General features: G+C 35.4%; 4 protein-coding genes across 5 annotated transcripts; 1 reads left to right on the top strand and 3 right to left on the bottom strand.

Moving 5' to 3' along the window:
* Positions 1–253: 253 nt before the first annotated feature.
* LOC100313573 (centrin 3-like protein) lies at positions 254–2,982 on the top strand. The gene is given in 1 exon segment (NM_001168042.1): positions 254–2,982. A coding segment is annotated over 1 exon segment (504 nt). The 5' UTR covers positions 254–340; the 3' UTR covers positions 845–2,982.
* A 2,821-nt stretch (positions 2,983–5,803) lies between these two features.
* Positions 5,804–14,795, bottom strand: LOC100367129 (uncharacterized). The gene is made up of 9 exons (XM_002737208.3): positions 14,712–14,795; positions 13,684–13,845; positions 13,052–13,198; positions 12,726–12,855; positions 12,325–12,443; positions 11,531–11,708; positions 10,611–10,807; positions 6,996–7,179; positions 5,804–6,286 (listed from the first exon to the last, which is right to left on the bottom strand). Exons 2-9 carry the CDS (start codon positions 13,810–13,812, stop codon positions 6,114–6,116), a joined length of 1,257 nt encoding a protein of 418 aa, XP_002737254.1. The 5' UTR covers positions 13,813–13,845; positions 14,712–14,795; the 3' UTR covers positions 5,804–6,113.
* An 8,722-nt stretch (positions 14,796–23,517) lies between these two features.
* On the bottom strand, positions 23,518–76,381 carry LOC102810019 (polyamine-transporting ATPase 13A3-like). Of its 2 annotated transcripts, none has more exons than XM_085508685.1 (30): positions 76,288–76,381; positions 65,738–65,838; positions 63,247–63,414; positions 62,319–62,398; positions 59,779–59,890; positions 59,433–59,587; positions 58,697–58,766; positions 55,363–55,497; positions 54,612–54,678; positions 53,534–53,665; positions 52,432–52,605; positions 50,995–51,105; positions 50,438–50,484; positions 49,120–49,308; positions 48,167–48,373; positions 47,404–47,508; positions 46,634–46,787; positions 45,849–45,969; positions 44,994–45,118; positions 43,977–44,158; positions 41,953–42,060; positions 40,414–40,493; positions 39,456–39,608; positions 35,646–35,742; positions 35,133–35,205; positions 32,948–33,098; positions 31,601–31,752; positions 28,733–28,821; positions 27,549–27,635; positions 23,518–26,464 (listed from the first exon to the last, which is right to left on the bottom strand). In XM_085508685.1, the coding sequence occupies exons 2-30, from the start codon at positions 65,807–65,809 to the stop codon at positions 26,255–26,257; spliced, it is 3,606 nt and encodes a 1,201-aa protein (XP_085364811.1). In that variant the 5' UTR covers positions 65,810–65,838; positions 76,288–76,381; the 3' UTR covers positions 23,518–26,254. The 2 variants fall into 2 exon arrangements, with proteins under 2 accessions (XP_085364811.1, XP_006819618.1); XM_006819555.3 differs by having other exon boundaries at positions 59,779–59,920.
* A 5,631-nt stretch (positions 76,382–82,012) lies between these two features.
* LOC144356679 (sterile alpha motif domain-containing protein 9-like) lies at positions 82,013–106,997 on the bottom strand. The gene is given in 8 exon segments (XM_085508686.1): positions 82,013–84,703; positions 85,207–85,322; positions 85,431–88,847; positions 88,850–91,782; positions 93,450–93,561; positions 94,345–94,507; positions 96,709–96,974; positions 106,804–106,997. Coding segments are annotated over 6 exon segments (7,002 nt in total). The 5' UTR covers positions 106,804–106,997; the 3' UTR covers positions 82,013–84,703; positions 85,207–85,211.
* Between the last annotated feature and the right edge of the window lie 37,182 nt (positions 106,998–144,179).

Below are 144,179 nucleotides of genomic sequence, written 5' to 3' on the forward strand. Positions count from 1 at the left end.
CGACGGAAGCAAATTACAACATGTTTATCGGATCCCTTAAGTTAGTTGTGATTGTTAAAATTAAGATTTACGTACACTGCCTTCTTGAAGTTTATATCGTTTATATTTAATAAAATTAATATCACAATAAGGTGTTTTATTTAAAAGTAAATCAAGTACGTGACCATATGCGGTGCATTCCAATATAAAATTAAACACCTTATTAAAAATATTTACCGTGCTAGGTGGTACTAGGTTATTTTAATAACCGCCATTTTGAATTTCGAACAGACCTCAACTGTTGAACAGTGCAGGCGTTATTCTTTATTTTGTCGCGAAAGGAGTAAGTTTATACATCAAGATGAGCTTGTCGCTTCGATCAGAATTTGCCATTGATAGGCCGAAACGTAGGAAACGCCGTGATCTGACAGAAGAACAGAAACAAGAAATCAAAGAGGCGTTTGATCTGTTTGACACTGACAAAGACCGGGCCATTGATTATCACGAATTGAAGGTGGCCATGAGAGCCCTGGGGTTCGATGTTAAAAAAGCCGATGTTCTTAAAGTACTGCGAGACTACGACAGAGAATCATCGGGAAAGATATCGTTTGAAGATTTCAACGAGGTTATGACAGATTGGATGCTGGAACGCGACCCACAGGACGAAATCATCAAAGCGTTCCGTTTGTTTGACGACGACGACTCTGGCAAAATTAGTCTGCGGAATCTGCGGCGGGTTGCCCGAGAATTAGGGGAAAATATGACAGACGAGGAACTACGGGCAATGATCGACGAGTTTGACAGGGATGGCGATGGCGAAATAAACGAAGATGAATTCATTGCTATAATGACAGGGGATACATAAAATGTTCTGACATTTGCAATCGGTAAACATGAACAGACACGATTCAACAAGGCCGTTATTATCCTGTACCACCACTGAACGAAACACAAACGAAATGGAATCGTCTGCCCATTCATTCGCCCTTCGCAGTTTTGTTTGATAGTTGCGCACCTGTTACAAACATTCTTCCCCTTTTCTACGTTTTTTCGCCGACGGATGACAGTAGGAAGATTTTATGACAAAACGTCGCGCTGCCACTATTCCGACGACTATTGAACTCTGAGGCACACTCAAATAAAAACGTGAATTTCTTGTATCACATATACGTCTTATTTTTACTGTAATTTTATGTTATAATACACTCACTACTAATAGACCGAACACCGGTATTTGTACGTATCCATTGGAGGAATGTCTATGTATATAGTGTCAGATCTAAATATGATCTTAATTTTTTTTAGATCTTTACTTAAATTTATGTTACTTTGGACTACTGTATTTTTATAGGTCTAATTGTAACCCAGTAACAGTTTTATGTGCAACTATCACTAAGTTTGCATGGGGGAGGGGAGTCACTTGAGGGTCACCTGGATAATTATTTAATCACCTTGAATGACTTTGATTGGATGATTGATTTAAATGTGTCCTTGTATTGACATGTTTATAAATATGATTGTTAGTAACAGAAGACTTAACCCAAGTGGTTCACCACTACAAAGTACGTACTTAACCTATTGTTGATTCAAATGTTATAACCCTGTCATACTTAATACATGTGTTATGCCGTCCTACAACTCTATGCAAAATTCCCAATTGGTATTTACCATGTCTGAATGGTTATTGTCTTGCTGCACATGTCTATGTAGCATGGCAACTGAAGTGTCTTGAATTCTGTTCGAGGTCAATTGACGCATGCATGCTTTGGTAACATGTTTTATGAATGTTTATGTAAATTTGTAAACTTGTATAATATTTAGATGTTCATGATCAGAACCTTCAGATTTCATGTTAGTTGTTAGGGGCATGTCAAACTAACCTGTTTTATAATAGTACACTTTATGCCTACCCTCCCTTTTCACCTGAATTGGAAAAGCTGTATAATAGCATGAAAGAAAATGGTTTTGTGTGGGTCTAATTTTTGCCTCTGTCAGTTACGCCATTCTTGGTCCCTGCAAAGGTCTTGAAAAGGCCAAATTTGTAGATAAACATTTCATTTCAAAATTTAGCTCTCGATACTCAGCATTTTGAAATGGATTGCAATCAGCTTTTAGTTTATTACTTGTTTACTTTGAACCATAAAGTCAAAATTAACTAAGATGTTTTGTAATAACTTTGACGAGTTGTGGCTCGAAGGAATCTGAGTCATTTGAAAATGTAGTCAGAAAACGTAAACCTCTTTCTATGCAGTAACTGAGTGATCTTTGCAACTCTACTTTAATACTTTTATAAAATACTTTTGTTCTAGATTTAAATTGATTGTAATTTCCAAGAATGGTCAATGTTAACTCGTTGGTTTTTAAACCCATATTGCTTGTACTGTGATTTATCGCAATGTCAAACTTGTATTCTTAAAATCATTGCACATTTCAAACCCTTAGAAGTGTATTGAATCCTGTGAATGCAGAAAGCAGATTTCAATTCAGAATACTATAACATTATTATTTCCATGGTGCCCGTTTGAGGAATTTCTTTCAATTGTTTGAATTCTTTGTTTGTATTTGAATCAAAAGCCTGGTTCCACAAAAAAAAACGAGGATGTGGTCTGACCTTTGTACCAGATACTGTATTGCTCTAAACACATCACCTTTTGAGGAAAAGATGAAGTCAGCAGATGGTTTGCTAAGTTCACTAGTTGATGTCTTTTTAAAGTATTAAAGTATTATTTTAAAGACTTGAAAGTATTAAGTGGATCTCACTAGTGCAATTGAACATTGGTGAATAAATATCAGCTTAAATATGGGGGTAACTGAGAGGGGATGAGGTTGTTTCTCAAACTTGATTTTTACTCAACTATATAACAAGTCTGTTTACTTCCAATTTAGAATTGTACAGTTTTCAGTGTCAAACCTTGAATTGCTTCTAATTACCATATTCTTGCTTTACTGAGTATTTTTTATTTTCATATTTGAATAAATGTAAATTTCTTGATTACCAGAAAACTGTTGGTGATTGTTACTGTGATCCACTTTTATATGTGATGAATATGGATGATTTAATGAGTTGTGAACTATACACTGGAGAGAAATTTGTTTTCATGTTATCACAAACTATTTTAGTGAATTTGCTACCTCCTAAACTCACCACTGTATAGCGCCCTCGGTTGATGACAATTTGTGGCTGTCAAATAATACAACCCCCATCAAAAAATAACTCCTGACCAGCATATTTTTTCAAATTATAAAAGAAAAAAAGGTATTTTGTTTTTTGGGGAAAGGGACAAAAAAAAAGAAACTGCAAAATCTTTAGTCAAAGCGCCCCCAACGTCGATCTTTTTGTGTCCAGTTTTCAACTGGCTGATGAGCATTCCCACCCAAAATCAAGGTGAGTCCCCCAATCCCAGGAATATCTTTTTGTACTTTTCTGCACAGGCGGACATCAACTTTCTTTGAAGTAAACTTTGCCTGAAGCATGGTGTATTTCAGTAAAATCACCTACTCGCTTAATTATTTCACCAGTCATAACCATATTGGCGTCTTCACCCATTTAAAACTCTACATATTGATTGATATGCTCGACTCATTGATAATTCAACCAATCAAATAGCCATGCTCATTTCAAGAACGCACGACTTCCGGGCCATATTGCAAACATAACACATACCGAATTTACCACTTTGCAATATTACTCTCATGATACAAAGAGCACAATTCAATGGTTACGCTGTCTGTATCGCGACAATGTGTCTATATGCAAGGGTAGATGGGTTAATGGATATTCTATTGATTTTTCTCTAATTTCAATGGAACTTGGTATATACATAAGCGTGGGCCTGGCTTGGGATTTAAATCCATGCTTGATAATTACGTAATTTTCAGCTCTCCCAACTGTTTGAATTGATTGTGTGCGCGAATTTCCTTTCCTGACTCCTTCGAATAGTGTTCCGTGGGTGCCCCCCCCCAATTGCAATAAGGAAGCCTTACACTGTGACAATAGTTTTTTTTTTCTATAATCAGGATAAGCATGTTAATTTAAAACTCTGGATTGGTGATAGATAGTAAATTTTGGACAGCAATTCATCATCTCTATGTGTGTTATTTCCTAAGATATCAGTTACTGTAATGGAACATACTTATTTATTATAAAGATCCTGAGAAAAAAGAGACTTGCATTTTTATTATTCCACAGTATATCCTTCATGGTAGATTTTAGATTGAGATTTTTAAAATCAATCGATAAAAAGCTAAGATTACTGGGCAACAGAGCTGTATCAACATATTACAGATGAAAAACAATTTTTTCACCCACCCCCTCCAACCCGTTGCCCATTCCTTCCTCCCCAGTGGAATGCTTTGCATTCACCTTGAAAATTCGAGATGTCTGTAACCTTTTATTTGGAAAACTATTTCCAGGGGTAATTAACTGATGTATTCAAATATCTTTGAATCCAGCAGATGCGCGAAAACTTATGTAAAGTTATAATACTAGTATCAGACGCGTTAAGACCGCCATATTGAATATATCAATGTTTTATCTCTACCATAACAGATAAAATAAAATATATTTTCTTATTAGTCATATTTGAAATATCCTTTGGAACACTAGTCATTCACATCTAGAAAACGAACTTAAAGACAGGTATAAACTTTTTGACAACGTGAATTTTACCAAAAATAGCCAAGTCACGTTTACATTTAGTGTATTTCCAAATTCTCTAATGGTTTATTGTAATTTAATTTTGCTGCCCATTTTTAAAGGGCTCAGTTTGCAAGTTGATGCCAAATAATTCCCCGTGTTAGATTTACGTGCCCACAAACTGACGTCACTTTCGAAGACCTAGCGACAAAATGTCGAACTGAATAACTGTTGCGTCCAAGCCTGGTTGCGACTAGTTCATCGGCAAGGGGCACACAAAATCATGCGTCACATGATACGTCTGGCAATATCGCCATTTTCAAATAATGCATAATGTGACGATATAATAATGAATCACTAAAAAAATTAGTGATACACATCTACCAACAAGTGCTTTCTGACGATGTTCGTCAGCCAAACATATGTACCAGCAATGTATGTGCGTTTTATCCAGAGAATTGACATGTATCTTAACAAATTTTCTTTTCACAATGAAAGAAATTTCGCAGGTCTGGAAATTTGGTCTGACTAATTTAGGCTAGAGAAAGGGGGGATTGAAAGCTGACCAGAGCCTGCTCCTCAGTGGGAGAATTTCTCATCTTCCATTCAGACTTGTTTTTGCACACTCTGCACATCTGCTGAGATGTCTGATCTCCTCCTACACTATTCGCAAAATTTGTCCCTGCTCTCCAAATCTTTCAGTGAATTTTCCCCTCTGTCCAGATTTTTTATAAGATTCTCGTAGTTTAAATGCATAAATATACACTACACAATTTCGTTTAACTATCATCTTCTTTTCCACGGTTTTTTATCCGTTCATTCCCCTCTCCATGTGCAGAACATGATTAAGCTGTAGAGGATGAACTGAATGGACAAATCACGTGTTCTCAAATAATCTGGAAAGATACTCCGTATCACGCCCCTACCCTAACAAATCTAAAAAAAAATCTTTACTCCAAGAAATTAAACACAATTTTTTCTGACTTCAGAAAATATTTCCCCTGTTCTCACAAATCTTCCTTGAACAGCGCTCTTTCGATTAACACCTCCATTGACTGAACCTGACATGATTACGATAACGGTATAATTTCAGTTTAAGTGTATATGAATATTCATGAGTTTATTTATTTATGATTGTGTGTAAAGTGGGTATCCATAATAAAATAACCAGACTGACGTTCCAAACAATTGTAGGATTTCTTCAAATTTATTAATTAAATCAGAGATTAAAGCAAACTGTCACGGTACCCCCTCTCTCCATAACGCCCACCCCCCAATCGCATCTAAACACAGACGATGTTTCAGATCTTACGCATATAACCGATGTCCATATTTGGGCCATGATATGACGTCACAAGTCATCTCCACATTGTCCCCTCCAGTCAATATGAAGATATGATATTGTATATCCTCTCCACGGTTCAAGAGTTAACCCTCACGAGTTTTCTATTTCACACGCAGCAGGCATGACGTCACTTTTAGCATGGCATGGACGTAACTACTTGGCACCAGCGGTGTCATCTCCTACCCAGACCAGCTTATCTGGCGAGCCATGGCTCGGGGAAAACATGAAGGTGAACACATCTGTAGTTGCCCTGTTTCTGATAGATTCCATTACGTAATCTGGCGTCTGGTTTGTCACATCGTGTACAAGCATAACTGCAGCAGCACCTAAGTAAGAAATATGCTTAAGTATTAATTCACGCATTGGTGGAATTTGGATGTACAATGCGACTTGTCTGGTATGCCGCGCCGTCTAGAGACAAAATGTCTTTGTGACGTCAAAATAATGTAGATTAGAGATGCAAAATGGACGATAATTTTTAGTATTGTTGTTTGATACTGTATATTTTCAGTACATGTGTATGAGCACGCTCTAATGTGCGGTGGTCGTCGCGAATTGTCGTGTTCAATATGGGTCCAATGAGATCTACTTTTCGTTTGTTTACTCAAAATTCGAACGTGTGTCACGTGATACACATCCATCCTATAACAGATTTCTACTTTTCAAATATGCGAGTATATCTACTAACCGAAAGATGAGAATTTGGTGCGGAAAGGAGTCAAAGCGGGCCTCCTGAATTAAGTTATATTTGTGAAAATAGACACAGAGTTTGAATGAAATGTTTGTCTTTGAAAGTCAGTCACATTGTAGATATATTTAAAGGATAAGACCCACAAGTACAGACCCTCAAAATAAAATGCGCGAAAGTGAGCGAAGAACAATAACTTTATTTTAGCTGTCAACAGATTTATGTTTTCAGCTTGTTCCGGAAGTGATGTGTTACTAATCTGGGGGATAAAAATGCAAATCCAATGGACAGGTTAAGCTATTCTCTCATCCGGACCCCCCTCGCAAAATCATCGTTGGTGGACTTACCGGCAACAACTGCTGCAGACGCGGACGTTCCCGTTACTGTCTGAGTGATTGTGGTAGTTTCCGTCCCCGCGGTTTGTACTGAGTAACCAGGGGCAAATATATCTACGCATGCGCCGTAGTTGCCATCAAGGGCCATATCCATGGGCGCCAACGGTGGATGTATTGATTGACCAACAGTAAAAACCTGTAATTATCACAATACGATAATTAATCGATTGGTTGATATGTACCATACATTAGTATATACACGCACATGCGCATCGACAAACGGGTGGACGGTTTTGCAATTCCTATACATACCACTAGGTCTTACTGGACCCAGTAACGGTTAGAAATTGAGTAATAAAAAGCCACCTTAAACCCAGGGACAGATTTTTTCTGAGAAATAAAATAAACTTATACAAAAAAAATAGTATTTAGTGGAAAGTATTTGTTTGTTTGATATTTGGCCCATTCTTCTGCAAAATATAGTTCCCTCAGTTTGTTCTTCACTGTTGCGTATTAGCCAAATTATCGACTTTGTACATTAAAATTCGATCGTTCTTCGCCACTCCGAAGTATTGTATGTAGTAGTATAGACGGCCTAAAACCAAATTTATGCTAGATATGCAAATGTGTCAACAAATGAAAGTGAACTTTGTCACAATCATACACGCCATTTGAGACTCATGTCATGAATTTGTTTTTGCGTATCTGTTGGTCGACTTAATTAGCTGATTATTAGCGAATTGCTGTGTTATGTCTGTCATCGTGTAGGCCTATTTGAAGTTTTGGACGGAACTTGGCTCAGTGATTTGGAACTAATTACAAGATACCGTCGCTATTCTGATATCCGTAGTTATTAATGTAGTGAACGATTAATCAAAAGATATGACGTATTCAGTACTTAGTGTGATTGGCTTTATGATTGAAGGTTACGCCTTAGAGTCTTTTTACTGCTTTGTAATTGGTTAGAGTTTTGAAAATGAATAAAGAGAGTTTGAGTTGGTCTTGAAGAGTACTCCACGACAGACGCAGTCCTAGAGAGTCGAGTGCAGTCCTGGGCAGTCGAGGGTGCAGTCCTGGGCAGTCGAGTCGAGTCCGAGAGAGTCTTGGGGCGAGCCTTGACGCAGTCCAGTCTTGGGCTAGTCTTGGGTCAGCCTTAAGAGAGTCTTGGGGACTTTTTCCCCAGGGCGCTGTGTCTGATAGAGTGCTCGATTGACCGACTAAGACGAGAGCTGAAACGTATTTCGTTGTGTGTGTCTTATTTGACTGTAAAGTTAAAGTGACTTTCCCGATCCCGTACCTCAAGGGGACGAGATATAGAGACGAGACGAGTTTCCCCCCTGACAAGTGTGGAGAACCCCGAGAGAAGAAGATTTACCCCTGATACGTTTTGGATGAACCCGGGCAGGTGTTTAACACACATTGACATCCTGTGAAGAGAAGTGAATGGCGAAGGTGTGTCTTTCTTGCGAACCGAACTAACTGGCTCGATGGCAGAGACGAAACCGCGCTTGACGACTAACACCGTTAACAGTATGGCACCGATGAACGACGCTGAAGAGATGAAGACCTCTGAACCCCTTATGAAGGATGAGTACCGGATAGGACTGTATAATTAAGAATTGAGCGACATTAAAGACAATAAGATGAAAGAACGACCCCGGACTAACGCGACGAGAGAAGAGACGCTTATAGACTTTGACTTTAGCTATTTGCTTAGAGAACTGCTCGCTGGACACTGTAACTGACACTTTGTAACTCAAGGACGTTGAACTCTTTTCCAGAACCCTAACCCTATTGCTCAGTAATGTAATGTATTGTTTGCTTTTTCTATCTTTTTTCTTACCGTTTTTTTTTTGTGATGTCGAATTGTATGTATGTAAGCGCCCAGATCTTTGTTTTGAAATGATATTTGGTGACGTTCGAGGTCCTTTATAACGATTTAAGCGCGCCTCAGTGGACAAGTATTTGCAACACAGTGTTTTGAGTTTTGTGATGTTTTATGGTGTTTTAATGAGTTTATGAGTACGTATTATGATGGGGAGAGTGATGCCCCCACGTGTTTTTTTTAAGAGTTTTGAGATTTGTCGAGTACAGAGATATCGACGTTTTAAGAGTTGTTTTTGTTTATGTGTTCAAGTTGTTTCCGGAATACTTCTGACGCTTTTTGAGTTGAGAGCGCCTTTGTAACGTTTTTTAATGTCTTTTTGGGATGAGAGTTTGGTGCGCTTATATACGTATTGTTTGATATCGCAAGCTTTTGTTCATGATTGACAGGTTTATATGTGACTTAGTAGTTTCTATCGTTTTAGCCTTTCCCGTCTTTTTTGCCAGAGGAGTAATGTGTTATGAAAGCGACATTGTCTTTGCATTCTGTTTCCACGCCGTATGACTTTTGTTTAGATTAACGAATTGTGAGTTCAGTTGAAGTTTATAAGCGTATATGTCAGGAGTTTGATTAATAGCTTTTTATTCATTGTTTATTAGTTACCGCTTTGCAATGCTTTAACCGAGAGACGCATTCCTGGTAATCACGTGATCATGCTGTCGACTGCAGCGATTGGCTGATCGCTTGGTTACACCGCCAAGCCTTAGTTTTTTTTTTGACCTTTTGATATAGAGTTTGTAACCTTAGTAACGGAGAAAGTGAAGCGACGGGTTATCTCAGCCAACCGTTTTGAGAAAAGTGAGTCGTTTGGTAGCCTTTCCCTTGTTTTTGATTTATAACCGTTGATATTTGTGACTTTATAACCTTTGTATTTAGACTTTATAATCATTGTACTTAATTAGTGTTTTACTCTTTTGATTTATTCCTTTTATTAGTAGTATTGTATTTAACCCGTATGACGATGAGTGGAGGACGGTATCTTTGATTTATGAACGTGTAATGCCGAGAGGCATATCTCAGTTTGGGTGAAGGGATGTGTCATGAATTTGTTTTTGCGTATCTGTTGGTCGACTTAATTAGCTGATTATTAGCGAATTGCTGTGTTATGTCTGTCATCGTGTAGGCCTATTTGAAGTTTTGGACGGAACTTGGCTCAGTGATTTGGAACTAATTACAAGATACCGTCGCTATTCTGATATCCGTAGTTATTAATGTAGTGAACGATTAATCAAAAGATATGACGTATTCAGTACTTAGTGTGATTGGCTTTATGATTGAAGGTTACGCCTTAGAGTCTTTTTACTGCTTTGTAATTGGTTAGAGTTTTGAAAATGAATAAAGAGAGTTTGAGTTGGTCTTGAAGAGTACTCCACGACAGACGCAGTCCTAGAGAGTCGAGTGCAGTCCTGGGCAGTCGAGGGTGCAGTCCTGGGCAGTCGAGTCGAGTCCGAGAGAGTCTTGGGGCGAGCCTTGACGCAGTCCAGTCTTGGGCTAGTCTTGGGTCAGCCTTAAGAGAGTCTTGGGGACTTTTTCCCCAGGGCGCTGTGTCTGATAGAGTGCTCGATTGACCGACTAAGACGAGAGCTGAAACGTATTTCGTTGTGTGTGTCTTATTTGACTGTAAAGTTAAAGTGACTTTCCCGATCCCGTACCTCAAGGGGACGAGATATAGAGACGAGACGAGTTTCCCCCCTGACACGTGTGGAGAACCCAGAGAGAGAGATTTTCCCCCTGATACTCACGTGATCTGAGCCACCAGCCAGGAAATTACACGCGTCCCGGCGAGCATTACCAGCGGCACCCACAACAACGTAGCCCTGGTCGTAGAGGCGGTTTGTAGCGGTGTTATACGACACGGATACATATTCATTCTGAGTTCCGCTTGCTATCAGTACAACCGCCGGTTTGGCGCCACCGCTGAATAGTACCATATCCATACCTACGTGACGTAAAAATATGTATCAGTTTGTCGTTTCAGTGAACAGCGTTTCATTTAATTTATTTTCATCATGAAATACTCTGCGCCGTCGTTCCACTCTCGTATTCTGGAATAATGAATTAAAGGGCGGTGGTCGTCGCGCTGCGCATGTGCGACATTTGTGTTCATAAACATTGATTTCCCCCACAATCCAATACGCTCTTTTAATGGGAAACACGGGGTTGACCTTAGATACCTCCCAAATCACCTAAAAAAATACCTAATTACAGCTTGGTAACGTATCAGTTTGTACTCGTTGATCTGCGCAACAGTCAAAGTCTCCATCTTTGTTGATATGAGACCCATATATCTCGCGCATGCGTGGCGCGACGACTACCGCCCCTTAATCTTTTGATTCAACGTCGTATATAAGATGCCTTCGCCCGAGTGGCAAACAGACTTTCCAAAAAATGTCAGGAATTTTACTAAGAACTATTATACATGTCTTCAATGATTACTGTTGTGTACATTCAACAGAAGTTACAATATATCGCCAGGAACGTTGCATCACATGATTAATTCCAACCAATCATGGCACAAAACAATAAAACGTCACCAGAAACGTGATATTACGTGGTTAGTATGAACCAATCTTGATCATTTATCCTCATTATCATCAGAAAAATCTGGGGAATGAGCCAGTAATAACATGAGAATGGCTTCATGCTCTTGACCAATCTTTACCGTGAATTACATCGCTCAGGTAATCATATGTCCGACCATCACACGTGCCGGTCAAAACCCGCACATCCCACATCGTGACGCCCTTGGCCACGCCGTAAGTGTTTCCTCCAACGATGCCTGCCATTGCCGTTCCGTGTTTACCACACACCGAAAACGCCGCATCGGAAGCTGCCTGGCCCTGTAATCAGAAATCCGAGTTTGAGAACAGGATGTGTCAGATTGTTGTGTGCTTTTCTGTGAACTTTAATTAACCGTCTGGACGAAATGATAATGTTTAGCGCCAAAAATGTGCAAATTTTTATCTATATATATTTTTTAAATTTTGGAACAATTGGACGTCATTTTCTATTGGCTACAATCTCGAAGAAAATTTTTAAAATGTTGTAAAAGGTGACAACAGTTGACTTTGGGTGCTTATGGGAATAAAATCTATTGTTATAGATATTTTAGTTCGTACCAATTAGGCCTCCTATCTGGGTAAAACGAAAAAAGCGGTAGCAAGAGCAATTTTCGGCCTCAAACGCCGACAACTTTGTGCAGAACTGTGTGAAACGTTGTACTATGATGAAGAGTTTCTAAATGGATGGAGAAAAGTGCTCAAAAATTATTGTTATATAATACTCACGTGACAAATAACAAAAACTCTTAGGACAGTTGTTGACGGTCCCATGTTTTGTATTGTTCAGGAAGGATTTAAAATTGGAACCCCAGTAAATATCGACGAATTAATTGCATTTGCCGTACTTCCGCTAGCACACCTGCTAATTGCGCGTACATGAGTGTTTGTCGCGTACCTGCATGAAGTCACATTTCTCACTATGATCAGGCACTAGTTTGACTCTTCCAACGAATTCTTCATGATCCTCCATAATGCCACTGTCTATTATATACACCTCAACTCCGTCACCATTATCTGCAATACACAACAAGTGGTGGTATACATTATTATTTTACTTAAAGTTAAATTGAAAAAATAAAAATAAAAAATAATACAGCTTTCTACGGTGGCCCAACCCGACAAAGCGTCGCAAAGTTTTAATACCACAAGTTCAACACCGTTCAAATAGCATTTTTCATGCACAATTCTGTCGCAGTTGCCTCGTATTAGAGCGATATGGTCTAATCTTTAAAGCACATTTGTTCAGCAAAAATATGCCCAGATAACGTACACCCGAGTAATTTGAAAGAAACTTACTAAGGGGCTCATAGGTAGCTCCATCCAACGGTAGCAATTGCTGGTCAATTCTATCCAAATGAGGCGGTGTGATATGTCCTATAATTTTGGAATCCTTTTCAACATAATCTACCTCTGTGTAACCTCTGACCTGTTAATTAGAAAGCAGAACTATTACACAACACATGCGCGATGCGACAAAGCATTGTAGTAAACCATACCTTTTTACGGTGTCCGATGATAGTCTGGCTGGTTGGCTGGGGCACAGCGACCTAAATATTACTGTAACAGTAATCATGATTACCACGTGTTACATTTGCGTCATTACGTGACTTGTTTGTGCTTACCTCATCCAAGAGGGCGGTGTCCATGTCAGCGCTGAAGCCCATAAAGACGTTTTCAAACAGCTTATCAATGCTTATATAGCCGCCATTATTTTCAGCGTACCGTACTGCACGGTGAGCTACATCGATCAAAGACACGGTGGTTTCTCCCTAGTAAAATAAAGACAACTTCAAGTAAAACAAATCTAATAGCTCAAATATGCAAATGACGCCTTACTCATGACCTTATATACAAACAACCCACATATCACCCCAATCGGTGGATATGTATGAACAATATTACCTTATATGGACAATTGATTAGAATATTCATGACATAGTTATAGTTTCAATGAGAAGGAGGCTACATTTCCCTAACTTGACCTAGGATGCTAGTAATATCTCACTTTGATTCAGGTTTGTTGGATGGAAGTGTCGTAAACACGCACATGATTTAAACTGGCCAAAAAACATAGAAAATTGTACTTTTTAGGAAGCTCATGAAGAATGTTCCCGTAGTGTGTGTGTTTGACGTTTGCGTAAATTGATATTACTATCATATTATCTAGGCGGTGAATTGGGATTGGATAAGTAAAAAATACGGCATGCAATCTTTTGCTCGCCGGACGTATGTGCATCACACAAGGCATACTCACCGCTTTCAATACCACCATATATCGATCAGGCACTACATCGTCGGGAACATCAGAGCCACGCAGCGGAGCTTGGCCGGCGACCGACGCAACGGTGAGAGCACTGACTAGTAGTGTAAGGGGTACTCGCATTCTTTCCCACCTCCGCTGCTCATTTACGTGTACCTAGAAGGAATTGGGCAAAACGAGTCACGTGGTTATAAGGAAGTTCCCGAATTGATGACGTTAACTGTCTTAACAATGGGATGGCACAGGATCTAAGATCGTCGCCTATTCAGGGTAGTGGGTGAATAAATACAAAATACCAATTCAATATCATCGATATGATTCTATTAAGTGAATGTGCATAGTCATGATCAAAATGTTAAAACCTTTTATGAAGAAAAATTGTAAAAATTTTGTATATGGTTTCATATATTAACTCCATGATGTAACTGAAGGTCATTGCCAAGGGTAATAAATGGAAACCCATGACAGCCATTCAGGTGAGAAAACAATGCGGTTTTCATGTAATTTATGCAAATTAAAGCGCAACATCCGTCGCGTAGCGCGTGTTCGAATTTCGTGTAAACAAACAATTTAGTTCACACGCGTTGTATATGGGACCCATATTGAATTGTGACGCGGTGCGACGACTGTAGTAGTTTAAAATTGTTCCTCCTCTGGGTTCAAACTGATTTGAGATAAAAAAAAAAAAAGTACGAACTGCAAAGTATAAAGGATAAGTATAAAATATCAGGATGTTTGCTGTACTTCCTTGCGCTGTATTCACTTTAGTGAGACATTTCAAAAAAACTATTACCCCGACTACGATGTCTAGGAGGAGTTTAAGTTTCATGTTTTCGTTAAAAAAAATGCACCAGTCTCGAGGGGTGGTCCTATAGCTGTGCATACATGACCATATTACATTCACACATACACAAAAACAAAACAAAAAAGAAAGTGTCTAGTTCAAATTATTTTTAAATTCGAGTAAAAATACGATGAGAGCGAATATTTGTTAGTAATACAAATGACGAGATATCACCTACCTTATAAGTGAATCGATTCAGATTCCGAATGAGTTCAGTGGGGGAATAGAAGAGATGGATAATGGTTCAGATCCAGTGGTACAATGGCTTTATTTCCATACCCTGCTATGTTTATATATTTCATTCCATACGGTCATCGATGTTATTATCGTCATCAATACTTAATAAATCACGTAGAACTGATCAGTACAATCTGCTTTGCGATTACAATATCTCTTTAAATGCGGATATCTTTCATTACAGGGCCTTGTAATTGAAATGGACACCTTCTGCAATTTACAACACCTTCCTCCGTCACTACAAAGATTTACGGAGTGTTTGAACAGATGTAAATCGACGATAAAACGTGATTTCATTATTTTTATTGCTTTGCACTCTTCCAAATTGTATAGTATCGACGTGTTCTTTATGCATTTAGGTACATGAGGGTTGTTCTATGTGTGGGCACATTCTCCGCAATAAGAATCACGCATAGGGTTTTGTCTATTCTACGGCGACTCTAAAAACGCCCCGGTGCCAAGCAATCACACTAACTATAATTGCACCATTTTTTTCTATATTTTTTCTGTCTTCAACATTAGTTATATAATGTGTGTGTGATGTATACATTTGGGCTGGTGATCTATTGAATATATTGAATAAATTAAATTTAATTAAAAAAACAAATTAATAAATTAAATAGCAAACTTTACTTTTGATATTAATCTTAAACTACAATAATATTTTTTACATTTTCACCCTATATAACTCAAACTCCAAGTCTTGTTCTACCGGGTTCCAAAAGTGCGTTACTCGGGTGGATGCATAAAAAGTGATTATCATTTCATTATTCCATATGACTCATCTTGGATTCACGCGATGTAATTTGTAGTTGAACCCAGCAACGTATTATAATATAATTTGATTTAACGATTTTTAAAGTTCAATTAAATGGCGGCAGTCGTCGTGCCGCGTCCTGTTCGATATGGGACTCATAGCGACGTATACAACACGTGTAAAATACATTGTTTATTTACATGAAATTCGAACACGCGCTGCGCAACGACCTGATTTGAAGATGTACCAAAAAGGCGCTGACTTGACAGAGATATCGTATGCTCATCTTTCCCTACGCTACAACATACAGCTTGTACCAACTTGAAAAACGTTGACTGTATAGCTAACTATTCTTCGATTTGTTTGCTCCAAAATTTGAAAATATTCCACTCAGTTTATTGCAGACAAATATATGTCCATATAATAGTACTTGCATCAAATAACAAACGTATAATTAAGAATATTGATAAACACCGACATAATTACACATGTTAATATACCATTAGGAATGGTATGTCGCAAGAATCCATCGTCTTCTCTCCAATTTCACAATGAGATAATCAGACCTATGATATTTAACACTTTTCATTTTTTCCGACGAATTCAATCAGAGCATTTTAGTAAATTCTCTTCCAATTCGATTATATTGACGTTATTTGTTTGTAGAAATGAACAGCATTTGACACTTATCCTCACTAACAGCAATCCTTCATGAAAATACCTAACACAACCAATTTTAATCAGACTGTATTTAAGTTTGAGTCAGCAAATAAAATACACATTTAAAAAAAGAACATAAAAAATCAATATCTTTAAATTAATGTCGTTAAATATACACAGAAATGACACGGTCAAGGACTGAACGCGACGACACGCTATAGATCACGCGGGTGCATTTTTGTATAGTACTGCTTTTCGTTATCTGACGCAGATCATAGAAAAGAATAAAACAGAATACTTTTGTTTCTTCCATTTAGAATATAATATTCGTCTTCTTTGCTTTAACGTAGAACTGGAATTTAGACTTGTAGGGATTTGTTGGGATGTTAAACGCTGTTGAATTGATAGTGTCAATGCATTCATAAGAATGTGATAAACTTGAAAAATACCTCAGAGCGTGTATTACAGCCCAAAGCAAAATGCGTTGAGTGTTTGTTATTTATTAACTCCTAGCCCACTGACAGCATTTGTTGAATATTCAAAAATAAACTAAAATGACAGTAAACATAAAACAAATAAATATAAAAAGTTAGTATTATATGGAATTTGTGACAATTATTAATCAGTCATTTCAACAAACATACTAGTACCATAGCTGTCACGGTGCTATTACGCAATAAAAAAAAACAAAGACTCAATTTAGTTAAAGGTAAAACTTGTAAATGTTCCTGGTTAGCCCAAATTTGCTTATCAGATTTTCCCACCCTCATTCCATAACAATATTTTTTGTTTTAGTGTGTCTCATTTCTACATTGAATTTTCGTCTGAACGCAATGTATACATTAATGGTAATACGAGACTTACAATTAACATGCTATTAAAGACAAAACACACTTTACGACGCAGTAATAATGTAAAATCCAAATTTGTAAAAGTATATGGAATCAAATCCATTGTCTCCATTATTGAAATTATTATCCGTAAAATATGGACAAGATGGTTAGTTGTCAATAAAACATTGATCTTTACAAAGAGATTGTAAATATGTATTATTAGTTCCAAATTTCAAAAGAGGTGTCCACAGTAATATACTATTGATATTTTGATAATTTTGTTTGGATATATTATACATATGCAAGCAAATAACCTTTGCAGTTAGCTGTGATAGACTCAAACCATTCGACTCGAGTGAGAAACTGAAATTTTATCGCAGTTCAGAATGTGACTCTATATTTGTTATTATTTTTTTTCGCCATTCATTTATGAGAAGTGAATTATATTCTGCGAGTGGACTGATGTTCTCGAGTGGCGGAAATCGAAATTTATTGGCGAGAATTAAAATTCCCATCCCAATGATTCGATACTCTCTTATTTGATTGTTGTCATTTAAGCGGAGAAAAATCGTAAATCTCGTCAATAATCACACCTTTTCAATAAATCGCGCCCTCTAGTGACGAAGAGATTATATGACGTAAATGGGAGACACGGACGCCATTGAAACATAAACATAAACGCCGTCACTAGAGGGTGCAATTTATTGGAATACATGTAGTATATTGGGAAGTATTTAGATTCTTACTAAAAGAATAAAAAAATCTCATCACTAACCGCGATAATGCGCTAGTTTCTCGCCCTCTTCTCGAATCACCCTAATAGTGTATTATAATACAGTTCACCATGTTTGCATGATGTTTTGCTGAAGAACAAACATTTCTCTGTAAACCAAGGCAGGATTACTAGTTAATTTCAAAATTCATTTTCATTTTGAAGACCAATTAAATTCTGTACCAGACGTGAGTGAATTTCCGCCGATGCAAACAGAATTTTGTCACGCACACGTTAATAGCAGCATAAAGAAAATACCAGAACGGTTCATCTGATGATCATTGTGTCTATCACGAAATGTTAATTGAACTTTTCATAATTAGAAAACTCGGAATGCGGTACTCATCAATGATACTCTCTAGGTGTGTTCACACACCATTTTAACGTTTGTATGGTCAAACATTACGAAGGAACAACGTACACAACGATACCACTGGCGTTGCAAAATATCAAATTTAGAATGTGATTAATAGTACACATGAATAAGTACTAGATCATGAAAGGTAATGCTCGATGGCGAATAAAGTCTATACAGATATAAATACACGTATTTTGTCTGTTCTGATGGTATTTGTGCGGCCATGCTATATTGCGAAAGCGTGGATTGCCATATATGGCCCGCTTTTATCCCCACAATATCATCGTAAAGCATACTATATTTCGAGAGTAATCATACTCGCGGCATATGCACGCACGTAAATTGTTTGTTGCACTGACTGTTTCCGTACATGTATATGAATCAGACCCTCCCCTGTATCCGAAGTTGTGTTTGTCGAGTCGGTCCTAGTCCACCACTTACGGTATATATGTATTAGGTATTCTTAGTATCATTAGACAAACAATGTTGGTTACAGTCCTAACGTGTTTTGACAAAAATAATAATACAATGTATGTTCATGGCCATTGTTTACATAACAATTGTCATAGCGTGAAACATTAGCAAACGAGACGTGTTTAACAATGCGATTTATTACCAGCCTGGACACATTCGTGTCATCTGAGATCTAAATAACCTAAAACACATTCATCTTGCTAATTAGAATTAAAACATTTTTGTATGAAATTATAAAGTGATAGCGCTAGTGTGGAAGGACGGTACGTTTGTCACGCTCAACAAGGTCATGCGAATTAAATAGTTATTAATGTAAAACTGACAAGGAAGCGCGACAATTCGTTTCCATGAGCGACGCGTCGTATCGCCCAGGAATGGAATATCACGATGATTTATGGTGTTTTGGATTTATCAATCGACCCCCGAAAAACATACACCTATCATTGCTGTCCTTCTCGTTGTTTGTTTTGTTCACTCATGCCTTGCATAATGGTCTTGGTTGTTGGAAGGTGCCGTCAAAGGTGGTGTTTATATCCTCGTTTACCAAACGACGTATGTTTTATTGTTGTCCACGTGGGCCGCGAATTTCCCGGATTTTATGATCGACAGAACGTCTGGAACATTGACGCATGGAGGTAAAAAAGATTGACGTCAGGCCAATCTATGTAACCTATGATTGTTTTCTAAAATCAAATTTTAGCTCTACTCGTGTTTAACATCTTGTTTTGAAATGCTGGATTTTCAATTGAATAACTGGAGATAAACGTATCTATAAACGCAGTGTTTTTTTTGTTTATCAGTTCACAGTGTTGAGGGACTTGATCAGTTTCACAGATGAGAGTGGGGAAACAAGCAGCATAATATTTAAAAAGAAGCCTGCTAGTTTCAGAGATTACTATAGTTTATGTTGTTCACACTTTAATCTATATTTTGTTTTCCCTTGTGACTTCAATCTAGTATGTAAATTTGTTGTGAGGTGCCCCTTTAATATTTCTAAATTTGGCGGCAACCACGACGACATACCATTATTTGTAGTCCAATGCTTGTCACAGGAGCACGTACTGTAACAATTTCTTGTAAGGGTATAATATATTGTTTTTTTACTAATTTATAAATCTACGTATCTTGAACACACTATATATTTCACTATATACTCTGAACATGATTGCAACGTTATTCAGGCAGTACGTGTAAAAAAAACAGACAAGGGGATTTTTAGCACAGGGAAATGTGCTGCTTGTTTAAAATATCCTACAATGAAAGACATACGGCTGGGGAGGATTTAAACGTTAGATTATATAGAAATATACATTTTTATAATTCAAAAATAACTGGTAACATTTAAACTGACCAATCCAGAAACAATTTGGCAACATTGCGAATTCTAATTAATATTAATTAGTTGACCCAGCATCATCCAATCAGCCTCCATTTTGGATAAGTTATGGACGTAGCCAAAGTGGAAGTGAAAGCTGATGACCAGCATTCACAAATTGTTATAAATATGTTTATAAACGTAGGTACAACTTTCTGCCTTTTACCGTATTATCACAGAAAAGTTTAGTTTCTAAATATGTCTACAGTTTTTTTTTCTCTAGTATATTGTCCTTGTTTCTCATCTTTCTAATTCACTGTAGTACTAGCATTTAGTATTAAAAAAACAGGTTTAACGAGAGTGTCCTAATCTGTTAAAAGCTGATATACTAGTATCTCGAAGCCTTTAAAAAGCGTATAAGAATATATGAACAAATTAAATATGTTATGAGATTATAACACCACTAACAAGTCCCGCCGATACACTGGAGTCAACAGGGCCATGTACGTTTTGCATTATTCCTAAACCGAACTACGTATAAACGGCCGCTGCACAATTTACGACCTCGTGACGTTGCTATTCTAATTTATACTGGGTGGAGACACTTCCTGCCGAGTCAGATCAGATAATTTAAAATGAAACACTGAAACGCGGTTTATGAATATTTGTATCCATAATTTGTATGATGTACATGGGTTTTACATAGTACTACATAAATATTGTTGACAATTTGTTCTACAAATTACGTCATAGTGCATTTTTTTTAGGAAAATGCTGTGAGTAGTAGTGTTTAATATATGATTTGTCGTTCATTACGAGATCTCGTATAAAGCGTGATAGACGCGGATCGAACTTCCGCTACAAAAATCGAATGATCTGATTTTGAACATGATTTGTTTTGTTATAGTTGAAGTTCAATGTCGAAATGCAAAGCTTCCAGAAGGGAATATTATGTTGACACACACTTACTTCAGCAAAATTTACCATCAAATATTTATAGCACATTATTACTTAAACAATGCTACACGTTTATCAAATCCAACGCGAAATTTTGATGTCAAAACGAAGCTATGATCTTTTTTATCCTAAGTTTACGTTCGATTTAACGCATAACGCGGGATCTCGAAGTGAACAAGGGTATTGTAATAAAATACACAAAAATGTGCAAAATGGTGTTCCAACATTTTGGAAAGCAAAATATAGCACTCGACGAGTTAAAGAGACATTATCATGATAGACGACAACATGTAATTTCCAGTATTGAATGTATATTGATATATATACATATATGCGCATGCGCACTGGCTGGCTGTTTTGGTACGTACAATAACAATCACTGCACATGCCTATTATGCAAACGCAACATTTTTAGTTCACGATAAATTATAACCTGATTTGATCAACAGTATCGAACAACAATAACATAAATTATTGTATCTCTGTTGCATATCAGGAATATTAAGGTTGACACGTCATCTGTACTCTTCTTCACAACAAACAGTATTTGTTTGAAGTACTTAGTAATGAATTATTTTTACACATTTTGCAACATTTCGATGTTTAGAACGTATCCATTTATTTATCAGTGAGCCAATATTTAGTTTCCGATTGTAAAAGTAGTTAATAAATTAATAAACTAATAAACACTGCTCGAACTGATAAATATGATATATAGGAAATAATATTCAGTAATCGTAGTCCTAAGTAACTATTAAAAATAGCCAGACGTCAGTATGTCTCTAAATGGTTGTACGTGCACACCACAAAGTTATAAAACACGAAACATATCTTTATTAAACAAAGACATGATTATAACTTTATCACAAAACACACTGTTAAGGTATTGACAGTGGTGGTTATACGGTATTGAAATAATCCATTGCGTACTGTGGGAAAATCGGGTTGTGGTGAATGAATGATTATACTGAGTAGTTCAGATAAATATGATAGAACCAGATGTTGTTTGCATTTGTTGACAAGTTTGTAATACTCATCGTTACATACGGAGCTTGGAGTGGCACAATCTCGTTTCATGGAGTTCCGGAAGCGGAAATGATGTTTGGGCAAGAGTGACAATTGTTTTCTTTCTTTTGCATACTGTAAAATGACTAATTTTCACTGGGTTTAAATTTCACTGATTTACCATTTCAGGCATATTCAGTGGGTTTTAAATTCACGGTTTCGTCATTTAGATAATGTGTTCTATGCTAAATTTTACATATTCACTGTGTTTTAATTTAGCGCATTTTTCCAGTCAGGGAAGTAAGCTAAATTAAAACCCAGTGAATAATTATCCCCTTTACAGTACTCTAGTATATTCTTGTATGGTTGATCTATCGTTAGAGCGGACCATACAAATCAAACGTGGTCAAGTCTGATTAGGGTTTAGTGAAACTGAAAAGTTGTAACATAAAATTAGGCATAACTTGTCAAGGAATGATCCAAACAAAGTTGTTGTTTAATGTAGCACATCGATGCCTTAGGAGAACACCATGGTTAACAATAGTTTGTATAAATCTGACATTTCCAATGAATGTGTATTTTGTCTCAGTATACACGTAATTTGTCGCCAACTAAGCGGTACAAAAATACTGGTACTGGATTGTTCTTGATCTGAATTTTGCTTTTCGTCCCAGTGAAAATAGAACAAGCAGCCAGTCGGCTGAGATAGCGCCGCTGTTAGCAATGCACATTTCAATTAAAAAACAGAAGACATCATTAGAAAATGAACAATATGTATAGTATCAAAGCAATGGGACTTGCTGTTTTCAACAAAAATTCAAAAATATCACTTTTCATCGAAAATGACAAAAACAATCATCAAAATTAGATAATTGAAGATATCACCACGAAATTAACAAATCTGAAAGAGGTCCACATGTAGTACCTATATATGAAATATCAAAGCAATTGGACTTGCGGTTTTTAACAAGAAGTCGAAAATATCACTTTTTACCAAAAATGACAAAAATATTCACCAAAATTGAAGATATTAAGAAATGAACAAACCCAAGAGAGATCCACCCAAGGTACATATGCACCAAGTATCAAAGCATTCAGGCTTGTAGTTTTCAAGAAGAAGTCGAAAAAGTAAAACATTGACACGGACGACGGACAATCACTCATATGATAAGCTCCGCTCGACAAAGTCGACAACGGAGCTCAAAATGATGCAGCGATGTGGTTTTAATCCTTTTTTTTAAATTTGTTTTTTAAAGATTTATTTAATATCACAAGATTTAAGTTCAATGTACACGTTTACCAAAATAATTTATTATGCTATACTTAATATATGGGAGATAAAACACAGCTAATGTACTATGTTATCATCTTCATGTATTCTTTAAAGCGCAGTGGTCGAAGCGCAGCGCGTGTTTGAATTTCATGTAAACAATGTATTTTACACACGTTGTATACGTTGCTATGAGTCCCCTATCGAACAGAACACGACACGACACGACGACGACCGCCGCCCTTTCATTGAACTCCAAACTGAAATGTACTTTTTTTCTATTCGCATAAACATCTGGCATAATAAAGAATTCAATCTGAAATCATCAGATATCACACAAGACAAATTCAGGTTTTCACTTTTATTTATTTACCCATAACCATTTCTAATATGAATACTTAATTTAAAAAAAATCAGTCGTATTTACATTGACAAGTGCATCTATTTTAAATGTTTGCTAGTGACCAGTGTAACGTAATTAAGTGCTGATGCCATCCTGGCATATCACAGGTGTGGGTTCCATGCTACATATACAATGAAAGTAAAACACATTGTTTATATCAAATTTGTGGCACACTTTGTAGCATGGTGGTTTTTTTAATGGTTGATTAATACAGATTCTTGAAAGTTTGGAAATTTTCTAATGTATTGTAAATAGATTATTGCTATAACAAGGTCATGTGAGGAAAAAAATTGGGGATATTATCATATTTTAGAGATTAACCAGTATTATTTGGGGTTAACATGACCTGTTCAATTATGAAAATATTCGTCTTTTTCAGAAACACAAGATAATGAAACAATGTGGCTGGATTTGTATTGTTTTTTTTTAAAAAAAAAGAGGGTCCTGGACTGATATGAAAAGATATGGCAGAATTCAGTAAAACTATTCTCACACGATTCTCCATTTCAAATTCATCCATCCATGTTCGTGAAACTGTACAAATCAACCTTAAATAAGCCTGACATGCGTGTAAATTAAAATTGTTTTAAAGCAGGGGAGTCGTCACCTGCGCAAACTGCAGATTGCCATAGCGCGTCTACCCATGAGTCTTTACGTTTTTAGTGCGCATTATCGCCGCTTGGAACTCAATTCCCGCACGTGCACAGGTGACAACTCTCCCGGTTTAACATATACATTTTGTTTGTAGACTTCAATGTATATAGTATAAGACATATCATGGCATTTGCAACAATATTATTTGAAAGGGCTCCAAATCAGCTTGAGGTCATCAAGTTTTTGTTTTTAAGATAAAACTGCACACAGATTTTTATTTAAAATGGTTGCTACTTTGGGCATCAACCATACAAGTATTATATAATACAAAAATACAATTTCATATTCAAACACATTACACTACACATTATCTTTTATAAGAAAGATTATCACGTAATTATTAAATATCTATACCAGATTTGCTTCATTTTACATGCATATAAACAGTTGAATTTATTTTATACATGATTAACTAAAATATGCCCATAAATACACCTTTTTTTAATTTATGTGAACGCATGTGCTACCAATAGAGCAAATTCTGTAATTTAGGAGGCAATTTTCTTACAAGCATTGTAAATGTAAAAGTACTAATAATTATTACTGTTCATTTCCAGGAGATACTGTAAAGTAATTTATTTTCATGTGGAATTTATTTTCGCTGGAAGGATGCTTCAGTGAAAATAAAATCCAGCGAATATACCTTTTTTCCTATATTTTACATTCAACTAATCAACAAAAATTAGGGGGTGAGCTTATACTCGAGGACCACCTCAGAAAAGAAAATTTTTTGGGGGTTTAAAATCGTAACCATCCTAGCATCCACGAACAATTTTTGCAAATTACTTTTTTCAGTCACAGCGCCGGTCTTGGAGAAATATTACGTCTGTTTGAGAGAAAAAAATGCAAAACAATAAAGTCGTCATTGAGTTCCACAACACTTTTTACAATGAAGAAACAAACATGTTCATAAAAATATGCACATTTAATGCGGTTTACATACCATGTGAATTTGGTAACAGTCTGGTAATTGTATTTGCTCTATTATGCACATGCAATTTGTTGATTTTTTGCCAAAATAATATGAAAGAAATAATTTCAACATTTGTTGTTGTTGTGACCATACTGGTATGTATTCATAATACAGATTACATCATTAGTCAAATTATCTTACATGATTGAAGTCAAAAGTTACACGGCAAACAAACATTGGGAAGAAATGTTTTCAGTTTAAGTGAAAAGTTACTGTAAATCGCTAAAATTATCGCTACATGTGCATGATTGGATAATGGCAAACGCATGATCACATTTTAAAGAAGTCACTGTGATTCCCTATCTTAAGAAAATGTTCCCTACTGTAAATGTTTTTGATTATCAAAAACTTAAGAAACTTGTCTATGGCTAAATAACCGGTAATATGACTGGTAATATAGTATCCTAGTGGAAGCACATACCGGTAATGTTTATTATCTTAGGGGGGCAGCAAAATAGAATTGCTAGTAAGTTAGGGTGTATCCATTATGTTTGGCAGGATGGTAGTGATAAGTAGATTCAAATGTAAACAAATTTAATTTAAAGGTCACTTCAAAAGAGATCTCAACTCCCAAGTAGCAAATTAGATATTTAATATACAAAATATTTTTTTCAGAATCAGAATCAAAAACGAAAAAAAAAAATTATCAGCAATATTAATCATATTAAACACTGTAATTTTCAAAAATTGTGCCAAGAACGAACAGTGGTCAATGTCAAAATAAATATAATTTCTACCTGTGTTACACTTAAAATGTAAATAATGTAAAAAAAAAAAAATAGGTGAACGATAAATGTATTGCACTATATCAGCTTAATTAATATACACATGATTCACATGATGAGTGTCCAATCAAATTTACCCTTACATTCAAATACTAAACAAATGAATGTAACAATGACCCTGATTGGTAGATTATGAACATGTGATAAGCACTTTCAGCTAATCAAATATATATCCATATATACACATAATAAATAAAACTTCATTGATTGGTCAATCAACATGACTTGTGCGCTGTATCTATGATAAATGAATTTGTATGTATTCATTTTATTGGATTAAATTACTATCTGGCAACAGTTCGGTGACGTCCTCGCTGCTAATCTCCATATCAGAAGACATAATGAAAGTATTGATTGGAGGCCAGCTTGGATTGGCCATTAATTCCCTTTCAATTGTTTTGTATTTATTCTTAGATGCTTTCTTACATCGTACTGACTTGATACAACGCTTAAAAATCCAACTATCAACAAGGCAGTCCTGAAACAAACAATACATAATTATTTACACTCATGCGAGACATAATGCTTTTCTAGCATGAAAATGACAATCAGCCATTTTGAAGCGGATTCTGAAACAGATGCATATGCAAATGTGTTACGGTACATGATGTATGTGTAAAGTTCGAACATGAGCAATGCAGTCATGTTAGCATATGGCTCCAAAAACGGCATTTGTTTAAAAAAAAGCAAAATGGCCATCAGTCAGCCATTATGAATCAAACCTGGAAGAAAAAAATGGCATGTATCAAGGATCAACCCATTTTGTTTAACATACATACAAAGTTTGAATGTAATGTCCAGGCAAGACTGAGATCCAGTTCCAGAATGGAAGAAATACCTAATTTTGCTAAATTTTTAGCACTGCAATGCCTGCCATTCAGCTATATTGAATTGAACCATGAAAAAATGCATGTGATATGTATGATGTGATGTTTGTGTAAAATTAACCCAGTCATGTCTGAGATACAGGTGCAGACACACACCATTTAGTTAAGCTAAAACAGCTCTATGCCCAAGATTTGGTTTCATGGAAAGAGTGTTCTTCAATTACATACTATTCCATTTTAAACCAATGAGGTACATTTTTACCAAAATCTCTTAAAATACCTAAGCCAGTCGCACAAAAATTACTGGTAACTGAACAGAGTTAACATATCCAAGTGACCACAAGGAAGTGAAACACATATAGATACATGAACACATACAGACAGGCTTCCCACAATTACTCCCATTGTGTGCTTTGCACACAAAAGTCAAAACTAAAAGTTGGACAATGGATGATGACGACATATAGAATTTTGAACTTTTTACTAGTTTAGTATTTGAACACACTAGTATTCGTATTTTTGGTATGTGCAGGTCAGTGAATTTTCAAAGGCTTTTTTACAAACAAATCAAAATAAAAGCACTTTTATAACAAAATTAAAACAGAAACACTTTTGTTCAGCTCATTACCACCAAAGGTTTGTATACATCTGTGAAGTAGGGAAGGAATTGACGCTACTCAGGCAGCAAGTATGCGGCACGTTGACATTAGAGCAACTATAAAGTCATCCACTCACCTCAATAAAGAAGCTAGCAACGAGGTTACCAGCTGCAAACGCTAGAATCACACATCGAAATTTAAATGGCATTTCAGGAAACATCAGCTAGAAGATTAATACAGAAAAAGAAATTTAAATACACACATCTGACAGAGGCTGAATACAAACCATACAAAACACACAATTGTTCACATAATTACTTAAGCTGAAAATTTTGTTTTCATTCGTTTGTTTTTTCCAAAACACTATATAATGCCACCACACATCCAATCTTATAAATGGGAAGGCAACTGCAGGGAATGCCAACAAACCAAGCACGTGTAGAACTGCAGTTACACAGAAATTATAGGAATTTAATAAGTATTTGTTATTCCTTGCGTTTGTAATAGATTAAATATGGTTGTTAAAAATGCCAAAATGTTTTGGTGATGACCTTACAGTAGTACAATACAGGCATACTTTTACAGATACATTGTAAGCCAGTTTTAGGGCCAGCTCGAAAGGCAACCAGAGCAAAGCCGCAAGCCCCTGGGCGGCTCTGTGCCAACATTAAATAAAAGTATGTACTATGACAGAACCCCACACCCTCCTTGTGGATTTCATTGCGTATGGAAGCTATTTTCATGAGTAATGCGGTGTATCCTGCGGCCATACTTTCAAGAGAGAAGCGAGTGAAAGTACAGCAGAATACACCGCATCTCTAGTAATCACTGATGGTGGATCTTCCGAGTGCCCTTTATAAAACTCAGGTGGTCAACATACATTAAGTTCTCCAAATCGCAGTATTCCATGTGATGTACACATGATATACCAAAAATGTTGCTGAACGATTTAAACCGGATAAAAATAGCAGATGAAAATGTGTTTACAAAATAAAAATAGTTTGGTTGCCAATGGAAATACCATGTCATTTGCATATTGACTGTGAAAATACCGAAAACATTATTGCATGGGTGATATGCAAATTAGTTTTAGTCGAAATAAGTGACTGCCTAAAAATACTGTTGTTCAAATTTCATTTCACTTGACAAGTATATTCATATACCCCAAGGGAAAAATATTATACTTTTAAATATTGTTTATTTTAACGGTACTCCTGAAAGAACTACTTTATTTGCTCTCAGACCTCATTTGCATATGGAATGTGGAAATACTATGCCACCAGTGAAAGAACTGTGATATACATCTGTAATTATGCATACCTGCATAAAATTAGCAACAAGTTCTGTTGGGTACAATGTTAGCCAGATTGTACACGCAGTCAGTAACACTAAGGACGCCATAAAAAGAACTGCAAATAAACAAATACAAATTAGAATGCGACATTGTACTTTAGAATGAATGCAATTATGTCATAACAAATTTTGAAAACAATTTGATAAGACATTTTGATGATGAAAAGATTCCATCAATGAAATATTTTTATAGTGTTTATTCTCAAATCTGGTGGCCATTTTGGATTGGAAAATAGGCAAAATGCAAAAAATAATTATACTATATCTGTATTGGAATCCCCATTACTAAGTACTAGTAATAGAAGTCGCACTAATTTGTTTTGAACAATTCAAAACCACAAATTCACTTTTCTTATATGTGTAGATACTCTATTAGAAGTTGCATGCTCTCTGTTGCATTGCACCATTTTAATAGAAGCCAGGGGCTTCTTATATAGATTTTGCATACAGGGTAGTGAATATTTTTTAACTTTGGCTTCAAGAAATGCACACATGTGAAAAGCACCTTATAGATGAATTGAGTTGGCCATCTTTAGTAGACTTTACAAAACAACATACTTTGGCTTCAAGAAATGCACACATGTAAAAAGCACCTTATAGATGAATTGAGTTGGCCATCTTTAGTAGACTTTACAAAACAACATACTTTGGCTTCAAGAAATGCACACATGTGAAAAGCACCTTACAGATGAATTGAGTTGGCCATCTTCAATAGACTTTACAAAACAACATACTTTGGCTTCAAGAAATGCACACATGTGAAAAGCACCTTATAGATGAATTGAGTTGGCCATCTTTAGTAGACTTTACAAAACAACATACTTTGGCTTCAAGAAATGCACACATGTAAAAAGCACCTTATAGATGAATTGAGTTGGCCATCTTTAGTAGACTTTACAAAACAACATACTTTGGCTTCAAGAAATGCACACATGTGAAAAGCACCTTATAGATGAATTGAGTTGGCCATCTTTAGTAGACTTTACAAAACATACTTTGGCTTCAAGAAATGCACACATGTGAAAAGCACCTTATAGATGAATTGAGTTGGCCATCTTTAGTAGACTTTACAAAACAACATACTTTGGCTTCAAGAAATGCACACATGTGAAAAGCACCTTATAGATGAATTGAGTTGGCCATCTTTAGTAGACTTTACAAAACATCATACTTTGGCTTCAAGAAATGCACACATATAAAAAGCATCGTATAGATGAATTGAGTTGGCCATCTTCAGTAGACTTTACAAAACATCATACTTTGGCTTCAAGAAATGCACACATATAAAAAGCATCGTATAGATGAATTGAGTTGGCCATCTTTAGTAGACTTTACAAAACATCATACTTTGGCTTCAAGAAATGCACACATATAAAAAGCATCGTATAGATGAATTGAGTTGGCCATCTTTAGTAGACTTTACAAAACAACATACTTTGGCTTCAAGAAATGCACACATGTGAAAAGCACCTTATAGATGAATTGAGTTGGCCATCTTCAGTAGACTATACAAAACAACATACTTTGGCTTCAAGAAATGCACACATATAAAAAGCATCGTATAGATGAATTGAGTTGGCCATCTTTAGTAGACTTTACAAAACAACATACTTTGGCTTCAAGAAATGCACACATATAAAAAGCATCGTATAGATGAATTGAGTTGGCCATCTTTAGTAGACTTTACAAAACAACATACTTTGGCTTCAAGAAATGCACACATATAAAAAGCATCGTATAGATGAATTGAGTTGGCCATCTTCAGTAGACTTTACAAAACAACATAAAGTGTATCAACTTCCAGTGATGGTTACTTGATCCTTGATCCTTGATTCGCGGTTGTCGGTACACGGACTAGCAATCCGTAGCCAAAAAACAACCCCACACCATGACAGTTCCACCACCAAATTTTATTGTAGATTTAATACATTACAACTCGTACTCTTTACCTGGTCTCTGACGTACAAATAATTTTCCACAGCTACAAAAATGGTAAACTACGATTCGCCCGACCAAATAACTTGAGCCCACCGAGTTCAAGTTAATGTATTGTCTGGCAAATAGCAACCGTGCCGAGATTTGTTGAGATTGTAGTTATGGTATCTTTTTAGCAAAACAGAATACCATCCTTATATAGTCTTGATTTTATTGTGCTTAAACTTGATCATTTTCTAGTGAGTTGATTAAAATTGACACGTAAATCACGGGCAGTGTTAAACCGATTCGTTAAACTAGATTGGTCTTCGCGTTCTGTTGTACGCCTTGGTCGACCTAATCGACGGCGGTTGCCTATACCACCTCGCAGACAAAGTTTCCGCAGGTTGAAATGTAAAGAGCCTTCAGAACTTTCCAGTCTTCTTGCGACTTCCCTGTTAGAAACTCCCTCTGTGTACAGTGCTTCAATGTTCCCAGTGGTAAATTCTGACAATTCCCTAACTTTCGGCTCGACTCAATGTAAATAAAAATTACGCATCTGATACTATGACCTCGGTAGGAATATTCATGAACCACAACTCACAGGTATTCCCGCCCAGAAGCACGTTTTAAAATAATTTCAGCTTCCAAATTGGTTCAAATTTGCATGAGAATGGACAGACTGTCAAGATTTGTCAAAAGCAAAATGGCTACGAACTGGTCATCTTGAGTTGAGTTGACAAATCAAAGTGACACACTGTTGAAGTTCAGTCACAGACCCTTTATGTTCTTTGAGACGTTTAACCCTTATCTGGTCAAGTCAATGTAAAAGACTGGTCTACAACCTTGGGTCGGAATTGAACTAAACACCTCAACAAAATATCCTGAATATAAAACAACAACAACAACAACAGTACTTACTATTGGTGTATAATGGCAGTCTGTATGGTCGTCCTTTAGAGAACGCTGCAGCTAGGATTATATATTGGTATGATGAAATCAGGAAAATAACGGTATTCTCAAAACACAGGATATTTTCATCTGCATTCGGTTGGGGTTCCAGGGGAACAAACCTGCCGATTGAAATGGAAAATATTTAATATTTAAAGTGGTTTGTCTGTGGTTGCTACCTCCACAGTCATTGTGTTCATGTTTGTATCATCCAAGACTGCAGAGGCTGATTCTGATGTTCATATAATATCATTTTCATTGAAATAGATATACATGCATTTTATCAGATTCTGATTAATAATCGTAAAACTACAAACACAGAAAGTGTGCATGTGCTAAGATATGGTATTAGAATGATCCAGCATACAATGCAAATATTGGTTTATATGCACTTCTATTGGAGATGCACTTCTAATAGAACATATGGTTTCTGATAAAAAATAAATCTGCATGTCAAATCCATTCACTCCAAGAACAAAATGGCAAATTTTAGACACTACACAACAATAATACCTGGTACTGATGTTTATAATGACAACAGCAATGATCAGACAAAGTAACCACTATCATTATCAACAGGAAGGGGAATAAATGTGGTGCCCGCAGATACTAGTCAAACCTTTCACAAAGGCTATGTGAATAACAATTTAAACTGCTTAATTTGTCACTCACCGAGGTATAGAGAAGAAATGTGTTAACTACATATTGGATTTCGCAAAGGATTATAGGATAAAAATTGAACTCTAGAGGGCGCTTTGGGGGAAACTCATCTCATCGATTTCTACTCATTCATTTTAATATTCTAATTTATGTTTTATTATTTTCCATATCACAGAAAAAAAACAACGTGCATCTATCTCATCTATTAACAAAAATGTTTTGGATTTATGTATGCCTTTATGGGGATTCCACAAATTCAACTCGCCAAACAAGTTTGGAAACAAGTTTAGGTACAGTTACTACCCCTGCAATATGTACGATGTACTACATAGCAGAATATCAAAATTTTGGAGTTAGCCAAAATTTAGAGTTAGCCATGGGAGGGGGAGGGAATAATATTTGGTTACGAGCTGGGGTTAATTAAAACATGCATACACAGGTTGAGGATGATTTCACTACGGTGAGAAAAATAATCAAATTTGATTTATATTTTTTGTTCCATTTTGTTTCTGCATTCAATCTGTCACTTAGGCGATAGAAGAGGAGATTGAATATTTAAGGAAGAGGTTATGTTTGCAGCATGAGTGTTTTAAATATCTACGATCCCTTACTGAGGAACAGAAATTTGTAAAATCCATTCAAATGAAGGATACATACCATGGTTGCGCAAGAAGACAGAAGTAGGCACCAGCTTGTATGAACACTTGTATCAAAACTTGTACTATCAGTGAGAATAAAATCGGTGCCGATACTAAACTGCCAGACGGCCTTTTAGCGACGAGCAGCGGATATGCTTCGGTTCGACCCACTATAAAGAATGATGTATACATGTTTATTGATTAATTAATTTTTTTTTTTTACATAGGAAAAATACAGATTCCAGTTCAATGTAATTTATATGCTGCCCTCTATAGTCGAAAATAATTTATAAAGACTTCTCTCAACAGTTAGATACACTGTAGAATACTTTATTTTCGCTTGGAATTTATTTTCACAATTTTCGCTGAAGGAATGATTCCGTGAAAATAAATCCAGCGAATATACTTTTTTTTCCTATATTTCACATTAAACTCATAAAAAATCAGTGAAAATAAATTCCATAAAAAAATGCCCAAAAAGCCTTTTCAGGGAAAATTAATTCCAGCGAAAATAAAGTATTCCACAGTAGTTCATAAACCTTGCCCTTAAATCTCAGGAACGTACATCCGGGCATTTTCATTGCCTGTCAACCATCACAGAAACAAAGGCAGACAACTTTCAGAAAACTGTACTTTGGGTTGGTTGTTGAGACTCCCCTGAACAGTGTAACAGAATTACCCCTGCATGTCCAACATAAAAATTTTGTCGTCCAGCATTACTTCAAAGTTGATTTTTGTTCTGTTTTCACGAATTTAGCTATTTTCATCGGCTCTTCGACTGGCGTTCCACACCAGCTTGCGCAGAGCCCATAGAAATACCTGGTACAGTTGTGCGCACTTAGCAATGTGTTGTGACGTAGCTCCGCCACGAAGAATAGTTAGATAAAGTTCATAAACACTGCCCTCAATATTGATTTACTTGATGTGTAATAGCTCACTTTGCTGAACACTGAATATACAACACTTTGCATGCATGCACATATAGGATATGGAGTGCAAGGTAAGCAAGCCATGCATGACACAGTCCCTGTTGGTTATCAAATTTAAGATGTATACATGTAGTGTTGTTTATAGTAACATAAACATGTCAGTAATATAGATTGACTTTTTAACATTAAAATGGTTGACATTCAGTCATCTTGTGTCTAATCATCAAACGAGTACTTGTCCATATCGATCTGGAATGGCCATTTTGAATACATTTGTATATCTATGACTCGATTTCATAGAGCCGCATTCATTAAAACAAAATGGCAGTCAGTCAGCCATTATAAATTTGTTCTGAAAAACAAAATGACGTGCACCAAGGACTAAAAATATATAATGTATCACCAATTTTGAAAAAATCCATCCATAAATGCCAAGATCCAGTTCTGGAATGCCAGAAATGCGTGATTTTGATGATTTTTTAGCACAAAATGAGCTGCCATTTGGTCATTTTAAATCAGATAGATTGGTTTGACTATCTATGTCATGATGTATAATGAATATATAAAATCAGAACATAATCGGTCAAAGCATGGCACATGGAGATATGGCACTAGAACTGCATTCATTAAAACAAAATAGCTGCCAGTCGGCCATTTTAAATCGGATCTGAAAAATAAAATGACGTGCATCAAGTTCCCATAATGTCCAATGTATGTACCAAATTTAAACAAAATCCATCCATAAATGCTTTATTTTGATGATTTTGTAGCACAAAAATGGCCACCATTCGGCCATCTTGAAACAGATTGTGAAACAAATTGATGTGCATATGTATAATATTATGTATGATGTATGTGTTATGTTTGATTGTGATTTATCCAGGCATGTCTAAGATACAGGTCCGGACGCACACATGCACACACAGATGCACAAGGGTCAAAACATAGTCTCCGTTTTGGGACAGAGTCCGAACGAGGACTAAAAATGGCCGTCATTCGGCCATCTTAAATCGAATCTTGAAACAAATTGATGTGCATATGTATAATATTATGTATGATGTATGTGTTTAGTTTGAATGTAAACAGTCCAAGCATGTCTAAAATAAAGGTCAAAACGCACACACAGAGGCGAGTAAAAACTGAAAATTGACTTAAATTTTATCTCTTCGGACCAAAATTAGGGTTCATTTCCAGAAATATTGAAGAACACAAAAAAAAAAAAGTGCTGACAAATTTGGGCGAGATAGTCCTGTAGTGAAAAGATGACTGACTTACTGAACACTGCTACAGTGGTTGTGATGACAAGATCAACATAAAGAAATTGCATATCCCCAAGATTGGACTGGATCTGTAATATAAAAACATGTTATGATAAACTCTAACTCTAGGCATGCCATCCATTTAAGGTAGTTGGCAACCATCAAAACTTGTCCCTGTATTTCCCAAACTCTTACCATATGGCTTTACTTTATGCTGTTGTTCACAAATTCTAGATAAAAAAAAGTTTTGCAGAAAAACTTTGTCAAACACAAATAAAAAAAATGTTTTTTGATCTATTTCCCATTGGTTTCCATGGTAAAAATGTTTCGTCACAACTCAAAATTTTATTTGGGTATAAAATATGGTGAAAAAAAAAAAAATCATATAATTATAATATGGGTAAATTGGCTTTATTCCTTTAACATGAATTCATATGGAGATGGTTACAAAAAGGTCATTTCTACATGTTTTCAGACAAAAAAAAAATTGAGTAACATTTTTAAAACAGAAAAAAACTTATATACTTACATAATATAATATAAGGACGGATATAAACTGAACCATACTGTACAATGCCATATATTTAAATACACCAAATGATGTGACCAATGCTGCTCTGCCTTCTCTGTAAAATACATTATAAAGAGTTAGTGCATGAACTGTAATATACCGTAAACAATATGCTGAGTTAGGGAGTACTGATGTACATGTAATGTTGTTTACTGTAGACTGAGAACTATTCACTGGGTTTAAACCTACTGACTTAAGGAGTAACAATACAATCTGTGGATAATTAAGAAATAAAGAATGATATATTGTACATTATTGTGTGATGAGGATGGGAATAATTGGTGAAATGTTGCCAAGACGATTATTTAAAAGATTGTCCTTGGCATGACATACAAAATCAAAGAAAGCTTAGAAAGAACTCCCATGTGCTGAGAGTATTGGAGACACATTAAATATAATTCGAAATTACTTAGCTGAAAACTAATTATGCAAATCAGAAAATTAATATGACCAGATTTGAGTGTAAAACTAATGAGGTCTGCGCAATGTAACAGAAAATCTATGTCTCCAAGTTTAATTGAAATGTGATTAGAACCAAAAAATTATGAATTATTATGCTTATTAGGGAATTAATATGAACAGATTTTTACCCCAAACTAATTAGGTTTGTACATTGTCCTAGAGCATCTTTGTACTAAGTTTCATTGAAATGGAATAATTAGCACCGTGAAAACTCCAAAATTTCGACCCCTCTAAAAATTCGACCGCCTATTTATTTGCCGGGTTTCGGTGTTTTATTTACCTCCAAATTTTCGACTCCACTAAAAATTGCCGACTCATACTTATTCGAAAATTGCGACCAGTTTTAGTTTTCCCCCAAACGAAAAAAACCCCGATGTGAGCGTTCAAACGGGACCTTCCTCAAAGGCATGAATCCGGGTTTCTGATTGACTGAGAGATTTTTATTTTATTGGTAACGAAAATATATTCTAAATAAACGAAGTTTCAAATAAAAACGAACACAAAAATCTTGGCATGCTGCGTTTCTGAATTGTTGATTATTACTGTACTCAGTAGTGATTATAATAATGTACACAAAATAAATTTGTTGAATGGTTATGAAATACAAATAAAAGTCAACTTAGTTTCATCGTAAGCGAATGATTCCGGTCTCGTATAAACGTTTGATGCTGTAGGATATCCGCCATGTTCTCTTAGGTCAAATAGGTCAAATCGCTAATTAACCAATCAAAAAGCTGGATGATGCGAAAACGGCATGATTTTTTTTAAATAAAAAAATTAGTTGTTTTTAAAAAATAAACTGGTCATCTGAAGAATAATTTAACATTGTTCACAGTGATAACAGCTCATTCTCGAAAGGAAGCTTACCCGCTCACGCTAGTCACGATAAAAATCATACACGTGTACTCTTGAATAGACAGACGTCAATGACTACGGTAAAACTTAGACTCTATTTTAGCCGGCAGGATTGATTGAAATGTCCGAAAAATGATGCCAAAATACACCTTAAAAGTCCCATTTTATTTTCTTAAATCCCATTATATTTTTTAATCCAAGGGCGAATTTACGGCAGAATTTGGTCCCTCAAATCACCGGTACGGTGCTCAAATAAGGGACACGTGAGCTTTGATTCTAACCGGATACATTGCACTGGGTCGGGGAGATCGTTTGCTAAACTTCCATGTATCTTTTGTCCAATGGGTACCTGTACTTCGAACATTCGCAAGTTTTCCTAGGTAGTGCGAGACAGCTTTGTCTTTTGACCTATTAGTTTTGTGCTGACCTCTTCTCCGCGTCTTGATGTTTTGTTTTGCTTGTCATAATACTCACTGATTGATGACTTTGTTTAGATTTTGAGTTACAACTCGGCCACGACCTTTGCTTTTACCGTGAAACATGAGGAAGTTTACGTCAATTGACGGACATTGCATTTTTTAAAAACTAATGAAGCACACTGTCTATCATCCCCATTTTTTTTTGCTGATTTCTATTCTGAAAAATTCGACCGTCCGAAAATGCACCTTAATTTTGACTCTAAAAACACGTCACATTTCTAACACAAATTATTTAAAACCGGTCGAAATTTTGGAGTTTTTACGGTACTTTAGATATCAGTGTGAAAGATTAAAATTGGTTAATTATGCAAATTAGGTAATTAATATGTACAGATTTTAACCCACAATTATTCAGGTCTGTCTATTGTCCTACAGCATCCATGTACATTCATTGATATGTGATGTATAGTACCTGAGATATCAGTGTGAAAGTTGGTTAATTATGCAAATTAGGTGATTAATATGCACACATATTTACCGGAAACTAATTGGGTCTGCATAATTCTAGATTCATTGAAATATGATGATTAGTACTTTAGATATCAGTAGAAAAGCTGAAAATTAATTATGCAAATTAGGTAATTAATATGCACAATTATTTACCCTAAAACTAATCAGGTCTCTGCATAGTCCTAAAAGATCTATGTACCAAGTTTCATTGAAATGCGATGATTAGTACTTGAGATACCCGTGGAAAAGCTGAAAATTAACTAATTATGCAAATTAGGTGATTAATATGCACAAATATTTATCGAAAACAATCAATCTCTGCATAGTCCTCGAGTATGTAAGTACCAAGTTTCATTGAAATGTAATGCTAACTACTTATATCAAATGCTGAAAATTAATTAATTATGCAAATTAGGTAATTAATATGTACTGATATTACCATAAAAACTATCAGGTCTGTGCAGTGTCGTATGACATCTATGTACCAAGTTTCATTGAAATGTGATTAGTACTTGAGATATCAGTGGAAAAACCGAAAATTGACTAATCATTATGCAAATTAGGTAATTAGTATCCACGGATTATTACCAAAAACTAATCAAAACCTAGCATTAGTTCAGAGCATCTATGTACCAAGTTTCATCAAAATCCAATGAGTGGTTGTTTAGATATCAGTGGAACAGTCATGGAACCACTAAAAAATAGCTAATTATCATGCAAATTAGGTAATTAATATGCACGGATTATTACCAAAAATTAATCAAATCTGCGCATATGTTCAGAGCATCTATGTACCAAGTTTCATCAAAATCCAATGAGTGGTTCTTTAGATATCAGTGGAACAGTCATAGAACAGCTAAAAATTAGCTAACTATCATGCAAATTAGGTAATTAACGAGCATGGATTTTCACCAAAACCTAATCAAATCTGCGCATTGGCCCAGAGCATCTATGCACCAAGTTTCATCAAAAACCGATGTATGGTTCTTGAGATAGCAGTGGAACAGTCGGACACACATACACACACACATACACACATACAGACACACTAACTGCAAAGACTCCCATTTTGTGCTTCGCACATGGGAGTCAAAAACTCTTAAAGGAAATTTGCAGATGGAACTGAACACAACATCTTATAATGAACAAATCATAATGGGTTTGTTGTTAAAACAATTCTTACAGATGTGGTCAAACTTTGGATATTGTTAATTCTTATTCACAATATTGTTTGAGCATTTATGCACTGTCGCAAGTACTGTTCAGTTATTGTCTGATAACTGGACATCATGTGGTACCAATCTGCCAATGAGAATGCATCATTACTGTGCACTGAATTATGAATTTAAATTTGAATTATCAGAGAAATAAGCATCACTAAAAACCTATAAATAATGAAACCCCACACAGCACAGTTCACAGTCAAGTTTTCACTGGTGTCCTTTAGAAAGGAAGTCAAAGAGATTTTTAACAGAGAGTTGTCCTTGGAAGCAAATTCAACAAATATTTCAGATTACACTACCTGATGACTTTTGGTACGCAAGTGATGTTCGGAGTATTGGATGTAAACGGTGATGCCACGGATGCTTCAGCTTCTGACAGTGAAATGCCAGCGTGTGCAGTTTTCAACGCTCCACAGTCATTGGCTCCATCTCCGCACATACCAACAATATAACTACAGGGAGGTACATAATTATCAGTTAGTTTTTCCTTTAAGGACTTAACGTGATACAAAAAAGAAAATGTAGTCATATTTCTATAATAATATTTTTCAAATCGGTTAACTTCAGTAGCAATAACTGGAAAAGCATTAATCCTCTTTATCCCATATTGAACTTTATATTCACTGGTAATGAATGATATGCAATGAAGATTTCACACAAATTTAGGAAATCATGAAATCACCAGACAAATGTACAAACTAATGAAAATGACTGATTCTATGAAAAAACTGGTTAGCGCTCATATGAGACTGTTTTGCTAGTGTCTTTGGATGTTTTTTGCTTATATAAATGGCAATAATCTTGTTATAATTTCTATGTATGTGTGAACAAGTGTTCACCGTTTTACAATGCCACTGGTTAAAATTTGTTTGAATAAACGCATATAGATCTCGTGAGACGAGATCTTCATTGCATATTATCTTACAAGGTTATCTGAGTTGTATACCCTTATTATAAATATTTCTTTGTTTTTATCCATTACAAGTGAATCACCCAATAGAGAAGCATATACAGTCAAACATCGATTATCCGAACACAGTGGGCGGTGACGTATTTGTTTGGTTAATTGATCGTTCGGATACCATGTTTTGGATATGTATTGCAAGAAAATTCATTAAACAGTCATCTGCAATGCTTACTGAGTGGTTTACAAAAACATGCATGATTCTACAGCATTTATTTGTGTGAAACACCTATGTTTTTTATAATGCCCAACACATGAAGTTACTGAGCAAAAAATAGATCAAGAGAACTCACTCAATTTCCTGCAGAGCTTCAACAAGTTGACTCTTCTGATCGGGTGCCATACGAGCAAAGACGCATCCTTTGACAACAATCTGAAACGATAGCGACAAGGAAGTCAGTGGTTCCAGTGTCGAAAAAGAAGAGCTGTACACTCTGGTCGCTTAGCTACAAAACCCAGTATCATCACAACAAAGTAGTATCAGTGGTTCATACTGTAAAAGTATTAATTTTCCCAGCTATTTCATTCTTTTGCAAGATCAGGTTTCTAAGAGTAATTGAGCACTCTGAAAAACATTTTCTTTAGTTTTAAGCATTTTGTATTCAAAAACACACGATTCAAATAGATTTTTTGAAATAATATCACAACATTTCTCAGTGCCACATTTGCTTAGGGGAAATACTGGGAAACTTGTAATTTTATGCAAGGATTTATTTGATGTCAGTGAACAGCAAGATTAACTGTAAAAATACACGAGACTGGACAAGATTAGGGTTAAATAATTAAATAAATTTACAGTAAAATCATCCCTGAGAGCAACTTTTATTAAAAACAGTGCCCTGAGAGGTGAGATCAGACGATGAATACATGCAATATAAATGAATGTGTAAAGCAGTAATCTACAAGCTCTATAGTGAGGTGGACAGGAGTAGAAAACACATGAAACATAAATCGCTTTCAAAAATCTTTAGATGTTCATTTTTGTTATGGATTACCGGTAGCTATTCATCCCTAGAGAGCCCCTGCTTGTTCTTATTCAAAAAAATATGCACACATTCACAGTAACAATGGGTTTTCCACTCTCCATCCCAGAGTTCTTAGCGTAGACAGGCTAACACCTCTGCCACACATGACTTTTCCACTCTCCATCCCAGAGTTCTTAGCGTAGACAGGCTAACACCTCTGCCACACATGACTTTTCCACTCTCCATCCCAGAGTTCTTAGCGTAGGCAGGCTAACACCTCTGCCACACATGACTTTTCCACTCTCCATCCCAGAGTTCTTAGCGTAGACAGGCTAACACCTCTGCCACACATGACTTTTCCACTCTCCATCCCAGAGTTCTTAGCGTAGGCAGGCTAACACCTCTGCCACACATGATTTTTCACGCTATGATTTGCCACATATCAATACACAGGTGTTTGGTTATTCAAGACGGCGTCCCATACCCAGTTGGCACGGAAACTATTAAATCTTTCTTTTCCCTTACACTTTCCACAACTTCCATCGCCTTTGGTTTCAATTCGACGTCAGAATTTGTGAAAGTTCCCGCGAAATATAGTTTGGGTTTGACCCTACCAATTACCCTTGATTTGCATGTCAGAAAATCAGCAATTTTGTTTTAATGTAATATTTAGCCAATATTTTGGGAAACAGAATTGTTTTCCATTTTTGTCTTTTCAAAATTTTAAGTATCATATGATGTAGAAGATATTGTAATTAATTTACTAAAACATAAACAGAACTTAATTAACATTTCCAAAGCAAACAAGTACATATTATAATGGTTAGTGACAAGACTAAATCCTGAATCAATAGATGAAATCTTTACCTTGGACATCAATTGCGGGAAGTGGTTTTTAATAACACCAAATGATTTGCCGGACACAGCGAAGTGATAATTACTACCCTCTTCTATCGTCATAGTATGGTGGTAAGTCTGTTTATAATGAGAGAAAAAATAAAGTACATTTCTCAAAAAAATTGTATGTTTCTGAAAATGCTGTGTTAGAGATGCATTCCCAATCTGTTGATCTGCAGAAAAACTCTTTATTTGCTATAAGCATCACAAGAACTTTGGGTTTTGTGGAGTTCATTAGAAATCTTATCTAACAGAATTCCATAATTTAGATGGCAATCCTAAATTACAAAAACAAATGGCCTTGAATGGTGACCACACTTAAAAATATGTTTAAATATGTGACGTGACGCTCAAACTAATCAGTGGGATTGCATAGAGTGAATGAGTGAACATAATTTTGCTCACCAAATAAGATACGAAAGCATTGTAGTAAAAAGTAAGCAAACATTTCTCTTGAAACAGATTAATCACTTGAAATCAACAGGAATCTTTTCATTTATGTATAACTTGATGACTTTTGAATATAAATATTTAATTAGCAGCTGTTGAGAGAGAAATATTTTTTTTATTGATTACGACAATGATGTAATATCTGATCTGATTACGGACTTGTAATATTTAGCTCACTGAAGTGGCGTTCACGTTAGAGATCTCGGCACGTGCCGGGACTCAGGGCCGAGTCGACACGTGCCGAAATTTGTGTGTGAACGGTCGGGGCAGAGTCGACATGTGCCAAAAAAAAACTTGATTCCAGTCCCGATAGATGCTTGGGATAGGAATACGGCACGTGCCAAGATTTGCTGCCTGAACGCTATGCATGAGCCTAAATCACGCCCTCATGGTACATTTATAAGAACATACTAGTATGCTGATTCATACTACCCGATAGTATGAAATGACAATATGTAAATATTGGAAATGTAGATATACTAGTATATAGTTGGATGCTGTAGTAATGAATGAAATGAATGCAAACCTTCGTCAGCGATGCATATTTATGTGCTGCTGCAACCGCTATTTTTTTGCAATGCTACATTGACGTGAAAAATAATTGTTTTTCAAATCTTCTTTGCCGTTCAAGTGCACGATGACTCATAATAAATACCATAACAGCAAATGGATATAATTTCAATATAGTAATCATTATTATCATCATATGCGTATCGTTTTCCACGTTTAACAGATCGACTAATGAGGCTGTGATTTCGACACGAGCCGAGTCGCTCCTAAGTGGGTCCTGACTAACGTGAACAAAACCGCTGTAATCCCTCTGCAAACACAGAGGAATAAAAATTTCGGCACGTGCCGAGATCCCGTAACATGAACGTAGTACCAGTCTCCCCCTCCCCCTGCATACATGTATAATACAAAGTGCCAACATTGTATTATATTATTATTTTCAGTTCACATATGTTAGACAATAGAGGTAATGATGTGTAGTGTAGAATGAGATACATTTATAGACGGGTTTTTTAAAGGAAAGCAGAGGTCAACATACAAGTTGTTTTTATCGCCAGAATTCATTCATAGATCTCAAATTCTATGTACGGAGTGATAAAAGCCAGGCCTCTGTCTCCCCTATAAATTCCAAGCAATACAACATGATTAAATTTGAAATACATTGTATATCACTGGAATTTAATACAGCGTAATTAGTTATTGGAGAAATATTTAACCTTTTGTGTGCCAAAGTTGACTTCAGGCACCATGCACAAAATATTTATAATCTGCTCCTTTAAACAAAAAATATGGTGCAAAAAAAATTCAAATTTTTTAATCAAAAACTGTCACATTTTGTTGTCAGGTTCAAATTTAGGATTGATTTAGTGAATATTAAAAAATATTTGAAAAAATTAACCCCAATTTGAGCAGGACAATTTGGCACTCATCCTGTAAATAAATAAATTCTGCATGCACTACATGAAAGTACAGTTCACATTTATCTGAGAAACAACATCAAGCACAGTTGAAACGGTTAATAATCACATATTTACTTGCTGTTCAGTATTTGGGTCATCCATTTCATCTTTCAATATGGGATTCTCTTCATAATTCCATTTGATGGAAGCCGGCCTGCCATCCATAGGTGGGACACCAGTCACTATTATCACCTTTTCATGTGTTTCTATCATACCACAGTCCTTAGCTACACTGATCGCCGTCAACATATTATCACCTAAATAAAGCAAAATATGCGTACTTTTAATAATTTTCATAAATTATTAAATTACACATGCAAAACCGAGCGGTTTATCTAATCTGAGATTATATAAAATCTAATTGTACTAATAGTTCTCAACTATATATCCCTTCTAATCAAGTATAATGCAGAAACCTAACATAAATTATTGCATATACACGCCTGACTTCCACTTCTAGAACTGTATAATACGAGGTTATCACTAGAATACTGCCAAGTATGCACAAAGTTAGTACGGTGATCATATCGACTAACGTGTAGTAGAGCATACTTGGCAGTATCCTAGTGATAATCTTGCTATACATTTTTCCGGAATGGAAAATGCCTAGTGGAGTGTGAATGTTTGCGTGAGTAACTATTTCCATCGCTTGCTATAACACTTCTGGGTCTAATGTAAACAAAGGAAAATATTTGAATGTGACGTTGATGGTGATCTAGTTTACGCCATATAAGAAAAAATTTGAACGTTCAAATAAGTGTTGATACGTTTTTGGAATGTGTGCTGATATGGCGTTTTATGGAATGGCAAATTCTGTTGTTTTTGGTGCAAGACTCAATAAAATAATAAATAAAACAAAAATTGCAGTGATAGTTAATAATCAGGTAATCAGGCTAGACGAAGATTGAATGAAAACTTGTTTAGTTATTTTGCTTTCAAGTAAATGGTTAACAGCGACGACCACGACAGACTCTACCCAAATACTTTGCAAAATTATCACGACAAGCAATATAAGAAATATTACCCAAGAGAACATTCCAAGCAAATGATCCACCCCAGTGCATGACTCATTACTATGAATTGAATACTCACCAGTAACCATGACAGTTCGAATATTGGCTTTTTTTAACTGTTGTATGATTGGTGTTGTCTCTGGTTTTAATGTGTTCTGCATAATTAGCAACCCAAGGAAGATCAACTCACACTCAACTTCAGTTCTAAATTTGAAGGAGAAAAAATTCAACGATGACATAGTCCCTGTCATGTAAACAAAACTGAAGCCAGTCAGGTGTGAATGACATTATTATTTGATTTAATTCAGTTTTGAAATGTTGGGAACTTGATACATTTTTAGCTTTAATCCTTGATTGTTGAACTTGTTCCTGCTTAAATTTTCATGGAAACCAAAAATAATTTTGAACCAGACAGACATTGCTTCTACTTTTTGATCAAAAATTTGTGAAAAAGAGCAAACTATAAATGGGACTATTTTGTGGATGGTGTCTGAAATTGACTTAGGGGTTAAAAATGGCTGACATTTTGCCATCTTGAATTAGGTGACGAAACAAATGCATGTGCATACGTGTAAAAATTAGTTTAGTTTGAACATGATCAGTCAAAGCATATCAAAAACATGCATTTGTAGCACTATAGTCAATGTATATGTACCAATTTTGAACAAAATCTGTCTATGCACAAGCGAGATCTTGCTCTGGAATAACAGAAATGCATATTTTTGATGATTTTAAACACTAAAATGGCTGCTATTTGGCCTTCTTGAATCGGATCGTGAAACAGATACATGTGTATATGTGTCCTATAAGTTTGGCCTACATGATTGGCCAAGACAATTTTCATATCAGCATATTCTTAGCAAAAATTTAATAAAGAACAATATATATATATTAGTTACGCTTGATTTCAAATACGTAAAAAAAACATACATACCTGCCAATGCGGTGAGACTGATGCCATGAAAACTTGCTCTTCATTGGTTTCCATGCCAACGCAATAACGCGGAATCCTTGCTCAGTATATTTATGTAAAACTTCATGGAAGTCATCTGGTACTGTTACAAAAAAAAAAAAATGAAATATTTATTAGCGGTGGGAGTTTGTAATGATCAGCATGAATTGGTGTCGCCCAAGGTGCAAGTGTCCAGGCTGTACAACCAAGATCACAAAATTATAAAAATTCATGAAATTTTTTTCATCATACAGTGTGTATATCCCTTATATGTTCCATTAAAAATAAAATGAATTGTTTTGAGCTACTGGTGTTTTTATTTTTGTCATTTATTCAAACTATCATTGTGTGGGTTGATATTTCTGTGCTTGACATCATCAGCAAGACACACAAGTGTTCTAAATCTTTCAAACCAGAATTTCTGACCAAAACCTCTAAACTCTTGAACGTTGTTCAATTTCAGCCCTGAATATTTATCTATATTTGACAGCTAATGTTATCAGTGCTTCATAAAGGAGACCCACAACGTGACTTTAAAATCTAAAAATCGTAAAACTGTTTTACAACACAATGTGTTGATAAGCTAGGAAAGAATGATAGTCGAAACAAGACAGGGTATGTCATAGGCAATTTTTGCATAGCTCACTCATTGGGTTTTTATAGTGTTAAAAGGCCGGGCAATATAGAAGACATATAATACATTGTAACAAGACATAGTGGATAGTAAAAGTAAACCACCCAACCCCTTGAAAGGTATCTTCCATTACCTGTCTCTGCTTGACAAAGCGACGAAATCATTTCTGGGGATCCCTTCACATATACATCCATATTAGGAGCACCCAGGGTTCGTGTGATGACACTCATTCTTTGCAATGAGGATGAGAACGGAAACTGACGAACAATGCCAATCTCATATGGAATCTGTAAAGAGCGGTAAAAAATACAGAAACATTCCTTGTGAGTCATACTTTCTAATTATGAACGTTGTTCAATTTCAGCCCTGAATATTTATCTATATTCGACAGCTAATGTTACCAGTGTTTCATAAAGGAGACCAACAACAAAAACTAATAATCGTAAAACTTCTACAACGCAATGTGTTACGTTCTAATTCTAATCTCTAAAAATACTTTCTAATTACATATCACCATGGTAATACAGATAAAAGGATGGTCGTTGCAAACACTTTTAGAACACAAATTGCTGGGAACTTGTTAAATTCTTCTTCGTGATTGGCACTTTCGTTATCAAATCTAAAATGGCTGCCAAAGTAAAATTTAATGTTACAGGGAAATCAGTCTTTATTTGCAGAATATCAAGAATTTTGAAGACTGTTTTTAAAAGTAATTTTTTTTTTCAGTTAGTAGTTAGGTAAGCACTACACTACTAATAGAGAAATTACAGTTCATGTGGAGACTGCTTACTCACAGCAAGAAAGTCAGGTAAGTTTCTGTTGTTTTTTGATCCAATGAACTCTATTTACCATGTTGTGAAAGGAAGGGAGAGCTGTGGAAGTGATCTAAAAAAGAAATCTTACCTCTGAAGCATCTTTGGACAGGAATGTGTCAGCGGTCACAGGTTTCACCACTGTAGGCATAATACTTTCAAACTTTGTACTGTCTTTACCTGGCTCCTCAAGCAACTAGAATTTACATCAGAATTATTAGTTACACAAATAGAAAATCTATAGTCTCCATACATTGTACGCAGTGACAAGAAATACTGAGCAACATGTGTATATGACGATTGGGATATACAGTAACTGGTTAAATATTAACCGCTAGAATATTGTGATTTGATAAGGTGTTTGCTAGGACAGAATTTTATAAGTCACAAGGACACTACATCAAAATGTCCACTGCTATAAAAATTTAATTAGATTCAATCATTTTACTGAGTTATAACTCAATGGTGAGATAAAGCCGAAGGACGCTATGAATTTATACACACCATAAGTAGTAAAATAAACATACCTAAATGTAAAACATTTGTCATAACAACCATGAGTGATGTCAAGTTTCAATGAAATCACCTCAGGCATGCCTGTTAATTGCGAATGTTAATTTTGTTGGTTCTTTTCAAGAGTGCTCGAACCAATCAATGTGCACATGTCTCCTATTATCGCTTGTTTTTGCACCAGCAAAATCAGCCCGGGATATCCGAGAAATGACGCAAGAAGAACAAACAATGATTGACAGAGACCAAAACTCAAGTCCTTGTTTCTGACTACCGCCGACATGACTAAAATGAAACACTGATGGAATAAAAAGTATGAATGCTTCCACTAATCTTCTACATACCCAATTGGTGGCTTCAAACATTTTCAAGTCTAGGGGGTCACCTGTCAGATTTCCATCAATCATTGTCAGCGAATGACAGGTTGCCATGCCAGCCAAAAAAGGCCCCCTAGGCAACTCATCAACATTCTGTACTGCTTTTAGTAAGTGATCTTGTTGTAACTGTACAACGCCCCATAGATCCAATCCGTCTTCTGTTAATGTTCCAGTCTGCATGGAAAAAGTGAAAAAGTTTTGCATAGTATTGTTGAGGACTTGTTCCAGTTAATTGCACCAGTTAATGACAGACAACACTCCACAAATGCCTGATGCCTGATGAAAATATGAATGTCTAACTTTATAAATTCTATAACCAGTTGGTTTGAAGAAAATCTGAAAAGCTGGGTGACATTTTTAGTGACCTGGCAGTCAAATTAGCTGTGCTGTCTTATAAGAACTTTGTGGTAGCCAAATAACTTAATGCACACCCAAAAGACAAAATGCAGTTTACCTACAAGGAGGTAGTTAAGGACATGTCTATCTAACTTCAATAAACAACTTGTTCATATCTGTTAAAAATAAATAATATTGTCACAAAATCATTCAAATCGGGTAAATCTGTTCCGCTAGTTCCCAAGGAGAAGATAAAAATATAATTTTTAAAAATAGTTGCTAAAATTAGAGAATTAAAGATATTATCTTGAAATGCTAGTGGTCTACCCAAGGTACCTATACTTCAAATAATTTGGTTGGTATTTTCAAGAAGAAATTAAAAATGTTACCCGGTACTTTTAATGGATGGATGACTGACAATCATCATCCATCATCTGTGATGATAGCATGCTAAAAAACAAAGTCATTAAACCGAAAATACAATCACTTCAGACGAGACCTTCCACACATAATTTGCACTTAGTTTTCATTTTAACATGCATGTTTTTAGCTCAGATTTGTATTTGCCCTTGATTTCAACATACCTTATCAAAGCAGAACAGTTTAATATTCCCACACACGTTGATTCTTGGTGGACTAATACAAAATATTCCTCGTCTTTTGAGTCTATTCTGTGCATACACTGTGCCCACTGTCATGGCAGCAGGCAATGCAGGCGGCACTACAATGGTGAAGATATCCAATGCTTTGAAGATGATATGTTTTACAGGAACCTGTTGATAATAACAAACATATCCATTACAAGTCAACAAATTGTTAGATTTTGTCTGGTGCAAGATATGTTTAACAGGAACCTCTTGATAATAACCAGATTTTGTCTGGTGCAAGATATGTTTAACAGGAACCTGTTGATAATAACCAGATTTTGTCTGGTGCAAGATATGTTTAACAGGAACCTCTTGATAATAACCAGATTTTGTCTGGTGCAAGATATGTTTAACAGGAACCTGTTGATAATAACTAGATTTTGTCTGGTGCAAGATATGTTTAACAGGAACCTCTTGATAATAACTAGATTTTGTCTGGTGCAAGATATGTTTAACAGGAACCTGTTGATAATAACTAGATTTTGTCTGGTGCAAGATATGTTTAACAGGAACCTCTTGATAATAACCAGATTTTGTCTGGTGCAAGATATGTTTAACAGGAACCTCTTGATAATAACCAGATTTTGTCTGGTGTAAGATACGCTTTAATTAATACAGGAACCTGTTGATAATAACCAGATTTTGTCTAGTGTAAGATACGCTTTAATTAATACAGGAACCTGTTGATAATAACCAGATTTTGTCTAGTGTAAGGTGTCCAGACTAGTGTTGTATAACTAAAAATGCATAATGTAAAAACATGGTGAAATGGTAGGATTGGATTAGATAAAGTGGGTTGGTTGAAGTTAGGTTTACAGTATGGTGAGGTTGGATGGGGTTGTGGTGGGGTGTTGTTGGATTGGTTTGAGTTATGTTCAAGATGGGTCATAGTTAGGTCATGGGTCATGAGAAACAATGTAGAGAGGGGGCTGCCATGTTTTTCTAGCGATGTAGTGTTCAAACTATGAATAAAAACATCAGTTTGATGTTTTAAAGAACTGAAACTTACTGTCTATGTTATTGTTAGTAGGAGGAGTTGGAACAAAATTGGGTTGTGGAAAGACAGTGGGCTGACACAGGATGTCAAGGGATCAGCAGCATAGTGTAAACAGAACTATTCTGTGAATAGTGAATAATTGTCATGGTAATAAAATAAATAAAATACTTTGTCAATTTGTGTGCATTATCAATAAATGATGATGGTCTATAGTACAAACTTAACCAGAGAAAGGAAACAATAGACTATTGTACTTACCTCATCTCTTATAAATATTACCAGTGTATATGCAAACCCGAGCAGAGCTGAAAGAGACAAGACAAAGTATTATCAAGAATTCATAAGATAAGTGTATTTTGATACAACTGTCTGGTGGTATGCGGAAATCGTCATCTTATAAATACATGGTAGTACATAATATCACATGTTGTATAAACCCCTTTTCTTCACTTCGCTAAGACTACTGAGTTCAGACAGGATTATTTATATTTATCAACCCAAAATTCTTCTTTTCAGTGAATATTGCTTCCAGGTGCTTTAAAATAATCACAATATTGTAAACTGCTTTCATTGCACACAATTTTCAAGTATAAAGTAACATCACACAATTTTTTGACAAATCTCAAAGAGGTACTTTTCAGAGAAAAGAAGCCGACTCATCAGATGTTGTTATTGCTGCCAAGCAAGTGATCACCCTATTGCGAGCAAATGTAAGATTGTCATGGCAACAACTAAGACACACCATATTCTGTTAGTGTGTGGAGCAGGACGGAACAGTTACACTCCCAACATCAGTAAAGATGAAGGCAACTTACCCAGTATAGCAAGCACACCAATGAATTTCATGGCATCTTTATAAAATTTGAAACCCAGAGGTTTGGGATATAAAATCGATCTGACCAACTCTCCTTTTGCGGTTGAGAAACCTACAAGAATAAATACATTTTTGTAACACTGCCAAGTGATTTGAAGATAACTGAAACCAATTAATCAGTATCGTAGTTGTCCTTAAAATGGAAACAGTTGCTGTTCAGTTGTATGTTCCCATATGGTGCAATATATGATAACATGTGTTTATGCGTTATACCCAACACATATTGAACTTGTTTGATGTTATAATCACCACCCATACATCATTATTTTTGATCTCAGAGTCAAATGAATATGAGGTTATTACAAGGATACCTCAAAGTATGCACAAAGACAATACAGCGTACTGTCTGAGTGCATACTTTGAGCTATCCTCGCGATAACCTTATTATCTTTTCCTTCCAAGGATACATCATGGGAATGCCAAAATCCAAAATGTTTAGAACAGAATCAGAGAACTTCTTTGTGTGGAGTCCGGTCAAACTTTGGTGGCAGCCATGTTTGTTTTTATTAGTAGAGGATGTTTACGCACGTAATATTTCTATATTTGGAATTTGTATTTCCAAATATGGTAGGATGAAAATACCCTGTAAAAAACGTAAAATTACAACACGCTGTAACTTATGGCGTTACGGTCACAGATGTATAATAATAAAATTTATCAATACATAAAACCCCATACCAATGGGTTCGAAAGTATTACAGACACAATCAAATGGATCTTCCTTATTTGGAAAATGATAATCTCCATTTATGTAATATTTAAACACTTTTCTATGTTTACACATCAACAATGTTGTGACTGTGTGATGGGAATAAAATCAAATCTCTGGAACAGAAAAGGTAATAAACTATTTTAACACATAGTTCACTGATGCTGTTTTCTCCCCTATTCATTTGCCTATCCATGGAGGTTTTTAGGAGGCGATGTGGTATTAAGTTTAACATGAAAATACCGCGAAGTATGCACTCAGGCATAACAGGATTGCATTAACCGCTGTACACTTGGTTGATATGGTTACTCTGTATATAAATTCTTTGTGGGATTCAGAACTTTTAAGTTTAAGATTGAGAAGAACTGAAGACAGAAATATCATCATGTACATTGTGTAGATACATTGTACTTCAGAGAAAATTTACAAAAAATTTTGCGAAATTTTGGTAATGACAGAGAAATGCAAGACTATCCCACTAACATAAAGGACCATGTGATATGCTAAATATATGCAAATTAGGCAACCTTAGATTTTGGAGAATAATCATGGCAGTGTTTCAGCATATGGGACATGTGTAAGGACATTATTTAGCTGCCATGTATACTACAGGTACATACATGTTCACTGATAAATGTACAACCAACATTCAACATAAAACCTACTTACCGGTTCTGACAACAACAGCCTTGACTTTTTCACTTCCATAGTACCTAGTCTGTATGATGTGAGTGCCACAGAACAGCGTGTGCCTTTTATGTTCGTCTGGATTGTAGAAAGCAGACTCCTCAGACACATCATGGGAATGTGGTAGTGGTGTTTTTGTGACTGGTACACTTTCACCTGTAATGAGTAAATATATATTCAGTAAATTTAAAGCAGGAGGGTTGTCACCTGCGCACACATGGGAATTGAGTCCCAAGCAATGATAACAACACACACTAAAAATGCAAAGGCTCATGGGTAGACGTTTGTTTGTAAACAGTGACACGCTATGGCTATCTGACGCATGTGCAGGTGAGGACTCCCTCGGTTTAATATTGTTGTTCGATACCAAATTAGGTTATAATTTATCATAAACTAAAAATGTTGCATATTCAGGACACACGGCAGTATTTGATAAAAAATCAAACCCACTAATATGCATGTGCAGTGTAGTATTGTACATACCAAAACAACCAGTGCACATGTATATTTGAGAATGTCATTGTTTTGTCAAATAAATACTCAGATATGAGCTACACAACATTTTTTATTTCATGCTAAATCATACTCTAATGTATTTTTCAATATGCAGTGTCAAACAACTATACTAAAAATGACATTTTCTTTTCGTCTTCAAATGCCTTTAACTGAAGCTCAAAACTAGGAAGTCTGACCAAACTAATAATACTGGTTATATTGTGCTCTTTGTAATTAACCTTTAATATTTTTCACTCTAACACAAAGGACATTAACGTTAAATGAATGATAATTACTACCATCGTAAAATTAGAAGCTGCATCCCTAATAAAAGCCACACATTTTTTTGAACAATTAAAAACAAAAAATTCAGATGCTCAAATAGAAGCTGCATCCCCTCTGTTGCATTGTACTATTTTGATTAGAAGTAATGTTCGTCTCCCAACTCCTACCTGAGAGACTAATTTCCACAAAACAAGGAAAATCAGAGAATAAATTACACAGAGTAACAGCAACTTTTTATTTCTGAAAATAATTGAATAAAAATTTATGATTTATGAAAATTTCTGTGAATAGAAATGTAGCATACCTGTTAGCATGCTTTCATTGACAATACAGTTTCCACCGACAAGTACAGCATCACAGTTCATGATACAACCAGTAGATGGTATAATTATAACATCACCAGGAACAAGAAATTCACCATTAATCTCTTCAATTGCTGGAGGAAAAACCAATAAAGTATTAAATAATGTCCGGCACTCACTCAATCCTGATACTAGTATTAGAAGTGCGTACACAAAAACAGGAGGTATAAGTGGATTGGACATGTGTTACGCATGGAAAAGAATGACATACCAAGAATCGCTTTAACATGGGCACTAGAGGGCAAAAGGAATGTGAGAAAACCAAAAGAGAATTGGTGAAGAACTGTAGAAAAGGAAAGAAATCAATTGGGATACAAGACTTGGGCAGAGGCAGAAGTAGCGGCTCAAGACAGAGAAGCATGGAGGAAGAGAGATGCTTGCCCTATTCTCCACCAGGAGACAAGGGAATGATGATGTTACAAGAAAATTAAATCCTTGGCAGATGAGTGACCAGATGAATAAATTCAAATACAAAGTCAAGTTTTAGACATGTGTTTGTTGTAAATTAATTCTTCCCTAATGGTGGTTGTAGTCACTGATACGCAAGTGTGGTCTACTGTGACCCTGTGCACCAGGATTAGACATCACTTATTTGGCAAGAGAAAATATTTTCACAAATTTCAGGGAAATGTGGCAGAAAGGTAAGTTTTACAGAATAATTTATTATTTTGCGTACTGATTTTGCAGTATATTGAGATACATTAGTCTAGGAAGTGATGATTTCACCAATGACATGGGTTTTACCAAACCTGTCATACATATTTTGAACACTTCACATATTTTTAATACACCTCATTAGAGATTAAATATATCAACTCAGTCAGAGTAATTTAATACAAGATAATTACTTTAAAAAAAAATGATAAAAATATAGCAATCTTAAAATTCAATGAAAGGTAATACATGTGTGACATAAAAGTGATAAATATGATACATTAATAATACAAGACTAATGCAATAAATGCACAGTGCAAACATGACAAAAATAATGAAAGTCTTACTCTATTCACTGATACTTACATTGGTCCTCTCTGCATACCTGTACTGTACTACTGTGTGCAACCATATTACGTAATGTTATACTTTGCTGTAATACAAATCAATATGATACAATTAACACATACCAATATAGCAGATGTTGTTGCATTAAGGCCAGACTTTTATTATCCTTTGTTTCGTGAACCCGCCAAATAAACATGAGCCGAAAATGAAATAAAAATAACATTTCAGCGTAATTTCTCGCGCCCGCCATCTTGTAAGCGCAAAAAATTGCTAAAAAAATATTATTTTTATATTAATTTTTTTAACGCCCGCCTCATACCAAATCCAAGTTACATTTTCGTGGGAGTATCATGATCAAAGTACCGAAGTCTTGTGCAGATGAGAAAGTTATACATGGAATAACATTTTATTTCATTTCTTTTCTCCGATCAATGATCTCACTTACAATTCTTTGAGAATCACACAAATCTATTTTTTTTCTGCCCTCCTCAAAAAAAATGCCTTATAAAAACTCGAGAAACAAGGAATAAAAAAAGTCTGGCCTAAATATGGGATACACATTAAATATGTGACTATTATGTAATGTAGACAAGACATGAAAAAAAAATGTTTTCAACAAAATATAGAAAGGTTCAAAATGATATGGTAGATTTTTTTTTTAATTATTAAACACCAACACAAACTATTCATAGACTGGCATGCTGTTGGATATCAACTTAAGAATGGCAATTCCAGTAAAGTTCAATTGACACTGGTGGGATAAACTCACCCTTCTTGTCTCATAAAGAGATATACCAATAGACAAAACTGATATAAAAATGATACAACTAGAATAATAATAATATTCTTCAGCCATCCATAAAATTACACTCCAGATTTGGAAAATATAAAATGGATTTAAAATCTGCAATAAAAAACAAAAAACAAACATCAATTGACTGTTGGCACAGCTACTTTCATAATTTTTACTACTGCTACAATCTCTACTATGGGAATTGAGGGAAAGATGTCACTATTATTATGAATGAAATGAAAATAGCTATATGTGACCACCGTAAATATTTATGATTCAATAATTGTAAAATATCCCTTAAATTGTCACTCAGAGGTTTCCATTGTCAAAATATTAGAATCCTGTGAAAGGCCTTGGCTGAGGAACTAAGGGAGGGGTGTGATGAGTAGTATTAGAAGATTAACCTTTTCACCACCAGTTACCTTTTTTCTTTACAAATTCACAAAATTGTCTTGTTTATAGTCTGCACTTTCCTTCAGAAGATTGGAACAAAAGTAGCCAAATTTTTTGAGTGAAAACTGAAAATTTACTAAAATTTTGTCTGTTGGCTCCAAAATTAGGGTTTATTTCCAGAAATATTGAAGAATACAAGAAAAAAGTGCAGAAAAATTTGGGTGAGAAAGTCGGTTGGTGAAAAGCTTAAAATCAGGATTTGTACTGACCAGCTAATCTGGACTAGTTTGTGATTGACAATGATGGTCAAAGACGTGCACATCATCTTCATCATTCGTGAAACAGCATTAGGGAAATATCACAAAACTTGTACCAGTGTAAATTTCATTATGATTTTTTAGGTGACTCGTCTAACATCTACTTTCCTAAAATTTAGTCATTCAGACCGCCCTTAACCTGTTCACCACTAGTTCCCTCTTTTCATCACAAATTCACAAAATAGTCTCATTTATAGTCTGCACTATCCTTCAGAAGAGTGGGACAATAATAGCCAAAGTTTTTGAGTAAAAACTGAAAAATTGGCTCGAATTTTGTTTGTTGGCTCCAAAATTAGGGTTCATTTCCAGAAATATTTGAAAAAAGTGCAGACTAATTTGGGCAAGAAAGTCTGGTTGTGAAAAGGTTAAAGAGTTTTACAGTATAAATGCTAGTGACACAAACAAGAAGCATGATGGGAAGGGACCATACTTGGTTCAATGTACTTTAATTTCACAATGAATGTCTGTAGACATGCATCATTCAACACAGTTTATTAATTGTTCAAAATCGCAGCATTTCTGACATTAACAAATTTAACAGTTTTGATAGTCAGTTTAGTGAGAATAATTAACAGGTGTAAAAGGAAATAAAACTATTGGTAGTGTTGTCTAGACTACTATTCTACTGTGTCATGCAAAGGTTGCCTGTGTGCAGTGAGTTTCTATATGTAACATTTAATATACACTCAATTTGTTTTGAGCTGCGCTGTAACAACAAAACAACAGCAACCCATATATACATTGTATATTCAGTCATCTGCTGTTATATGAACAGAATTTATGAAAAGACAATCTCAACAACAAACGAGAATAATATAATAGTCTTTGTTTAACACCCCCCCCCACCGTTTTTTACTTTTTTAACTTTGTGTTTTATATTGAAGGACATAGAAACCTAAGGTTTACCCTTTACAACACACATATGACAATGAATTTCAAAATGAGAGAGGACAACAAACAAACGAACGGACAGATGAATACACAGGTGGCTGGATGAATCTGTATCAATGACAGACGTCTAGCACAAGATCTGCAAAGCTATATTGGATTTTTGATACAATTAAACAAAAATATCCAGAAATAAAACAATTTCCAACAAATTTGGTTTGCAAAGATTAATCCAGAATTTAACTAAGTTCCCATTTTTTTTCTTCAGGAAAACCTACTGTTTCATCTCCATCTTTCGATGACTGCGGTAGAAAAAATTGAACACAAAAAACATGTAAATAAATAAAGCCAACATTAACACAAATTTTCAATTCACTGACTTGATTATAAGATGAGAAATATTACAAGCTATGAGCAGCATGAGCAGCCAGTGGTAAATATTATGAAAAAAACAAACAAAAAAATATTTAGCCCCAGTGAAAAATATGTTTCTGGACACTGTTTTCCCAAATGTGACAAGATTTTATTGTTGTTTTTGGATGGAATGGCTTCTGCAAATTTTTATATTTACTGTCATGCTATCATTTTATGTAAATCATAAAATGGGATGAATCATGTTCCCCAGAAACATAGTATTTGTTTGCACCTTATGAATGAAATGCTGAATGGTGCATTGCAAAAAAATTCGGAAAAAAATGCGTGAAAAAGCAAATAATATTAATTCAAACCAACCAGCTATATATTTCAATTCCCAAGGATACATGTAGTTATGGAAACAACTGTCAGTGTTTTTAATTTTTAATGTGGTCTCTATGTGATTACGTGACAACAGAGCATGCATGGACATGTGATATAAGCAGAGCCATGAGGAAAAAGAAAAAAAAAAACAGTGTAGAAGAAATTAATGATATAGTCAGGTCTGACTACATTGTAATTTTGTTATTGTCGAACACTGCCGATAATGCCGATACAGTAGAAGAAATATTTTAAAATACAATAAAAGCATCAACTTCCACTGGTATTTATTTTCACTATTTTGATATTTAATCATATTCACCAAATTTTTAAATTCACAGATTCTCCAGTGCAGAAGCGAGTTTTACTGCAAGTTTAGATGTTAAAGTAGATTCAATTTAGGAAATTTTTTCTTTTAGCAGCAAAATTAAATACATTTTCAGTACTCAAGAAATTAATTAGATTATGCTATACTCAACCATGGTTACTAGAAGAACGATTAGGAAACTATTGTAAATTATCCATCGACTTCACTTTGATGCGTGTCCAATTATTATGACGTCATCCCTTATATTGCTATCTCTGTTCGTTTTTCAAGTGTGTCTACTAAATTCAAGAAATACAGCTCATTAAGTCGAAAAATCAACATAGAATCATCACCGACTTCTGTGCGAATTTTGTGATATAATCGATAATTTTGTGGTTCTCAAATAGAAAGAAAGTTTCCTAACCGGTCTAGTAATCGTAACACAAACAAGACGAGAAACCATCATATGTACATATTCTCTAATAATCAAACCTGGCTATATCTATAAATAAACACAGTAAATGTACTTAATTGTCTGACGCAATAGGCAACATATTTTGTTTCCAAAGTAATATAGTTTTTAGGGGTTGAAAAAACATTAGACCATGTCCTGATTTTGAGAGTCTGACCACTAAATATTCGAAGAGATGCTGGAATGAAGTTGACCTACCTCTTCAAAAAGCAGCTTTGCGTACGATTTCACTTCAACGTCTATGCTATTTTTACCATACACTGCCAATCTGTAAAGAATTGTAATCACATTTTTATACAAAGATAACTAAAAAACGTTGAATTGTCTTACAATTCCAGACAAAGTGTTTTCTGTTAAACTGACTGTTTTACACCCAAAATATGGCAAATAAAAATATTCGATAACACGTAGTTGCTATTTTAGATAAAATGTCTCTACTTTTGAGACAACAGAACCCCTGCATTGAATTAACAAGTCATTGTCGATGACATAGTCCCTGTTCAGTTTTTAATGACCCTGTCAATTATAAACAATGAAATGTAGTCAACTCATTAACTACAGAAACAAAACCTGTCAAAAAAACATGTGTTGTTACCAACAAAAAATGGTAATCAAATTCACAATTTTTATTTAATACTAAGTTTGAAAAAAATTGCCCCAGGCTTGCCTGAGAAATGGTTAATGATTTCTTCACATGATGATTTTAAGTGTTTTTGGAGACTAAAGGCCACAAATCATTATCAATCATTATTTGACATGCATATATAGCAGATTTCATAACCTTTGGCCTCAGACCAGCTTTAAACAAAATCAATTCAGGCATGTACAAACACACAGGCGAACTGACTCAAAACAGGAGTCCTCATTTCTGACTTAGAAACACAGGTTAAAATATATCTGACAACAAACAGAGCAAGCCTAAATTAATACATACCTTTTACTTTGTTCTTCTTCACTGAAACCATGGTAGTCATCATAGAAGTTGGCACATAGTGTGTCTTTATCTAAGCCATGAAGTTTCTCAAAACTATTGCCATGTGGGTCCCAAAGGTACATCACTTTTTGTAGACAAAAATATTTTATTCTTACCTAAAATGAAAGTTGGTTATAAACAAATAAGTTACACCATTAAAATCCATCACAAATTACAAAACATCAAATGAAAATTTTTCTTTTTATCAATAAATGTGCTGTAATTTATACCACCAAAACATATTTTGACGTTTTCTGCAATTTCTTGAGATTTTATTTAAATGTTTTGATTAAAAGTTATTACTGACCTGGTTTTTATTGTTACCAACCAGTAAGGCAACAGTATCATCATCTTCAGATGCTGATGTAGTGGCCGAATTAATACTTGTAGAGCGCCCTCGTCCAGGCACACTTGTGATGCTGGAAGGACGACGATGATGATAAGTAACCCTAAAAAAATGAGTAGTGATCATGGTCTAATGTTCGCGATGAGTGACAATGATAGGTTAAATGAGGAGACAATGATGAGACAACAGCAATGGAGGGCTGAAGTAGGTTATAATGATGGGCCAACAGCAATGATGGGCTTAAGTAGGGTTTAATGACGGGCCAACAACAATGATGGGCTTAAGTGGGGTTTAATGACGGGCCAACAACAATGATGGGCTTAAGTGGGGTTTAATGACGGGGCAACAACAATGATGGGCTTAAGTGGGGTTTAATGACGGGCCAACAACAATGATGGGCTTAAGTGGGTGATGATGATGGGCCAACGGCAATGGTGGGTTTAAAAGGGTGGCAATAATGGGCCAACAGCAATGATGGGCTTCAGTGGGTGATGATGATGGGCCAACAGCAATCATGGGCTTAAGTAGGGTTCAATGATGAGCCAACAGCAATGATGGGCTTAAGTGGGTGGCGATGATGGGCCAACAACAAAGATAGGCTTAAGTGGGCAACAATGATTGAACCAATAGCAATGATGGGTTTAAGTGGGTGACAATGATTGCATCAACAGCAATGATGGGTTTATGTGGGTGACAATAACGGGCCAACAGCAATGATTGGTTTAAGTGGGTAACAATGAATGCATCAACAGCAATGATGGGTTTTAAGTGGTGACAATGATTGGACCAAATGATGGGTATTATTGGATGATGGGCTAACATGTTTGGGTATATTGAAATTGTAATGATGGGTTGACAGCAATGGTAGATATGTCAAGGTTGTAATGGGCAACCATGGGGGCAACACTCACAATGGGCAACACTCACAATGATGCCCCATAAGTAACGAGGATGTAAGTAATTAAAGTGGTAAGCTAGAACAAGACTGAGTAATTGAATGTCAGGCGGTGAGATATGGCTCCGTCAAATCAGCTGGGAGACTCTGAGCATCTGTGAAAGCGAGTACTAGATATGATAATGTCAACACAGAATGTCTTATACATACTGGTAATAGTAGCATCATCTGTTCACTTCCCATTCAAGACTAATTAACAACAGTTGGCAAATTAAATTTCATTTTTACAGAACCATATGCTTTGATCGCATTTAGCAATCTATTAAACATATTGCAAACAATAGTTAATGATTTAGTTTCCATAGAAACAAACACTTTTTCAATCAATAATACAGTGAATTCACAACATTGTGCTAACAGGGTTTAATACGATCCTGTCATTACCAGAAATTAATACTTGACAAATACAACATAAAATCGTTTATGAACCACCACACAGTAATCCATTAATCATTATAACAGTAAACAGAAAGAACACATCACTGAACAAAACAAACCCCATATATTTTATTATTCAAAACTTGTAAATGAGAGTTTAATATCGTCTCACGACAGAGCTAGCAGTACAACATATGAAACACTTGATGAAAAACATAATCACAGTTAAAAGGCTGAAGCACATATAGAAATGTAGTGAGCCAAGTGATTCTTGGAAAGTATGGGTCAGGAATGAGGTAAGTTGTGAGCCAAATGCTCCTTGGGAAGCATGGGTCAGGAATGAGGTACGTTGTGAGTCAAGTGCTACTCTGAAAGTATGGGTCAGGAATGAGGTACGTTGTGAGTCAAGTGCTCCTCAGAAAGTATGGGTCAGGAATGAGGTACGTTGTGAGTCAAGTGCTCCTTGGAAAGTATGGGTCAGGAATGAGGTAAGTCGTGAGCCAAATGCTCCTTGGGAAGTATGGGTCAGGAATGAGGTACGTTGTGGGTCAAGTGCTCCTCGGAAAGTATGGGTCAGGAATGAGGTACGTTGTCGGTCAAGTGCTCCTCAGAAAGTATGGGTCAGGAATGAGGTACGTTGTGAGTCAAGTGCTCCTTGGAAAGTATGGGTCAGGAATGAGGTAAGTCGTGAGCCAAATGCTCCTTGGGAAGTATGGGTCAGGAATGAGGTACGTTGTGGGTCAAGTGCTCCTCGGAAAGTATGGGTCAGGAATGAGGTACGTTGTCGGTCAAGTGCTCCTCGGAAAGTATGGGTCAGGAATGAGGTACGTTGTGAGTCAAGTGCTCCTTGAAAAGTATGGGTCAGGAATGAGGTATGTGGTGAGCCAAGTGCTCCTTGGGAAGTATGGGTCAGGAATGAGTTAAGTTGTGAGTGAAGTGCTCCTTGGAAAGTATGGATCAGGAATGAGGTATGAAGTGAGTCAAATGCTCCTTGGAAAGTATGGGTCAGGAATGAGGTATGTTGTGAGTCAAATGCTCCTTGGAAAGTATGGGTCAGGAATGAGGTATGTTGTGAGTGAAGTGCTCCTCGGAAAATAGACTCTGATTGTGCATGTAAGTAGAGAAATACAACACTCATCACAGTGAGACTAAAATAAAATATACTTACCCATTTTTAATGCTAATAAACCCAGACTCTGCTACAAACTTTGTAAATAACTTTTCTGTGAATAATTCACCGTGTGAATTCTGAAGTAATGAAAAACAGAAAATAAAGTAAAAATAATGTTTATATTGTGAGGAATTTTCACATTTTAATGAAGACAACATTTTGAGAACTCTAAATGTTCTCTGATTGTTGTGAGGACAAAAGTCATGTGAAAGTCACTGAGAATTCCTTGCTGTCTTTAGGACTCCAATGTTATTTTCACTGCTACAAAATTTTACAATATTCACTCACAAAAATGTTTAGAATATATTTAAAAGTAAGATTTTCTACTACGCAGCAGGATCTAATAATAGCTCTGCTAACTCAACTAGAATGCATGTATCAAAACGTACTAGCAATGGTCAAAGGACAGCGGCAGTGTTTTCACTGAATTTGTCTGCAAACAAAAATACATGTACCTGGTTCTGCATCTAAGCTCTACTTTTCAAACCCTGATTTTAAAACTCAATAACCAGCTTTTACACTGGGAATTTTTTTCCTCAAGTGGATTACCAGGTCTAAATAATCAAAATTATTTTTTGTTTTAAAATTTTTTAACAAGAATACCAACCTCCTAGATATTAGAAAATTTGGCTAGAGTTCCTTTTGTACCCCCATCCCTAACCCTAACTGTAACACTCACTCCCAGTTACCCAATTAATTTGTATATGCCCCCTCTAGATAACTATTGATGTCCTTAGGAGGGGCATGTACAATTAAATGGGGAGTGCTGGAGGGGAGGGTAGGGTTAGGGTTAGGGATGGGGGGTACACAAAAGGAACTCTTTCCAAAAATTTAATTGTACTTGTGCCTTTTATGATAACAAATGCGATCATTCTTGCTTGATGTTTAAAATATAGTAGAAATGTTAGATAATCACAATCCTTACCTGTAACAACACAATCTCTGCATCCTTGACAGGACACTTAGAGAATTTGGCTTTAAGTGACCATGATGGTTTCCAGTGAAATACAAGAATTAATATGCCCACTGTGAAGAACGACGCCACATAACATAGACCAGTTTTCAATCTATTGGACCTATAACCAGTACATAACTATAAGACAAAATATAATACAAAGAATAGTTATAAAAATATTTAAAAAGAAAATTATAACAAATTGGTTAATTTCACAATAACCATCAAACTTATTGTATTTTTAAATATTTTAAAAATATATACAATGGTTAAGTTGAAAATATAAAACAATGGTTAAGTTGAAAAAAAGATCTTTTTTTATCAAATTTGTAGTATTTTAGCTGCAATATTATCCTATAAACTATAGATGAACTCTTAGCTCCAATGATTCCTTAGATAGCGTTAATGACATATCAATTCACTTCAATTTGTTTTAGGTCACCGGAAACAGACAGCAGTTTTTTTTTTAAACAGTGATGGGATTTTACAATTGCAAATAAGTCCTTTTTCAATGCCCTTGAAAAATTATTTCAATGCCAGTTATATGTCTGTGGCTACTTTAGTTTTTGTTTAATTATTTTGTTTGTCTGAAGCAAACATTCTCGTGAATAATTAATCACATGACATCATTCAAAGTAAATACTATTCATCAATTACACACTGTGAAATATTTTATTTTAGCTGGAATTAATTTTTGCTGAAAAGGCATTTTGGGTGTTTTGTATGGAATTTATTTTCACTGATTTTTGATGATTTGAATGTGAAATATAGGAAAACAAGTCATTGTCAATGACACGTCCCCATTCCGTTCATATTTGAGTGACATATACATTCAAAGCAGATCATGACCGAAATGCACCTGCATATGTACAACACATTGTGCTAAATCTGAACAAAATCCATCCATGCATGACTGAGATCCGGTTCTGGAATTGTGAAAATACGTGATTTTGATGCATTTTCGGCCTTAAAATGGCCATCATTCCGCTATTGTTAAGCAGATCATGAAACAAATGCACATATCTATTTGTGACATGATGTACCATGTGTGTGTGAAGTTTGAACTTGATCAATCCAGACATGTCTTGGATACAGATCCAGAACTGAATTCTTTAACAAAATGGCCGCCAGTCGGCCATTTCGAACTTGATCCGGGAAAAAAAAAAACGTGCATCAAGGTCCTATTATGTTTAATGTATGTACCAAATTTGAACAAAATCCATCCATGCATAACTGAGATCCGGGTCCGGAATGGTGAAAATGTGCGATTTCAATGCATTTTCGGCCTTAAAGCGGCCCCCATTTGGCCATCGTTAATGAGATCATGAAACAAATGCACATACATATTTGTGACATGAGGTACCTTGTGTGTGTGAAGTTTGAACTTGATCAATCCAGACATGTCTCGGATACGGATCCAGAACTGAATTCTTTAAAACAAAATGGCCGCCAGTCGGCTATTTCGAACTTGATCCGAAAAAAAAAATGACGTGCATCAAGGTCCTATTATGTTTAATGTATGTACCAAATTTGAATGAAATCCGTCCATGCATAACTGAGATCCGGGTCCGGAATGGTGAAAATGTGCGATTTCAATGCATTTTCGGCCTTAAAACGGCCGCCATTTGGCTATCGTTAATGAGATCATGAAACAAATGCACATACATAATTGTGACATGATGTACCTTGTGTGTGTGAAGTTTGAACTCGATCAATCCAAGCATGTCTCAGATACGGATCCAGAACTGAATTCTTTAAAACAAAATGGCCGCCAGTCGGCCATTTCGAACCCCATCCAAAAACAAAATGACGTGCATCAAGGTCCTATTATGTTTAATGTATGTACCAAATTTGAACAAAATCCGTCCATGCATAACTGAGATCCGGGTCCGGAATGGTGAAAATGTGCGATTTTGATGCATTTTCGGCCTTAAAATGGCCGCTATTCGGCTATCGTTAATCGGATCATGAAAAAAATGCATGTGCATATGTCCCATATAATGTGTGATGCATGAGTGAAGTTTGAACTTAATCGGTCCATGCATGTTCGAGATACAGGTGATCACGGACGGACGGACGCACGGACGAACGGACGGACGCACACAGGGCAAAACATAAGTCCTCGTTTTCTTTCTGCGTCCGAACGGGGACTAAAAAATATATTCGCTGGATTTCATTTTCACAGAATCATCCCTTCAGCGAAAACAGTGAAAATAAATTCCAAGCGAAAATAAAGTATTCCACAGTATCTGTGTAGCTTTTTAAAACATCAACTTTTGTCGAACCTTTCACAAAATAAACCTGCATAATTGTATAGCATACTTCTTCAAATTCATCCAGAAAGGTAGTCAAAGAAGAATCATGTTTATTTGGTCCAAAATCCAAAGAAATTACTAGTATTGAAAATGCATCCAAGTTTTTAAACAAATTTTGCACCAGAAAATAAAATAAATAAACTTACCAACTCATCTTCGCAATTTGCATTCAATATTACGCTAAATTCATCCACTCGTTTGTAAGTGTTGCCGTTCATTATGAAGAGAACAGCACAATTCCTGTTATCTGAAAATACAACAAGCGTCTGATGAGCCAAAAAATAAACATTTGACTAAAAACGGTATCGCTATAGAGATGACCATTAATTACATTCAATTTAAAGGCACATACTCAATAGAAGAGAATTTAAACATTAACATCCTTTTAATCACATGTATACCATTTATGTACATTTGTAAGCACATAAATGCCTGTGAACGAATATGCACCTGAATTGACTGAGCCATTGGGTCAAAATTGTATACTGTGAAAAATACTTTATTTTAGCTGGAATTAATTTTCATTGAAAAAAAAAAAAATATTTTGGGATGTTTTGAAGTTTAATGTAAAACATAGGAACATTTCCTCAGCGAAAATTTTTATAGAACATATTGTACAGTATATTATATAATTTTTATGGGCAATTAAAAAAAAAATGCCATTATCTCACAAGATGGTTTTATGGACAAAAGTGATTCTATTCTCTAATAGTATGATTGATCATTATTGGATTGATCATTATTGGTAACAGGTTGTAATACAGGAAATGTAAAGGTACATTGTACATAATAACTATTGACAAGCAAGAACTGGAACTGGCAAAAATATTATATAGTTTAGATCTACTGTTACAAACAATGCTAAATTAAAAAGAGAAATCTAAATTTGATTTTCCGTGTAATATGCGAGAGACATGGAACAAACATTTGTCGGAAAAGAACAAGATGATAGCTTAGAAGGGAATGGATGGATGATCAGAGAGGGGACAGAAGCAGCAGTTAAGAACTAATTGAGATGCTTATGACAGATTTATTGAGAAGCTGTGTCCATTCTTGGGTGTACTAAAGAGCTGATAATGAAGTCCTTGTTATCAAAACATATCAAATACATTTGCACAAACGTCCACTGCTGTGTGCTTCCGAGAGATAAATTCAGTATTAAACAGCGGCTACTCAATCCCAAGGATTGCACCAGTATGTATCAGAGAACACAATTTGAATGGTTCACTATGCATCATCTTATCTTGTTTTCTGAAATCTTTTGTACACCATTGTCTGACTAGTTAAAAGACACATTGTCATGAACAGTTTGGAATATTACTCCTACTGTAACAAGTAACGATTGACAATCAGAAGATTTTAAAACTTGCCTCATCAACAGTTTGATTGAAAATTATGCTAAATCCTGTGCAACTAGTAAACTATATCGATGACATCACATTGATAATTGTATGTAAAAAATGTTTACTTCATTTATTTTGATATATTATAAACAAGCCATGCATGGCACAGTTTCTATTAGTTATCAAATTTAAGATATATAGTTTTGTTTTTAGTAATATAGTTGGAACATAAACATGTCACCCCAAGACCAAGTTCTGGAATGCAAGAAATGCGTGATTTTCGATGATTTTTTAGCACAAAATGGCTGCCATTTGGCCATTTTGAATCAGATAGTCAAACCAATATATCTATGTTATGATGTATAATGAATATATAAAATTTGATCATAATTAGTCAAAGCATGGCAGAGATATGGCGCTAGAACTGCATTCATCAAAAAAAACAAAATGGCTGCCAGTCAAGTTGAATTAATAAAAATTACATTATGATGTACAACAAGAATATTTGCTTTTTATTGTTTTCTGATCTCAATTATTTTATTTACTAACACTCAAATAAATCCAGTGAGTACTCGGAATTAACTGGAAATCAATAGGTCATTACACTTTACTATACACCACTCCATCAATACCTAGTTACATGTACAATGCTAGTATTATCTTACGGCCAGTAATTGACCACATATTGGACTGAGTAGATGAAAATGCTGTCAATCAAAAACAGTAGGGATTGAGTAAGTATTGGGAATTTCGTATGCCTAGGATTTAAATTAGCCAATAATTAATTTTGTTATCCTCATATAATCCACCTATCTGCATCTGCAAGAGTACACGTATTTTACAAAATAGGACAATTTTAGTTTTTACAATTACATGCAAATCTGTTAGATTTTCAATAGTTGAATAAACTATCACAGTATTCAGTAAAGATATACTGTAAAACAACCTATTTTCACTATTTTGATGTTTTCAGCATATTCACTGGGTTTTAATATAACAAATTTGTCAAGGAAACAACAAGTTTTATTTTTATTTTACATGTTCACATTGATTTAATTTAGCAAAGTTTACTTATCAGCAAAATTAAAATCCAGTGAATAATTAATGCATTTACAATATTTTATAAAAACACCAATTAATAAGATCAATCAATCAAAGGAGAGAACCTCACGGTGCTCCATAATGTTCAACACTAAAACGAGCCTAGGTTACTTGCACTCATACACGTACACATACATATACCGGTAGTTGCCATGGTTTATAGACACATTATTAAATAAGTCATTAACAACAAAGTAAGTCTTGATTTACTTTTAAATTTCAAAACAAAAATGCTATTGTTATCGGCACAAATTACACCATCAATCAGAGGAAGAGAGTGAAGCATTATGGGTATTAAAAAAAGCAGGAAGTGCGAGAATAAAAAATAATTGTTTATGCAGTGATTATTACAGTAAATTAATAGGTAATCAAGTAAGTGAATTCACAACATAAGGCCTATTGCGAAAAAATGTTTTAAGACAAGATATACATGTATACATAATGTAGCCATGCTAGTTCAAACTATAACATCTACCTGCTTTAGCATCATGATTCGCATTCTCTTATAATGCAATACGTTGGCCGATTTGGAATTAATATCATTTATACAAATTTTACAAGTACATAAGCAAATGCCATCCATTAAGTTAGAAATAAACATTGAAAAAATATTTATAAAAAACTGAAAAAAATAATGGCATACAAATGTGATATTTTGTTGTTGTTGGCACTCTGCAAATTGTGCATTACTGTCGCTGAATTAATAAAAAATCTGAAGGATATTGAGTATGCAAGTTAATAAAATTATAAATATGTAAAGTATAAAAATAAATAGGCGCTTATTAACCAACCATCATTATTCATAACATCTGGTGCACATATCAACAGTTCTGCTACATTCACATGTTGGTACAATGGTTTTACATGTCACGCATGGCGTCAACAATGTAACACTGAGACTTTTTTATTTTGAATTATTCATTAGGGAATTGTAGCAGTAGCACGGAAAACAATTTTTTTAATTTAAATCATCTTTTTTAAGAGTGCAAAATATTCAGCAGCTTTCACAACGTTTTTAATGCTATTAATCAACTATTATTAACTTCAGATATTAATGTGCTAAGGGACAAGAATCATTGCAAATGTACTCATTAAATAGTAACTTTTATATTCAACTTTGGTCTAGGCGAATTTGATTTTGCATGCTTGAGTGTCAATTGTCAGTCATGTATAAAGATTTGTATTTGCCACACACCTAACATCTTTTGCTACATTGATGATTTTAACTAATGTGTATTTCATAGTTCATTTTGTTTTTATTTATGCAATTTTTTCATTAAATATCAACAGGTTCAAAATTTAAATTCAGCAAATAAAAACAGCCCCCCCCCCCTCAAAGAAAAAAAACGAAAAAAGTATATATTCTGAGCTTCTGTGACAATGCAAGAATGTCTTTTATAATCTACCGGGTAGTTTATGAATTAAGCAAACATTTGTAATGGTAGTACATGCATAATAGTTGCGATCATTAAAATGAGTTGCCATAGTAATTAGTAAATTAATACTTAGAGGTTTAAGGAAAAATATTTAGACTATAATTCTAATCGAATATGAATCCATGACCAGATGGTAAAACTATGACAAATTCTATCACTTCATTTTTCATTGCAAGGGTTATTTAAGACAATTTGAAATACCGTAAAATCTTTATTAGTAGTCGCATCCCTAATAGAAGTCGCCCCATTCTTTTAGAATAATTGAGAACCAAAAATTCATCATTTCTCACATGTGTAGGTTCCCCAATAGAAGCCGCATCGCCTCTATTACATTGTATCATTTTAATAGAAGCTGCAGCTAATATTGAATGAGGAATTTATTTTCACTGAAAAAAATTTGTTGGTGTTTTGTATGGAGCTTATTTTCACTGTTTTTTGATGAGGTGAATGTAAAATATAGAAAAAAAACACGTTATTTTTGCTGGATTTTATTTTTACTGATTCACCCTCTACAGTAAAAATAAATTAATGTGAGTATTTACAGTGCATGTGAAAGGAAAAAACTAATAATGGATTATTTATATAGCAAATAATTGATTAAAGGGGACTCGAACCACAACAAATTATGTGGCAGTATACCTCAATTTAAAGGTGGAATCGTTTTTCACCAAAACATACTGGCCTGAGCAGAAAAAGATTGTTTAATCAGCTTAAAGCAAGCCTAGATGTGAAGTACTGCAGTGTGCAGGAAATATGAACACAGTGTACATAAATTATACACACGTTAACATCATGATTTGTTTTCACAGACAGCTGAAAACGCTATGTTATTGCTGCTGCATTGTCTAATGCCACAAGTTAATCTACTATACACTTGATGAATGGTTGTGCTAAACAGATTGATAATTGTACATAGCTGCTATATTTACAATTTTATGCTACAAAACATTAAATCCAGTGGAAAGTATTCAAAAATAGTTTTTCTGGCTTATTAATTACAGAATCATTTTTCCCTCACAAAATTATAACAATATAACTATTACAAGTAGGTTATATGCATTGCATCAGTTCTAAAGGTCACACATCCTGGTACTAATGGGCAAAAAAAAAAACTTTATGGAGGCAAACTAAGGTATAATATTAAAAATTGTTACAGTTATAAGACAGCAATACCAACGGAAAGTACCAGGATGTGTGACCTTTAGAGGTCAGAAATAAGGTCTTGACAGTATAACGAGTTACCAACAAGTCTTGTCCTTACGAATACCATATTTGTTCTATTAGAAGCACATCTCCAATAGAAGTGTACATCAACTCAAAAGTTGCATTTATTATACACTGGATTTTTGCAATACAACGTATTTTTCAACATCTTTATTATTCCCATAAGCACATGCACTACTGATAGAGCAAATACGGTATTACATTTCTTGTGGGCAACCAACGAGAAAATTTTATTATTTAGTATCAATCACATTGTGTTGTAGATTGAATAAGCTTAATCCAGGTAGACATTTTTTTTTTAAATTGTTTTTGTGCAAGGGGACAGTTCCGGATATCAAATGTCACTATTGTATCTTCTGACTTTTTTTGTTTATGTGCAAATTTCAAGTGCTGACAGATGGCACAGAAGCCATATAATGTACTTGTTTGTCTTTATCAAATGGCAAGTTAATGTGCTATCCTGGCATCAACAGGCACATGCTTACCTTAAATATTATGCAATCCATTGAAAAATGGTGATTAAACTTGTCAGCTCTATTTGCAATATATTAAGTTCAATTTAAATGATCATTCATAAATAATATCTAGCAATCCAGAAATGATATATAATGCAAATGGGGGGTAATCAACACCATTTCAATATTTAAAATTTTAGAATGAAAATGTTATAGTAGCTTCTTGGTATAAATTTCAAACCATACAGGAACTAGACACAAAGTACATAAATTGTATTATCATGCTTCTTTTGATTCAATTCCACTAAACGATTTTGCACGCACAATGAACAGTAACACATGTTATAAATATTAATGACACTTATCTGACATGCATATTTTAAATATTGTGTTCATTCTCACAATGCAAAACTTGCTTAATTTTCTCCATATTTTTTAGCTAAATCTATCAAGACCTTCAGCCTTTAAACAAAATAAATAAAAATGTGCAAAAAATTACCATAGTCACAAAGAAAACTAACATTCCAATTTCTACAAATTTTGACAATTTATTGGAGAAAATATCAATAATTTCCACCACTGTCAACAAAACAATGTCTTTTTTGATTATGGAATATTTAAAATATTATTATATTATTAAAACTCTGTACATCATTAAAAATGATGCTTTTATTATTAATATAGTAAATATTTATTTTGTATATTAATAGTATAGCATTCAAACAGTATACAGCCCTGCTACCATATGGCTTTGCTTGGATGAGATTTCATAACAATGCTGCACATGCTACACAATAATAATAATAATAATAATAATAATAATCTTTATACTGATTATACTGGAATGAAAAAAACAATATTCACTTCATCTTAGGCACAAAAGTAATAGAGAAAAAACTTCTAAAAAAATAAATAAAATAAAATAAAAAAAAAAGTTAAAAATAAAAAAGGCTGTTGTGTTTGGCCAGTGAATGTTTTAGAAATGTAATATGTCTGAGTGGGTATTGAAGTACTATTGAAATTAGGAAGTTTATGGCTAATTCAAAATATTATTTCTCAGTTTCTTCTCTGTAAATGACACAAAAGATTAGAAAGAGGATTTCATTGTTTTGGTCTTCTGCATCTACCCAGTTCTATTTAGAGTTTGTGACTAATAAGACAAAGTTTAGACAATAATTTAACGTATTTTTTTTCATCAAGTATATGTAAATATATTTGGAATCTGATCTATTAATGTCATTGGTTCACAGGTTGTGATTAATATTTTGTTGGGCAGAGCTCCAGAAGGAGTACCTACACTTTATGCAAATTTTTTTAAAATTATGCTAATTTATTCATGACGTAGCAGTTTCTGTGCTCATGAATATTCATTAATTTGTGGGTCAATACATTTAAAAAGGGGCGATATATTATTTTGGGGGGAAGAGTTAGAAAGGGGGATTAGCAATCCTTAGGGGGTCAATACAAAAGAAGGGACCCATTTGGAGAGCAGCCATGCTCCTCGTGTCTGTTGTTGCACGTGACCTACAGCTGTCAACAGTGTTCGTTCTTCGACTGTGTTCGTTCTTCGACGACTTCGACTGGCTTCCATGTGGGGTAGTGTTCTTGTGTTCTGTTTTCCTGACTTGAGTTTTTGAAACCGCTGTTTATGTTTTTAACGTCTTTCATGTCTTTTGTAGGAGTGTCCAATCCGTGATTCGAACTTGCGATCTTTGAGTTCCCAGCGCACTGTCTTGTCCTCTGTACCACGAGTGTCTTCACACAGGAGTTAGGATTTAAGTCCTATTCATAGGAGCACTGTCTTCACTAGCATTCAAAAATCTAAACATACTGGATTCGAACCAGCGATCGCTCACATTGCTGACATAGTACAAATCAACTGAGCTATGTGGGTAGTCATGCAAATTAAATAATTTGTTGTCATATTTAGCTTTATTGCCAAATGGCGTTTGCGAGAAAAAGATGGGCAGGCAAGGGAATTGAACCCAGGTCCTCCTGATCACTATGCAGAGAACTGACCCACAAGACCACATTCGATTGACTGGATGTGTTTGCATTTGATAAGACTATATAGTGTGTATATATATAGAAATACAACATATTTCTATTATTGAGTTACAATTGTCCAAAAAATTGCCAATTTTGTGTTTTTACTTGTGTAAACTATATGCATGCCATAACCCGTTAGTGTATATCTTGCCAATTGGGTGTTTGCCATTTGCGTTGCCCATACCTGACCTGACCCGACCCTAACCCTAATGTCAAGACACATTCCTGTTAATAATTCCGTTGCCCATACCTGACCCGACCCTAACCCTAATGCCAAGACACGTTTTTGTTTATAATTGCTCAATAATGATACTCTGTTGTGCACTGTCTGCGGGTAAGGTGCATTGATGTCAACTGATTAAACAAGTCGCATTTAAGTAATTTCCACTATTAACAAGTGGTTAAATTGTGACAATAAATGTGTGGACAAATATTTGAGATTAATTTTGGTGTAGACAACTCTCGTTTAATTATTTTACACCATTACAAGTTGTTAAATTGAGAGAATAAATGTCTCAACAAATATTAAATACTTAGTTTGATGTAAACAACTCACGTTTGATTAATTCCCACAATTACAGGTTGTTAAATTGAAAGAATAAATGTGCGGACAAATATTTTAGACTTATTTTTGTGTAGACATCTCTCGTTTGATTAATTCCCACAATTACATGTTGTTAAATTGAAAGAATAAATGTGCGGACAAATATTTTAGACTTATTTTTGTGTAGACATCTCTCGTTTGATTAATTCCCACAATTACATGTTGTTAAATTGAGAAAATAAATGTGCGGACAAATATTTTAGACTTATTTTGGTGTAGACAGTTCTCGTTTAATTATTTTACACCATTCCAAGTTGTTAAATTGAGAGAATAAATGTATGGACAAATATTTTAGACTTATTTTGGTGTAGACAGCTCTCGTTTGATTAATTCCCACAATTACAAGTTGTTAAATTGAGAGAATAAATGTGCGGACAAATATTTTAGACTTATTTTGGTGTAGACAGCTCTCGTTTAATTATTTTACACCATTACAAGTTGTTAAATTGAGAGAATAAATGTGCGGACAAATATTTTAGACTTATTTTGGTGTAGACAACTCTCGTTTAATTATTTTACACCATTACAAGTTGTTAAATTGAGAGAATAAATGTATGGACAAATATTTTAGACTTATTTTGGTGTAGACAGCTCTCGTTTAATTATTTTACACCATTACAAGTTGTTAAATTGAGAGAATAAATATGCGGACAAATATTTTAGACTTATTTTGGTGTAGACAGCTCTCGTTTAATTATTTTACACCATTACAAGTTGTTAAATTGAGAGAATAAATGTGCGGACAAATATTTTAGACTTATTTTGGTGTAGACAACTCTCGTTTAATTATTTTACACCATTACAAGTTGTTAAATTGAGAGAATAAATGTATGGACAAGTATTTGAAACTTATTTTGGTGTAGACAACTCTCATTTGATTAATTCCAACAATTACAAGTTCTTAAATTGACAGAATGAATGTATGGACAAATATTGACCATTATATTTGTGAGTAAATACCTGTTGTTTAATTAATTTCCACCTCTACAAGGTTGAGAGAATAAATGTGTCGACAAATATTTGATACTTATTTAGGTGTAAGAACTCGTGTTGCAAGTTGTTAAAATAATGAAATAAATATACTGGTATCATTGGATATTTGATTTAATTGTGAAACTTTCTAACAAAATGTTAACTGCTGGCTTCGAACCCTCAATCAACAATTCCGCAGACACGGTATAAATTCAACAACACCACAGAAGATATTCGTCTGTTGCCTGAATTGTTTTCGTAATATAGGGAACGCCATCGACACTTTAACAAAACTTACCTTGACTTGGGTCTTGTTTATCTCTTGTCACAATCTGTTGAACAAATTGCGCGTCGTCCAGTTTAAGACGTTAGTTATTTTATTATTTATTCATTCAGTTTTGTATGGTGGAGTTTTGTGAGGTTTATTATTTTTTTGCGACGTTCTTTGTTTACTTGTTTACGGTTTGAGAGATTTCAGTTTATTTGATTTACGTTTTTACGGTAGCTCTGAGCGGGACTCGATCCCACTGTCTTTTCAAGCTAATTTTGTTTTATTTTAATGGCACGCTTGTGTACCACGCCACGACGTTGGTCGTTAAGTGGTGTTCATTTTTCTAACTACTCCAGTGTTCCGATGAGTTGAACGGAAAAGCCAAAACGATTGCTGGTTTCTGATTGCTTCGGTTCTGGTGAGTGTGTATCTAGTGTGATTCGAACCCATGTCGTTTGTATTGGGCGTTTTTTTATTTCCCATGTTAGCTACGCCGTAATATGCAACCACTTCCCCGTTTTATTGTGATTTTGAGTGTTTAATGATGTCTTCCTCACGCGTCACGCCATGACCCAGTTTCAACCACACGGCCATTTTGCAACACAGTTCGTGACCCTCGGCGTCACCCGACTGACTATATGAGCGTTCTCTTCAACTGTTAAGCTAGTAGGATTTATTACCGTTATTATCATTATATTGTCACGTGATTTGTTTTACCTTATTTGTAATGTCTTAAGTATCTTTATTGTAATTTGTATATACCAATTCGTATATACCGAGGAAACGACCCCGATTGAAGGTCATGTATTTTATGACGTCACCAATTCGTGTGTAGGTACTGCTTCTAGATCTGTGCCTTTTGTTGGTTTTATCTTGGAACATGTTTTTGGATATGTCAATACATGTGGCACCAGCTTGTGTCCGTGCCGACGGCAGCAGCGAAGTCGGAGTTTCACAGAAATGTGTTATTTTAAGACCATGATATATAATTTCTAATCCATACAATTCACTAGAACTAAAGACCTGTCTTGTTCAATGGGTATCATTTCGAAAAATGGTATATGGTCTACTGGACTTCTCGAGCACTCCTCCTTTTCGATGAATTAAAGTTAAACACTAGTCAATGGAACTGTGGTAGCGCCAGCAGCACCTCATAAAATACATAAGATAAGCGTAACAGCAGAGAAATACGGGAAATATAGTAAGAACACGTAAATAAATAAAGTATCATAATTACTAACCTCACTGGCGGTTCTTTGTATAGTTCAATACGAGCTAATGTCATGATAGAAAGAGCTCTGAGAGATTGTTGACAACGTCATGAACGTCAGCCATGCTAAATGTTATGTGCGTTAGATTCGTATTCACTGGCCAATATCAATTCATTACTAGTTCCGCGTCTAGCCTATGAGGGCGATCTGTACGAATATGCTAATATCTGAATGCTAATTTAACTTCAACCCCGTATATTCAGTTTGTTCGCTGAGTGTTTGCTCGACGAGGGCCACTATTTGCAAAATCCATACAAGGGAGTGGCATCCGGTACCTTCCAGGGTTATTTAAAAAACATTAGGGGTAACCCATTTGAAATCGGGGGCCTGAAGGATTTCTGAGAACAAAAAATTCAAATCAAAAATTTCAGAAAAAGTTCAGAAAAATAGGGAAAAAATAATATACAGACATGCTCTCAGGAAAAATCGCAGCCACAGCGTGAAAACACGTATCAATGTATAATTTCCGGCAAATGTGACCCAACTACCAGAACAGTTTTTTAGAAATATTACATTTCAAAGCACTTTCTAAATTATTTCGTGCTTACTACCAGTACCACTGACTGTGGCTATACATAAGGTAGGTAAGCGCCGACCGTTAGATTGTAAGAACGTTAATCTTTTTTTCTGTTCAAGTTTAAATTTCCTTGTGAAGACGTTTCCGTTGCTTGACATTTGTTCGTTTTCGCCAGTGGTATGCGCCGAGCATGCAGGAAATATTTGGAATTTTGAAAAGTAGAGTAAATGTGAAGTAGATGGTTAAAAAAGCTGCAATGACGTTTTTAACGACGCACTCAGTTTTCGCTTTGGTGGCGTTAAACGTTCGTTTTTTTAATGTTTGGGATCAGAGACGCCAGGGTGTACGAGTTATTAATTATAATTGGACGATTTTTCTTTGAGGTCTAAGTTTAGCGAAATCACGGTTACTTAGTAACCGTGGCGAAATCCATTTAGGAAGCGGTGGGCAGCGGTTCGGCAAACCCGGAGCTGCAGAGACTTTAGGCGGCAGTCGTCGCGCCGCGTCCTGTTCGATATGGGACTCGTAGCGAGGTATACAACGCGTGTAAAATACATTGTTTATTTACATGAAATTCGATCACGCGCTGCGCGACGACCACCCCGCTTTAAGCTACCGTATTATTTTATTGAGTCGCACAGCAAAAATACTACCAGCACGTACTTCACATATTTCAAGAAATGGGAACACTTCATTCTAGACAAAGAGGAGTTAATTTTGCCATTTTCTCTGCACATTTGTTAGAATGTAAAGTTTCTTTATCAGTTTTCACCAGACACGAAAGTTACGCTGGTCCAAACTTTTATTGTTAGTCCATTAGAGCTACCACCAAGAGTTCTCAGCATAATTTTATTAAATCTGGGTAAGACCCCGTTTCTGCAGAAATGTCGAAGTCGCTTCATTATGTACAGTTTTGTTAAATATATAAATTGTTGTATGATTGCGTTGAGATTCTCGGTTTTTTTGAGGTTCGATGAAGTCAGTTCATGATTAGCCAGTTGCTGTGTTATTATCTACAACAGTCACGCGTTATTTCTTAATCCTCAGAGTAAAGCAGCATAGTACAGACAGTGTAATACAGTGATTCACGTGCCAAGTAAATGGCTGCGCATGTATGTCGGCCGGGTGCTGCATCCATTGGACTCACGTCACCAGAATTTACTTTTAGGCCATTTGTCGTTAGGTCAGACAATATTTGTATGCTCATACAAAAAAAAATTAAAAATTGAGTTACACCTGAGCGAACGAGACCACGGTTAGTAACCGTGACGAGACGAATGTCGAGCGCCTTCGAGATCACGGAGATGATGGTTAAGCAACGTCGGTATGTGGTGCAACTGCCATGGCCGAAGCTGATGTGGGTGATAGATGTTGGAAACGCCATGGTTGCCAAAGATTGAGTCGTTGTTTGTTAGTTTCCCAAAACGTAGGTGTATAGGTTTAAGCGCCTTTACCCGTTCTTATATGTGGCCGCACCCGGCATGTACCTTACCTTATGTAAATGTACATTGTACCATGTGGAAGCAGTCAGCAAAGCCGTTCGTGTAAAAAGCTGATCGAGTTAGGTTTTGCGAATGGGCGGGAAAATAATCCATTGTTTAATGGGCGGGGAGATTTTGAGAAGACAATTTTATTTCTCTACTCAGTTAAACGGGTATATAAATAGATTTTGGTGAGAGAGCGGGGAGATTTTTGCCACCAAACAACTCTCGGAATTCACTATGGCACATGTATTTTGTTTGTTAGTGTTACGTTTGGTTCACAGCATAGCGTGAGATCTTTTCTCTTTACCCATCGTAACGACCATTATTTTGCGCCTTTCCGACTCAATCTGATTAAAATTCAAACATATTTATGAATAAACAAAAAATAACAATAAAAATATGAAAATGAAATAATTTTTTTTTTATTTTATTCAGATTGTGGCTTCGCGCCAGTGGAGGGTGTGTGTGTGTGTGTGTGGGGGGGGGGTACAGACGGTTTGTCGCACTACAAATAAATAAATTTATAACTGTAAAATTTGGCAGGCGGGAACTAAAATAAAGCATATTAATATTACCAAAAGCTCACGTGAACAAACGCACATATCCCGTTGTAAGATGACGAATTTTATCCATGGTAGAAGTGCGAAGTGAATATCGAATTTTCCTCTTCGATTTTATGATGCATAACGCGAAATCCCGCAGAGATCGGAGAGCGATTATTTAAAAAGTTAAATTCTTTAACAGTCGTGCAATAATTCATTTTTTTAATTTAAAATTGTGTCCGCTATCAAATCTAAACAAAATCGTTCTCGGACTTCAAACAAAAAAAAAAAAAGAAAAAAAAATATAGTCTGGTGTGCGTAAAGATGCACCACCTGTGATGCTGATCACAACCCAGTATTTCGGTCCAATGAGGAGCAATGAAAAATTTCTCTGGAAATCGAAGCTGTCCTGATGAATATGCAAATTTGTCATGGATCGAAAGCACGCGCTGGATAAACGCAAAAACCTCTGGGACCGGGAATAAAGAATGGCGCGCAATATTACCTTCGACGTAGACCAAAGGGCGAGCTGACAATTTAAAGAGAGAGTTTTTAATACCATAGTATTAACACATAGCTTTGGGTTACCGTCATTTTCGTTAACGACATTTAAAAATGATAGGAGCAACTACATGAGAATATAATTATCTAATAATTTGAATCGGAAGGTGTAAAATCGTTCGTTATCTGCTTCTGACTTCGTTGGATGTGGCGAGCCTAAATATATTGCTTTCCGCGTTTCGCAGTAAAGGGGTGATGTATTGTCTGTTCGTGGTGGGAAACAGGCATGACTACGTCGGGGTATTTTAGTGTGAGACAGATGATTTGAATACCAGGCTAGACCAGTCTCCTTACAGTGCAGTGCAGTTTTCAATTTGATTCGTTTGTAATTATTTTATGTTTCGTTGTGATACCCGGTGGTGATACCCGTCACCTTCCCTCGGGCACGCCAGACAGTGCGCTTGGTACAGGTTTCCAGGACTTATTTTGTCCAAATTTCTTGCTTTTCCTGGGCGGTCGGCGTGCTATTGAAAGAGGATGATTGCGTTTTTCAATTTGATGTTGTTGTCGTTGACTTTTAAGTTTTTTTTTCTATTTCCTTTCCCCAGTAATGCCATTTGTATCAATGTTTTTCACATCCCATACCGGGCTTTCGGGATGTAGAAACCTAATTCAATTTTTAAATTACTATTATGCCGTAAATTTGAGCACTACATGCAATGAAATTGCAGTCATTTTAGTATGTGTTTGGTCTTTGTATATAAATGGTTCGCCGGACTGCATATATGTTGCCGCACCTGGCATGATTCTCACGTTATGTAAGTATGTTGTACTTTGTTGTATGAGAAGAGATAAGACAATGCTTTCAAAGTGACCGTTAACTATCAGTGGCCGCATGGTGGCGTTCTTTAATGAACGAGTTGACATCCTCAGTTGAATATTCAAAAAATAGCATCCTAATTTCATAATTAACTAAGTGCAATTATAAAGCGGTGGCGTAAATAAACTTTAAATCGTTAGATGCGCATGCATCAAGTGATGGCATACACAAAAATCAATATTTCAAAACTCAAAACCAATTGTGAAATAGGGAGGGTAAAACTGACGCACTCTATCTATAATACACGTGGCCACAAACGGAATATCAAAATATATACAACTACCAAATGAAACAATTTATTTGCTTTTGAACATTCGAAAATAGACCAAAATATTAAAGGGCGCCGTCACGCGGTTACTGACAGTTAGACGTTCACGTTGTTTTTCGGAGGTGTCGTCAATATTTGTTACAAACCTAACGTTTACTCAAGCATAGCATAATAAAGTCTTACTAAATATTTGTTTATATTTTAACAAGTGGTTTACAATATGTTTGAGAATAATTTAGACATTGAATAACAATGTTTCGGCACACTCTTCATAAAATATGCTAAATTTAGAAGCGGATGCGCCAGTCAAAATTATATGCTAAGCAGCCGCATTTTTTAGATTGGCTAAAAATGGTATAAGCTTTTGTAGCTACAAGCTATTTCATAAAATGCATGTAATAAAACAAATGATAACAAGCCAAAAACAGGTGGTTTGGAATTAGCATAGTTGAGTCACGTAACACACTATTTGTCAAAATCACTAAAGTGTCCGAGTAATAATGAGTCCTTCGACGAAGTGGAAAGGCAATTATTGTCAATATTGAGGCCCTGTTTAACAGTGTTTGTCAGTTTCCGGGTATGTTTGATACTTTATGTGCTCCATCATATCATTATTTATAGGGAGTCAGATCATAGGTCGGAGTTAATGGAAACAAGAATTAATAAGTAATGCACATGATAGTAAGTAAGTCCTAAATGAACGTTTATTTGATAATCATGTTTTGTTTGTTTGCTTCAACGATAATGCGATTCACTCCTTTCGTACATCAAAAGATTGCCGTTTACGGGTCGGTCTACGTAGAGATTATAGCACTTATACGGGTGCACAAGATTGTCAATACGTAATATTAAAACTATACTGATGTGCTTACTTCTCACATTATCTATCATGGGAAAGTTTTCGAACATACCTGGTATGAAAGTGATGTATTTTTGATTAAAATTATCGTATTCTGTTGATCATGCATACATTAATACAATTTTTATTTATGTCTTTTTTTTTTAAATAGAGCAATATAGTACCAAGCATTACACTGACTGTGAGCAGTGTAGCTACGGTGGTCAAATACAACTGAAGATGAGAGATATTCTGAAATACACTGGCAGTATAGAAGGAAAGTAATATACACAACATGTGAGCTGGTCAAGGATCAACACTGCATTGCTAATAGTTAAATCCGATTATATATATATTTGTATGTAGAATGGTTGATATCAACTATTTGTTTGAAATTTTAACAATCGAATGAATGGAAATGAAATCATTTTGCAATCATTTCGATTTATTGCTGTGTTTCCAAGACAATTTAAACAAGGATTTTGCTATTTTTGTTTTCATATTTTAGAAATATAATATAATATGCTTGTTAGTCTACCTTAGCATTAACCCCACCCAATTCAAAGTAATCCTTCTTTCTGTTTTTGCCAAATTGAGAACACCCTGATTCCTGTTCCTGTTTTATCAACTGATTGACAACTGTTATTCCAAATAATGACAGAGAGTAGGTAGCATAATATCATATATTATCCTTTCTAAATATGATTAGATAAATAACCAAATTATGGTTTTCCAAGCAATGTCCAATAAAACATTTCTGCATTTTCAATAAAAACAAAATTCTTAGGATATCTGCTCTGAAAACAAGCTTGAAGTAATTTTTATTTTAATTGAATACAATTGTATTATTTTTACTGGGTTTTGAGCAAAACTAATAGGTATTCTCAGCACAAAAAGGTATTCTTTCCATCTTTATTAATCGCAACGAACACAGTGCAAAACAACATCATTTGAAAATGTTCCAACATTATTCAATCTACCAATGGAACATTTTAGTTTGAATTTTAAAATTCATAAAGAGTCATTAGACACATTTAAATGTGCAACAGCTGCAAATTTCAAAATTGTTGCATTAAAATTATCATACCAGTAGAGTTTGGTATACATTAATATACTTGGTATCAATGAAAATGTGGATAAAATGTTCTCCTATCGTTAATAATTTTAACAATAAAACTATTTGATCATCTTTAAATTTGAATTTCACAATAGGTATCAAATTTCAATAGTTACAATAGTTTGTGTGATGAGTATTTATATATTTTCAGTAAAATAGTGATATTTTTGATTAAAAAACATTGGTTTACATTAAATAACATTGAAATAAATGAAAGTACAAACATAAAAAAAATATTTACTTGAACATACAACTCTACTTTATCTACACTACTATACAGTCACTCTTAAAATATGTTAATTTTATAGTGTTCTAGTATTTTTGTAGCCAAAACTTGGTCAGTAATTTTACCACGTTAATTTTTTTGTCATATTTTGACATGTATTGTACCAGTCATCATTTCTTTAATTTGGTGAAAATATTTTCACTAATAAAACAGTAAAATAAAAACTAATCATTCTGACTGGAGTACAATATGATTAATTCATTTTATAAATTAATATTATTTTTGTTCATTATGGGTCATTTTTTTGCGGGCAAGAATATCTGGCACTCAAAATGTTAACTCAATTCAAATTGTTTCTAAACAGAAACAAATAACAGCTACAATGAACTATTGAAATGTTCCTCAGTTATGCAAATTAATTACATCTGTTTCCATGATCAATTGTGTTTTATAATTCACCACATAGGCCATTCATTGTTCACAGTACAACTTTATATGCCATTGCCATTATTTTTAACAACACAACTTTTTAGAAAATTTAAATTGATTATTTGAATTGTTTATTGTTACCAAAGACTACGTCTAAATGCAAATTAAAATATTGAAATGATATCTGTTTGGCTTAAAGGGTAATTAATGATTGTCATGTTCGAAATTGGTCCATAGTTGCATGATATGCCGACCATCCTTTAGAAAAGATTAATTAAAAATACAAGAAGCCTGATGGTCAAAATAGCTCTACTGTCCTACAAAAGCATTGTGGTAGCCAAGTCTAGCAATGCACACCTATAACACAAAATGCAGTTAACCAAGAAAAAAGTAGTTTGGTTATCAACGTAACTTCATTAAACAAATAGTTCACAAAAATAATAAATGTTGTTATAGACCTCTTAATACAACAACTGAGTTGACTCACAACATACCTTTTTATAAAACCATTTTTACAATTCATTTTCATTTTGAAATAACCATTCTCAGGTCTTAAATCGATTTTTAAAACCCCCTTTTGTTTTTGAAATTTGTTTTTATTTTAAAAACCAAATGTTTAAATCTATTTTTGTTTTTGTTGACCTTTGAATCTCATTAAAAACAAACAAGTTAATATGATAGGCGGGAAACAACAGTTACTTTTCAGCAAATTCTGAGGGAAAATTTACTTTAAAATTAAAAATACCTATAGTTCAAAGGTCAATGAAAACGGATTTTAAAAAAGAAATGGATTTCAAAAATGAAAATGAATTATACCTTAAATAACAAATATTTGAAGTATTTATATAAGCAATTGGGAATTGTGTAAAATCTCGTGGTATACCCTCATATAAAGGTGGTTTATTGTTTTAGTTAAACCTTGATTATTTCATCATACATTGTATTATATTTTGTTATGTATAAAATATTATTTTTATAATTGTTTAAAAATTGGAAAAACAAGCAGCCTCTCGGCTGAGATAGCTCCGCTGTTAGCAATGCACATTTCAATTAAAGAACTGAAGATATCATTGTAAATGAACAATATGTACAGTATCGAAGTGATCGGACTTACTGTTTTCAACAAGAAGTCGAAAATATGACTTTTTACCAAAAATTACAAAAATATTCACCAAAATTAGAGAATCGAAGATATCATCTGAGAGAAGTCCACATGTAGTACCTATATGTATAATATCAAAGCAATTGGACTTGTGGTTTTTAAGAAGTCGAAAATATCACTTTTTAGCAAAAATTGAAAAATATAAGATATTATCATGAAATGAACAATCTAAGAGGGCCTACCCAAGGTACATATACACAAGTATCAAAGCATTCAGGCGTGTAGTTTTCAAGAAGAAGTTGAAAAAGTAAAACATTGACACAAACGCCGACGGACAATAACTCATATGATAAGCACCGCTCGACAAAGTCGACAGCCGAGCTAAAAACAAAACAAAATTACTGCAATCTGAAGCCCAGCATCCTCTTCTCTTTAGAAAATACATGTGGATCTGTTTCAAACCGACATGAACCCATAATATTCTGCAAAAAAAAAAAATTTCACATCTTTTAACATTCCTATAAAATGATTTCTGTTAATTCTTGTTCCACTGACAACTCAAGAGCAAATGAATTGGAATGAAAGTTGGCACACAGCTACTTCATCACGGACATCAAAATCTGATTAGATTTCGGTAAAAATTATTGCTCATTGTTTAGCTAATTTGCCGAATAAAAGATTCGCTTTTAGTATATTTCTTGTGCATATTTGAATGTATGTTTGTACAAATTGTATTGACAATTCATACAATAATTACTGTTCTTGTAAATTAAAATCTGATATTAGTATCTAATTTATTATCTGATTATTTTTTCCAGCTTGTTTATTCTGTATGGTAACAATAATTAGCTCAAACTGATTCAAACTTGGTATGTGCATACTGTTAACACAACATTTTTAAAGTGAATGATTGCCCACAGAAACAATCAATTAATAATGCCATGTGATACTGACAGAAATATAGTCATCATGGAGATATACTAACCATGTTCAGTAATAATCATGAAAGAAGTCTGGGTCTGAAGTCAGTTCATCTTCATATTCTTTTTCCAGTTGATGAAGTTCGTTTTGAAATGTTTCTTCCATGGCAATCTTTTCAATCTGGAAATAAACAAATATTCTAAATTTCGATTACATGTATCAATAATGTTTGACTATAATTCAAAATATAAAACGTGGTTATCTATGAATGTTATGTTTTAAGCATACCTGCTTTTTCTGAAGACCCTCTCCACTATCTTTTTTCTTTTTCAGATTATTAATCTCATTTAATTTTTGCTTCAGTCTACGATGTTTACGTCTATAATCGATGTAGCTGAATTTTCCTTTGGCGTCATTCTCATGAGGTACTTCACCCTTATCTGCAGTTTGCATTGTGGTATGCATTTCTTCATCATAATGCTCCTCATCCTGTGTTGTGATATTGTAAGCAACAGGACCAGACCAACTGAAGCCAACATAAAAGCTCACAGTGTCACGACTTGTTACATTATCAAGGGGTATAGATGGTAAAATGTCAATGGTAGCTTTATTACCTTTCAGACCATCATATGCATAAATGCTGTTTGTTGACCACAAAATGCCCTTAACACGTTTAAGGCAATTTCTCACTCTCTCTGACTCCCAAAATCGGTCTCTATTTTCAAAATTACTCCTGCTGGTCACATTAAGTTCGGTTATGTGAATGAATGCACGCAAGCCCTGGCCTTTTCCAAGAAAGAAGAAAGTTGCAGGTTTAATTCGAGATGGAGTAATTGATATTTGTTTGTGTTTTATGTTGAACTCATTCTTTCTTTGCACTGGATACAACTTCTTGAGTTGTGCTAAGCAGTGTGTAAGGGTTTGCTCATCATATACTATTTGACCAATATTCTCCCGGGGCCACATCAACATGGATTGCACAAAATATGGATATAGGTTGTCATTTCCACTCTGTTGAATGTATAGAAAGTTCAAATCATACAAGTACTTTTCATTCGCAGCAGGTTCGCGTTTGTCAACAATAGAAAGTGCAAAGTGGATAAAAATCAAATTGTGCAAGTCAAATGTATTTCGTGGGCTGTTCAAATTTAGAAGCTTCTTGCTGTCCTTTAATTTCCTTATGATATCCTTTTGTTTATCAGATTCATTTTTTTCCAGGAAGTAATCTTGAACTAGTGAGAAGATGTTTCGAAAATGACCACACCCATAAGATGCAACTCTTCGCCGGTTCCACTCACATACGCTCTCTGGATCAGTAATCTCAGGCGGATGCTCATCAAATTGTTCTCCAAAATATGTTGTATAGCTGCTATTAAAGTTGTACATTTTGTTTTTTAACTTTTGAAGAGCTGAGTTGTCATGAAAATATTCATCCTTGTGATACGTGCAGTAGTCATTCATCCATTTCATTGCTTGATCAACGTTCCTAATAAGAGCTTTCATATGTCTGTGGTACTCCGCCCATACCATTGATACAGACGTAGGAATGTAATCATCATCAACAAGATATTTATGCAGTTCTCTGTAAGGTGCAGGTTCTTTTTTAAACTTATTTACACATAACAAGATTTCTATCAATCTAAAACATGTTTCAACTTCTTTTATGTAACCAGCAGTATTTTGAGAATGTTTTTCTCTAGTACTGGCCTGTTGTGATTCACGAAACACACTCATTGCTTTAAATGCTAGCTTAAGTGCATTTAAAGCTTCTTCAGGAGTGATAACCGATTGTTTCACTTTAACAACTTGATATTCATTATTCATTTGCTCCTTATACACTTCTCCAAGGGTATCCAACAAATATGAATTGTCTCTTTTCATCTCAACAGCTTTTTCTGCAAATGTTTTTGCTTTTTCAAATTTTTTCCTGTATAGATATATACGAGCAACTTGTTGTATGATCATGGCATCATCTGGAAATAGTTTCATCCCTTCAAGTAAGGTGTTAGTTGCATCATCGTCATGATCACCATCAGCTTTATTGGAACATTTCAGAATGTCCATTATCAGTGGAGAAAATTTGGTTTCATAGTCATCACCATATTCATGTTTTTTACGTTTCTTTAGCATTTCTGAAGTCATTGTAGAAAGCTGTTCTTTACCATATGAAGATGTTTGAAATAATTTTGATTTCAAAAATTCAATAGCAACTTGTCCGAGGCGCTGATTTTCACGAAGCTGTAGCTGCTTTAGAATTGTAGATGCAACTAATGAATGAACTATCTTGAATGCTTTTACACTTCCCAGTTCTACATTCTGCATTTCAAGAAGAAGTAGTTTAGCTGAAGGACTTAATAAAAATTCAATATATTGGTTTCTTTGCTTTTCAAGTTTGGCACTACCAATTCCCATTAGAGAATCACAACAAGAAACCACCACAGATGACTTTGACACATAGCTGTTCAGCAGAGCTATGTACTTCAATAACAATGTCTCTGCATTATATTTTGGTATTTTTTCCAAAATTCCTGAGACAACATTTTCAACATATTCTTGATTAAAATTCTCTTTCAAAATCATGAAGGATATTAAGTATCTAGGATTTATTTCTTCAAATTCATGTGCCTTTTCGTTAAGTTGAGCTAACTTATTAACAAACCATCTTCGCTCGTCTTTAGAAAGATACTGTTCCAATGATATACTTTCTGGAGGTCTTTGAGTGGTATCACCATGATGATCTAAGAGAAAACGTTTACAATGAATCATAAGACACAGAGGTTTATGACCACGCACAGCTTTTCTTGTACATACTCCTTCAATTTGTATACGTAGTTCTCTCAGAGTAGCTTCGTCAAGTTCTTCACCTACTGCAACAACAGGTATACGATTCATATTTTTGTCTTCTTTGAATGACCATAGTTTAAACAACTGATTTGCTGTATCATGTGTAACACGTTTTATCACAACACACCTAAATTGATCTCTTAATTCCCACAGGACATTTCTGGCCATTGTTGATCCACCAGCACCTGGTTGATGAAAGAGAGATACAAGTTTCACTTTCTCTTCAGTTCCTGATCTGGATATTGGTTGCAATACTTGATTTACTCTACGTTTAAGCTCTAAATGTTTATCACGCCTAAGAACATGATTGTGTCCATTATCTGTTGCCCAAAAATTCCACCAATTCACCAAGTGACCCTGATAAAATTGCAATTCTTTTTTTCTAAGAAAAACATTAAGTTCCTCTGCTGACATTACGTCAGGGTTACATTCATTACGACTTAGAATATCAAAGTCAGTGTAGCTATTTCTGTCTCGCTCACTCAATGCAATAAAGGCACCGGTAGAACTGGGTATGTAACTCATCTCATTGTTTCTAATACCCATGATCTGCTGAACTGTAGCATTAACATGATCCCATGGCATACCAACAACACTTCGCTCATTTAAAAGATCAACTGGACAGGTTATACCACCAATTTCAGCGACCCAGCTTCGAAAAATAGACTCTTCTCTAGCAACACACATTATTCTGTTCAGTGCGAAGTATGCTGAAAATTCACTAAAAGTATTTACCATCCCATCAATATCTTCATTAAGAAGAAGGAAAACAACTATACTTCTATCCTTGGGTATAACATTTTCATCAGCAAAGAAACGAACAGCTTCCTTCACTCCTTTCCTTCTTTTCATATTCCATTTCAATCTACCATATGGTAGGTGATCAATATCAGTTCGTCCATTAGCAAATATCCAACAAGTTTTTCTGGAAAACTTATCTGATCTCTGTGATAGCAGACATCTGTGATGTTAAGATACATGTCTGGATCGTGAATATTTGGGATCTTCTGTTCAGCATATTCACGAAAAATACCAAGTTTTTGTGACTCTGCATCAAAGTCAAAAACAGCAACCCAGTCAATCATTTTGATGAATCTCATTTCTGACTTACTCAAATCATATGACTTTGGTTTGTTAACAACGAGAATTGGAAAAAAAGAAGTATCTAAAGTTGATCCACCTGTGCACAACAACCAAATAAGTTTATGTGCAAGATCACTCCTTTTGATTGGCATTGAATATTCTGCATCCTGCAATTCTCTTTCTTCACGTTCCTTGTCTAAATTCGGCAGAGACTTCTGGAGATAGTCATGTACATCCTGTTCTTCTTGCTTACATGTAGCTGACCCAAGACGTCTGTATAAAGCAGATTTGTCAAATGTGACTTTCTTAGAATTCCAATATTGAGGATCTTTAGGAAGTTTAATAAAAAATGCTTTCCCTTTAGTATGTGCAATATTAGGGACAATATCCACTTCAACTACATAACACTGTTCTAGGTTTCCTTTGTCAAAAACCGGAACATACTGTGGTGGGCGAATACACAATCGTGCAGAATTTTTGTATTCAGTATCTTTGAAACATTTACATATGTAATAATCAAGTTCGTCCCCATATTCTGCTTTATCTTTTACTTCTACTCCAAGAATCTGACCATGTTGGTAATGATTTGACTTATTGTCAGCTATTCCGAAGTGAATGGTTCCATTTGTTCTGTCATTGAGGCATGCTGCGGCAAAACGTAGAGTTTCCCATACAAATTTCCATTTTCTTTCTTTGTCGTCTTTTCGTATGTAGCTGGTGAACTGTTTAAATTCATGAACAACTTGGGTCAGATTCTTAACCCCTGTTTCTATGGCATCTATAACTTTATTCTTTGTATAAGAAAAGTTTTCCACTTCTCGATTGAAGAGTCTCAGTTGCTTGAGTTGCAACATATCGATTTTATCATAAGCCCTGGTAGCTGTTTCAGTGTTTTCACCAGTAGACCCCATTTTACTGAAAGTTCGTCCTAGTTGATATTCCGTGTGTTTTCCAACACTTAGCACTTCACTTTCTTGTTCAGTAGCTGAATGTTTTGGAATGTTTGCCAATGAGGTGTTCAACTGCTCATCTTTCACACCATGATTGTTAGATAATTGTATAGATGTAACTGTTGATTTATCCCGCGTGACATTATCACAATCGTCTTCTCTAGACATCACCTCATGTTGCATAGGATCTTCTTTGAGTTGTTTGGAATTTAGTGCATATAATTCATTTTCTTCTTTAAATTTTAATTCTAAATCTTCATTGGAAACATCAAAATATGCTGTATATGCATGCTTAGAATCGAACTGAAAAAAAATTTGCTGTTTTTTTTCATCATCTAAATAAGTCTCATAGTGCACCAACTCATCAGTTAACAGTTGTGAATCCACCAAAAGGAAAAACATTGTATGTTTTGATAGATTATGCCAACTTTTCTGCAAAGGAGAGCAAACACACAAATCTGTGCTTCGCAGAGTCAACTTTTGTTTGTCCTCAACGCGTTGCACAGTACCAAGCTCTTGACATACAAATGCACAATCAAAAATATCTTTGAACTTTGGAGGTAGCATACAAACAAATCGTCGCACATTCTTCTGAATTTGTTCCCACAATTTCTTTGATTCATGCTCAGTTAACTGTACAGTGGCCTTTGTGAGTACAAAAAAGCTAAACTGTTGTTCCAGTTGGTTTTCTTTTTTACCAAACTTTCCACTTATAAGTTGCAAAGTAGATGACAAGAACCTGCTTTTATACGTATCAACTGCTTTTAACTTGAGTCTGTTCTTAAGCTCTTCAATATTTTCATCTGCATAAGATGGCCTTGATTTTTCTGTCTTTCTATGTGTTGATGCATGCTGATGATTGTCATGTGGATTGTTTAATGTATCCTCAATTTTAACATTTCCAGGTGCAATACATCGAGTGTCAGATGGATGCTTTCTATTTATTGTCTTTATACAAGTCACATAATTTTTATTTGCCAGATATTCACTTTTCTCATTCATTTTAGAGCCTGCATCTTTGTCATTATCGTGATCATTTTTCTGAACACCTGATGCACGTTTTTCATCTAGTGTTTGCTGCTGGGGTGTTTTAGATTGACCTGCATGCTTTTTCACTTTCATGTGTTTTGAATTGATTTGTGCCAGGATTTTCTCTTTTTTGTTCAGTGTACTGGTTTGACTTTCACTTTTCTCAATTTTTGTAGTTTTCACGACTTTGGCAATGCCCTTATTATGCTGTTGAACATCTGTTATCTTTTGAAGCAGTTCTACATGATGAATTAATTTTCGAAGTGATCCTTTCCTCAAATGAAATTTTTTTGCTAGTTTTTCAAAAGGAACTACAAGGAATGAACTCAATATTTTCCCATCAACTTCCTCTTCCCAAAGAGCATCAATGCAATTTTCTTTAAACTTTTTCCAATTGAGCCATTGTTTCACATGATCCACGTTCCAATTTTCAAGATGTGGTGGTAGTTGAAGTTCATGATTTTGATCGTCTATATGTGAATATACTATAGTACCTTTCAGGTTTTTTAGACCTTCTGAGAGTAGCAATAATGGGCCTTCCTTCATTTTAAAATCAGTTTTCAAGTCATCCTCTTTATACAAAAGTAGAGTCTCACCATCAACTTCTTCATTATACATTCGGTCGACATACTTAGAGTGTAGCTCGACTGTCTCATGAAGCCATTGTCGCACATCTTCTCGTTTCCAATTAAATACATCATGTTCATGTGTTGTAGGTGCAACTGTCTTTTTGTCTGTTGAAAAAATGAATAATGAATTTCCAAAATGAATGCACTTGAAACATACATGATCCATGCATATTTCATTTCCTTTCCTGTAAATTAATTGTTCTGTCAGAAGCAATTTAATTAATATTCATTAATATTCAATTTGTAAAATTGTTGGTACATATGCCAATGCTGCCAGAACATCAGAACGCCAGTTTGTGAAGTGGAAAAAACATACCGAACCATATTCTTTAAACCTAAAGTTGACAATTGACAAAACAAGCTACAATAAAACAAGTCATTGAAAATGACACAGTCCCCGTTAAATTTTTGAAAGTTCTCTTTGTGCTCATCATATTAAAGCGGAGGGGTTGTCGCGAGCGTGTCCTTGAAACTTGAGTTCCAAGTGGCGTATACAACAGATTGTTTATTTACATCAAAACACGTGTTCCGTGTAGTAGTAATATGGCCAAAAATAAAAACAGCCGTTATTCGGCCATCTTTGATCTGATTATGAAACACACTGATATGTATGATGTATGTGCCAAATACGAATGAAAATGGTACATAAATTGTGGAAATATAGTAGTAAGGCAAAAAGTCAGATGGCTGTCAATCGGCCATCCTTGACCAGATTTTGAAACAAATTGTCATGGACATGCATCCTAACATGTATAAAGTACATGTATGTGCCAAATTTGAATGAAAACTGACAGAGAACGTCCAAGATACCGCATATATAAAAACAAGATGCCTGCCAGTCGACCATCTTTGATCCAATTGCGAAATAAATCGTCATGGACATGTATCCTAACATGTATAATCTATGTACCAAGTTTGAATGAAAACTGATAAAGCAAGTCCAAAATACAACATTTTCAAAAAACAAGATGGCTGCCAGTCGGCCATTTTGAATCAAATCGCTAAACCACTGTATGTGCATATGTCCCACATAAAGTACTAGGCACATGCAAAGAATGAACGGAATCAGTCCAAGGGATTCTGAGATATGATTCCGGACGAACGCACGGATGCACAGTCCCAGTTTTCGGACTTCGTGCATAAATGGTAAAAGCCAGGTCACTGCGAAATAAATGAGGGGCTTGTAACCTTTGCTAGATTTCCCTTGATAATAATTTTAATGAACATTTCAATGAAGTCATAAATTGGCATAATTTAGATATCACCGAATTTGATGATAATTTGTTTTATGTTCAAGAAATTGTATTACTATGCTTATGGTGATGCTACACAATATTTTGTAACAAAAATTAAATGAAAGTGCTTCTATGGTCTGTTTTCAGAGGGAATTGGTTGAAAGACAGCGCCTTCTTGTTGAGAAAAAAACAGCATTTAAACGCATCTATGATGTCATTCTGCACAGACAAACTAATAATGCTGATATTGTTTAATTGTGGTGTAATGGACCAAATTATGTTAATGTAACAAATTGTATTGACGTTGATACAGTATGTGATGGCCTTTATATAGTATAGCTATTATCAACTCCCACCTTTCCATGCTCGTCTGCACACATGACAAAATAGTAATTTTTATAATTGACTACTGAACAAAATAATATTGTTGCAATACTGCTATTCGCATACTCATCTGCATCAAAGAAGCCTGTATTTCAGAATCACTAGAGTGTGAGAACGACAAGAGTTTCATGTTTATACATTAATTTATCTAACCTTGTGAGGCAGGGGTATCTCCCCCTCCTTTCAATTCGCTGCCAGTTATCTTCACGTACAAGTTAGTGTCATTGACAATACCATGGTCTTCCAAAGTGAGTTTATCACAGAGCTTAAAAGGAAGGAAATGGAATTGTGTTCACTTACTTGAAGGTTAACAGTTAAAAGTATGACAGTAAATCTTTTTAATATAGTCCAAATCCTAAGTGAGTATATGTTATTATACTTTGCTGAATAAATAAACTTACATAATGACAAAATAATTTGCGAAGCGTATCTCTTAAACAAATCATATCATATATCAAGATCACATCAACAATTTTCGAAACACCTGAAATCAGTTCATGTGTCATGTGTACCATTGGTTCCATATATCTTTGTTGGGTAATGTATGCGTCAGTTGTTGCATTGTTTTTTTTCTTCAATTTTTGACAGTTTTTGAAAGACTTGACCCATTATGTCAAAGATCGATGTTTCAGGCCAAATCGAAATCCAAATTGCCTTGTATATGATCAAAACAACGAACTTAATGATAAAGATATTACTTTCAACAGTTTTCCCCACATAACCTAATCATTTTTACATCATCAAGTCAGACGGTATGTAAATCGTATTGTAATAACATGTGCATATTTTGTTTTTTGATTGTAAAAATAAATGATGACTCGCAATTTCTTTTTATCAAAAAAGACATAATATTCCCCCGGCATGGTGAACGAAAGATGTAATAATTTTTTTGAGGCGGGTTGGTAGCATAGTTACAATATTAAAACCACAACAAATTCATCTTTTCTGAGGCGGTTCTTTGGTATAAGCCCATATCTTATTTTTCTGATTTTACATGTTGAGGCCCCTGGGAAAGTACTGTGACAGTAAATGGGAATTATAAACATACCAAAAAGCCTTTGTTAGTTGTCAGATCAAATGTTAAACTAGAACAATTATAATGTTCCAGGAACTGTGCTTTAATAGATGATACTGTTTCTGTACACTTGGCTTTCACTACTAGTGGGAAAGACAGATCAGAATACAAGAATACTTGTAGGTGCGAATCGTGCCTGTAAAATACAAATTTTATACCATACAGTGTATCAGTGCCATGACAACATGCGCATTGTTATGTGTTACCGTTAAAATCCTATTATAAACTGCGGTTTATATTGCAATGTATCAAATAAAAAATTGGGATCAACAGCTCAAGTTCGGGGTGCGGTTTATAATAGGTACACATTGCAATCACTAAATGGGCGTGGTCATTTTTTCCCCACATCACTTGCACAAAACAACAATACACCGTACAATCTTTTGAATATAAGCTAACTCCAATTTAGATGTCAGGGAAGAGTGATAAGCGTCACGTCACAAAAAAACTGTTCACATGAAAAAAAAAATACTCGGTATATTTAATGTAATATGCATTTATTTTTTTAATTTTCTTCGTAATGGAAAGTATATTCTGACAGAAGTTTCAAATAAAAACAAACATTAATGCATTGCTTAGTAGAAAATGATTATGGTACGGCACTAAAAAAGTATGGTACCGCATGGGTGCGGTAAAGCAATCCGGCTATGCTTCGGCTCACAAGTGAATAACTTACTTGTTTTCGAACTGTTGAAATTGTTGATTATTACACAGTAGTGATTATAATAACGCACGAAAAATAAATTTGTTGAATTGTTATCAAATGCAAGTAAAATTCAACTTAGTTTCACCGTAAGGGAATTATTTCGGTCACATGTAAACGATCGATGCGACACGACTTCCGCTATGTAGTTTGAATGCGCACGAGTCATTACTTGACCGGGTAGGTCAAGTTGCTAATTAACCAATCAAAATGCTGGATGGTGCCCACGTGTTCAAATTACCTTAGTTCATTTAAATATGTTAATGACAGGTCACCAACTGCATAGTGAACGAAACCTGGAAGCGATTTACTGATAATGTAGTGCGATCTTTTAGCTTTGATTTCCATGGGAAAACGACATGACTTTTTTTTTAAATCAAGAAATTAGTTGTTTTCGAAAGATAAACTGAGCATTGAAAAAGAATTTAACAGTTTTTCGGTGAGGAGTATTGACAAAAGTTGTCACAAGACAAAAGCAGTTTCACTGCGTGTTTGACATCCTAACACTACTGAACAATAAGGAAGTGTGAATATTTTTAGGCACGTTGTCGAAACAAATGAATAGGTTTATGAACAATGTACCAGCTGGTTGAAACAAAGTCGGTCACGGTCTTGTTGAATTGGGGGTGCGATTAGTAATAGGTATGCGGCTTATAATAGGATTTTAACGGTAATACTAGTATATGGCCAAATAGAGCAAATTCTTTATTAAGTCTACCCAAGACAGTATCCTTTTGAAATTTGGTGCTAAGAAAACAAGCTAATGATAAAGTCAATTATGCATCTGTCATCGTAATGTAAGTTACAGCGTGCCGTAATTTTGCGGTATTGCACTGGGTATTTTCATCCTAGTATATTAGGAAATGCGAATTCCAAATATGGATTGCACTGGGTATTTTCATCCTACAATATTAGGAAATGCGAATTCTAAATATGGAACGATTACACGCATAAGCATCCTCTAATAATGAAAAACAAACATGGCAGTCCACAGGGTATGACCAGATCCTATACAAAGAAGTTCGCTAAAACTGCGCTAAATGTTATGCATTTCGGCATTCCCATGATGTATCGTTGGGAGCAAAAAAGATAAGGTTATTAATAAGGTTATTACAAGGATATCAAAATATATGCATTCAGACAGTACACTGCACATTGGTGATACCGCTGTACTATGCATACTTTTTGATATCCTCTTAATAACTTCATATTCTTGGTAAAAGCAACTGCCTCTTGTCTATTGCCTAATCTGTAATCATCGGCACTCATTCGCTAGAGTGATCACTGCGATAAATTTGCCATATTCCAAATGTATTATAAATGGTAGCAATAATCTGTGGAAAAGTCGGCTATACAAAACATGTACCTCTGACATAATATTTCATACTATATGCGCTTTCAGAAGGGGGGGGGGGTCGTTTCAGACGACAAGCTATGTTGTTTATATAATTAACATACACAGTATTGGATAATATGCGAGTAGAAATTTAACATACATTCATTACTAGTAAATATGCAGTATGGGGAAGCCAGAAGTAACTCAGAATGCCAGTGCAATTTATATTAATTTTGTCTTTTTAGTTTTAGAATTGAATTTTAGAATTAAGAAACAAATTCATGTAATTGTTACTCACAAGTATTTTCCATCACATACAACATTACGGCACCGCTGTACTGTATCAGGTTTAGCTGGCACTCTGGCTTCTAATTTGTCGTATGGTTTGTATTTCACATATCGATATCGTACTTTTTTCTTTGGTTGCTTTACTTTATTAACTATTTGAAGGTTTCTGTGTTGTCGAATAAATCCACATCGTTCTTGTAACCTTTCTCTACACCATCCTCTAAATTCGGGTGAATATATGGAAGGTTTAAATACGCTATAGAATTTTCCCTCCATCTGTGAATAGAATATTTAAATATTTGGGTTCAAACACAGAAATTGATCTTCAGACAATAACAGGAAGAATTAAAGCTGCAAGCAGCGTCACAGGGGCCCAAGCTTACAAACATATATTCCATAAATAATGAGGTCAAATGATACACATGATACACAATTGGTTAGTTTGAATGATTAGTACCATGAAGTCGAAATGCAGTTGGTTCCATAAATTTGTTTGAGATATAATTGTTTTGCATATTAATGAGCTCACATGACCATATATGGTTATCTGTTATTTTAATCAAATCTCTTGTTTAACGTTGTCATAATAACACAGGATTCATCTTCCTAACTGCAACAGTGTTTGAGATATGACAGTTATGCATATTAATGAGCTCACATGACCATATATGGTCATCTGTTATTTTAATCAAATCTCTTGTTCAATGTTGTCATAATAACACAGGATTCATCATCCTAACTACAACAGTGCTTGAGTTATGACAGTTATGCATATTAATGAGGTTAGAAGCCCCCACCCCATGGGTGCCCAGCCACGTGGCCTAGCAGTGTGCTATTGGGGCAAAATGATGCATCTGATGACACAAATGCACATACAAAATTTGAAAGAAGTCAGACTAATACAAAATATGTAGTTGCATAATTTCTGTTTTCACAAAATCCAAGATGGCGACCTAACCATGTGACTGATCAAAATAATATTATTTTTCTCATATGGAGCTAAGGCCAGGCATGGTAAATATAAAAACATCTAGTAGATTGGTTGAATTACCTCTGAGAAACAAATGCCCAAAATTTTGGTAAATTTTGCCTAAAATCCAAGATGGCGGCCAAACCATGTGACTGATCTGAAAACTTTTTTAGGTTTCTGAAAGAGTTTCATATAGAGATGCCATGACGCAATATTGAAGATAATCACTCAATTGTGGCATGAGTAAAAAACTACTTCCTGTTGAGAAGAAACCCAAAATGGCGACCAAACCATGTGACCAATCATAACAATTTTTTTTAAACATAATTGTGCTTAATATATACATGTAGAAGCTAAATACTAAATATGAGAGCATTTCACTCAGCGGTTATGAAGAAGAAGATTTTTAAGTGTTTTTTGCCGTTTTTAGGAAAAACAAAATAGCGGGAAAAGTCACGTGACCGCTAAAGTTTTTATTGCTGATATTTATTACACATGACTTGTGCTATATACCATAAAAAATCTAGACGCCTAGACCCTCAGAAAGTGGTCAAATAGCCACTTCCGGTTAATTTTCAATCCAATATGGCTGCCAAACTAATTGACCAATCAAAATTCTGAAAGCATGTTGCACCAGTTCACATTTGGGGCTATCCTTATAGACCATTTTAACACCATTCTGTTCTGCGGTTTTCTCAAACGGCTTGCCAAAAAAAGTTACGGAAGAAAGAAAGAAAGAAAAACACAAGCGATAATAATAGGGGCCTCGCCCTTTGGGCTTGGGCCCCTAAAACCTGGACAATAAGAATAGGGGCCAAGCCCTACAGGCTTGAGCCCCTAGAAAATCACAAATGGCAAAATTGTCTGCATGTGATGCACAATAATTTTATTTTTGAATACATTTATGCCAGTATGTTATGAATTCAAGTTAAAATTAAAGCCACAATTGACACCAACGGGGCCCAAGCCTTCATGCACCTGTTTTTTAATTAATTAGATCACATGATTAGAAAAGCTTAAATTATCAGTACCATGATTACACAATGCAGTTGGTTCCATGTATTTACCTAGTTATTTACCTGGTTATCAAGATATAGTTTTCAGAATACATAATAAGCCTTCTGCTTTATTTTTTTTTTTATTTATTTATTTCACCAGAATGACCATTATAACAGAACTTATAAACAAAATACATGCTAATTATTATGCTATGGTTATACACAAAATATCAAGTTAATCGGTTGAAGCACTCCTGAGAAAACGAATGCCCACACTTGTAGTTATTATTGTCAAAAATCGAAGATGTTGGCCAAACTATTTTTTTTTCATAATTTTAATTATAATAAGACTGGGTCTTACACGCTATATACAATATATCAAGTTCATTGGTTAAATCACTCATGAAAAACAATGCCCAAATGTTTGGCCATTTTAGATGAAAATCCAAGATGGCGGCGAAACATGTGATTGATCATAATTATTTGTGTGGTAAATGGAGTTCAGTGGAGAGATGCAGCATGACAAACTTCCAGTCACTGATGTGCCATCAGTATAAAGATGGTGGCCAAATCACACGAACAATCTTCTTAAACTTTGACGGATTTTTAAAGCGAATTTTCAATTCTAAGTAGAACTAGCCAAAGTACATACAAGTTACTATGACTATTGTTTTCTAGTCATCAGTATTAACAAACACCAACTTCATAACATATCTGACAAAAAATAGGCCAATTGGCCTCACGCTCAATGTTTTTTGCCAACAAAAAATAAATACAATCATCCTAATCAAAGTTGACCAGGGAAAATACAGATTTTCACTGAAACCTATCAGTCAGGCTGTCGAAATAGTTCCGTTGTCCTGCCAGAACATTGTGGTAGTCAACTTAAGCAACACAAGCCCATAAGACTAAAAGTCATTTGAGCATTTTTATAGTTTTTGAAAACTAATTTGCATAACTTTTGTTGTATCAACTTCTAAAGAACAATTTGAAGAACAAGGTTGCTACATAACAAAAAACATAGTTGAACTCTGGTGACCTTGCCCTTTGTTATATAATATAATTCCCTTTACTATAGTTTATTTCAATATGAATATGCATTGTCATAATTAATTTTGAATACAAACAAGTTTTGGGGTTGAACCAACAGTGGGGAATCAGTCTACCGAATGTCCTTAAAAGATGTAAATATCTTACAAAAACATTGGTGCCTTATTTGTTTAATTATTTTAAGGGACATAATTTTATAGCTTTATTCAAAGTAATTCAGATATTTTAGTATAAAAACAAATGTCTCATTGCAAAAAAAGTGCTGCATTTAGATGTGAATAGATTCAAAAAACATGCAAGATAACAGAACATTTTAGCTGGCTTTGGTCCAAGTATTTTGTACAGGTGTCTGTCAAAAATTAATGATTCACTGAGACAAATATGAACTGCCTCATTGTGTGACTACTGTATTATATGAAAAGTAAAAAAAAAAACACCCTTTATGAATAGCTATCATGTTGCAAGCTCTACTTTGTATGCAAATCAACTTAAATAGTTAGTTGGTGTCCAGTGGAGGGAGAAGTCAACAGTACTGTTGCCTCCTGAGAATCGACATCTTCAAACACTGCAATCTTTGAAATGCGTTTTTAAACTAGTATTATAAGAAGTCTATCATTCTGTTCTAATAGCTGAAACATATTCCTGTGAGTTTTCATTTGTCGAATGAACTGTTTGTCAAATACAGAGTACATATATTTTAGAATAATTTTCTTTTTAAAATGTGGATGAAATGTTTTGCTTTTAATGTATTTTTTATGTATTGTTTTTGATTTGATAACTTTGAACTAAACAGATTTTCTATTAGCTTCAGATCTTGATCAAACCCATTTCATAGGAGTGCTTACCGGTATATTGATTTTCTGACATCTTGTTTTCTGTAACGATTTTATTGGTAGGTTTGCAAATGTGTATCAGACTGTGCAATCTCTCCATAAGTTGGTTTTGAAACCCAGTATGGGATTCTGAGATACATTACCAAGGATATTATTACAAGATAAATCATTTGCTTCATTGAACACATACAACAATGCATATTTCCACTGAGATCAGTGACCTTTGATGTGTATCACCAGTGATCAGTCAAGTAGAAACAGTCAAAATATTTTATCAGATTTTCTCAATTTTTGCATGATATTTTCATACAGGACATCTGTTGTTCAAACTCAGGGAAGATTTTATACTGATGAATAAGGTGACCAAGTTTGATAAAGTTTGGAATAGAATTAGTAAAGTTATTATGCACACAATAACATTTATTAACAACGACGACGACGACGACGACAACGCCGGACAAATTTTTTCCCTTAATATACCTTTCCCTTCCATCTTTGATGGTACGGGCAAGGTAAAAAAACGTTTTTTGAGAAGAAATCATCCACATCCATCCAGACTGGACACAGCACTATCTGACTGTTGAGCTAAAAATGTTGTACACAGGTCAGCACTCATTTGCATTATTTTGTGTCATGACCGACAATCATTGGACTCACAATATTGTTTTTGAATATTAGATCAAATACAAATTCATTGGCGGTTTGGAGATTTGTCGAATAAAATGTGATGGGCTTTGGAAATCGGCGAGTCAGAACAAGGGTTTAACACACTTCTGACAGTCCCGTCACAGGTCCCAGCGAACACCTAATACATTACTCACGGTTTAGCAACATTGACGTTAATTACAGGGTTATTACAATCTTCACAATGTACGTAAATTCCCGCTCAATTTCATTTGAATACACCTCGTGACTGTAGCCATCTTGTTTTGATTATTCCACGAATTTAGCCAATGCTGGCGGCGCTATACAATACCTATTTGCTGGGTGAGTCATAGTACGAATTCTTAACATCATATACATTGTATAAGGGTCAAACGTCTGGCTTCTTAAAATAATATAAGAGTACAATTAACATCTGCCATTATTTATATATTAGTCTGACAGCCGTTACTGATTACAATTGTTTATACTGTATATTTTGACGTGCTAACTGAGTAATGGCATTAATGTCATGTGACATGACCCAGGATCACTCCGTTTACAATTACAAGTTCAAGTGCATATATTTCGATCATATGGTAATTTATATTTCCGTACATAATGCTGGTCTGTAATTAAACGATTGCGCTGTGGCGCTGAACAAAGTGTATATACTATAGGTGTCCTGACTGGGTGGCTATTCAAGGGCAAATTGACCTCTAAATTCAGAGAATAAGGTTGTCCTCCAGGAGAAAGTGAAAACATGCTGACCTGCAAGTCAAACCATGTGACACATTCTCGTGAATTATATCCACCTATCCCCTGTAATGAATATATATTTTTGATGCCGCAGTCTTTACAAAGATAAACAGAAAAGTATCTGTCAAAACTGTCAAAGTACATGTATACGCGTTTAAAAACAATCAAAAAACTTTCAATGTTCAACGTTCATGGCAGTATAGTTATTTATAATGGCGGCAGTATACTAAGATTACCTACTTACTAAGATTTCCGGCATCAGTGAAAGTGAAAACAGAATAACAAAAAAACAACAAGTTGACGGCGTGTGTTTAACCTGCTATCTTGTGCTATCACTAACGTCGACCACGGTAAAAAACAGTATTAATAATACAAATTCGGATCTGATATTAAACTTGTTTGTCGCAAATCAAGGTAAAGTTGAAATATCATATGATAAGAAATTAAAGCAAAAATTTCTCGAACATCAACACACTACAGTAACTGTAGAATGACTAATTTTCACTGGGTTTAAATTTCACTGATTTAGCATTTCAGGCATATTCAGTGGGTTTTAAATTCACGGTTTTATCATATGGATAATGTGTTCTATGCTAAATTTTACATATTCACTGGGTTTTAATCTAGGGGGGACTGGTCACGCTTGTCGGTCGCTGTTTTTGAACGCGCATTGAAATTGGTAAATTATATGAAATATAACATTTTTAAGCGATGTACACAACCGTTTTAATGGCGACAAGACTCATCCAATTACTTTGACCTTGTTTTATCATGTTTTACTTGAGTGTTTATTGGTAAGACAATGGTATGAAGAGGATTTTAACACATTATACTAGTAGCTTCGCGGTGAGTGGCTTTCGCGGTAATTGAGTTTCGTATCTGTAAGGTTTCGCAGGAGTAGGGCTTTGTCCCAGTAACTGGTCCTTTCATCCTTGTTGAGAATTAAGGTTTTATGTTTCTTTAACAACTGGCACTATTCTGGGAATACCATCCTAGCAGGAGTTCCAAAATAAGACCCATGCTCTGATAATGCCTCTAGTTTCAAAGACCAATAAACATTACCATTATGATCTTATTGATGTTATAAAAGATAGTTGAATATTGTTTATTGAAATTAATAATCCCCATAATCGTTTTCCAATATAGATAAATTGTAGTACGTAACAAACTGTATAACTCAGTGTCAACAATGAAATAAAAGAATGTATACATTTACACTATTTATACTTATTTATTATACTTTTATTGCTACTGTACTGATAGAAATACTGTATTTCTAAAGATGCAATAAATATTATTATTATTATTATTATTATTACTAATGCATTGCAATACAACTAATTCAAATTGAAAGAAATTACGTTATAAAGTATTCATCAGTAATACTTCTCAAAGGCGTACTTCGAGGTCAGTGTCGGTTATTTACGAAAATATTTGTTTATAATGTTATAAACTTGCTCGGCAATACCCACCCCAAGTAGATATAATGTGTACATATTTTAATAAATAGAGATATACTAACAAAAAATAAAATATTAATTATTTCATATTTTATTATATAACCTGCACAACAGTAATCAATATTTTTCCTTGCTAGAATGATGTGTGACTTCATACAGGAATCCTGATAAAGTTCACAACTGGCGATTTAGCAGTATTAGGGATTGTCAACTTCTTGTGAATTTGATTACCTAACATGTTTAGGTTCATGCGCTGCAAGTTGCAGAGCACGTACCTGAGCCCCCCCAGCAAATAATTATGCTAAGGCAGTTTCGATATCGAAATCAAGAAACTCTCCGATTTGACACAATCTGGGAAGTTCGAATTACTAAATGATGTACAGGACGACGAAGCTGAAATATCCAAGAACCAACACATACCAAAAATCTCAAAAGTGAATATTCGTGGTGTATTTTAATTCTAATCAGACTGGAAGTGGGAATTTGTTAGTACTCTAAATAACATATTGGCGATCCGCTCTGCTAGGATTGCCCTTAAAATTTGTGTGTCTGTGTGTGTGATTTCCAGTGTTTTCACGTATTAATTCTTCTGTGATTTTTTTGGCTTGGCCGATTTTGCTCAAAATTGGCAGGGAGGTCACACCTTTGAACCCTAGTTATTGGAAAAAAACTTTAAAAAAATGTTGGCCCACTGTTGCCATAGAAACAGCCAAAAAAAATGATTTTTGATTAGCTTCGCCCCAAATGTATCTCCTCCTACAAATTCAGGATAAAACACCTCAGACATAGCTCATTCTACTCAGCTTGAGTGTGGGCACAAAATTACTATTTGAATTTTTGGTATCTTTTTTCATTACCGAGAAATTTGACCCCAAAGTTGGGGTTACAGTTCACCAAGAATTGCTTTTTAACTCTTCTGTGATTTTTTTGGCTTGGCTGATTTTGTTCATACTTTTCAGGCAGGTCTGCACACTGGTAAGAGATCACCGGCGCCGACATTGTTACACTGTATCAATGTAATCCCAACGCAACCTTGAATGAACTGCCTTCTATCTAGAAAATACTATTTCAAAACGGTTGGAAATAACAAATTTAACAGCAGAATACATCCTAGCAATAAAATAAAGCATAGATCTAAGGTCTATGAATAAAGTGACTTCTAAAGACTGAGTGTTTTTTTGGCGAACTTCGTATCCAGTGCCTACCGTGGCAACAGCCGAAAACATGCTTGTTTTTTTTTTAGCGGAGCCGATCGCCAATCAGCCTACCGGCTTGTTTTAGTATAAGCTAGTATCAACTTGTCAATAATTATGGGATGATTTGTAGGCATAAGATTGTTATGTGAACTTCGTTCATTAATGGAATACTGTGCGATGGCGTAATTTTCAGGGACTAACTGATTCGGACTCGTATATTGATCATGTCCCGGGCTGTTTACTGTTTACAGCCACTGAAACGTAATTGAAGGCAAATGAACACGTCAAGCAAAAAAGACTTTTTTCCAGTTGTAGCTAAAATGAAGGCACATACCATTTTGACTCTTGAGGGGAATGGAAATCAGTTGATTTGAGGGTGTAACAATAAGCGTGGGGCTAAATAGTTTTTATGCTACGAAAAAAATGAATACCTTAAACGTACTTTTTGGACTTTAGTACAACGTCATTTTTGTTTGATTACCTAATGTTTTTAAGTTCATGTGCTGTAAGTTACAGAGCACATACCTAAGCGACCGTCCCTCAGCAAATAATGAAGCAAAGGCATTTTCGATGTCAAAATCGCGAAACTCTCCCTTTTCACGCAAACTGGGAAGTTCGAATTACTAAACGAAGTACAGGACGACGAAGCTTAGATATCCAGGAACCAACACATATACCAAAAATTATATCTCTAAAGTAAATATACATGGTGTATTTTAAGTCTAACCGGACCATAAGTTGGAATTCGTTAGTACTCTAAATATCCAAATATATTTTAGTATAAGGTAGTAAACACTAAAAGTAAACTTTCTCGAATGCTTTTTTAATCCAGTGGTTCATCCTGTGGCAGTACGTCCATGGTGTGAAATTACATCAGTAATCGATATTAAAGGAGAACTTGGCAGAATAAGAGTAAAGGCATTAACATTGGCAACTAAATATTGGTTCAGGCTAAATACCCTGCCTGATAACCATATACTTAATTGTGCTCTTGATGAAGCAGTTAAGAATAATTCTAGCTGGATAAAATATATAGAAAATATAATGGGCCACAATGACTTTGAAACAATAAAATAAAATCATAAAGTGAATAACGTTGATCAAATAACAAATGTTGTTAAAATAAAACTAACAAAAGAATATGACAAATTATGGAAAAAACGCTTAAATTCTTCTCACAGTAAAAATGGTAATAAAATGACAATATAATATGTTTAAATCACATTCTGTGGTAGAATGATTCTGTAAAAAATGTCGTACAAATTCAATTGAGAACGAGCAACATTTTATCCCAGGTTTTGAATTTTATGATAAAGAAAGAGGGGAGCTGTTTCAAGAAATAGGAATTAGAAATAAACTAAAATAGACAATTTCATTAAAATAATGACATGCTTGATACCCTTAGCAAAGTTTCTAAATAAAGCAAAACAAAAATCAAGTATATCAAAACTATCACCTCTACAGTGGGAGAATCCTGTAATTAAAATTAAATTTGTTTCCAATTAATCTTTTAACATCCCTTAATTTTATTTTTATCTTATCATACTTTAGTTTATTTAGCTGTCTCTGATGATGGCATAGTAGTGTAATAAAGTTAATATTATATTAAATGAGGAAAGCTGAGACAAAAAGTGGTTTATTCCACTACTATTAGCACAGGGAGCCCAGGAACTATAATCAAATGTAGTGCAGTCTCTATGCGCGGGGGGGGGGGGGGGGGGTATCGGCTGGTATCTAGTGTAAGAAATAGACAAGGGATGAAGGCTCCAGCCAGCTCACATTTTTTAAACTCGAAAAAACAGATACCCCCCCCCCGCAAGCGCTCATAGGGAGTGCGTACAGTTGATCATAGTTCCTGGGCTCCCTGTGCTATTAGTCCGCTATTTCGAGATAACTAATGCTAGACGTGTTACTTGTCACGTACTAACCTAGGCATTTGACCTATCATTTATTTGGGTACTAACGTCAAATTTCACATTCACAATGACCTTTTTGTTTATCAACAGCGCAAAATATTGTTTTTTCAAATATTAGATCAAATACAAATTCATTGGCGGTTTGGAGATTTGTCGAATAAAATGTGATGGGCTTTGGAAATCGGCGAGTCAGAACAAGGGTTCAACACACTTCTGACAGTCCCGTCCCGGGGTCCCGTCATGCGTCACAGGTCCCAGCGAACACCTAATACATTACTCACGGTTTTCACGTAACTTCGAATCTGATTACTTGTCAAAATGTACGTAGATTCCCGCTCAATTTCACCCGAATACACCTCAGGAAATAACTACCAAGTAGCCATCTTGCTTTTATTCTTCAAGCCATTGTTGGCGGCGCAATCAATAACTATTTTCCCGGTGACTCATAGTTGCTAAGAATTCTTACAAGACGTACTGCTGCGGAAGTCAAGCAAGTGTTCAAAACGTAATAAAAAATACGCCGCCACCGGTGCGCGTGGCCCAATCTGATTTATCAAACGAAAACATCGACGCCAGGGGTACCAATGAAAGTGTAGCTTTTTAATGAAAATCACAGCTTTGACACCGTGCAGCATAGCTTGGTCGGGAAAAGCTTAGCTGCAGGAATGAAATCCGCTAGTTTTGACATCGAGAACTCAAGCTTTGAACATACTTTAATGTTGAGGGCGTACACAACATGGCTGCCTCCAAAAGCAGCGTTAGCGACGGTAAGTATTTTACTCGTTTTCTCAACAAAATCACCAAGTTATGCTGTGTAATATGCCGCGATCAGTGAAGTTCAGGTTCAATTTCATTTCCAGAAAGTTTCAGCCACCATTTTACGAAACTTGCAGAGAAAACTAAATTCCAATTTTCGAAGCAAACGGACTAGCAGGACGTCCTATTCTTATACATGTACTTGGATTTTATGACAGTAAAGGATAAGATGCAGTTTTTTTTCTCACTTTTGACCGTTTTTGCTTTTTTTGGCTTTCCTGTACGATGGGTTTCATATCTATATTTTGTTAAAAATAGTTTAAAAATAATCATTAAAACCAACTTTAAAACACAGTTAAACTATTATTATGAAGCGCTGTTTACGTTTTGTTTATGTTTGAGGGATGATTTGCATATTAACGCCACTTAACGGTTCCTGATTGACAGATGATATGTAAATTAAATAAGAGTCAAAAGTTTCAAAACAGTACTGTTTCCCGTGGTAGGGGTCGCGTGTTGTGATTTTGTGCACAGTTTACCGCGATTTTGTAACACTAGTTGTAATATAAATAACCTAATAAATTTTCCGATTTGGAGCAGTGTTTTCGATTATATGGATGAGAATGTAAATGCGTTGTACACTGGCTTCGAGGTCACTTTCGCACAACATATAATTTATGCAAGTACCGCCCCCTGTTTGTTCCGAGGCCACTTTCGCACAACATATAATTTATGCAAGTACCGCCCCCTGTTTGTTCATGCATTGATTACGTCAATATAACGGGAACATTCAGAGTGCCGCTGAATGATAATTCTCGGAACGCACTTTCAAGTGCGACTATTCTCATATTATCCGTACATTTATCTAATTTGTCAGTTATCCTTCATAATGTCATAGTTATCATGCGAGCTGGTAAATATTGTAACAGCGACTGTGAAAGTGGCCGCAATTTGGCATGTTCCCACAACGACGTGTCGATTATGCAAACCGGCCATTATCTCCGTTTCTTTCGAAGCACTTTTTTGAAACTTCAATTTGAAATAGCGTTTAAACCGCATGTGGGAGAGTTCTAAAATTTCACACAGTGTTGTTAGTACTTTGAATTTCAAAACGTGGTCGGTTCGTTCAGACACCGCTATATATTAAACGAAACCAAGATGAAATTAGGCATACTACTGGGTTTTACATTGATTATATCCGCAAATGTGTATGAAAATAATTTATTATGAAGAATTCGCAATAAAATTCGTACGGGAAGTTAGTTAACGAGTTCACAATGAAAGTAAATGCCCGATATTGGGCGAATTCGTGTATCATTGGCGTCATAGGAACATTCCGGGGTCTTCGTTTTCCAGGGCCTTAGGTATTCGGTCTTCGTTTTCCAGGGTCTTCGTTTTCCATACACCCATTGGGTTATGACGTTATACATTGCCGGTATCCGAAGTGTGAAAGTGCATCGTTCTGCAGGGACGTTAATCGTAATGAACATCGACGGATGAAAATAAAATTGAGTAACTTACGAAGTGAAATGAACAAGTACAAAGACAAAATTAAAGAGAAACAACTTGAGCTTGAGGTGCAGAGATTAAAAGCATCGATCGGATCCAGTCAAACCCACGTATGCTTCAAAAATAAGAGGTCGTTTAGTGAATAGCAAGACAGAAAAATATCTATCCGTTGACGGCACTGTAAACTGGCTGGAAGTGAATACCGATGCAAGAAAACGTGACACAATTCTACATGGTAACTTGCCCTCAGAATCTGACGATATACAGGAACTCATATCTGATTTCGATGCAAAATCACCACTTCGAAATGTGAAACAAAATAACAAAACTAAATCCAAGGTGGTCGATTTGTGGAAACTGAAAGGAGTTAATTGGCCAGGAAAACTACCGCACGAAACGGATAATGCTGTGATATCAGGAAGTGAACATTACAATATTTCACCGGCGTCGGCCAGTGTAATCTGACCAAAACAGTGAAAACTTTAGTTCTTCTGAAACAACACGATGACATTTTACTGAAACTGGGAAAGTATGAAAACATATGAAGTTGAACAAGAAAAGACAGTACCGTTCAGTAAAGCAGAGTCTGACAGGGAACAACTACTCGACAACGTATTTGATGTACTGTCAAATATGCAACAGCAAATTTTAGTGATTACCAAACAGCGCGCCAGTAATAGTGACCCACCCAACCAGAACGCCACAACGACAGCAACCGAACTGACAGCGAAACATTCACCTCCACTGCCAGATGCAGAAAATGTGGTTATCGAAACAGAGTAGTTTCAGTGTCGACGCGTTATTATCATCGCCAACATCAGGGAACAGTAAACAGTTAGATGAACACAAGGAAATATTTATCGGCATCCATCCATTCAATGTCCCGCCTAGATATTATCCTAGTATGCCATATTATTTTGGTATCCAACCGTCTCCAGATGTAACTGTTTACCCAGGCATGAACCAGGAAAGCGTGCCTCCTGTATATTATCCTCAGTTATTTGGAAATAATAGTGTAACAACTCATAGAACTGTGTCAGATAATTATCAAGTGTCGCACAACCAAAGTTTTATTCATTCATGATGAGACGACGAGAATGACTATCGTCCCCTTTCAACCTACAAATATTGACAACCATAGGAAATTTGTCAGTTCAAATACTGTAAATAGAGAAACTAAACAATTCAAACGTCGGAAAACAGTACCACTACTGGCATTGATGTATAATTTTAGCATAATTAATTCCTTCCAAGCTAACCATTAACTATAAAGTCACAGTGGGTGTCTTCATATACCGTTGAATTTCGACTGCTCGTTCACCAATTGGAGCGTGTCCGTAGCGTGGGTTCAAATCCTTACTCAATTTGATGCCGGCTTCATAAAAAAACTGGATTGTATTTGGGTCTTGGGTGTGCAGAAAATTTATGCTATGTTAGCATCCGTGAATTTCTCCAAGGCTACCGGTGTTAGTGTTTTGTAAGTCCATCGGCCGCCTGACAACAGGGTTCGAACTGTCCGCCCAATAGTAGTGATCGAAACATTTTCTACAACTTTACCATGTTCATTGATATGGTCTGCAATAGCACGATACGTTATAGATGGTTGTAATCTTTTCAAAGTTTCGATCAGCTTCAAGTCACCATCACCAAGCTTATGGTAAAAACCTCTGTTGCCTTTGCTTGATCTACAATGAACGAATCGCTGCCATATTTTACGAATGCCCCGGTCACTGAAGCGATACTTCTCAGCTATTTCACGGAAAGATTAAAAATTCCAAGTGACCGGATCTCCCCCGTTCAACAATATGTCAGTTACAAAAATATTTTGTAGCTCTCCGATGTTTCAGCACCTCGTTTAAATTTTCTGCCCGTGTTACTCACGTTACCTGCCATGTTTCAGTAGTCAGCTGACGAGTTTGAAGTGCTCAGAAGCAGTGGGTGTGGTTTAACATTTTTATTTTGGCGCGTCAACCTTTTCAGTTTGGCGCGTCGATGTTTTTGTTTGACAAGTTAGCTGACAGCTAGTCAATTGATTGGGCCACGCGCACCGATTGCGGCGTCTTTTCCATTACGTTTTGAAAACTTGCTTCACTTCCGCAGTATCATATACGCAGTATATGGGTCAAACATCTAATAATAAAAGAACACGATTAACAACTGCCATTATATATATAAATATATTTAATTGAATCTGACAGCCTTTACCTATTACCTCCCTCGGAGTTTCTGGCATTAAAAACGCGCGCCAGAAACTCTTCGTTGACAGTGATTATACAATACATAATCGTAGCTGAATCCTTTGTGTCTGTGTGTGTGATTTCCAGTGTTTTCACGTATTAATTCTTCTGTGATTTTTTTGGCTTGGCCGATTTTGCTCAAAATTGGCAGGGAGGTCACACCTTTGAACCCTAGTTATTGGAAAAAAACTTTAAAAAAATGTTGGCCCACTGTTGCCATAGAAACAGCCAAAAAAAATGATTTTTGATTAGCTTCGCCCCAAATGTATCTCCTCCTACAAATTCAGGATAAAACACCTCAGACATAGCTCATTCTACTCAGCTTGAGTGTGGGCACAAAATTACTATTTGAATTTTTGGTATCTTTTTTCATTACCGAGAAATTTGACCCCAAAGTTGGGGTTACAGTTCACCAAGAATTGCTTTTTAACTCTTCTGTGATTTTTTTGGCTTGGCTGATTTTGTTCATACTTTTCAGGCAGGTCTGCACACTGGTAAGAGATCACCGGCGCCGACATTGTTACACTGTATCAATGTAATCCCAACGCAACCTTGAATGAACTGCCTTCTATCTAGAAAATACTATTTCAAAACGGTTGGAAATAACAAATTTAACAGCAGAATACATCCTAGCAATAAAATAAAGCATAGATCTAAGGTCTATGAATAAAGTGACTTCTAAAGACTGAGTGTTTTTTTGGCGAACTTCGTATCCAGTGCCTACCGTGGCAACAGCCGAAAACATGCTTGTTTTTTTTTTAGCGGAGCCGATCGCCAATCAGCCTACCGGCTTGTTTTAGTATAAGCTAGTATCAACTTGTCAATAATTATGGGATGATTTGTAGGCATAAGATTGTTATGTGAACTTCGTTCATTAATGGAATACTGTGCGATGGCGTAATTTTCAGGGACTAACTGATTCGGACTCGTATATTGATCATGTCCCGGGCTGTTTACTGTTTACAGCCACTGAAACGTAATTGAAGGCAAATGAACACGTCAAGCAAAAAAGACTTTTTTCCAGTTGTAGCTAAAATGAAGGCACATACCATTTTGACTCTTGAGGGGAATGGAAATCAGTTGATTTGAGGGTGTAACAATAAGCGTGGGGCTAAATAGTTTTTATGCTACGAAAAAAATGAATACCTTAAACGTACTTTTTGGACTTTAGTACAACGTCATTTTTGTTTGATTACCTAATGTTTTTAAGTTCATGTGCTGTAAGTTACAGAGCACATACCTAAGCGACCGTCCCTCAGCAAATAATGAAGCAAAGGCATTTTCGATGTCAAAATCGCGAAACTCTCCCTTTTCACGCAAACTGGGAAGTTCGAATTACTAAACGAAGTACAGGACGACGAAGCTTAGATATCCAGGAACCAACACATATACCAAAAATTATATCTCTAAAGTAAATATACATGGTGTATTTTAAGTCTAACCGGACCATAAGTTGGAATTCGTTAGTACTCTAAATATCCAAATATATTTTAGTATAAGGTAGTAAACACTAAAAGTAAACTTTCTCGAATGCTTTTTTAATCCAGTGGTTCATCCTGTGGCAGTACGTCCATGGTGTGAAATTACATCAGTAATCGATATTAAAGGAGAACTTGGCAGAATAAGAGTAAAGGCATTAACATTGGCAACTAAATATTGGTTCAGGCTAAATACCCTGCCTGATAACCATATACTTAATTGTGCTCTTGATGAAGCAGTTAAGAATAATTCTAGCTGGATAAAATATATAGAAAATATAATGGGCCACAATGACTTTGAAACAATAAAATAAAATCATAAAGTGAATAACGTTGATCAAATAACAAATGTTGTTAAAATAAAACTAACAAAAGAATATGACAAATTATGGAAAAAACGCTTAAATTCTTCTCACAGTAAAAATGGTAATAAAATGACAATATAATATGTTTAAATCACATTCTGTGGTAGAATGATTCTGTAAAAAATGTCGTACAAATTCAATTGAGAACGAGCAACATTTTATCCCAGGTTTTGAATTTTATGATAAAGAAAGAGGGGAGCTGTTTCAAGAAATAGGAATTAGAAATAAACTAAAATAGACAATTTCATTAAAATAATGACATGCTTGATACCCTTAGCAAAGTTTCTAAATAAAGCAAAACAAAAATCAAGTATATCAAAACTATCACCTCTACAGTGGGAGAATCCTGTAATTAAAATTAAATTTGTTTCCAATTAATCTTTTAACATCCCTTAATTTTATTTTTATCTTATCATACTTTAGTTTATTTAGCTGTCTCTGATGATGGCATAGTAGTGTAATAAAGTTAATATTATATTAAATGAGGAAAGCTGAGACAAAAAGTGGTTTATTCCACTACTATTAGCACAGGGAGCCCAGGAACTATAATCAAATGTAGTGCAGTCTCTATGCGCGGGGGGGGGGGGTATCGGCTGGTATCTAGTGTAAGAAATAGACAAGGGATGAAGGCTCCAGCCAGCTCACATTTTTTAAACTCGAAAAAACAGATACCCCCCCCCCCGCAAGCGCTCATAGGGAGTGCGTACAGTTGATCATAGTTCCTGGGCTCCCTGTGCTATTAGTCCGCTATTTCGAGATAACTAATGCTAGACGTGTTACTTGTCACGTACTAACCTAGGCATTTGACCTATCATTTATTTGGGTACTAACGTCAAATTTCACATTCACAATGACCTTTTTGTTTATCAACAGCGCAAAATATTGTTTTTTCAAATATTAGATCAAATACAAATTCATTGGCGGTTTGGAGATTTGTCGAATAAAATGTGATGGGCTTTGGAAATCGGCGAGTCAGAACAAGGGTTCAACACACTTCTGACAGTCCCGTCCCGGGGTCCCGTCATGCGTCACAGGTCCCAGCGAACACCTAATACATTACTCACGGTTTTCACGTAACTTCGAATCTGATTACTTGTCAAAATGTACGTAGATTCCCGCTCAATTTCACCCGAATACACCTCAGGAAATAACTACCAAGTAGCCATCTTGCTTTTATTCTTCAAGCCATTGTTGGCGGCGCAATCAATAACTATTTTCCCGGTGACTCATAGTTGCTAAGAATTCTTACAAGACGTACTGCTGCGGAAGTCAAGCAAGTGTTCAAAACGTAATAAAAAATACGCCGCCACCGGTGCGCGTGGCCCAATCTGATTTATCAAACGAAAACATCGACGCCAGGGGTACCAATGAAAGTGTAGCTTTTTAATGAAAATCACAGCTTTGACACCGTGCAGCATAGCTTGGTCGGGAAAAGCTTAGCTGCAGGAATGAAATCCGCTAGTTTTGACATCGAGAACTCAAGCTTTGAACATACTTTAATGTTGAGGGCGTACACAACATGGCTGCCTCCAAAAGCAGCGTTAGCGACGGTAAGTATTTTACTCGTTTTCTCAACAAAATCACCAAGTTATGCTGTGTAATATGCCGCGATCAGTGAAGTTCAGGTTCAATTTCATTTCCAGAAAGTTTCAGCCACCATTTTACGAAACTTGCAGAGAAAACTAAATTCCAATTTTCGAAGCAAACGGACTAGCAGGACGTCCTATTCTTATACATGTACTTGGATTTTATGACAGTAAAGGATAAGATGCAGTTTTTTTTCTCACTTTTGACCGTTTTTGCTTTTTTTGGCTTTCCTGTACGATGGGTTTCATATCTATATTTTGTTAAAAATAGTTTAAAAATAATCATTAAAACCAACTTTAAAACACAGTTAAACTATTATTATGAAGCGCTGTTTACGTTTTGTTTATGTTTGAGGGATGATTTGCATATTAACGCCACTTAACGGTTCCTGATTGACAGATGATATGTAAATTAAATAAGAGTCAAAAGTTTCAAAACAGTACTGTTTCCCGTGGTAGGGGTCGCGTGTTGTGATTTTGTGCACAGTTTACCGCGATTTTGTAACACTAGTTGTAATATAAATAACCTAATAAATTTTCCGATTTGGAGCAGTGTTTTCGATTATATGGATGAGAATGTAAATGCGTTGTACACTGGCTTCGAGGTCACTTTCGCACAACATATAATTTATGCAAGTACCGCCCCCTGTTTGTTCCGAGGCCACTTTCGCACAACATATAATTTATGCAAGTACCGCCCCCTGTTTGTTCATGCATTGATTACGTCAATATAACGGGAACATTCAGAGTGCCGCTGAATGATAATTCTCGGAACGCACTTTCAAGTGCGACTATTCTCATATTATCCGTACATTTATCTAATTTGTCAGTTATCCTTCATAATGTCATAGTTATCATGCGAGCTGGTAAATATTGTAACAGCGACTGTGAAAGTGGCCGCAATTTGGCATGTTCCCACAACGACGTGTCGATTATGCAAACCGGCCATTATCTCCGTTTCTTTCGAAGCACTTTTTTGAAACTTCAATTTGAAATAGCGTTTAAACCGCATGTGGGAGAGTTCTAAAATTTCACACAGTGTTGTTAGTACTTTGAATTTCAAAACGTGGTCGGTTCGTTCAGACACCGCTATATATTAAACGAAACCAAGATGAAATTAGGCATACTACTGGGTTTTACATTGATTATATCCGCAAATGTGTATGAAAATAATTTATTATGAAGAATTCGCAATAAAATTCGTACGGGAAGTTAGTTAACGAGTTCACAATGAAAGTAAATGCCCGATATTGGGCGAATTCGTGTATCATTGGCGTCATAGGAACATTCCGGGGTCTTCGTTTTCCAGGGCCTTAGGTATTCGGTCTTCGTTTTCCAGGGTCTTCGTTTTCCATACACCCATTGGGTTATGACGTTATACATTGCCGGTATCCGAAGTGTGAAAGTGCATCGTTCTGCAGGGACGTTAATCGTAATGAACATCGACGGATGAAAATAAAATTGAGTAACTTACGAAGTGAAATGAACAAGTACAAAGACAAAATTAAAGAGAAACAACTTGAGCTTGAGGTGCAGAGATTAAAAGCATCGATCGGATCCAGTCAAACCCACGTATGCTTCAAAAATAAGAGGTCGTTTAGTGAATAGCAAGACAGAAAAATATCTATCCGTTGACGGCACTGTAAACTGGCTGGAAGTGAATACCGATGCAAGAAAACGTGACACAATTCTACATGGTAACTTGCCCTCAGAATCTGACGATATACAGGAACTCATATCTGATTTCGATGCAAAATCACCACTTCGAAATGTGAAACAAAATAACAAAACTAAATCCAAGGTGGTCGATTTGTGGAAACTGAAAGGAGTTAATTGGCCAGGAAAACTACCGCACGAAACGGATAATGCTGTGATATCAGGAAGTGAACATTACAATATTTCACCGGCGTCGGCCAGTGTAATCTGACCAAAACAGTGAAAACTTTAGTTCTTCTGAAACAACACGATGACATTTTACTGAAACTGGGAAAGTATGAAAACATATGAAGTTGAACAAGAAAAGACAGTACCGTTCAGTAAAGCAGAGTCTGACAGGGAACAACTACTCGACAACGTATTTGATGTACTGTCAAATATGCAACAGCAAATTTTAGTGATTACCAAACAGCGCGCCAGTAATAGTGACCCACCCAACCAGAACGCCACAACGACAGCAACCGAACTGACAGCGAAACATTCACCTCCACTGCCAGATGCAGAAAATGTGGTTATCGAAACAGAGTAGTTTCAGTGTCGACGCGTTATTATCATCGCCAACATCAGGGAACAGTAAACAGTTAGATGAACACAAGGAAATATTTATCGGCATCCATCCATTCAATGTCCCGCCTAGATATTATCCTAGTATGCCATATTATTTTGGTATCCAACCGTCTCCAGATGTAACTGTTTACCCAGGCATGAACCAGGAAAGCGTGCCTCCTGTATATTATCCTCAGTTATTTGGAAATAATAGTGTAACAACTCATAGAACTGTGTCAGATAATTATCAAGTGTCGCACAACCAAAGTTTTATTCATTCATGATGAGACGACGAGAATGACTATCGTCCCCTTTCAACCTACAAATATTGACAACCATAGGAAATTTGTCAGTTCAAATACTGTAAATAGAGAAACTAAACAATTCAAACGTCGGAAAACAGTACCACTACTGGCATTGATGTATAATTTTAGCATAATTAATTCCTTCCAAGCTAACCATTAACTATAAAGTCACAGTGGGTGTCTTCATATACCGTTGAATTTCGACTGCTCGTTCACCAATTGGAGCGTGTCCGTAGCGTGGGTTCAAATCCTTACTCAATTTGATGCCGGCTTCATAAAAAAACTGGATTGTATTTGGGTCTTGGGTGTGCAGAAAATTTATGCTATGTTAGCATCCGTGAATTTCTCCAAGGCTACCGGTGTTAGTGTTTTGTAAGTCCATCGGCCGCCTGACAACAGGGTTCGAACTGTCCGCCCAATAGTAGTGATCGAAACATTTTCTACAACTTTACCATGTTCATTGATATGGTCTGCAATAGCACGATACGTTATAGATGGTTGTAATCTTTTCAAAGTTTCGATCAGCTTCAAGTCACCATCACCAAGCTTATGGTAAAAACCTCTGTTGCCTTTGCTTGATCTACAATGAACGAATCGCTGCCATATTTTACGAATGCCCCGGTCACTGAAGCGATACTTCTCAGCTATTTCACGGAAAGATTAAAAATTCCAAGTGACCGGATCTCCCCCGTTCAACAATATGTCAGTTACAAAAATATTTTGTAGCTCTCCGATGTTTCAGCACCTCGTTTAAATTTTCTGCCCGTGTTACTCACGTTACCTGCCATGTTTCAGTAGTCAGCTGACGAGTTTGAAGTGCTCAGAAGCAGTGGGTGTGGTTTAACATTTTTATTTTGGCGCGTCAACCTTTTCAGTTTGGCGCGTCGATGTTTTTGTTTGACAAGTTAGCTGACAGCTAGTCAATTGATTGGGCCACGCGCACCGATTGCGGCGTCTTTTCCATTACGTTTTGAAAACTTGCTTCACTTCCGCAGTATCATATACGCAGTATATGGGTCAAACATCTAATAATAAAAGAACACGATTAACAACTGCCATTATATATATAAATATATTTAATTGAATCTGACAGCCTTTACCTATTACCTCCCTCGGAGTTTCTGGCATTAAAAACGCGCGCCAGAAACTCTTCGTTGACAGTGATTATACAATACATAATCGTAGCTGAATCCTTTGTGTCTGTCTCTACTTTTCGGTTAAATCTCATAAATATGTAACATGTGGGAATACTCGCATTTTGAGAATTGTGACTACTGTATTGCCGTTTATTAATACATTACTATCAATCTTACATTGCCAAGCTCATTCCTCAGCTCCCAAGAGCGAGGTTATTTGTAGATATGTTGACGATCGCCTCTGTGTATGCGGAAGTACTATGGGAGATTGCATGATGGGAGTGAAAAGTTTTTTGATCAGTAAGATAATTTTAGAATAGTGAAAACTAGAGTGACTGTGAAATAAAGGTTGGTTTTAAATATAAAATATCATGGAATCTGGATGAAATAATGAAAGGAAATTAAACGGGTATGAAAGGGCAGTAAATGTGGCAAGAATCGGTCAGTCACCGGGGGTGAAAATACGTCACAATACATCCATCATTATCCATCGGCTGTCAACAACTGTGGATGCGGTACAAGTCTTGATTTGCAGTTTGCGTGAATGGCCGGGGATAAAAATCATGCCAATTCTGTGCTTCAGTAACAGTATTTGCTGCTTTTTTGTGCAATGGAAATTAATTCAAGAAATGCTGTCAAAGAAAATGTCCTTCTAGTAAACAAAACAACCCTGGGACGTTTATCTTGAGAAATTGAGAAGACGAAGACGTCTCTTGGGACAGTCGTTGTTGTGAAACAATGGACATAATTCTCCATGGAGAAGAGTAACTGCTGCTTTATGGAACAGCAAATTTCAATGTCATTGGCCACAGTAATTCTAAATCGATGTTGGTTTTAATTGGTGTTACCTGGTGTAGAAGTAATATCATTACGATGTTTTCGAGTTTAATAGTAAATTATTAATATTAAGAAATTAATAGTAAATGGTAGACTCCCTTTTGAATAAAATCAACCAGTCTAACCTGGTTGACAACAATGGAATTCTAACTGCAAGGCAATTAGGACAAATTAATAAAAATATACAAACATCATTTATATCAACTTGGGAAAGTGAATTACAAAACGACAATCAATCAATCAAAACAAAGTAAAATGAAAATTAAGAACCCCGATAGAAATGTCTATGTCACCAAAGACACAATTCATAGTCTTGCTAAACAACAGTGGTCTAACACTCCCTGTAGCAAAGTACCTAAAGAAGTGTTTCAAAATAAGACAACAACCCCAGTTTCCCAGTTAAGTGTTTTTCTATCGTTTTACTGTATAATAATTTAGTCTTAATATTTTTTTTTCTCTGTTACAGTAATGTATTAGCTGTATTGTTTAACCTTTTATTCTTTCTTAAACATTTGTAGCCATTGCGGATCCCTCCGGGGATTGTAAGTGTTAATAAAATTAATATTATTTAATTAATGATTGGCCTTGGTTAGTTGAAGAGATTTTTAAATGGGCTACTCGATAGACGTATTCGCCGTGACTCAAGACTTTTCATTCGGGTTTATACAACGCTTACATATTACTGTCAGAAAGGTTTAATGTCTTGTTTGTATTTGCACAATGTGAAAGAGGGGTTTATTGTCAAAATGTACTAGTATATGGGTGGTTGTACGCATATTGAACTATACAAAATTTGACTTATGTCACCAAACTGTACGTTTTGACGACTCATATGCAATTGTAAGATTATATTTCTGATATACTCGAAGTGAATCTCAGCACTGTGCTTTTTATAAATGTCATGGTTCGGTTAATAATTTACTGGAAACTGTACAGAAAATCACAGACTTTCATTATTTTTTGTTCATAGTTTTTCTAAATTTCAGTTTTTATTGTTCATAATTATTAACACTTTTTTGTGTGAAACCATTTCCAGTTATTATGATTGTGTACATAACAGCTTTGTCCCACAGAATAAGACAGGGTGATATGTACGGATGTGTGCGAGTATGTTTCATGGGTTAATAGGCCACTTCTTTATGTCCCACAATGTCTGGTAATTCTAACTAACTACTATTTCGCAAAATTTGCGTAGCCTTGCTTCTACTCCCATATTGTCCTTAACAGTGAAGGTTAATGCAGATATATTGTAAATTACACTAGAATACATTACACAAAAGCCTTTGTGCTGAGGCAGTTATGGTTCACAATCATCACCAGTTCTCTTGTACTTAATGTAATTATGAGTAATTTGTATGTAGTTAGACAGTTTGCATTTACTTACAAGTTCGCCATAGAGGGCGTTTAGTATTTAGCTTTTATTTGTAAGGGATTTGCCCGAAGCATGCGCACTGCGTATACAATATGATCAATTTTGATCAAGTGGCAAAACTTTCCTTTCTTCTTCCGTTGAGATGAAGCTTGTTGAGAGTCATCCATTTGTGTAACTGCATTTGAAATGTTGGCTCAGGTGAATGCTAAACACAGTTGATTATCATAGCATATTGGTGAAATTCAAGATTATGTTGACGAATGATCTGACCAAGTGGGGCTATGTATAGTGAGAATAATACTGGTCTGAATACTAACCCTTGGGGTATGTCACAGTGAAGAAAGATTTTAGATGCGTAATGCCCATATATGGCGATATATTGATGTATGCCTATAACATATTAAAATAATCATTTCAGGGCAAGATCATGTATGCCCAGAGTTGATAGACGATCAAGAAGAATAGTGTGGTCTACAGTGTCAAAAGCGGCTGATAAGTATGACATTTTCCTGCATCAAGTGAGGTTAAAATGTCATTGTGAACTTTGAGGAGTGCCGTTTCTGTGCTGTGGAACTGTCTATAAGCGGGCTGTAGTGGTTCGAATAGTGAAATTGTGGAAAGATATGCATTGAATCTTATGGCTACAACATATTCAAGTACTTTTGAGATAAAAAGCAGATTGGAAATTGGTATGTAATTCTTGAGAATATAAGGATCAAATACAGTCACAATAGCAGATTTGAAGAAAGCTGGTTCCATGGGAAAGCGAAAGGTTGATAATTGTGGTGATTAGAGGAATAATTGTGCTTTGAAGCGTCTTGAGAAGATGTGTTGGAATAAGATATAAACAACACGAATTAGGTGGTGCTTTCTTGATGATGTTATGGATTTCATCTGATGAGGTAGGCTGGAAATATGAGATGGTAGAAGTATCGGCATCCAGGTTGTTATGCATATTGTCAATAGTTGATGAAGGTTTGACAAATTCTTCTGTATGGGCAGTAAATTGATTTTTGACCTGAACCCCCAAATTAGCCTTGAGATAACAGACCACATACATGTTATCACACCCAGTTTACGTGTATTTGGTGAACACTGCATCATCTGAAATTCACTGCAGTCTTTCAATTGCAGAAAACCACAGGTTACCATCTCCATCACTCAATTCGTTGTGATTTGATTTTTTTAAACCCAAGCCCAGCTAAAGCTAAAATTCGGTTTTCAGCTGGGTTGATACTTTGGATTTGCAGCGAGTTGCCATGCAAACAAAATATTCTGTTCAAATGCGTTTGCTGAACTGACTTTCCCCTGGATCTATACCCCCCCTGGAATTTGCGAACCTGCTAAAAAGTAAACAATGCTCTTCTAACATTGCGAGTCAGATAAGATGTGAAATGGAAAGACGGCCCAGCAGAGTCTCCCATTGTTGTTACCCCAAGTCCCAGAGTCGACCTTTCCGCCATAAATATATTATTTAGCGTGGTTAGGTCAAATTCCTAATTTACGAGTTACTATTTTTCTCACGAAATCTCAAAGAGGGCGGGGGGGTGAAATTTGAGCGGCGTCTGCTATAAGGAATAGTTATTTTTTACAATCGTTTTTCAAGAATTGGATGTAACTTTTCATGCATTTCCTTCATCCAAGAAATAAACTCTTCGACGTCAGTGGATTCAAATGCTTCGTCGGAAACCTAAGTGGATTCCAAATAAATATTCCTGGGTTTGGTCACGATATTTTCCAGGTGGAAAAGGGCCAACGGAAAACCATCCCGTGTCAGTACTTTTTGAGTACAATAACTGAAGACAGTCGTTACTCAACCCCAGTTATACATCGATTGAAAAACTAAGACAGCTTCTCAAGACGAGCGCAAACGAAAACCGTGAGCCGGATATGATGGAAAATTCGTTCGTTGCCGATTGCCACATTGACTTTGTTGTTGAATCCTTACGATGGCATTTGTTGCCAAGTTAAAGTAAAAATGAACGAAGAATTTGAAGTTGTATTTACACAATATTCTTAGTTTGTCTGTTTTGTAAATTTAGTTTCCTCTGTTTCAATGATTTCGCATTATTTTCCTGTGTACCTGCGTTTTTTGTTTTGTTTTTACTTTCAATATGAGAAATTTTCACGCATGATTATTGAAAACTCAGAATGATTAAATGTATGTAGACAGTGATAGAACAGTACAAGCAGGGTTACCGTGATTGGGAGAGTAAATCTACAGACAGTCACGACGATTCGAATTTTCAGATATACACTAAAACTACTTGCGAAATCTCAACACAGACTGATTTGACTGGAGAACAGATTGAACACTTAAATAAAAAGGAAAATGACTATTCTATATTAAAAACAAAGTTAGATGATAACACTTTTAGGCTTGAACTTGTACTGGAGAAAGTTTTTGAATCTGACAAATCTGTTTGTATTTACACTGGTTTTCCATATCGTAAAACTGATTTTTTGAGATTTTAGATGACAGTGAGACAAATTTGAAATACTGTTGTGGCAGTCAAAACGCCAATAATAACAAAACCTGCCCCCTCCCCAAAAAATATGAATATATTTTAACATTGCTGCGACTACAATTGGGGTTGTCTTTTTGGATGATTTATTTGGTATTTCTACCCGTGTTTCACAAATATTTACAACATGAATAACATGACAACCATATTTCAATGTTTAATGTGGCCATGTGTACAACAAATTAACATGCCCCTATCACATGCCCCTATCATTTAAACTTGTCTTGCATTATATATTGTACTGAGTTTTTCATACAGAAGCCTACTACACAAATTGCAACTTACAGTTCATATAAATCATATAATACATACAAATGTATGTTTGGTATTAGTCCAGACGGAGCATTCACGTTTGTTTCAGATAGATTTAAATAGTTGATTCCTAAAACTTCTTGAACCGGATGGTATAATGATATCGATACGGGATTCAATATTCAGGGATTGCTTCTTGAATGTAGAGCAAAGTAGAAGGTAGCCCAAACTCGAAAATGTCGCTCGGGGAAGCGATTAAACGCAAACGAAATTGTTAAAACAGGAGAATAGCAAGAGTTAGAGCGAATATTCTCCCACTGTCTATGAAATCAGTAGCGAACGAAATTGTAATAGTTGCAGCAGGGATTTGTAATTTGTTGTCACCCCTGGTGAACAAATGAATTTCCAGACTGAGGTGAATATAAAAAATATGCGAATAGCTGGCTGTCATCATTTAGGCGTATACGACGTACTAAGCAGTAGTCGAGTCAGTGATTGGAACTAATTATGATATAAACGTCACCAACCCGACTGCTTTTCCCGACAGTTTGGTATGTGTATTTTAATATAGCGAACAATTAATCAAATATATTAAGTACTTCGTGTGATTGGTTACATGTGAGTTTAATGTGTGGAGGCCACACCTATAGATCTTAAACTTCCATGTGATAGGTTAATGTTTGAGAAGTGAATAAAGCTAGTATTGGCAGAGTCGTTGGAGTTCGACACACGAGGGGAGAGTCTTAGGAAGTTCTCCGCCAGGCGAGCCAGGCTTGGCGAAGTCTCCACGTGGCGCTGATACTAGAGAAGTTGACACGAATTCCATCTCTGTGTTGTCTTAGTTCGGTCGAAGGGTTGGCGAACGTAACACTCCCGTGTACCTGAGATGACGATAATTAAGCTGTCATACATGTTGGAAGAATCCACTGTGATGTTGAATAATGTTTTAGTAAACGCTCAGATCTCCATTTAAACTGATATTTAATAAGTTTGTGAGGTCTTTTATAATGGTAAATTTGAACGTTTCTCAGTAGACGAAGTATTTGCAACACACAGTTTTGAGTTTTTAAGAAATTTATGAGTACGGAATATGAGTTTTTCAAAGTTGTCGATTAACGTGTTGTTTTTGGAATAGTTCATACACTTTGCGAGTTTGAATTTATTGATTTGAGAGGCACATCCATACAAATTACTAAACCAGTATCTTCAATTTCCGCTTTTCTTTGCATATCTTTGTATATGACAAAATACAACTGTCGTGCAATGGGCTCGTGGCGGATTCCAAATGCAAGGTGATCCAATGGCTCGGTGGTCTGTACTTAAAACTGACAATTATATTGTTAGAAAAATATTATCTGATTTGATTCCAAAAAATATCTGTTTATATTTGTTTGTTCTTTATTATTTCTTAAAAAAAGAAGCCTAATGTTGTGTTCAACAGAGAGGGATATGATATACATTTTAAAAGTGGCTGTGCTGAAGAAATGACTTTTGAGTTGTAACAAAATATAGAAGATATTCATGACTTCGTCCAGTGTGAAAAGAACAAATACTATATTCATGCTTGAGTCGCTGATCAGTTATACTCATTTTGTGAACATCTACATCGGTTGAACAATTTTTAGCTGCTGCCTCTTAGGAGGGCTCGCTCGGTACAACTTATTCGGTGAAAATGAAACTTTTCAGGAGCTGATATAATGGGCAGTGTGGTTCCAGAGACAAATGAAAACCGCAAACATACAAGCACTTTCACGTATATTTCCTACAAGTCTATTCCATACCCTTTATCCAAGAATTTGAAGGCAATATATAATCTGAAAGCAACTGGATAACTACTATTTCCCAATTATTTGTTGTCAACTATTTCAGTGGTCGGCCAACCACGTCATGTTTGCCCACATTTAATTTGAATGACAGTGACCCAGTGCTAGAGAACTGGTTGGTTGGGAGGCAGTTATATATAAGAAGAATGTAAAATAACTAACTCAATATTTGATGGCACAAGTGAAAAGATCAGTGACAATTTTTCAGCATACATTGTTGGACTGTCACAACGTTCCCAGTAAAAAGCATATTATACTATAACATTTCCCTAATTCCCGAAAATACCGGTAAGTCAGTCTGAAGCCATTAGTATATACGGTAGCAAACATTTAGAGTTTAATCTCATTGCCCATTTGAAATATCCATTTTAATAACTTTTTTATTTTTTCTATCCCAGTATTCTATATGGTCATGCATGGACACATGTCATCTACACTTTGATGAGCAAGAATTGTTATTATTCACCCTAAACAATCATTTTATCCATTACGGTTTTCTCTAATGTTATTTAAATCGCATGATGGAAGGGAAAAATCCTTTAGCGGCATATCGCAGGTGAGTGTTACATTTATATAATATGTATATTTAGTGTAAGTTACAATGTTAGTTGGCAATGATTGATTTATTGTGTATTTCAAGAATATTTCTATATACTATACTGCAAGTTAGGTTAAAATTCGATATGGTTATTCCTGTTTTTTTTATTTAATTTATTATAAAATTGGTTACATTTGTTATATTATTATGTTGAAACACAGAATTTTCTAATGACTGTAAAACCATCACCTCTCAACAATATCATTCAGATGTAAAGAATGTGGTAATATTCCAGACATAACTTGTGACAGTGCAGCTGTTGGCATGAATCAAATCTTTTTACAATACTTCACAGAAGATGAGAATGAGTCAGAACAATTGTCCCAATAGTATGAGTATGATTGTGTCTTTGTACCAACTGCAAAAGCAGGTTTGAATCCTGAATATAAGAATCAGAGAAAAGTTACGCTTAAACTCATTGGAACAATTCAACTTGCTGATTTCACTATTTAGAAACCCACCTAGTACCTCACAACTTATAATACGGATCACCACTAATGGAACACAAAAACTTGCACCATCAAACTATCAACCTTTTCTACAGGACTTGAGTAGGAATTTTCCTGCATATACCTTGCTTCAGTTTTTTGTGGAGTCGATGTCAAGACACATATTTAAGCAGATGGTTTTCCGGAATATACCTATTTAAAGAAATGCTACAAAACGAAGCCCCTCGAGTAATTTTACATTTGCAGAAGCTGTTGGCTAAGAGGTCCCTCGTGATGTTAGGATGTTAGTGAAAGATGTGTTGCTGAAGACAATACCAAGATTCAGCATGTGCTCAGAACTACATACTATGTACTGTAGTGGAATGTTTTGATGAACTGTCCCGCATGAGTAACAGCAACAATATTTTGTTGTCCTCATCCTAGTAAGTCCTAATTTTCTGTAGTCGTATGCGCTTTCAAAATGACCACTTGGCAATTTGTTTGAAATACACACGTATCAAGAAAAATAGTCAAATGTTGTTTGCATTTCAATGGTCAAACTATTTCTACATAACGCAAAATGTACATACATAAATGCGAGAACAAACATAAACAAATTACATTCCCAAGAACCTGTACTCAGCTCAACTTTATTCATATTGTATAGAAATGGTAATTACAGAAAAACAAGTCCAAGTCATGACGAGATACAGACATTTTCTGCAGGCAATCCATCATTATCGCCAGGTCTATTCACCATGTTCTATCCACATAAAATTTGCATTGGTTTTGACGTCATGAATGAATTCGCTGAGATGCATTTAAAAATCATCAAAACGAATGAATGATTGTGTCATATGACAATGCATGCAAACTGCACCAATATTGCCTCAACCAATACGAAAAGTTACAGTTCACTTGCCAGTATCTCAATCATCAAAAAATTAATCAAAAACATTATTTTGTCGTTCCTGTTCGGACGGTAGTCCAAAAACTAAAACTTGTAATTTCGGTTGCGTGCGTGCGTTCTTTATCATACTTTGGACACGCTTTGATTAATTCTATCCAAATTTGGTACACATACATGGACACATGAAGTTGTTTTTTGATTAGATAAATTTTGACAGTTTGGTAGCTATTTTAGACTAGATTCTGATTAAGAGGAACTATAATTTTTTATGTTGTTAAATACTACATAATACTTTGACATTAATTTATATCTTCAATGAACATAATCATTATTATTATTACCCCGTACCTGGATCCTGCCCCCCTGTATAATTGATGAACAGCTCCTGGTGCAACACTGGCCTATAAGTGATGAACATACAGAAAATAGACGATCGTTGACACAAATGACGGCCATCGTTATGGTTACCGACCGGTCGATCAACTGTACTTCCTGGCCGATCGACAGACTTACCTAAGGGAAAATACAATCAATTTTTAAACAAGATGCCAGTGAATGACACGTGTCGACTTGTGATGGAGTACCTCCTGGTAGGTTTCGTCAGGGTTGGTTTAATCACCTCATGCATACCCCTAGGTCATTTCTGTCGCCCGTATATTTGTAAACCAGGAACATAGTCATTGTCAATAATAATGAACACCCCAAAATTATCTATTGTTAACACTAATCACACTGTTCCAATTAGCAGCATCATCAATCATGGAATATTTAAGTAACCCCTGATGAACATTGAATTGAATTGAAGTCCGAACGGAGATGGAAAGTTTCCTCAGGGCAGTTTCTAGTATAGTGACATGCTGTTATTAGAAACATCGCTGTACAGCACTTGACTAGAAATAAAGGTACTTTGGTCAAACTATAACAGTATGTACAAACAAGTCAGATGATAAAATTAGGAATGTATGCAACAGAAGTTGAGATTATGGCTACAGCTCACTTGCTCAAAACTGACATATGCATGCGTCATTGACGTTTAATTTACTTACACCAAAACAAAATTAATTAATTAACACTGCAATGCAAATAACGTATTGCGGAAGCAATAGGCTTTGTGGCTGGAACGCAAGCGATAGTGCGCCATCAACGGGGCTGATGTGCGTAATGTGATGTCACTTCTTGTTGGGCGAGGTGTGACGTCACTCCATCTTCAAGGCGTCACAACAGAAATGTAAGTGGTCTTTCTTAGTGTGGTAAATTGTGGAAATAATATTCATTTTCTATTGATCTCCGCTTCACTTGGTATATTTATCAACCTTAATACATCCAAGATTTGAATGAAGGTGGTTTGGTGTGGCATATTTGAATTTCATTCCCAGAAGCGTTTTGAATTTGTAGTCTGCGGCGGATTCTTTTGCTTAATTCGACCGCCATTTTATTACGTGTAAGATGAAGGAGGTGCGCGGCCAAAAAACCAACGATTCTTATTTTAGGACACTCGTTTGTAAGGCGACTCAAAACTTTTGTGCATGAGGACCAACAGCAATATAATGTGTCACCAAATTTCGATTTGAGTCAAATGGATATATATTTCCATGGTGTTGGTGGACGAACGGTATCGTCGCTGTTAAACTTTGACCTTGGTGTGGTGAGCCGGGTTTCGCCGGATATTATGGTTTTATTGTTAGGGTCCAATGATTTGTGTGACTTTTGCGTGGAGCCATTGCAAATCACATGCGAAATGGTAGACCTCGTTCATCAAATGCATAGGGAATTCAGGGTAAAACAAATAATTGTCAGTCAAGTCATGCACAGGATGAGACCATTTCATAAGTTTCATATTTACAACGCTAGGGTAGATATTTTAAATCACGCGTTAAAGTCTGCCTTAGAGGAACTTTCATTTGCCATGTTTTGGAAGCATATTGGCTTATGGAATTCTTCTCTAACTATAATGTTACCAGGTGGCATTCACTTGAACAAATTGGGTAATTATATATATTATCGAAGTGTTTGTGGGGCACTCTTGCAGGCATGGAGGTTTTTAAAGGCAGCACAGGTTTAACTGGTGGTGGTTAGGTAGTTGCAAAATGCAGACTGTTAAATGAATGAGTTTCTGCTTTTATTTTAAATTTTGCAGACTGTTGATCTTATCTCTATTGCAATTAAGGGTTGAATTTCTGTTTTTATTTTTATTTATTGGACTGTGGATACTATCTCTAATACCCCGGGTACTTGAGTGTGATTTTTGTTTTTGTTTTTATTTAAAATTTTGCAGACTGTTGATCCTATCTCTATTACATGAGTGTGGAGTTTCTGTTTTTATTTAAAATTCTGCAGACTTTTGATCCTATCTTTATTACATGAGTGTGGAGTTTCTGCTTTATTTTATATTTTGCAGACTGTTGATTCTATCTCTATTACATGAGTATGGAGTTTCTGCTTTTATTTTAAAGGTTGCAGACTTTTGATCCTATCTCTATTACACGAACGTGGAGTTTCTGCTTTTATTGTAAAGGTTGCAGACTTTTGATCCTATCTCTATTACATGAGTGTGGAGTTTCTGCTTTTATTTTAATTTTTTGCTGAATTTTGATCCTATCTTGATCACACGTGGGAGTTTCTGCTTTTATTTTATATTTTACAGACTGATATTGTAAATGTTGCAGACGTTTGATCCTACTCTAGTTTCTGCCTTCTTCAAAATCATTTTTCACTAAATAGTATCATCTGTTTATGTTCACCTCTGCACAGATTCATAGAGTATGTTTTGTAACAGTAATGCTGCTGCTTAGTCTCTTTATAATAGATCATGGCACCTGCGCGAAAGCATAACACACTGAAAAAAGTTGTGTCACCACCACGGAAGCGTACCATGGCAACCAGGAGAGGGAAAACCAAGCAACCTGTTCCCATGGAAACAGCAGCCATATATGATGTTGGTGCAACACCAGTATCAACACAGGATGTGCCAGCACAGCCTTCTCCTAGTGTACCAGTGAGTCAACCAAGCACATCACAAGTATTAGCAGAAACAGCAGCACTTATTCAACAGTCTACTTCAGCATTACTCAAGGGTATTGAGACATTTACCAACCTAGCAAACTCGATGCAAATAAGTCAAGCTAACACACATGGGGAATCGGTTATTGCAACACCAACAACTTGTACGAGCATCCCAGCTACTACAACAGTGGTTGAAAATGCTGTTCTGAATACAGTTAACGAAATAACAGGTTCCTGTCCACAATATTCGGTATAGGAGCAGGTGGAAGGAGGGAAAGTAAGTCATTTTACAAGTGTAACTGTTCCATTAGGCGCTTGGGTGCCAGACAAAGTTAAAAACAAAATTTGGTGTAATGAGTTTGTTGATTTGGGTAGTTTGTTGTCAAAATTTGACAAGGAACAGTATACATTATCAGTTATGAACCCTTCTCAGACTGACAGTCCATCTTTCCGCCTGATTCCTACTGAAAAACAGATACCCATTGACTCAATTGCAAAATGGTCATCTGCTTTTCAAATTTTCATAGCAATTTATTCAGCTAAGTTTAGTTCTGATACACCTGGTCTTATGAAATACATGGATACTGTCAGGGAAATAGCAACTGGAGGAGGGGATTGGAAGTACTATGACACGAATTTTCGCAAATTACGTCAACAGGCAGCCTTACCTTGGGGTCAGTTGCACATTGAGTTGTATTTGAGAGCAAAACAATCTCCTCGCCAGTCTTTCCCAAACAGTTTTCAGTCCTTTCGTTCCCAGCGCTTCTTTCCAAGAGGAGCATGTTACAAGTACCAGAGGGGAAAGCCATGTTCCGGATGCAACTACCCTCACAAATGTTGCTGGTGCTCTGGATCACACCCAGGTTTGGAATGCAAAACCCACAAACAGGATTTGCAAAATGGACCTGGCGTTGGATATAACTGAATTAACCCCAGTTTTCCCTATAGGTCTATTACCCACCCCAATAAATATTTAGCAGTTACAACTAAGGTTATCTGGCTATGACCCTATTCTGGCTCAATACCTTATTGATGGTTTTAGTTGTGATTTTTCTATTGGATTTTCTGGGAATAACATAACGTTTGATTCGCCTAATCTTAGATCAGCTGTTGAGCAACCAGGGGTTGTTGAAAAATAATTGCAGAAAGAATTATCTGCAGGCAGGATTGCTGGACCATTTCCGAAAAAACCCTTTAATAATTGTCATTGTTCACCATTGGGTGTTGTTCCTAAGAAGGTACCAGGTGAATTTAGACTAATTCATTTGTCTTGGCCACAGGGTAACTCCATTAATGATGGCATTCCACCTGAGCTAACTACAGTTAAGTAAGCATGAGTGGATGACGCGGTTCAGGCAATTATACAATTTGGTGAGGGCTGCTACTTGGCCAAAACAGATATTCGCTCTGCATTCAGAATTATCCCAGTGGCACCGTCTGATTATAATTTGCTGGGGTTTAAGTGGCTAGGTCTCTTCTATTATGACAAATGTTAACCAATGGGGTGTGCAGCATCCTGCAGAATCTTCGAAGCTTTTAGCACTGCTTTTGGAATGGATGACTGGACAGTCAAAGCATGCAGGAGCAGTTCTACATATTTTCGATGAATTTTTATTGGTTAACAGGGACTTTTATTACTGTAAAAAGAATCTTGATTTTTTTTTAGTCTATGTAATGATTTGGGAGTCCCATTAGTTAAGGAGAAAACGGAGGGCCCTGCTACTGTTTTGTGCTTTGCAAGTATTGAGTTAGACACTGTTTTGATGCAAGCTCGTCTCCCACTTGAAAAAATACAACGTTGCATATTTCTAGTTCAGCAGTTTCTGGGACGCAAAAAAGCAACTCTTAAAGAAATCCTGTCCTTGGTCGGAACGCTTAATTTTGCTTGTACTATTGTAACCCCGGGGAGAGCCTTTTTAAGGCGCCTAATTGATTTGACTTTGGGTCTAACTCAACCTCATCATCATCGCCGTATCAATCACTACTAAATTAGACTTACTTGTTTGACAAGATTTCCTGCTGCACTTCAGTGGAAAAGCTTTCTTTATTATGAGTCAGTTTCCTGAAGACTTGACACCCCAGCTGATAACAGATGCAGATGTATCTACTGGTTTTGGAGCATTGTTTGGCTCACATTGGTTTTATGGAAGTTGGCCAAATAATTTTATACACGACATAACATTTTTGGAACTCTTCCCATTGTACTGGCAATTGAGGTCTGGGGTGAGCACATGTCTAACCAGGCAATTTTGTTTCTGTCAGACAATGCTGCAGTGGTGCATATAATAAACAAGCAATCATGTAAAGATAAGGACATTATGAGGCTTGTTAGAAAAATGGTATTAATTTGTCTCCGTTGCAACACAGGCAAAACACATCCCGGGAAAATATAATGAACTGGCAGATTCTCTTTCTCGACTTCAGGTCAAGAAATTTCAACAGCTGGCACCGTGGGCAGATCAGTGGCCAACCCCTATTCAAAAAGATGCAGGGTGATGTTCAGTGGTATATGACAGAATTACTGACATCAGCATTGGCCCCATCAATTTTAGTCAAGCAACTAGCATGGGCAATAGTTGTTTCCCTATATTCTGGTTGGGCTAGCATGGGCAGCCCTTATGTCATCCCTGAGTGTTAGGTATCTTCTCATTTTTGCATATAATTTATTTTTATTTTTTGGTGTGGGGCTGACACAAGGTGTGTCTGGTGGCATGATTTGGCCCCACACTCAGTGACGTTAACTTTGTAATTTGTTCAACAAACTTGACTTGCTACTTTTAGTCAAGAGTTAGGGATTTTAGAAAAACTTTGTTTATTCAATTAACTTGATATGTTACATTGTATTCAAGATTTTTCAATAACTTTTTCGCTTATTCAAGCATTTTGTTCACTTTACCCAAATAGTTAGGGTTTTTGAATAAACCGGCCACAACTGGGGTATCCAAAGTGCGGTAGCCCAGTTGTGGTCCTTTTTTCAGCCAAATACAGGTGTATTTCATTGTGTAACCCATTTCATTGGGTTCCAGACACAAATCATTATGCAGTCATAACAATTATTTTAAAAATAAACAAAGCGTGAAACATTCGCTGTTCATTATTTATTTCATGAGGAATGTACGATTTAATAGAATACTATTGTGTATTGAGAAAAACAAACAACGAAACATAAATAAAATGCAGGCGTGACATACATAATTAACCTAGAAAAACAAAAACAAAACAGAGATGCAATGCAGACTAAATATAACCGGACAGAATTAACACTAGAAGAAGACAAAAAAAACAGGACTAGAATGCAGAGTAAAATAAATTTAAGGACAATTTAATATCAGATTTTAGTAAGTCTCCTTCAAATGTTCTGCTTTTGAAATGATTTTAAATTGGGTCCAATATTTATTTGCAATTGGTGTAATGGATTTATGTATATATCTGCAGTTGTTCACCTGAAAGTTGAATAATACGAGACTGATCTTCAAGAGTTGGTTACCAAGTGCATAACAAAAACATTTTAGAAGGTAGGCAGTGGTTATGTCAGATTTGTCACGTGTCACTGCATTCTAGTCACATACCTGCACAAACGGATGACAATTCGTTAGAATTGGAACCAATACCAGAACAGTTATCATCACTTTCTCATCTGAAGAGACAATTGATTAGTAGAATTATACCATTCATGTAGATCGTGGCATTACCAACATGCATTGCGTAGACAAGTTGTACTTGTACACTCCAATGTACAAAAAACCGTTGTTAGTTTACCAATATCAACTTTAGAATCACAGATAATAACTCTCAGTTTGATGAGATGTTTGTCCGACAAACACTATGTAACAAAGCAGTTAATTTGTCATTTGTCCAAAACCTGAAGAACAGATTAATGACAATAATACAAATACTCTAACTGAAACTATAAATTAGTCAAGGGTGGAATTACTCAATCCACTGAATTAAGTGGAGTGGTTGAGGAACATACGAAAAACAATAAATGGTCTCACTATCAAAACAAATCAAATACTACACCCTGCACCTAAAAATGACAAGGATCAACACATATATTTTTTAAACAATAGTCGGAAGCAAACACTTTTCCTCGACATTCAATGAAGTAAGGTAAACAAAGTTGATCAATGCCAGGTTACTTACCCGCTTTTCTGAAAACGCAGAATATACATTTCAATGCTCACATTGACCAGAAACCTTTGATGTATCCAACAGCATCACTATGCAACAGAAAAGGTTTCGAAATGGAGATTTAAATGCTGCTAAATTAAGAAGCCAACAATATATACAGTCGATGTTAAAAGATGAGCTATTTGCATCATTTAAACAAATTAATGGCAGACCTCAATATTGGTGAGAAATGCAAACAGATTTAATCATGACGTTTTTCTGAATCTACAACCGACCTCTATTGCTTCAATAAATTCAGATTATCGCTAAACAATATGGAGAATGTTGTATGTTTCAACAAATTGAGGAAATGAGCTGGCAGAGTAAACGGAATGGGATAGCTAGAAACCCTGCAACTGCAGCCAGACATATAGATTACATTTTCCAACAGACATGGAAATATATGTAAATAATGCAGAGCAGAGACATAACACATTTCTTGAAATCACCTGTCCTATACAAAATACTTATGAAGAGAAGTAAACTTCAATGACAAATATATAACATGTGCTATTCCTGATTAGCAAACGATTCTATACTTCAATTTGGTTGTATCAGACACATTATCCCACTCAAAGATGCAAAATTAGAAAGGGCCTTGAGTGTCGATTTCATTTCGAATAAACACCTGCTCCTAAAACTACTATTGTAAGGAATGAAACATACAAAAATCTACTATAAAGCTTTGACAATATCCTTAAAGCATATAACAGTAATTTTTAAATTTCCAATCAATCAATCAATACAACCTATATATATTCGATGAAACATTGATAACAGACTATGGGCATCCATTGCATATATCACATCATATATGTGTAAACCTGAAAAACCGCAAAACCATTACCTCTGTACACGATGATAATTGCATGTAATGGTTATGCTTGCCTATTGGATATAAACTACAAGCTATCATTCAGATGAAAAAAAAAACAAATGTGGAGATATTCCAGACATTTGTGACGGTACAGTGCACGGCATGAATCAAACCTTTTCTCAGTGCTTCACAGAAGACGAGAATGAGTTAGATCAATTATCTCCAATAGATTAAAGTAGGCATCATGATTGTGCTTTTACACCAAATGGAAAGGTAAGAAAGTTATTTTCCAGTACGCAGTTTTGAAACCTGAATGTAAGAATCAGAAAAATGTTGCACCTAAACCCATTAAACAATTCAACTTGCTGATTTCACTACTCGCACTATCAAACTATCAACCATTCCTACAGGATATGCCCAAAAGTACATGCCATATTCTGTAGTGGAATGTTTTGATAAACTTTTCATTCCGCATGAGTAAAATGAAAAACATCCTTGTCTTATGACGACGTTTGCAAACTGCACCAATATTGCCTCAATCGGTAAGAAACGTTACACTTTAGTTACAACGTGCTTGCTTCCACTTGCCAATATCTCAATCATCAAAAAAAGTATTCAAAATTATAACATTATTTTGTGGTTGTTAGGTCCGAAAACTAGAACTAGTAATTTCAGTTGCGTGCGTGCTTTTCTCGTCATATTTTGGACACGCTTTGATTGATTCTATCTTAATTTGGTACACATACATTAGACACAGACACAAGTTGTGTCCGTTTGGTAGCTATTTTAGACCAGATTCTAATTAAAAGGGACTGTTCAGTACATGGATAGAATACAAAGTTGTTTTTTGTTGTTAATAATACTACTTTATTGACATTAATTTATATATTTTTTTTCGGTTTCCTACCCTAATTTGTTTTGATTCATATATCCTGATTTTAATAAGATTGCAATGAAGAAAATCAGTATTATTACCCCGTACCTGGATCCCGCCCCGCATGGTTTTCGAGTTCAGGCAATGTGTTTCATCACGCCTAAGTAGGGGTAAATTGTAAAAAACCTCGTGTTCTGTGTTTATGGATGCCGTCTGTGACTTTTCGCTAATACTGAATAGTATGAAAATCAATAAGTTTTATGTAATTCAATTATTGAATGCTGTAATAATAGATTCGCCTGTTTGTTTAAAAAATTTAGCATAATCAGTCAAAGCATGGCAAAGATATGACACTAGAACTGCATTAATTAAAAATAAATGGTAGCAAATCGGTAATTTTAAATCAGATCGTGAAACAAATTGATATGCATATGTAAAATATTATGTATTATGTATGTGTGAAGTTTGAATGTAATTGGTCCAGGCATGTCTAAGATATAGGTCCGGACGCACGCACTCACGGAGGTCAATCCATAAGTTTTCGGACTACGTTCGAACGGAGATCACCTTAAAGCAGGCAATATAATCGAAATAGCGAGAGCTACTATAGCAGTTATAAATGTGAGGCGTCAAATATGATTTGATTCCGAAAAATATCTTTTCTCTACATGGGTATAATATAATATTTGTCCTTTATTATGGCTATAATTTTCAGGTGTATGTTTACTACAATATAGACTTTTGGGCAGCCGCCCCTCGCATGAATTTTTGCAAGAAATATATTTTTCTATTGTTAATCACTGATCTCAATTATTAATTTCAATATTGAAAGATGGCCTGGGTTCGAGCTGGTTGGCTCATGTATTTTACAAGCTGATGTGTGTAAACTATTAATTTTACTTTTATGTTTGCAGGATGGTTTCAACTGATGGTATTCTTGGATTAAATGTGGATGTACAGAAGCTATTTGGTTACAAGGCCTATTTGATGGCAGATTGCGATGAATCAGCCGGTTTCTTAAAAAAAGAGCCTAACTGTTGTGTTTAAGGTAGCGAGACTATTATTTGCATACTTGTTTTCAACTTCTAATTGTGACTAAATGGCTACAAAAAGACCCAGGAAAGTATATATTCTTGCCCATATCTGTATTCTACGATGCGTTACCCATTCAAATGTAAAAAAATACTTTTTCTGTAAAACAAATAATTACGCATTTATGCTTGTGATAAGAAGCTTTTTTCGCTTTTCCTAGTTGTTCAATAGTTTCCTAATCGAATGTGTCTTGTCAGTTTTATTCATGCAACATGTTTCAAAAAAGTAGTGTGCTGAATTTTAATTTCAGTTTTAGTCACATTGCTCCAACTCAAACCACAACACGTTGGTAAATAATCCACGAAATGGGAACTTGACAGTGTCCAGACAAACTCATTGTCACCTTAAAACTGTGAAAATTTGGTGTTGATCCGACGGCAATAAGTATACGTAATTTTTTGTTAAAGACCTCGCATTGTGAAAACAAAACAAAACATAAACACATAAGTAACGGGAACGATTTTCAATCTTGTTTATCAGCGCAACCGATTTGTTTGCACATCTAGGTCTGTTTTAACATGTGTAGGAGCATCCAAGTTTACGAGCCTATTGGAAACAAAAAACAAAATGAAAGAATAGGATAGGTATAACACTAAAACACCAAACTGATCGATTTTTAAAGTAGCTGCGTGACCTTGTGTCTAACACATACATATGCAAATAAACGGGGCCGGAGACTAATCACTCAAGTGTTTGTAAACACTCATTGTGTGTCAGGTAGCTACTGATAACTTTCATACTGTAGTTGGCAGCGAGAAAAAAAGAATCATGAATACCCGTTAATTTTGTTCGTAAGAACGAATAAAGACGGCCATATTAGAATAAGTAAAATGATATTAATCTGTACTGAAGGCAAGCAGTGTTGTAGCTGGATTGAAAACACTGCTGAAACAAGACTCCAGCGGGGGCTAAGGTACAGAAAAATACGATATTTATGCTACTTTACCTGGTCATATGATCTTCATGTAAGTGTACACCACATTGTCGAATATTTAGTTAGAATCAATGGAATTGCAAATCGATTAAAACAAGTGCATCGATATTCCAATGTAAACTCCAAGTTGAAAGGAAGTAAAAATGATGTACTAAACTACTACCAAAGTACATTATGGATTTCCACCCATTGTGCTCAAATTCACCAGAGCATCATTACCTGACCAAGTGAAGGGGGAAATATGGCAAGTAAGCTATTAGAATGATCACAAAATATTTGTTTTCTATACTAATTCTTTTCAGAAGTATATAAACGATTAAAATTTTAAAGTATTAATTCTCTGGTTCGTTAACTATATTATTCAATGATATTATCTTTTCAGGACGGCTATGATTTTAACATTGAAGAGTTCACTTCAGTCGTTTCAAGTTGGCAACTTGTCACAGAGTCATAGAATCTGTATTTTATGATTTTATTTTTGTAGTAGACTTATTGTTACAGTGAAATAATGACGTAGTAATCACATATAATTTCCCGTTTATTATGTTATAATTGTATTCAATATAATATTTAACGAGGTAAAAAATAAAGAAAGAACCTTTTGTGGAGAATCATAGTATATAACTCATGTACTCATAATTTCAAGCTCGGCATCATCATACACATAAATGTTACGAATCCGTGCATGTTGTGTTTATTACAATTTATTTACAATTTATGAATATGAATATGAATTTTATTCAGTACAATGGTCTCAGGCCTATGGTACAATAAATCAAACAAAGAATAGAAAAATACATACAGAGGGATTCCTTTAAATAATTGTTGAATCTACTAGTCACAACTGGTTAAGTAGATTGACTCTGTGTTTAGAAGCGTAGAATACAAATTTTGAAATTTGAAGTACAGATAAGTTGTCAAACTGCATTAAACTAAGAAATTTTTCGTAAGTCTGATTTGACAGATAAAATATAGGTAAATATTTTTTTCTAAGATTTACATAACGTGGACATACAAGGCAAAAATGGTATTCATCCTCAACTAACCCTAAATTACATAATTTACAGATTCTCATATTCCTCGGTATGTTTAGTTTACGATCAGATTCAACCCGAAGGTTGTGGGATGATGTTCTAAGCTAACATAGCGCAGAACGTAACTTGTTGTCTTTAATTAAATGCAAATATTTTTCACATCCAAAATCGATCTTAAAATCTCTGTATTTATCGAGTTTAGGATAATTTTTGAGATCTGTAAACCAAGCTTGTTTGTACATATCATGAACTCTTTGGGTGAATACAGACAAAAAAGAACAATTATCTTCCACGCATTGGTTTAACCAAACAAAACCAAAACCGTGCGAAAATAGTAGTTCTTTGACTTGGAAAGCCCAACATTTACGGTTGTTTTCCGCTTCTTTATACTGGAAAAGGTAACATTGGTAAACATAACGCTGTGTTTGCATTTCTAACATTTTCAACCAAAATTTAATAATACGTATGTAACGCAAATGGATTAGTGGTAGTCTGCCTAATTCTCCATAAATTACAGGATTTGCTGTGGTTGTAAGCAAATTTAAAATAAATTTACAAAACTTGCGATGTGTTTCCTCAATATTTACCCCTTTGTCAAAACCCCAAACTTCACTGCCATACATCAATATTGGTAAAATTTTACAGTCAAAAATCTTTAAATACATTTGTACATCAATAACACTGTATTTTGCTAGTATCTTTTTTAAAGCAAATATTGCTTTACTCGCCTGCTCGGCAATCACTTTTTGGGATCTAAACCAGCGACCATTATTCGAAAAAGTAATACCCAGATAACAAAAATGAGGCACAACCGGAAGTTGTTCACCATTGTAGTGCCATTTCTCATAATGCCTTAATTTGCCGGCATTTCTAAAAACTACAATTTTTGTTTTACTAACATTGACTTTGAGTTTCCATTTACCCGAATACTCTGATGAACCGTTCAGCAGTCTTTGTAAACCAACTGCATTCGAACTAAATAATATTAAATCGTCAGCAAATAGTAAGTAAAACAATTTAAGTAAACCAACATATACACCTGAAAGTAGGTGCTCCAAATAGTCACCAAGGTCGTTTATAAACAAAGCAAACAGAAGAGGTGACAAAATAGAACCTTGTTGAATTCCACATAGACATTTAAACGTTTCCGTTACCCATTTTGGGCTTCGTACGCGAGACTTTATATTGCTATACATAGATTGTACAATTTTGAAAAAGCGACCATGAAGACCATTTTTTAGCAATTTAAAGATTAACATATAATGATTAATATGGTCGAACGCTTTTTCAAAATCGACAAACACACAAAAAAGTTTGCTCTTAAGAGTGAAATATCTATTTATGATGGTGTCTAATATAAACATATTATCTAGCGTGCTATACGACTTGCGAAATCCAGCTTGATTTTCGTTCAAATGGGCAATTTCTTTCGACCCATTTGTTCAATCTGGTATATATTATAGAAGCAAATACTTTACCCAGCAGTGATAATAATGTAATTCCCCTATAGTTATTAACATTTTGAATGTCACCCTTTTTGTATAGCGGTACAATCAACCCCAATACCCAATCAATCGGAAAGTAACCAGCAGAATATAACTTATTGAATAATTTAACTAGTAAAACTGTAAATTCGGTGGGACATTTTTATAACAATTCAACTGGTATGCCATCATACCCTGTAGCTTTACCCCTTTTCATGTCATGAATTACTTTGTTAACTTCCTCAAGTGTAATCTCGCTCCCAAGTTCGTCACAATTAATATGGTTACAATCCTGGTCACTTTCTTGAAAGTTAAAATTGTCCACAAACTGTTTAACCTCTTCGTAAAAAGGGTCCACATCAATTTCACCTTCATTATAACTGAACAGGTTTCGAAAATAACCAAACCATTCATCGTTAGAAATATTTAAAGAAGGGCTATTTTTATTTGTTTTTAGCAGGGACCAAAAGTTGTTTGAATTTGTTTGTTTGGATGCTTCCAGTAGTTTAAATTTCTCTCTCTCTTCAAATTGTTTTTTCTTTAGTGCCAATAATTTCCGATAACTGGCTTTTTTGCTTTCTTAAGTTATCGAGCGAGTTATGTGTTCTGGTTCGTCTAAATTCATTCAGTGCTCTAGTTGATCATACCAAACTTGAATTTTTATGCTGCCTTGGTCTCCCATTTTTGACCACATGTTTCATTTCAGCTGCGGCAGTATATAAAAGATCAACAATACGAGTAATTGACTCATCCAAACTATTGCTACTCATCAAATCATAAATTGATTCCAACACAATTTATTCACATTGTGTCATTCATAAAATCATATATTCGGGAATGCACTTTTGTCTCGAATGTCCCTTTCTTGGTTTGTGACAGATTTTGTACATTCTTGCTGTGCCAGAAGACATTGGAAGTTGGAATGATTGACCGCTGTTGAAATTGATTGGTACGTAACACCTGAGTATTCAAACCGCATGAGGCGGTTCTTACTATTTCCCTTTCGGCGTTCTTTGGTCCTGTCCGACATCTTTTGATTGGCATCTCTCATCCTTTCTTTGTCGAATTGCCTCCAAGTACGAATTCCGTACACCGAGTGCGACAATGACAGTGCGTTGTACATCCGGTGATTGAATTTGTGCCACAGACAGTCCAGTCCTAACTTAATTTTCGATGGACCATGATTCTGTTCTTTTGGTAGGTATCCCCACAAGACGTGGTGCATTGACTCATTCGCGGTTCTGGGTCAAACATTTCTCTGCTCCTGTCGACATCTCAACACTATACAATTTATCAATTATTTGTTACAACACATCTACGATTGCATCGGGAAAAGGCATTTTCAATGGTCTGCAAGTGTTTCCCCCGGTCACCAAATCGGCTTGATACTTGCACCATGAGTCTGCATCTTTTGAACAGTGTTGATCTCAAATGTACCGCTGTAATGCGCTACAGTGGCTTTGATGTGTTCACTCATTGCCTTGGAGTCGCCTGCAACAATAATACATTTATTATTAATATTTGTTGTTAGTAAAAAAAAAATCAATCGCAACACATAACGAGATATGATTTATTGAAATCACAGATAATATATATTTTATTACAGAGGTCATGGAAGTAAAAAATATATTTTGCCTTCCAATCGAATAATATGCACCATAGAAACAGTCGTAATTGGCGTATATGACGATATAGATAACAGCATGCATGACTTGTAAACTGCCTCTGTTGGTTCTTCTTGCGATGCCAGAGAAATTCTGGAATGCGTTGATAATACTTTTCGTAAGACGTCCTCTGCCCGTCAATGATTTGCCGTCCGAAAACTCACAACCTGTATTGATAAGTTTTATATGAATTTTTAGAATGTTTTTATGTTGATTATGCCTTACGATGGATCAAACAGTTTGTAGTTGCCTGATTGTCAGGCCGATGTACGTTCATTTTGAAGAGCAGTGTCTTTGTTTCATTAAAGATTTGTTCCCTGTCAATTTTGGCATTGTGTTATTGTGTTGAAAAACAATAAGGACAATATAATGATGTTTCAATGGCAGACATCTTGTGTGTATCATAAACCGGTCGCTTTTGACTAGTCGGAAATTCTGAGTGCTGGTCGCTAGCGACCGACGCGAGCAGATCCCTGATGATATGAGAGCACTTAATTCAACCCGACAACACCCGAGAATAATTAGGTGACTTTGATTTTTAAGTTTACCTTGATGATTATCCACTAAATTCCTTAGATAGGACCCATCGGCTTCTGCATATGGCCTATACATTCTATCTTCTGTATTTCAATGCCGGGGTAAACAAAGCGAACAGTCCGACAAACGTAGTGTATCTGAAAAAAACACAATAACATAATTTTGCTTAGACATCCATACTATATACGTCCAATGAATTCTGCTTATACACGTATTACTGAAAGTTGTGCTTAGACAAGGAGCGGCAGCCTGTTCCATATATTTTGCAAAACCTTCGTAGTCAGCTTTCCAATTTTCTTCATGACCTACATACCACTCAAAATAGATCTCTAGGCTTACTTTCCTAATCTTTACACTCACGGCATTCTGTATTCATGAGATGGGAGTCCAACACATTAATTTAACAGCACGCGTTATGTATTGTCTTATAAAATCAGTCTGAGTTTGGGATTTTTTTCGTTGTACATTAATGAAAAGTATGGTACTGTCGCTACAATATTCTAGAAAATCAGCAATTATAATCGACAATAAATGACTAACCTACTGTATCCATTGATATCACTGACACGATAGCTGCACGCGACGAATAATTTCTTGTACTCCACGACCCATCAACTGATACAGCGATGACGATTGCCGTATTTTCGTCACCAGACACCTCCCCACTCGTTTTAGATGTCTGATCTCCTCAGCGGCGTCTGCAAATTCATTTTCCAGTTCTATTTCAGCAATCGAAGCTGTTCCAGTAATGTGATTTCTAAAGGAGATGGCTGAAACCGGGTTGGGAAGAAAAACTGCTAAATTTCCGCAGTGCGCGATGCCCTTTCCCAATGCACCGCATTCTCATCGCAGCTTTTCTATTATTTTCAAGAAACCTGCCGGACTTCTTGGAACTTGAATATTTCGGATGATGTTGAATACTTGGAGTTGGTACACTCAAAATGCATATGCGTCTTGCAACTATGATGTCGCTCCAAATTTTCTTGTAAGACCATAGTTTTGCAGATTTTGCAAACATATACTTGCCCCAGTAGTCCATTCAGCATCGTGAGGTCGATTGGAATGATCGGTATAGCAGTCACTTCACTGTCATTGAGACTATCACTTTGTCGTCATCGTCGTACCAGAATTCCGTTATTTTTTTCTGACACAGACATATTTGTACACATTGCAGTCAACGCTCTCTGTAGCCACACACCAAGAATCGGCGCAACTCATTCAATGAAAGGTATCCCATAGTGAAAAGAAATCAGCATGCATGTCGAAATTAGACATGTCACTACAATACCACTGGTTGCAATCACGTAAAACTCCGCAGGAGCTGATATAATGGCAAAGACAATGTGGTTCAATAAACAAATGAAAGACGCGAACATACAAGCACTTTTTAAAGTATATTTCTTACACATCTATTCTATAACTTTTACTCGAGGATTTGAAGGCAATATAATCTCCAATTGCAAGCAAGCGGACAGCTAACATTTTTCAATTTCCCGAAGGTCGGCTACCCATGCCATGTTTGCCTACATGGATTTAATTGGAATGACAGTGACTCGGTGCTAGAGAACTGGTTGTATGTAACAGAATGTAAAATAACTGACCCAATATTTGATGGCAGAAGTGAAGAGATAAAAGGTCATTGACAATTTTCACCATGTCAAAATTTTAC

Source organism: Saccoglossus kowalevskii, chromosome 15 (assembly GCF_978046115.1).
Source record: "Saccoglossus kowalevskii chromosome 15, keSacKowa6.1, whole genome shotgun sequence".
NCBI lineage: Eukaryota > Metazoa > Hemichordata > Enteropneusta > Harrimaniidae > Saccoglossus > Saccoglossus kowalevskii.

Coding starts and splice junctions, on each gene's coding strand:
- LOC100367129 (XM_002737208.3), bottom strand. CDS start 13,812: ATGCGAGTACCCCTTACACTACTAGTCAGTGCTCTCACCGTTGCGTCG. Junction 12,856..13,051: donor ACACCGCCCTCTTGGATGAG/GTAAGCACAAAC, acceptor TCTAATTAACAG/GTCAGAGGTTACACAGAGGT. Junction 6,287..6,995: donor GTCTGCAGCAGTTGTTGCCG/GTAAGTCCACCA, acceptor TTTCTTACTTAG/GTGCTGCTGCAGTTATGCTT.
- LOC102810019 (XM_006819555.3), bottom strand. CDS start 65,809: ATGAACGGCAACACTTACAAACGAGTGGATGAATTTAGCGTAATATTG. Junction 54,679..55,362: donor CTCTTTATGAGACAAGAAGG/GTGAGTTTATCC, acceptor TTTGTATTACAG/CAAAGTATAACATTACGTAA. Junction 45,970..46,633: donor GCTTTGTCAAGCAGAGACAG/GTAATGGAAGAT, acceptor TTTTTGTAACAG/TACCAGATGACTTCCATGAA.